The sequence below is a fragment of the Thamnophis sirtalis genome, unplaced genomic scaffold (assembly GCF_051295495.1).
Source record: "Thamnophis sirtalis isolate CommonGarterSnake01/CBP01778 unplaced genomic scaffold, rThaSir2_p1.2 scaffold_11, whole genome shotgun sequence".
Lineage (NCBI taxonomy): Eukaryota > Metazoa > Chordata > Lepidosauria > Squamata > Natricidae > Thamnophis > Thamnophis sirtalis.
The window spans coordinates 29,620,582-29,727,146 of NW_028261391.1; the positions used below are offsets into that span (position 1 = coordinate 29,620,582).

At 36.6% G+C, this 106,565-nt stretch overlaps 2 protein-coding genes and 2 long non-coding RNA genes across 9 annotated transcripts in view; 2 read left to right on the forward strand and 2 right to left on the reverse strand.

Annotated features, from left to right (window-relative positions):
• Nucleotides 1-5,366, reverse strand: part of LOC148043582 (uncharacterized) — a 10,896-nt gene extending 5,530 nt beyond the window's left edge. Inside the window, exon 1 of the long non-coding RNA XR_015698016.1 lies at nucleotides 3,001-5,366. This is a non-coding gene — a long non-coding RNA (uncharacterized LOC148043582). The remainder of the gene's footprint in view (nucleotides 1-3,000) is intronic.
• A 17,733-nt stretch (nucleotides 5,367-23,099) lies between these two features.
• U2SURP (U2 snRNP associated SURP domain containing) lies at nucleotides 23,100-64,331 on the reverse strand. Of its 5 annotated transcripts, none has more exons than XM_014054843.2 (27): nucleotides 64,139-64,331; nucleotides 56,919-56,966; nucleotides 55,344-55,442; nucleotides 52,338-52,452; nucleotides 51,772-51,908; nucleotides 49,877-49,944; nucleotides 47,204-47,298; nucleotides 47,093-47,125; nucleotides 46,924-47,006; nucleotides 45,028-45,193; nucleotides 43,800-44,011; nucleotides 42,101-42,144; nucleotides 37,786-37,890; nucleotides 37,525-37,591; nucleotides 37,197-37,360; nucleotides 36,691-36,853; nucleotides 36,210-36,289; nucleotides 35,576-35,663; nucleotides 34,385-34,507; nucleotides 33,031-33,187; nucleotides 32,290-32,385; nucleotides 32,004-32,070; nucleotides 28,624-28,786; nucleotides 27,592-27,702; nucleotides 26,134-26,252; nucleotides 25,330-25,506; nucleotides 23,100-24,806 (listed from the first exon to the last, which is right to left on the reverse strand). In XM_014054843.2, exons 1-27 carry the CDS (start codon nucleotides 64,181-64,183, stop codon nucleotides 24,668-24,670), a joined length of 2,964 nt encoding a protein of 987 aa, XP_013910318.1. In that variant the 5' UTR covers nucleotides 64,184-64,331; the 3' UTR covers nucleotides 23,100-24,667. The 5 variants fall into 5 exon arrangements, with proteins under 5 accessions (XP_013910318.1, XP_013910319.1, XP_087581551.1 ...); XM_014054844.2 differs by having other exon boundaries at nucleotides 51,793-51,908; nucleotides 64,139-64,329; XM_087725425.1 differs by having other exon boundaries at nucleotides 51,772-51,905; nucleotides 64,139-64,328.
• Nucleotides 64,332-78,894: 14,563 nt separating this feature from the next.
• On the forward strand, nucleotides 78,895-93,109 carry PAQR9 (progestin and adipoQ receptor family member 9). 2 transcript variants are annotated; one of them, XR_015698017.1, is made up of 3 exons: nucleotides 78,895-80,332; nucleotides 91,044-91,180; nucleotides 92,907-93,109. XR_015698017.1 is itself a non-coding variant. In XM_014054842.2 (2 exons), exon 1 carries the CDS (start codon nucleotides 78,895-78,897, stop codon nucleotides 80,329-80,331), a length of 1,437 nt encoding a protein of 478 aa, XP_013910317.1. In that variant the 3' UTR covers nucleotide 80,332; nucleotides 91,044-91,763. The 2 variants fall into 2 exon arrangements, 1 of the variants encoding a protein (XP_013910317.1); XM_014054842.2 differs by lacking the exon at nucleotides 92,907-93,109 and having other exon boundaries at nucleotides 91,044-91,763.
• A 1,293-nt stretch (nucleotides 93,110-94,402) lies between these two features.
• Nucleotides 94,403-103,557, forward strand: LOC148043583 (uncharacterized). The gene is made up of 3 exons (XR_015698018.1): nucleotides 94,403-94,716; nucleotides 95,536-95,672; nucleotides 101,648-103,557. It is a non-coding gene; the product is annotated as an uncharacterized LOC148043583 (long non-coding RNA).
• Nucleotides 103,558-106,565: the final 3,008 nt, after the last annotated feature.

Here is a 106,565-nt window from a genome sequence, read left to right on the forward strand (position 1 = left end):
TCATGTACAGGTAATCCTTGATTTACAACAGTTCATTTAGTGACTGTTCAAAATTACAACATCACTAAAAAAAGTGACTGTTTTTCACACAACTGTTGTAGCATCCTACTGGTCATGTGATTTATATTTGGATGCTTGACAGGTGACTCACATTTATGATAGTTGCAGTGTCCAGGAGTTATATAATCGCCTTTTGTAACCTTCTAACAAGCAAAGTCAATGGAGAAGCCAAATTCACTTAACAACCATGTCACTAACTTAACAACGGCAGTGAACTGCAGTTAACAAATGTGGCAGAAAAAAGTGTAAAATGGGGCAAAACTCACTTAACAAATTTCTCACATAACAACATAAATTTTGGGCTCATTTATGGTTGTAAATTGAGGATTATCTGTACAAATTTGGTGACATGTTTTATCAGTGGTGACATATATGGCACTTGTATGTATTAAAGCTGGGGTCCAAAACAACATTATTATTATTTTTTTAGACATTTTATTAGGATTTATAGGCCGCCCTTTTCCCTGAGGGGACTCAGGGCGGCTTACAATCGCAGGGAAGGGGGTGCAATACCAAAAGACAAACAATATGTGAACAGAATAAAATAATATAACACAACTTGCATTCAACAGTCAACACTCGGGCGGGTAAATTGGGAACCTATCCCCAGGCCCGATGGGAGAGCCAGGTCTTAAGGGCTGTGCGGAAGGTCTGGATGGTGGTGAGGGTGCGAATCTCGACGGGGAGGTCGTTCCACAGGGTCGGAGCTGCAACAGAAAAGGCTCTCCTCCGTGTAGTCGCCAGTCGACATTGACTGGCAGATGGGATTCGGAGGAGGCCCAGTCTGTGCGATCTGATCGGTCGGAGGGAGGTAATCGGCAGAAGGCGGTCTCTCAAGTACCCAGATCCACTACCATGGAGTGCTTTAAAGGTGGTCATCAGTACCCTGAAGCGCACCCGGAGATCGACAGGTAGCCAGTGCAGCTCGCGGAGGATGGGTGTTATGTGGGCGAACCGCGGTGCGCCCACTATCACTCGCGCGGCTGCATTCTGAACTAACTGCAGTCGCCGGATGCACCTCAAGGGCAACCCCATGTAGAGCACATTGCAGTATTCCAGCCTAGAGATCACAAGGGCTCGAGTGACTGTTGCGAGAGCCTCCCGGTTCAGGTAGGGCCACAACTGACGGACCAGGCGAACCTGGTAAAATGCCCCCCTGGTCACAGCCGACAACTGGTGGTCAAAAGTCAGCTGTGGGTCCAGGAGGACTCCTAGGTTACGGACCCTATCTGAGGGGTATAAAATTTGACCCCCCAGCCTGAGTGTTGGAACATTGGCCAAATTGTTGGGAGGGAAACACAACAGCCACTCGGTCTTGTCCAGGTTGAGTACCAGTTTGTTAGCGCTCATCCAGTTCTTAACGGCCTCAAGACCCTGGTTCATCACATCCACCGCTTCATTGAGTTGGCACGGGGCGGACAGATACAGTTGCGTATCGTCCGCGTATTGGTGGTATTTTATCCCGTGCCTCCGAATGATCTCACCCAGCGGTTTCATGTATATGTTAAATAGTAGGGGGGATAAGACCGAACCCTGCGGCACTCCGTATGTTAGGGGCCTCAGGGACGATCTCTGCCCCCCGACCAACACCGACTGCGACCTGTCCGAGAGGTAGGAGGAGAACCACTGCAAGACAGTGCCTCCCACCCCCACCTCCCGCAGTCGTCGCAGAAGGATACCATGGTCAATGGTATCGAAAGCCGCTGAGAGGTCAAGGAGAACCAGGATGGACGCATGGCCTCCATCTCTGGCCCTCCAGAGATCATCGGTCAATGCGACCAAAGCGGTTTCTGTGCTGTAACCAGATCTGAAGCCGGAGTGGAAGGGGTCAAGATAACTAGCTTCCTCCAAGGCCCGTTGAAGCTGGAAGGCCACCACCTTCTCAACAACCTTCCCAATAAAGGGGAGGTTGGAGACAGGACGATAGTTGTTTAAAATGGCTGGGTCCAAGGATGGTTTCTTCAGGAGGGGTCTCACCACCGCTGTTTTAAGTGCGGCGGGGAAGTGCCCCTCCCGAAGGGAGGCGGTCACGACCGCCTGGATCCAGCCATGTGTCACCTCGCTGCTGTTGGCAACCAGCCAGGAGGGACACGGGTCCAGAATACAGGTGGAGGCACTTACAGCTCGAATGGCCTTGTCCACATCCCCAGAGGCAACATCCTGAAACTCAACCCAGAGATGGTTTGCCAAGTAATCCCCCTGTGTCTCGGCTGGATCTACAGCGGTGGAGTCCAAGTCCGACCGAAACCGAGCAACTTTGTCCGCCAAGAACTGAGCATAGTCCTCAGCCCTACCCTGCAAGGGGTCTCTCACATCCCTCCTATTGTCCTCTGGCCAATTTGAAAGCTTTAGTAATTTAGTAATTTTAAAGTAATTGCTTTAGAGCAACTATACTGTTATTTATTTTAAAACCTCCTATGCCAACCTTCAGAACAAAGTTTTCTGGGATAGCTTACAAAACCACCACATAACAGGCTAAGAATACCCACAATAACAAATAAGCTAAAAATAGCAAGAATGGTTGAAGAATCACAGAACAAATAACCCATAGAATGAGGCAGGTTATTCATTAAAAACTAGGTACGTAAACTAAATTACAATATCGTAATCCTAATCTTGTTGCAGCAGATTGTGGTTTGTAATCTACTTACGAAAGATCAGGACTTGAGACCACGAAGGAAGAGAAACAGTTTATTGGATGCATCGAGTTCAGCGTGTTCACACACCAACATCTGAACTGAACTGGCTACGCCCAGGGCAGTGATTTTATACCTTTAATCAAACTTCGTCAATCAGAGGGCGTTTAAAGAGGCGTATTCATACAAAACGTAAAAACCCCTGTTCAAACTATCAAACTATTTTCCATTTCCTTCAGAAAACCACACAGTTCTCCTTCCCCAGCAGCTGAGACAAAAGAAGGAAAGTCAAAAAGATACTGACCTGGAAAAAGTAGAAAAAGCTCCTTAATTCCTTCCTATTTCGTGGGGCCGGCAATTGGCAAATGGCTTCCTTCCTCTCATGGCCCAAAGTTCTTTGTCCCTGCTGGATGTTGTAGCCCAAATACCTAACTTCCAATTGGACTAATTGGGCTTTGGTCCGAGAGGCCTCGTAGCAGGAGCAGTAGGGCTGCTGCATTGGCATGACAAGCTTCCTCCGTCTGGCCTGTGACCAACAAGTCAGCTACATCTTGCAAAACCACATCAGGTGGGGCAATGTCTAAAAGTTTCAAATCCATGGCTAATGCAGCTCCAAATAAGGTGGGGGAGTTTTTTCAAAGCCTTGATGCAAGCGTGTCCAAGCATATTGCTGCTTTCTGCCTGTGACTGGGCATTCGAAGGCAAACAAGAAAGCATCTTTTGAATCAATGACTGAAAACCATTTCCCTCTGCATGCCATTGAAGGGTCTCCTGTGAGATTCACGTCTCCTGGGGCAGCTTGGTAGGGGGGGGGAATCCTAGGGCGGTCATCTTCCCTTTCCTCAGGGGGTGGAGCCCAGTCCCGGTTGAGGCACTCCCCTCCCCAGTGGCCATATTCATAACAGATGGCACATCAGTTCCGTCCCAAGGGTGGGGCCCTGTTCCCCTCCCTAATTGCTGTCGCGAGCACTTCTGCTTTTTTTTTTTGCATCTTTTGATTTGTTTTTTCTTTTCCTCCAACAAGTCTCTATTGACGAAAGTTTTTCTAGCTACTTCCATAAGCTCATTGAGGGGCTTCCCCAGTGCCCCTTCCAGCTTCTACAGCTTGTGTCGGATGACTGAGAAATAAAGGCCATAGCTAGCATCCAAGCATTTTCAGGAAGGTTAGTGGTTACCATAAAAAAAAAATCTCGGGGCTTTCGGCAGAGTTCAGACATTTTAGTGGCTGGCTTTCCTCCCAGCCAGACAGCCCTTACAATTAACTGTTGATGATTACGTAGCAGAGTCAACTGGTGGGGGTCATAGGGGCTCCATCTCGGGTCCCTTGAAGGGAAGTGTTGCTCAATAAAGTCAGCTACATTGGTGTGAGCAGGAATATCAGGTTCTAGAATGTCAGACACTGCAATTCTAATCTTCTCCCTCTCTTCAGACTGCTCTATCTCCTCTTCCTTCTTCTCCCAAAATTCTGGTGAGCTCAGAGAGTCCCCATCCCCTGTCCCTCTGACAGGACTTTCTTCTGACATCATAGAGGTCACACCATCCAGCCCTCACTCTATCCACTCCACAGATGCTCGGCTTGTTGATGCCCTCAAGTCTCTTGAGCTACTAGGTGTGGCCCCCCTTTGGCATGGTCGTGGTGAGGGTCGTGGTGATCCTCTTCCTGTTCTGGCAAGTCTTCTGGGGCACTAGCTAGGATTGGTGGTCTCTGCTTGGGACATTTGGGGTGTGCAACCCGAACAGCCATAAGAATACACTGTTGGCCTTTTGCATTTGTTTTTTTTGCCAAGCTGTCTCCTCAACAAATTGTACTACACGTCAATATATGGATCCTGTTTGATCAGGATCAAACACTAACCTATGGACATTCAAAGCTATGTTGAGATCAAAAGTGCCTTTGTTGGGCCACCCAAAACCAAAAATGGGCCATTCAGATTCACAAAACTTTTTAAGCTCATGCCTGCTTCACTCAATGCCATAGTCCTGAGTCACATATCCTTCTTTAAAATGATTTAACATATATTATAAGGGGGTCAAGGGAACACTGCTGCCCCCCCCATGGTCCTCCCAGGGTACCAGACAACAAAAATTTAGCAATCACCCCACACAGGCTTCTGACCCAGGATACCGGATGGACACGGCTATCGTAGGGAAATGCAGTAGCCCCCCCCCCTCAATCACACACACACATATACACTAGACAATCCTCCCCAAAACCTTTCACCTAGTGAGGGAGATCAGGCCTCACCTCCGGCTCAACAGGGAGTCCGGGCCTAAATAGGGTTCCCACAGTACTTGCCTCATGTACTTGGCTTCCCTCCTGCGACGCTGGCCAGCCTTTTGATGCCTTTAGATGCCTGGTCTCTGGTCCTTCTCTGGTGGTTCTTGGAATCGCCAAACGCTGCTGCCAGAGCCCTCTGTCGCTGGGAAGTCCCTCGGATCAAGCGGGTCCGTTGGCGCCAGGGAGGTTCCCCCTGACAAGATGAGCTCTGACACCGGGGTGGACGTTCCAGAGGGTCCCAAAGACCCCTCAACTCCTGCCTGGCTCGCCAAAAATGTTGCAGCAGATTGTGGTTTGTAATCTACTTACGAAAGATCAGGACTTGAGACCACGAAGGAAGAGAAACAGGTTTATTGGATGCATCGAGTTCAGCGTGTTCACACACCAACATCTGAACTGAACTGGCTACGCCCAGGGCAGTGATTTTATACCTTTAATCAAACTTCATCAATCAGAGGGCGTTTAAAGAGGCGTATTCATACAAAACGTAAAAACCCCTGTTCAGAACAGGGAAGTACATCTTGGAAAAATACAAAAGCAGATATTCATACCAACAGTTTTCTGCAACTTCTCTGTTCTATCTCTCACCCACGTTTGGCTTCCTGTGGCTCCACTTTACAGGGTCTTGCCACACAGTTCAGCCCTATTTGTAATACTTATGAGGATGTGGGGGAGAAGGTTCACTGCAGCTAAAAGTCACCTTTGGGACTCTAGGGCACTGGACTAAAAGCCAAACTAAAATGAATTTATAAGGTCCATTCTATTAAGACCACCTAACCTGGCCAGCCACTGGTGGGTTTACCTGTGCAACCCATGCTGTATCAATCTGTTAATAAGCCAGGCTTAAATTATTGCTTTGATAGTATTGTTTTAATTAACAGAGCTCCCGTGTTTTTCCTCCCTCTTGTTACTGTTCTTCTTTTGTCTTTTTCAAAGTTCTTGTCTAATCTTTATTCTTTGGCTTTGGTTCTGCCTAGCTCTGTATGCAAATCTGGCTCAGATTTAACAAGCTCATTAATGTTCAAAGGCAGGCTTATTTTCCTTGCATAAATGAATTTTGCTCAGCTATAGCATTATCTGAAGGTCAGTTTCAACTGCCTTAAGAATTATCCATAAAATATTATGCCATTGCATTTTGTAGGCTTCCTTTTTAGCTGTTTCCTTGTTGACACAAAGATTTGGTGCCCAGGTGTTACAGTATTATATATTGTTAAGACTAGCCCTGAATATGATTTTATTGCCTTTATACCTTGTTTTATTGAACATATACCTTTATTGCCTTTAAAACTTGTTTTATTAAAATACAACTAGTACAGTACATTATTTTAGTACAGTGATGGTAACTGGAAATCTTTAACAATGTTCTGCTTAGCCGCATTAACCTTTTAGACATTGGAGTGTGTCTGTGTATACATTATAGTATGTATATTAAACAAAGTTATTCTTTATTTTTAAAGGATTTGGATATCTAAACATCAAGTTATCTGCCTTTCAATCCAAATTTTATTTTCTGGCTACTGACTGCGAGTGGGAGGGGGAGGAAACAACAAAAACTACACAATTCAATAATAAATAACTTCTATTCATCTCTCTACCCCACTTCTCACTCCAGATTTTTAGGCCTTTGAATTAGACTTCTATAGCTGCTTGGGTTAACTTTTCACTTTTTACTAGCTTTGACTATATGCCATATGATGTAATCATACATCATATAGCATTATTCTTTTCAAACCAGGGGCTTCCAAGTTCTCAGTAGCTAGGTTTCTGAGACAGATGAAAATATAAATCCTTTACATTTTGAGGACATCAGATTAATTAACTGTTACATTTTGATGGAAACATATGTTATCTGAACATGTATCTTTTAATAATCAAAATAACATTATCCATGCCCTAAAAGAGGTGTAGTATTCTAGGAATCCAGACAAAATGCCAAAAACATATGGGATATATATCTCCCACTCACGCTCAACCTATTTCTTCCCTTCTTATCTTTTAGTTAGGGTTGAATGCTTGTGTTTTTATAGAATTATATTTGTATAGATTATAGATGTTGTATAATATTATATGTTTAACGTTATAAGCTGCATGTGATAAGATGGGTGGCCAATACATTTAATAAATAGATTAAAATAAAAGATTATATTAGATATGGATGGATGGATGGATGGATGGATGGATGGATGGATGGATGGATGGATGGATGGATGGATAGATAGATAGATAGATAGATAGATAGATAGATAGATAGATAGATAGATAGATAGATAGATAGATAGATAGATAGATGATAGGACGGACGGACAGACAGGACGGACAGACGGACAGACAGACAGACAGACAGACAGACAGACAGGCAGGCAGGCAGGCAGACAGACAGACAGACAGACAGACAGACAGATAGATAGATAGGATGGACAGATAGGCAGATGATAGATAGATACCTGAAATTCCTTACTGATACATTACTGAAGCTATGGCTTCTTTTGCAGTGTGAGAAACTTAAGGTCGAAAACCTCATAATCAGTGCTGCCATCTCAGAGAATTGTTTGTATGTATATGCTGTTGTGGTTAAGAGCTTTGTTAATGTTACTAGTGTAAATTTATTGATGAACAAAAGTATCTGGTCTTAATTACTAGATACTGTGGGAATAATTGCAGAGAACTGCTCCCACAGGATGTGCCATAGTGCACACGAAACAATGAAAGTGCATGGGATGTGGAAAACAGGATGAATGACTCATAAAAAAGTAACTGGCCATAGCCAGCTCTGGCCCTAAGTGATAACATTGTATGCTAATGAGTGTAATAAGAATAAAAGGGAGTTTTGGACTCTGTTCTGAGCTCTCATCCCGAGACATCTTCCCTGCGTGTCTTATTCCTCATGAGAGACCACCACAAGATACTCAATTAGGTGTCTCTATTTTTTATTCAATGGACATCTTACTCTTAATTGAATAAATGTCTATATTTGGCTTAATTAATTAGCTTAATAATATTACCTTATATCCAGAAAGTCTCAACCTCCTATTAAATTGCATTTATACACTACATCACTCTTGCTTTTTTAATGCACAAAGTATATTAATATAATTTACCACATTATTCTTTTGTAGTTTGCGGGAAAATATTTTTAATGTATTTATTTGAAGGGCCTTGGGTGCTCTCTGAGCTTGCTTGTTTTCTTGCAGATACACTATATTGCCAAAAGTATTCACTCACCCATCCACATAATCAGACTCAGTTGTGAGTGAATATAGTGTATTTCATTACCCAAACTAGGTAACATCATCAGTGCTATAAGGAGTGCAGTTTGCTGTCAGTTTATATTCTGATGGCTTGTCCTGTCAGTGTTGGTGGGGGTGGTCTTAGACATTCTTTGTTTGGGCCCTATTGACCCATTGGCAGTTTCTTGATTGGAGTATTGTTTACTTGATTGTTGGTCTGATGTTAATTTTGAAATATTTATTTGGTGATGATTTATTTTTTCATTGGACATTTTAATTTACTCTAGTCAAAATAGTTCTGAATGTTTGTTTAAATCATTCACTTTATTTTAAAATCTTTCTTAATGTTGTCTATAATCAAGATTCTGAAAAAGTAGCATTAATTCCTGGATTGTAGTTAATGTATAGTCATAGTGAAGTTAATAAGAAGTATCAGTGAACTTCTTGGAGTTAGACTGGATTGTAATACCTAGTTAATGTATAGTCATTGTGAAGTTAATAAGAAGTATCAGTGAACTTCCTGGAGTTAGACTGAGGCAGTAGATAAATCATATAAATAAAAGATAAAACATATTTTGAAACATTTATACAAGAAATTTTTCAAAATGTTCAACATTTTTTTCTAGATTACAATTATTAGGTTGCATAAAATCAAAGATATGTCATTAGCAAAGATTTTAAACAAATGTTAACTCTTAACCTCAAGCATTCAAGTATTAAGGAAAATATTTTAGGAAATGAGAAATTAGTTTCTGTCCCTTAAGTTTAAGTCTGTAGTTGAAGAGGATTTAAACACATCTTTCAAAAATTTACTATTTGTTGAAATCCTGTTCATAATACTGAAACAGAAGACGTACAACAGGTACAGTATCGGGTAAACATTTAAGAAAAACAGACATATGAAAGAATCTGAAATGCAGAATATGCTGGCTGGGGAATTTGGGAATTGAAGTTCAAACATTTTTAAATGACCAAGGTTGGGAAACATTGATCTATATACAGTGTATGCCCTGTCAGGTTATTCATTCTAGAATTCTCAGTATAAATGAAGCTAGAAAGGAAATAACATCTCCTTAGACTGGTTCTTTGGCTGTACTTGCATTTGAACCCAGATCCCAAAGGCTTTTGTTCCAATGGATCAGATGTCTAAAGAGCTGTTTGTATATCATTCCATCTGCTCTGGTGGAAAAGTGATTTTCTGTCTAACAACATAGATGTTTTTATTACAGATTTTCTTTTTAAGAAAACAAATATAACCTATTTTACAATAGAATTGAACCAGTCACTCGATTCTGCCAAGAGGCCACTGCTCTGAAAAATGAGCTAAGTTCTGTTTCTCACTTGGCTGTCACCATTTCAACTCCTAGTGGGCTGCACAAGCCAACACCTTGTAGAATATTGTTTTCTTTTATTTAACTGCAGACACATCACCACTTGGTTTATAGCAATAGTGTGCCAAGTACCTTTTATACAGTACAATGTTCCAAGAACCTTTTTACACATTTGTTTTTTACAAGTTTGAATGTTTTGAATGTATCCAGGGGATATTTTCCATCTAAATAGCTAAAAAGACCTGCCTCTTATGGTCTTTATTTTTGGTCACCCCACCCTCATCGTTTTCTTTTATGTTTTGAATAATCACATTTTGATGTAAGCACTTCTGATATATGCATTCTCACATTCTTAGTCCTTAATATTTTGTCCAATTCAAAAATTCATAGTTAATAATTTATTTTAAAAACACAATCTGTTTTTTTCTAGTGTTTCTTCAAAATATAACTATGACCTATACCAGTATTTTAAGAATGTGTAATTGATTCACAATAGCATCTTTCCATCATATTTACCATGGGCTACAATTCTTCAGGAGACAACTGTATTGTATTAAAATCTGATCAACATTCAATCATAATCTTTGTCCTTTACTGACAATGCAGTTTTAGTACGTGTTTTCAATAACAATGTATGTCACGTTAGCTAAGTGAAACTTATTCCTTTCCTGGTTTGATGGTTTGTAGACATTCTAGGACGATCAATTTAATATATTCAGATGACACCAGGTAAGGAAAGTTTGCAAAGGAAGAGAGGGGAGAGGAGGAGAAGGAGGGAATTACACAATTGCTTATTTCTTTTTAAGAACATATTGATGCTCCAAGCAGCTTTTCTTCAAGTCATGGAATAGTAGTTATTATCTTTCTTTTCCAACAATTTCAGGCTTGTAGCAGTTTTGATTTCAGTTGTTTTTAGTTGAAAATCTCTTCAATTTAAATCAATAGACAGAAATATTTCATTGGCTGGCTGGGAGCTCAGAGCTGTTCTTTCATTTCCTAAACAATCATAAGTCATAATGTTGGCAGCCATTTTAAAGAAAATTTAGGCTTAAGGCTAAACAAAGTAAAATTACTACATGCATGAAATGTATATTTTGTTCATTCTGAGGTTCATTCCTTTCTCTAAATTATCTGATAATACATCAAACAGAGAACTAGAACAAAACCAGTCAATGGGCTGCACCATCACTAGTACAAAGTATTGTTATTATTGTTATTTGTATGGATAAAGCTTGCCTGCCAGATTGTCAATCCACAACTCCATAAGGAAGAGATACTCTTAGTTAGGGTTACAAAACATTTGTCAAAAATAGGACTTGTTTTCCTTTTTCTCCACTTGTCTTTAAGTATAGACTTAAAATCAAATATTGTCTAACTTTTAGAGTATATTGTTTTTGTTTTAATTTTAGACTGTTTTCACAAGAGTAGTCATTCAAATTTCACATACTGTGACCTTGTAAATTGTCTGCTTTTTTATTTTCCTTGTCTAGAAATTCAAGTGTCTAAATTTTTGTTATTTAACTTATTTCCTGATTCCAACTATCCAACCTTTTCAAACCTACGGTCACTGTGGATCACATGATGTTTCCATTGTGAAATTTGGAATTTGTGTTTTCATTGAATCTATCTTATTGCTAATATATATTTTTGAAAATAAAGATTTGCTAGAAAAATACCGTGACTGAAAAACCAAGTTTTCTGATGCTGCAAAAAATAAGTCTATATGCATGTATGCCTGTTCTTTTCTCTTTCGTTTTTTTTGGGGGGGGGCAGTTTTTCATTAGAAATTTTGTCACAGATGCCAAAGAAGTTAAATAGTTAATGTGACCTCTTTTTTCCCCATTATCTCTCCTTCCTAATTAACCTCTTTTGTCTATTCAGACAACTGGTTACCCTTTTCTTGATCACGTAAGACTTATAGGCCATCCGTCTCACCTAGAGGAACTCTAGGTGGCATACAAGCAGTAGAAACAAAAAGATAAACATTAAAAGAATAAATATTGACACCAAAATTGACTTTAAAAATTAACAAAGATGGCAAGAAGGGATATGGGGAGGACATGTAGTCTTATCACAGTCTGTTAACCAGTAGTGGGTTCCTATCAGTTCGGACCAGTTCGGCTGAACCAGTAGTGGTTTGGCAGCCTGGGTTGCTGGAACAGGATGTGACCTAGGCCTGCCATGCCCCTGAACCAGTCCTTCGAGCAGTGCCGTAAATACCGCCATCTTGTTTTTCACTTCTGTATGTGCGCAGAACAATTTTTATTGCAGTGCACATGCACACACAGCGCACATCAAGCACACACAGACACACTTGAGCAACTGGCAGTAGTGCCTGCTGATTTGATTTGATTTGATTTGATTAACATTTGTAGGCCGCCCTTTTCCCTGAGGGGACTCAGGGCGGCTCACATAAAATCAGGGAGGGGAAGTACAAACAATGACATAGACACATATAATAAAAAGTAATAAACAACATACATTCATCATTCGGGAGGGGTAACTATCCTTGTCCCCAGGCCTGACGGGCTAGCCAGTTCTTGAGGGCTGTGCGGAAGGCCAGGACGGTGGTGAGGGTACGAATCTCCACGGGGAGCTCGTTCCAAAGGGTCGGGGCTACTACTGAGAAGGCCCTCCTCCTTGTAGTTGCCAGCCGGCACTGGCTGGCCGATGGAATACGGAGGAGGCCCAATCTGTGTGATCTAATTGGTCGCAGGGAGGTGATTGGCTGAACCCACCCCTGATGTTAATCACATCCAGTATGTCATGATCCCATCAGGGGTCCAGGCCAATTGACAGAGCCAGGACTTCAGAGTCTTTTGAAAGGTTGAAAGGGTGAATGTGGATCTCACCTTGGGCATCACAATGTTCAAGAGTGCAGGAGACACAGCAACAAAGATTCTTCTTCTGGACCCATTGGACAGAATTTCTTGACTGATGACGTCTGGAGCATGTCCCTTTTGCTGAATGGTTGAGATTGACCAATTTCATTGGGGTTTCTCAGATAGCCTGGACCCATGGCACAAAGAGCTTCAAAGATAAGTACTAACACCTTGAATTGGACCTGGAAGTAAACTGGTTAACATTGCAGTTCATACAACAATGTTGTAACTTGGGCCATTCTAGAGTGCCTAAGAACTATTCAATGAGCTGCATTCTGAATATTCTTCAAGAGTATCCCTACATAGTGAGCATTACTCATGTCCATACATGAGATGACCAGGCTTAAGTGACTGAGTGTATGGACTCCTGATTCAGAAAAGGACACAAGTGGCACACCACATAAAGTTGTGCAAAGGCTATCCTAGAGATGACTGCCACAACTTGAATGAGATGACACATTCCTTCCCACTGCTGGAGATAAAAAAGATTTGGCACTTTAAAGCAAAGGGGAGAACAAAGGGATATAAGAGGGATATAAGAAATACGTTCTTTCCTTAGCATAATCTTCCTTTTTAAAGGTGTTATCTACAAAAAGATAATGAGCAAATTATATTTGTTAAATATGTTTTATAATTTCATCCATTGGCAAGAACTGGCATTTATTCTTTGCTTTAGTCCTACATATTATACTAATAAACTGGATTATCACTTTTATTCAGATGAAGTTCAGATCACACACTTTGTTCACACTATTTTATGCAGAAATCTACTAGTAATACAGTATTGTGGACCATTGGATGGTTTTTTTTAATTAACCTAACTATTTACATTCACAGACTGCCCTTGATTTATGTAACTGACATACATTTCACTAGAATTATTTTTAATACAAATTTCCTTGATGTCTCCATTAACTCAGTTTCTATGACACAGGATTTTAACATACATGTTATTAATGTAAGCACTTTTTATATAACTGGTTTGTGAAAGGACTTGCATCCTGGCTATATGAATGCTGGTTGGTTTTGACTGCTACTATGTATTTTAATTTTTTGTATAGGCATTTGCCTTATTTTTATTATTGTTCATTGCTAAAAAACAATGATATAAATTTAATGAATGGAACTTTTTGCAACTTTCAGAAGCTTACATTACTTTTCTGAATGTTTGAATGTAAGGCAACAAATGATGTTCATTTGTTCAACTTAGTGTTGAACAAAGTGTTCAAAAACCCTTTGTTCAACACAAATGTGTGCATTGATTCAGCCCATTGGGAGTGGTTCACACAAATTTGATATGAGAAAGATGGTAAATATGTTGATTGACATTATTTACTATTGTTAAACATATCTTTTGTAATATATTATGGTTGTTAAGGTTCATAGTTCAATATGTTTCATTTGCAAAGAGGGAGGGAAAGAGAGAATGGGAGAAGTGCAGTGTTTTAAGAGCATTTTTAATGCTCTTTGCTAAAAAACAAAACCCAAGCCAAAGGTCTTGATGTTTATTTTAGTTTTACAAGTATGACCCTTATTCAAACATCACAATATGTTCCACAGTGAATATAACTGTAGAACATTCACATATTCATAACAATGGGAAATAGAGGGTGTTACCAGTCAAATCAAGTTAGAACTGGAACAGACAAATCCGAGTCAATAAAGACTTCCCGGATGCCCTGCCTCTTTTGAGGACCTATATTCAGGGTCAGGCTGCTATGGGTTTCTCAGGTTCAGGAGAACACGTAGCTAACATTATGGCCAGTTCAGAGAACCTTCAAATTCTACCCCTCGCTGGCCCTGCCCATCCATCCCTCCCAGGAGTTTTTACGTGGCCTGTTTTGGATGTGAGGAAAGTGCAGGGCCCATGCGGAGGCTCAGGGAGGAAGGCAAAGCAGGCCTCCCAGAAGTTCCATTTCTGGTCTCTGGAGCCTGGGGGAGGTAGTTTTTGCCCTCCCAGAGGCTCAGGAAAAGCCTCCAGAGCCTGGGAAAGGCAAAAACAGCCCCCTCCTCCATGCTTCAGGAGGCCAACTAGGCCACACCACCATGGCCATGCCCACCCAGCAACAGATAACCTGTCACTGAAATTTTTGAAGCCCACCCCTGCCTATATTGGAACAAGATTACAATTAAAAGATTACAATTAAAGAAGAATATATAAATTTCACTTAAAGTTGCAGAATAAAGCAAAATATTCTAATGTCTGACATTTTGAAGAATACTTTTGAAAATTGAATGCAGACGTTAATAGCGTCAACAGAAACATGTCTCTAGAGTGAGACAGTCTAAAAGATGTAATTGAAGAGGTCTTACACTAGACATGCAAAAGAAATGGATTGACAAGATCAAGACTGGGTTGAAAGTGGGTTTACAAATAACAGGCTAGAAGAATGACATAGAAAAAGATCTTACATTAGATATGCAAAAGAAATAGATTCATGTTTTAATAATTAAAAGGGATCATTTTCCTATATTGAATTTATAAGAAAGTCTTGTTAAAATTCTGAAGAATCTCAAATAACAAAGAAAAATGAAAATTAAGTGTCAGCGTTCCAAATATCAGGCAGAATTAAATCAGAGTCCAAGGCAGAGCTATCCTTAAAGTTCCAATTTAATAAGACAGACACATTGACACATCTGTGGAAAATCCCAAATCTGAAAACTTCCTGGGATTTCACCCAGTTGAAAGTTCATCTTATCCCCACAACCATAACCCCATCACATGATCCAATCTTCTTCAGTCACGGCAGCATTTCCACCCATCTAGTTCCGGTCAGATGCAGAGGTGCGGAGACAAAAGATGACCTTGGCTTCTAGAAAAGAATGACAACAACACATTCCACAATTCTACTCCTTTCTATTCTCCCTCCCAATTACTACACTAATGAAATAGCATAATGAAATAATAGAGAGAGTGGCAGGCCAAAGATCCTAAAAGGAATATAACTGCAGGCCTAAAATTAAGATTGTTATAAGTAAAAGGAATATAAACTTTGTTTCTCTAAACAAAATTAAAATAGATATGTTGTTAATTCTGATAATCTTTAATGGTCCTTTACTTATCAGAACAGAATGACATTTTTTTAAGGATTTGTTTAGAGATAAGGAGACAGGACATGGGGAAAATTATCTTTTGTTGTATTTTAAGAGAAGATAATGTTACTAACATTTTGTGATGAAAGTGAGTAGCCCTTTCATTATATGTTTTATTTTTCCTTATGACATTCTTACTTTTCTTTCTTTTCTATTTCTATTTCCTTTTTTCTTTCTGCACCATCTATTCTTTCTTTTTATTCTTCTATCTTTCTTTTAGTTTGCCTATGTTTGATAGTCTATTATTTTAGGATAGTCAGCACTGAATAAAATACACAAATTAAAAACTTAAACGGACCTAATTTGTAGTTAGAAGTCACCCTCATTTTAATAGGGATTTGGGGTATTCTAATTCAAGTTTGCTCAGTTCAGTATGTACAGTATGTTACAGTACAAAACCAGGCACACAACCACAACTTTTTCAACCTTTTTTTCTTCAGATTCTTTTAAAAGGTCAATATTGTGTTCACCAGCTCAAGATAATTTGAAACAACCAGTACTGGTAGTATCATTTACATTATCAGATGTCTAAACATTCCAAATTTAAATAACGGTAATTTCAATGATTCTCTTAATTTTGGTCCTGCTGAAAAAATTCAATTTTGAACAAGCTGTTTTTTAGCTATTCAAACTCAAAGTGACTTCTATAAATGTGCCTATCTGATTAAATTCTGCCTCTCATATTACCATTATAATGGGAAAAAATACAACAACATCATATGATTCATGCTTAGTATCTGTCTGTCTCTCTCTCACACACACACCCACACAAACACACTTTTCATTTATTTTCAGCCCATTCTCATATTTCAATAATGAAGAGGTTTTGTGGTTGCAAATTAGAAAATTAACCTATCTAATCTTCTTTCAGGAGTCATTAGTTTTAAATTTTACATTCAAGTTTTTAATCTCAGAAGGTGACATATTAATTCAAACAAAACCATTTATGAAATAATAATTAAGACAATAAAACCATACAATAAAAATCAGACACTCATGCAACTTAGGAGCTTAAAAACATTATAAACGTATTAGCAACTGGAACTATTCAGTGGCATGGCTGATGAAATTAAATATTTCATCAGTCAGCATTCAAATCAGGAGGAAACTTACTTGGACTTTTCTGGTCTTGAAATCCCACCAATAGGGTGCCAACAAACTCATCTTTATCCTTTGCAGCTTCATCACTGGTTGCTACCAAAGACTGTCTTCGTAAACATGAAAAACTATCATTTTTAACATTAGATTATTGAATTAAAACATAATTGTATAAATTCACACAAGACATAAAACCAAAACTATGCTAACCACATTCTGTTTTAGTGGGTGTGTGAACCAAGATAGAATAGAGAGTGGTCTGTGTATCCACCGCTGGATAACTTGTTAGCACTTTGAATTGGAAAGTCTGAAACAAGAACTTATTGGAGTTAAACGTTGACTGATTTTACTGTATTATCTTTTAAATTGCTCTAAATCAACAACAGGATGTAATCAAGACCTTTTTTAAGAACTATAGGGCCCTTGCCCATGTGCAAAATTTTTCAAAGTTTCAATAACTGAAATGATCAGATAAAACAACAATTTTCATTCAAGGCATAAAAATAAATAAGTTAAAATAAAACCTCAATAGTTAATTTAGTATACTGGATTAAAGAAATTACATTTACACACATACTTATCTGCTGTCCAATCATGTAAACAAGGGCATGAACCAAACTGGTTGAGACCATGTATTTTATTACCATGGATGTTATTATCCACTATTATTGTTAGTACTATTTTTAATACTATTGTAAACAGTGATTATTCTTGTTTATTGCTGGTCTATGACCATAATAAAGTTGTATTTTATTCTATTCTTCAAACTTTTCCAATGTAATAGAAGATTAGATTATTAGATTATTATCTGCCAAAAAAGTGGTGGAGGAATAAAATGCTATTCTGCCTAATTTATCTTGAGGATGCTCTGGATTCTCTTATTCTGTTGGCAGAACAGAGTAGTGAGTTATTGCCCCTCCTGTTTCATCCAAATTTATACTGAGCGGCAAGTCAGCCTATAGCTTTGGGCTTTACCTTAAAATATTAAAATAGATCAATTTTCTCAGACTTTCTCCAAGAGTTAATAAAATAGGCTCCCTGGTTTCAGACCTTTGGCATCTCATATATAAAAGCTCATGTAACAACCAACTCTGCTTTCAGGATCATCATGATTAAATCCATTTTTGATTACAACAAGGATAACTATAGCTCGTCACTGAAAAGTTGAAGTCTTCTTCCAGGGAACTGATATGCATTCTGTTGACTTCACAGTCAAAATGTCAGCCCAATGTAAATTAAAATAATTGAGCTGTGAAGCCTTGATTAAATGTTTTTAAAGGGGCAAGAGAACTATCTTCATTTAGTTTTATTCATAGCTTCTAAAGTTATAGGTATAAACTTTCAGATTATGTTATTTTTTATAATAACATAAAATGTAAATGGTCTATGTAACATCTAAACAACAGACTAGTGGCAAAACTGCATGTTTTTATGTGTCCATTTTATTGAGAGTTGCTATTAATGTATTGAAAACAATTCCATTTCTGCCAACGGTCCTTATATGCACAAGACTAACCCATTCTTCACAGATACAGGCACCTAGGGTCACTGTCTTATAATGTGGTGCTATGCATATTTCCTCATAGTAAGGTCCGTACCGTTGTGGCCATAGTTTGTTTGCTGTATATAAGTAACACAGATTGGGACAAGCATTAGACTTTTCTGTCCTTTTTTTGCTGCCATCTGCTAGTTGATTATATTTTTGCAGTCTGCACATCATAGCTGTATTTTGGGCAGGATTACTTGGTCTAAAAGATGAATCCTCAAGATTATGATTTTTGTCTATTTGAAAGTATTTTAGGACTCACTGATCCATCCCAAAAGATGGAAAGGACTAATTACCCCTATTTTATCTATGTATCTTTTTTTGCACTGAAACCCATTGAAAAGGCTATGCCCCCCTTTATTTTTCAAACAAATTTTAGAAGTAAGTTTTTCTGCTATTGTGTTTTGGGTTACTTGATTGTCAACAATGATCAATATTCTTGCCTTGGGAGAGGGAGGGAACTGGGGGGGGGGTGGAGGGAGAGAGAGAAGCATTCCTTATAGATGTCAGCTAGCACCAAGCAATATTGTTCATTTAAGCAATAAACAAGTCATTGTTTCCTCCTCTGAGACATGCCGCAGATCTCTCCAGGCAGAAACAAGACGGACATTAATATATTTTGGCAGTCAGAGGCATTACCATGTTATCAGTAACAATCAAGGACATTCTAATCAACACAAGGGGGAAAAAGCTAAGATAATTTAGCTGCCAATTTGAGGTAGATGAATGATAGGTAGGTAGATAGGTCCTCTTCCACAAAATAGATTAGATAGATAGATAGATAGATAGATAGATAGATAGATAGATAGATAGATAGATAGACAGACAGACAGACAGACAGACAGACAGACAGACAGACAGACAGACAGACAGACAGACAGACAGACAGACAGACAGACAGACTGACTGACTGACTGACTGACTGACTGACTGACTGACTGACTGACTGACTGACTGACTGACTGACTGACTGACTTACTTACTTACTTACTTACTTACTTACTTACTTACTTACTTACTTACTTACTTACTTACTTACTTTATGGTCATGATATAATATAAATTAAGCCACAATGTCTTATTACCCACAACAGAAAATGTTTAAGCTATATATTTCTTTAGCTTACTGTAATCAATGAGAAAAACCCAGTATTTTCCAGAGAAATGAATGTGATTTGAAATGGAAAACATTTGATTGAACTGTGCTCCTTGTTCTTTTACAAACTACAGCCTTTCACAGCTTTTCATACATGGATGGCTGGTGGACACAGTTGGAGAAAGTCACAATTGCTATACAACACAGTAAATCATAAAATATTCAAGAACAGAAATCTCATCCCAATTGATCTCTACTCCTGGTGATTTCACAGATGTACCCATGTAGTTTTCTTTGCAGCAGAACAAACATTCTAGGATCTTTTTTGAGGCAGTATAGACCTAATATATTATTTTATTAATAGTACTATTTAATTGTATTAATAATAAAATAATACAATGAAGCCAATTGGCAGCTACTACTTCACAATCAATTCCCCAAGCTCTTCCAAAAAAGCCATTTTTTACCAATTTCTGGAAAGTCATGAGAATGGGAACATACTCACTTCAGGGCAAGCTTTCCATAAAATGGCAACCATAACAAACAACAAATGGCAGATAGAAAATGACAGCCTTCTAATCTCCTTGGTGACAGTGGGAAGATGGTCCTCCATGGCTGTCAGATGCGTGATTGAGTATCTGAGACTCTGCTATGAGGCAATTGTGAAACAATTAACTGGGAAAAGAGATTACTTGAGTTGTTTGTGCTCTCTAAATAGAATATTAATACATTTGTTGTTGGTGAAGGTTTCTATACCCAAATTCCAGTTCTAATAAATATGCCCACAAAACCTCTCTATTTTGATACACATCTGAAATGAACCATATCTAAGGTAATGTTACAATGCTGATTCACCTAAATGAGAGGTGCTGTGAGTTACGATGGATAATAACCTGTTATTATCCATCAGTTAAGTGGAATGCAGTGGCTCAGTGGCTAAGATGCTGAGCTTGTCATTCAGAAAGGTCGGCAGTTCAGCAGTTAGAATTCCTAGTGCACATAATGGAGTAAGTTCGCATTACTTGCCCCAGCTTCTGCCAACCTAGCAGTTCTAAAGCATGTAAAAATGCAAATAGAAAAATAGGAACTACCTTTGGTGGGAAGATAACATTCCACCTGCCTTCAGCATTTAGTCATGCTGGCCACATGACCACAGAGACGTCTTCGGATAGTGCTGGCTCTTTGGCTTTGAAACAGAGATGAGCAACACCCCCTAGAATCGGGAAAAACCAGCCATTTGTGGGAGGGGAACCTTTACTTTTACTAATAATTTGTTTCCTTCTATTTTATGACCTTCAAAGATCTTCAAATCCTATTTTGACATTTTACATCTGTATTCTGAAGTTGGCCTGGTTGGTGGGCGGATCCTGAGATTTGATACCCTTTTTACAGTAAAAATCTCCCCAGGGAAGCTTGTGACACCAATCTAAGACATATTGTGGAGTTGTGAACAGAATTCTGATGCTTTTCATAACTGATCTTGATCTATTGAGTAATATGCTATAGATCAGCACAGCTGCCTACATTATTTAATTTTCTTGATGATACCACTGTTAGTAATGTGAAAAATTATGCCCCAAATCAGTTAAGAGCATTTTTTATTCTCTTTTGATATAAATTTGCTATTATGAGTGCAATGACATGATGTGTGTGACTATGATGACATCTTGAGGCAACTTTAAAAATTAAAGTTTATAGGGAATTCAAAAAAGGGCATTGACCAAAATAAATCCCATCAAATAAAGCAAATAAATTTTGCTTAACCTGGTAAAAATAAAATATTTCCTACAAGAGTTTTATTTGATCTGTTTGATTCTTAGAAATGCTTTCTAAGAATTGGCTGAGCCTAGAATTAATGTTTGAAGATTTTCAAATAATTTAATAAGGATCTGAAGGCTCATTCAACCGAGTTTGTCTCAAATTCTTAAACACTGTACTGTAAATCATGTTTCAATAAATTTCAGTCTAGCTCTTTTATTTCTAAAGACTGGAACAGGGAAATTGCTCAAAGGAGGAATCTTAACTTGAATAGCCTTTTCAAAATATTATAACTGAATGCTACCAAACCATTATTTCAAAAACAAATTCATAAGATCAAAACAATGATTATTAATTTTAAAAGGCAGAAGTTGAGACAATATCAATTTAAACCTATGGAGGCTTTTTGTTGCTTTAAAGCAGATCACTATAAAATAGTGTGGAGGTCAATAAAAACAGGATTATGTTCAATTTAGAAGGAAAAACTCTCAAAAATGTGTGCATCTTTATGGAAGCCCCTGTAGCCTAGCAAAATGGTTTGGTTTTTTTATTAGAAGCAAATAATAAAGTAGAAATGATGCATTTAACGAATTGTAGTGATAGCTGTGATTTATGCTATCAGTAATTCACCTGCACCGCCGAAGTGTGCAACAGGCACATTCCTACCAATCAAATATTACTAACCTTTATATCTACTCCAGATTTCAAGTTGCTTCAAGATCATGTCCATGGCCCCTCAACAACCTAGAAGTATGTATAACCAATTTGCTGTTGTATGGAATTCCCTAAATATTTAAAGACACACATTCAATCTTCACATTTGATCTACTGTATCAAAAAGTGGTTTTGCCACTTCCATGGTGCCCCACTTATTCGTTTTTAAGCCTGTTCTTGATCTTTGATGTTTCACTGACATATGCTTATATTAATAAATGAAGAGAATTTTAAAGCAGCTATGGTAAATAAGACATGTTAGCTTTAAAAGGCAGAGCTGCCACACTTATATGGAAGATCAGGACTCTGGTTTAAAAGTACAATATGGTATGCAGAAATTGATTGCAGTTAACTCAGTCTCCTACTGCTTGAATGGAAGATTTGCAAAGTATTGTTTTAACCTCACGATCAGAAGGCAAGCAAGAAACCAAAGCGGCAGAATAAAAATATCAGGCAACTATTTGTTACTGCGAAAATCTGTCACAGTGGTCTCTTGTTTCTGGCATTTGTGGCAAGCCAACATGCACTAATTAGTTAGGACCTAAACACCAATCACATTTTAAGAAGACTCATAGGGCAGTTTTGGTCTCTAAGCCTGGAACAAATTAAAGAGAAAATATAATAGGCCTCTGGGGATGTTATGGATTGTGTGTTTCATGAGAACAAACTCTACAGCCATCTTACTTGAAACACTTTACATACTTTTTCTTCTCCTCTTCTAAAGGCTTTCTTTAAACATGTCATATTTTTTTTCAGTAGGAAACTTGGGATATTTTTCTTTGTAACTTTTTCTTTCTTTGGAAATCCCCACTACCATCATTCCGCAATTGAAGTATATAATTAGTCCAGATATAATTAACTTTTCTTTTCATATAGACTATTTTTTTAAAAAAACTTCACTATAAGCTGCCAAGAGCCAGTGCAAAAAACTCAAATTCATTTGCTCTTAAAGTACCTTACATTTGTAACTTGCAACTCCTGAAAAAAGTAATTCCACCATTTCCACACTTTAAAGTTGTGTATTATTTTGAATTTCTTGAATAAAGCATGTATTGGGTATTGATCTATAATTTTTAGTTGATTTGTTGCTTGATTTGACTAGATTAATTAACTAAAGAGTCTGATAAATTCTGCACTTTTAAAAAGAATTTCTAGAAGCTTGTTGGAAGCCCTTTTTTACACTTAGAAAGGAGATGGTGTAAACTTTAGATATTTACGTTAATCAAAGATCTATACTGAAAGCTGAACTACTATAAATGTTAAAATCTTATACATAGCAGAAGAGAATAGCCAGACCCCTTTTACAAGATAGCTTGATACTTTTATATAAATGAATTGATACATTAACATAATTATAAATAATGCTTCACTGGAGTCCAGTTCCCTTTAAACTCTGCATGTTTATTACAATTGTCCTTTCCTTTAGTAAATAAACAGTGAACCTTTGTTGTTTTTATTTATGGAAAAAATTAAATGACTTAAAGGATATGCTATGCCAAAATTTAAAAACAGATTAAAACAAAAGAACATCCAAAACTAAAGGACCACAGTAGGGGGAAAGTAGTACAATTATATTAGAAAAAGACACAAGTTAAAAAATCTGAATTCTGCTACTCTTTCAACAATCTGCACACCCAAAGAATGAATTCAGTACAAAAATGCATTTACAAGGTCATCCTCCAAAATAAAACTGATTTTATAAAGACAATTCATTATGTGTTTCTCTTATGTTGATTTTGAGATATTTGTGGGATAGGAAATAAGTTTTCTTTTCTTTTCATAGCTTTCATGAAAAGAAACCCATACACTTAATACTGAGGTCTTAACACTATTTCATCTAGATGTCAACGGAGCTCTTCATGTGCTTTGAAGAACAATATATCTGGCAATATTCCTATGAAAAAAGACACAACTGTTCAAATAAAAACTTCTTTACATCTTAGATGCAGGGGAGAAATTCATGCATAAAGAGTTTGTACAACAGAAAAAGCAGAAGTGTTTATTAAAATGTCACCAATTTAAATTTAAAAATTGAGATTTAAAATCTATTCTAATCATGGATGTGATGTGATAAATGGCTCAACAGTTTAAAGAATCAATGAAAAGAAGGAACGCTTGGAAATAGATCTTCAGAGGCCATAACCTACTTTCCCTTTTTATTGTGGGTTTTGTTGCTCAAACATCTATAGCACCACACAAATAGGAAGGAGTTGCAACAGTGATAATCCCTCTTCTCCAAACAATCATCATTTGGTTTTGGAAGCATAGACGAAGCAAAAAATAATCTTCACTCTAGTTGCCAACTCTGATTGGGAATTCCAGGTACAGCCCAGAATAAGCATTTTACCAGATACACTGTACTGAAAAGTTATAGAGTCTTCATCTCTTCAGATTCACTGCTGCGTAACAATGTTTCTATGGCAGATCCCAACATAATTGAAGAGCAATCTAACTTGATGAACAGATGAGAAAAGTCTATTTTAAGAGGTTTGCATTGGTAGCCCTGTGTGTTAGGAAGTTAAAAGGAAGGAGAATCAATGGAGTGGGACAAGGAAACACATTTTTTTTTACATTTCCTTTTCAGATTTTATTTCAAATCTAATTCAAAATGTCAAAGCTACAAAAAAAAGGGGGACAAGGGAAACAATTATGGGGGTTTCTTCTAACTCACAATATTCTAAAACAACTACTGCCAGCAGATCTGATACACACATTTCAGATGAAGTTCCTAAACACAAAATCTCATTCTGGGAAATAGCCACAATGAAGGTTTTGTACAATATAAAACATTGACAGGTCTACCAATGCAGTTACTCATGAATATACACGTGCATTCACACCCAAAAAAAGGAATGCTTTTTTTCATTTGTTTGTTTAACAGACTGTTCAGGCACAAAAACAAAACCGCATTTCCAGTAAGTGACAGCATCATAAAAATTAAGAGTTTGTCAGTGTTTACTCTTCTTTGACTTCTTGTGAGATCTGTGTGGAGAACGAGATTGAGATCTGGATTTTTTCCCCGACTTTTTAGGTGATCTGGATCGTGATCTTCTTGATCTTTTTGGTGTCCTTGAACCAGATGGTGATCTAAAAAATAAACTAAGTGATGTTAGTAATTTTCTTATTCAATTTCTATCTATGGTTTTGATGCTTTACAGAAAGAGAAAATTGCTAATGCTACATAAATTGGATTTCAAGAAAATTTGTTTTCCAAAACACACAAATACATGAAACTAGAAGTTAAAAATAACATTTGTATATTACATGTACCAACCGAAATTCATTTAGGTTGCAATCCTATCAGAAATATCTATTGATAGCATAATCAAGACCCAAGCCAGTATAAATTACATATTGCTTAATCGGGCTTTTTTAGTTTTTCCATCTTCGAACTTTCCAATTAATTCCCAGATCTTCATACTTGTAATTCCTTTATAATCTATCCCAACGTTTCTTTAAATCTTCTCTCCTGAACCATAATAAGCTGATTCCATCCTGCTTCTTATTACATTATATAATCTTGCTATTAAATCAAAATTTAAATGATTATAAATGGCACTAAATAACAAAATATATGACAATTTGAACTAAAAAACAAGCTGTGGTTTACCTCTTGGCTTTTTTACTGGCATCTCTGGGAGAATCTTTATGAGAAGATCTGGAACGTGAGCTCTCTTTATGAGATCTTTCAGATCGTTCAGATCTTTCAGATTTTGGTGATGGAGATTTTGCTCGCCTGCTTCCACTGCTGCGTGATGGGCTTGGTGACGTGCTATGTCGTCTTTTCCTTTTGCAAAAACAGTGACAATTATAACATCTGAAGCATGGTCCAATGAAAACAGTGTATTTTTAAAAGTTTTTTTTTTAAATTTGCCAATTAAAATGTCCCAAGAAGCCTCTGGCATAAAAGTTTTTGAGTCACCCAAATAAATTTTTACCAAGCTGGGATGATCTACATAAACTATAACATCACTTGGGGTTAACAGATATATCTGGGTTTTTGGGGTCATACATAGCTTGAGAAAGCAAAGCACAAACAAAAAGAATGGCTTTTTTCGCATATTGCAAATAGTGAAATTGTGTTATTGGAAATGTCAAACTGGTTTTTTTTGGGGGGGGGGGAATTGTAATAATATTAAATACTTTCACACCTCTATTTGTAAACATTAACTGCAATGGGCTAGGATTCTGGAACTATAAAATATAAATTGATGGAGCAAGAAAAATGACATCTTTCATGCACATATTTTTGTAAAACATAAAAAGAGATTACAGTCTGAAATTTGATACATAGGAATAGAAAAGTAAAAGAAAGAGAGAAATAAAGACAGAAATAAAAAAGTGTATATTATGAAATACTTAGGTCCATAAATATAACTGCAATAAGGCGTATTAATTTGTTTAAACATTATACCTTTCTTTCCTTGTTGGTGTACATTCTTCCTTTTCCTTCTTCTCTTTGGATCTTGAATCAGACTTCTCTTTATCCTTCTTATCTCTTTCCCTTTCCCTTTCCAGTTCCTTTTCTTTTTCCTACATGTAAAATATAACAGAATCATAAAAGTAACCTTAGAGATCATTGAGTCCAAGCCCTCCTAAGTACAGAATCTGTTGGAAAGTTCAAAGACCTCCCCTGAAGAACTCACAATTTCAATCTTAGCTAAATTAGTTTTCCAAATGGAAACTGGTATTTAAAAAAACCCCAAGATTATGAAACAGGGACAGAGAACCAAATCATTAATTCTTCTAGGTATGTTCTAACACTACTGCCTATGTTCTTTTTCCAGTGTTTTCAATACAACATGTGTATGGCCTGACTGAATAGAGAATTATATGCCCAACACTAGTTGTTTCCCGTAGTAAATGATTTATTAAAATTAAGTGAAACAATCTTTTTTTTCAAACATCTTTAATGCATTGGTATGAAACTGTCACTTTATCTGCTAGAAGAGACTGAGCTAAGTATCTTTACATAAGCCAAATTACGTATTACTAAAGAATTTAGTAAAAGTATTATGTGGAACTAAATCTTTATCTGAATTCGCACTGGTTATTAACTGCAAACACTTAAGACCCTTTACGTCATACTCTAAATTAACATAAACACAGCTTAGTACAAAACACAGATTTAAGCATATATCACAGAACAAAACTTTGTACACAAAAAAAATATTGATATACAACTGTTTAAAGATTCAGTATATCTACATAGGAAGATGTAACTTTCTGAAATCCTGAACAGCTATTACAAAATCTATGCACAACATTAAGATGTACTGACCTACAATCTTAGAGGACCATCAATGAACTGCATTGACCTATGGACAGGCGTTATATAAAGCAGGGAATTTTTTTTCTGTAACCATGTTTCAATGAAAAAAAAGCACAACTATAGATTTTTAACTCCTATTCTGGCATGGTGGCAAAGAAACCATAAGATATCTCATACCATTTAGTAGGAAAGGGATTTAATATTTATTTATTTTGATTGAATGATTGATTGACTGATTTGATTTGTTTGGCCACAGGATGATTCTTGGATGGCTTACAATTTTATTCCATCCCAACCAGAATATTTTTTTTTCAGTTTCTTCAAATGGTTTCTTCAAATAAGTAATGAAAAAGGTATGCTGTGCCTTTTTTACTAAAAGACTACTTACGAAAGCAACTAAAGTTCCTTACTTTGCATTGTATGACCTTTTTTGAAGTCAGAGTGCAGTGTGCAGAAGAACGCATCCGGGTTTACTACTCATACAAGTCACAATATACCATAGTTAAAGGATAGTGGTGGCAGTATTATTATTTTTATTAAAATACTTCTTCAAAGCCACTGAAAACTAATGTAAAATTCTAAATTGTAAACACTGCTTACTCTCTGGAGCAATTTGTCACGATAGTGTTCAACTTGTTCCTGAAGACTCTGGCCTTGCTTCTTCGGTCTTTTTCCAGACTCCAATTCATCTTGAAACTTCATTACTTTCAACTGAGACAAAACATTTTAAAAAAAACTTAACTGCAAGTTTGTAAAAGTCAGAAAAGGAGAATACTCTTTTAATTTAGTCGTAACTGCGACATATATGGCTGAAACATTCTTCTAAGCAGCTCTGGAATTACAAATACTCATAACAAGTGTCAATTTTTTAACGATCTTGTTAAAACTATGGATTTATTTCTAAAATTATGTAGTACTATTTTGTTACATTACCAGACTTTCTTTTTCCTCTCTTTCATCGTTATGTATTCATTTATATATAACTACATATATAACTACAATGTTTTAAAGAGAAGAAAATAATCATTTATAACTACCCAATTGTCAACTAGTTTTGGATGTACTTTTGAATGTTTGATAAAACCCCATAACAAAACAAGAGTCAAAGTTCTATTATATACTACACAATATAATTACATTATTCAATGGGCATTTTTACTTAGCAAGCATATTTAAACATACATTTGAAGAAATATTTAAAATAATCTGAGAAGGTACTTTAATCAATCATTAACGATTATGATTAATGCATTTCTTTATTCAATGGTTCTTCCTATTTGCTATCAAGTAAAAAAAATCCTGTTCACTTCAGATTTGAGCAGGTGCACACGGAGATCAAATTTTTAAATATTAATTATATAAAAATATTGTACATATTTTAGCTTTAAGGGGATACTATCCAAATAAATGAGTAATATCTATTGGGTCTTTTAAAAAGTTTAATTATACATCTTTTCAAAAATTTTAAATGAACATATCTATAAATAATCTTTCTAAAGGAGTAAAGACTTCAAATCAATTGTCAGAAAGAGGAAGCACTATTTTCATTGTTAAATCATTTTACTGATCACTTGATTTCATTTATCACCATTTACACAAATTATATTTGTATCTTTGTTTTCACAAACATACCTCAATCTCTCTGAGTTTGGCGCGCTTTTCCTCACTCATTTCTGAGAACTTGCTTGAAGACTTTGAATCAGGTATTTCTTCTCTAATAGGATTGGAATAAAGGTGGTGCTCCTCAGATTTAGAACTTTGAGTATCCTCCTCATCTTCACTTTCTTCTTCTTGGCTTTAAAATAAGAAAAATAACACAAACATTCTCTTAGTTTATTTGTAATAGAAAGGTTTGCAATAGACAGCGCTTCCTAAGAAAGTACTCTTGGGACTCCAAGAATATGTATTTCCTATCACTTTTAATTTCAGTTATCGAATCTGTATGCAATTTTAAAAACTAAAAAATATATAGTTAAGGGGAAGGAAAGGACAAGGAAAACAATGTATTTTTATGTGTCTTCTTCATACCTAAAGACAGCATAGAAGATAAATCTTATTAGATATGAAATCTATTAAGATTATAAATTCAAATATTTTAATGCAATACAGTGTAATAGCATAATATCAAAGGAGATCTAGAATAAGTCACAGTTTTAAGGAGCGGAAGATAGGACTTGTTCAGAACATACTGATGTCAACTGATGTTAAAATACATGAGAAGACTGAAGATGATGTACAATGGCAGAAACCTGGACTAAGATTGGAGAACTGAACTAAGGGTTATAATCCTCATTTAACCACGAAGCCTAATCTCATTATAGTTATGTGATAGTGGTGGGAATGAATAGAAATACATATAAAACATACGGTCACAGGGGGTTGAAAATTTTGAGAAACAGAAACTAGAGCATTTTGAGAAGAATTCTATACAGCCCAAAATTATTCAGATAATTCAAAAGGGATTCTGGGTTGTAAACTTCAAAATAATTCCAGATTTATAATTCATGCCATATACAAAAAAAGTATATTAAAGATAATGAAAAGCATAAGGCATTTTTGGATAGTATAGCCTTTATTGTCATTGTACAAAATAAATGCAACGAAATTGGATCTGACATGTTTCTTAGAAATGGAATCCCTGTTCAATCCAAGATTTTTAATATTAAACTGTTAATGATAAGCACAATTCAATGAAAAGCATCATATTCTAAAGTTACTATTATGCACATTTGGCACTTTTAATAATTCAAGGCTCTATTTTAAGTTTACCTTGGATGTGTTTTCAATTTATCATCCTATTAAGCAATTTTTAGGAGCTATCAGTCAACTTTGACATTGTGGACTGTAGTGATAGGAATTCCTGTCTAAATTTCCTAAAATCCAAGAGTATCCACTATAATTCTGATAATTAAAGGTATTAAAGTCTTATGCCTATTGACTTTTCATATCCAAAGCCAGATTATTTATATTTATATTTATAAATATAAATATAAATATATAAATATAATTTATATATATATATATATATAAATGTAGGTCTCTAGTTGTTCGGGTTTTCTCCCGCGTAGAATTGGAGATGTCTTGGCGACGTTTCGACGAAGTCACATTCGTCATCTTCAGGCTGCTGCTGACTACTTCAGGTTTGGTGTTTCCAGGAGTAGTGTGGGATCTTGGCTGGCTGTTTGTTCCTTATAACTGCTGGTAGGGGATTAAATTTTAACTGCCAGTAGGGGATTAAGTTTTAACTGCCAGTAGGGGATGAAAACTGATTGAATGGGGGCTTGGGTGTGTCTTGATTAGGTGGAAGTGTGTCCTTATTTGGTGGAGGGGTGTTCTGTTCTGATTGTTTGGGGGGTTGTGTTTCCTGTGAGGGTGGGAGGGGTTTTGAAGAGGCTGATTGTGCTTTAGCAGTCTGGCTTCTGGTTCTGGGTCGTGCCTCCTCATCAGTTTGTGTTTTTGGTTGTTTTCTTTGTGGATGTTTTTTGGTAGTATTCTGTGTGGCTATTGTGAGTGTGGGCCTGGTCTCATTCTTCATGTTTGGGATTCGTTTGTTAATGAGGGCGGGTTTCCAAAGGGCTGGCAGGCGGGAGGTGTCGTCTCGCCTGTTCATGCTATGTGGGTGTTTTTCTATTTCGATTGCTTCCCTGATTATACGGTTGTTGAAGTGTTCGGCCTTGGCGATGGTTCTGGTCTTATTGAAGTCAATTTTATGTCCTGTGGCTTTGAGGTGTTGGACCAGGGAAGAAGTTGGTTCTTCTTTTTTGATTGCATTTTTGTGTTCTTCAATGCGTGCACTTATTCTTCTGTTGGTCTGTCCGATGTATGTGGCGGGGCAAGTAGTGCATGGGATTTCATATACTCCTTGATTTTCTAATTCAATTTTGTCTTTGGGGTTTCTTAGGATGGTGGATATTTTCCGGTCTGTGCAGAATGCTGTCTTGATGTTGTGTTTGCGGAGGATTTTGCTGATTTTGTCTGTGGTGCCTTTTATGTATGGGAGGAGGGCTTTTCCATTTTCTTGTTCTCTGTCCTGGACTTTAGTGGGGGTTTCTTTTTGGATTAGGTTGGTGATCTTATTTCTTTGGAATCCATTGGATGTCAGTACGTTGGTGAGAGTGTGTAGTTCGGTTTTTAGGTGTTGTTCATCAGCTAGGCGTTTTGTTCTGGAGATGAGTGTCTTGGCTACGGAATTGATCTGGGCTGGGTGGTGGTGTGAGAGTGCGTGCAGATAGCGGTTGGTGTGTGTTTTCTTCTGGTAGATGGTGTGTCCTAGGGAGCCGTTAGATTTCCTGTAGACTAAGACGTCCAGGAAGGGGAGTTGGTTGTTTGCTTCTGTTTCCATGGTGAACTGTATTTTGGGGTGTAGGCTGTTGACCTCAGAAACCTCAGAAAACATATATATAAATATATATATCCGCTGATATACGGATAAGAGCCTGTGGCCTAATGGCTAAGATCTCTGCCTAGTATGCAATATAGCCCAGGTTCAAATCCCAGTAAGGATATGGCTAGCTGATGAGAGCTAAATAGCTTGAAATAGATCTATACTAGTCTCCCTTTATTTATTTATCAGCACAAATAAAAAAAACATATAAAAATACATATATATATATATATATATATATACATACACACACACACACACACATATATACACATACATACATACATACATACATATACATATACATATATATATTTTAATGCAATCAAAATTTCTTTTGGGGGAAAAATGTATGTTTGCATGAATTCTGGCAAGTGTACCTGAATTAAAACAGTTTTGTTCATTTTGCTTCAATTAGGAGATGTGAAAGTTGCAACAGATGCTGCACAAGATATGCTTTGTTTCCTCCTTCCTCGCTCAATATTTTTATATTGGAGAAAATATGTAGATTCTACTACTATTCTTTGCAGAAGTAACCAAGCAACTCTATTGTTTTATGAAAATCACAAAACATTTGTATTCCATTTATTATGCTTAAGGTAGAGTAACTAGGGAAAAATGATCTTACTTCTGATGTTCTTCTTCCTCTGATTCCTCATGCTGGTCAAACAGCTCCCATTTAGATGTTGTTACCGCTAGGATGACAATTAAATATTATATTAAAATGTCAATATATAAGCATTTTAAGAGAAATTTGTAGATATTCTAAATTCTTATAACTTCCTAAACTTTTATTTAATGGTGTGCTATCTATGTACTATTTTATTAATATTAAGCATTAAATGCTGAAAATATTTAATAATATCAGCAAACAAAAGAAACTACACTTAAACAGGACTTAAATAGGAATTAACCTTGAGCTTCAAGCGCAGACTCGTCAACTGCTTCCCATTTTGAAGGGGCAACTTTAAATATTGGTTCATTCTTTTTAGATTCTTCAGATCCATCCACTATTGAATAAAAGAATTACGCAAAACATGATGTAATACAATCCTAAATATGCTTCTATTTTAGAGACTTCATTAAGAAAATCCAAATTTTATAAGTTTAATGTTCCCCAGAAAGACAGAAGAAATATACGCACATTTTTAGTGAAAAGTATGCCCCAACATGTTCAACAGAATTGACCCCCTGATAAGATGCATTAAATGCTCTACAAGCAAACATCTGCTGCCACAAAAGAAACTCTCTTAGTGCGCCTTCTCCCTATAATTCAGAACGCTGCCAAAAACAGTTCTGGAGGAACTCTCAATCATCTAGAGAAAAGCTGGAGTCTGAATGAAGGAATTCAGACAGGTGAAATAATGTAATATTGAAGTCTCCAAACTTTTTGGCTTTGGGGGATGCTGGGGGGAGAATGGGGAGGGAATGGCTTTGTGAGAGCGGGGCAGAGCATGTTTGTGCATGCAGCTCCATTTGCATAAGCGGGGCACACGTGCACCTACTGTTCAGACAAATGGCGCCTACAATTATCTTTGCATTAAAATTGAATCTAATAAATATTGTAATTAGAAAATATTATGTTTTTCATTTACATATAATTTTATGATAGGATGTATGCTTCTAATTACGTGCTAAATTAGAACGTTCCTTACAAGGTACTCCATCGAGATCATCATCAATTGATTTAATAGGGATTCCATCAAGATCATCGATTGGAGCGACATCAATAGGAATTCCATCCATATCTTCTAGTGGAGCACCATCAAGTTCTTCTTCAATGGGAGCTCCATCAAGATCATCAGGTACTTCCTGAGAATAAAACATACACTGAGATAAATATAATCGAAGTATTTTCTCAAGTCTTTACTTCTTCATTCCATCACATAAGGATTTTTTTCAGCTTGTGGCTTTAGTTCAAAGCCCTTACATAGCTCTGTTAATTTGGGCCAGTTCATATGTAAAGCAATTTCTCATATACCAAATTTAAAAAAAAAAACAATTTCTGTGCCTACCCTTCAAAACATCTGGGTTATAAACCCCAAATCATATACTTTCAAGCTCAAGAAGGAAATGATTGAATTTTACAAATAGATACACATGAATGTACGCATTACAGTGATGCTATACGTGCACTACAAGTGAGTACAACCTAATATAGAATATTTTAATCCTCACTGTGCAAAACTAGTTCATATTCATGCCGTTTTAAATTCCCAGAAATTAGTCTGATTAAATTTTTTTCTTAAAGACACACAAGATTAAGTAGCAGATACTTTAAGTATCTGTGATTTACATCAGAAAAACTATTAGACCATCTCCTTTATTTCACATTTTACAATATTTACAATATAAACGACAACTAATATATTCGTGGTAAGAGAAATGCAATCATTTAAAAGCATCACATAGTATTTTGTATCTTCCATGTAATTACAAAATGAAACAACTTTTAATTCAATCTTCAAACTGTTCCTTTTGTACCCATAAGAAACAGCAGGACTATAAGACCAAAAAAATCTTGGCTCTAACAACTCTTGAAGCAAGTTCTATATATTTAGGACTATGCTAAGACAAATGCCTACATAACGCTGTCTCTTAAAGATCCTAATTTTCCAACTGCACCCATAATATGGAAGAGGTGAGAGGCTGATTTCAAACATTCAGATATTTTAGAATTCTCTCTCCCTCTCACATCCAAACACACACCTGAAAACTGATAAAGAGGCAATGCACGTGCTTCAGGTTCCAAGCAATTTCCAATACGTAACAGGTAAATGAGCTAGTTCAAAGGCAAAGGTATGGACAATGTTAACATTCATAAACAGAAAAATATGTGTTTATGCAACCTCAAATCAACGGGGAGTTTCAACTGGGAACCGATAGAAGCCTTCATATTCTAGAGTCCTAGTACAAACCTCTGCCAAAACCTCTTCCTTACCTTTACCTTTAAGGTTCTCGTTTGCTTCCAGATCAATAGTATCAATAATGGTCTTATCTCATACTTACCTCTATTTCTTTTTCTTCAATAATATTTACAAGCCCCAAGAAAATATTCTGTAGTTTGATCAAAAATGGTTCTGGATAAATCGCCCAGTCTTCCCATGCTCTGAAGCATGTCATTACCCGTTGCTAAAAGTAGTAAACAATGCTAGTCATTTGTATTGAGAAGAACTTTAACAATAAATACAAGGCTATACATCTATTTAGCATGTGCCTTTACAGCATAGTCACTCCTGCTTTGATGGATTTGCTAATTTTGACTGGAAAAACAACAATAAACCATGAGGTGCTGATTGTACTATTGGTAGTTTCAATGTCTTTTTCAATAGAGAACGTTTAAAAAAGATGGTTAAATACAGCTTGGTCTAGAGAATACTTTGTATCTTTCCTCTCACCTAATATGAAAGCATCAATTCAGACTACTGAATTAGTGTAATTTTGTGCATATAAATTGCTTATTTAATAATCAGTTTGAGGTCAAAGCAAAACTAATTTAGAAAAATTGAAAATAGCAATAGCATTTAGATTTACATACCGCTTCATAGTGTTTTGCTTTGTAGTACTCTCTAAGAGGTTTACAAAATCGTCATATTGCCCCTAACAATCTAGGTCCTCATTTTACCAACTTTGCAAGGATGGAAGGCTGAGTCAACCTTGAGCTGGTGAGGATTAAATTCCTGGCAGTGGATCGAGTTATTTGCGATACCATATTCTAACTATTACGCCATCACAGCTACCGATATTTGGTATAAAATAAATCCTCAGAATTAGAACTAAATTAGAACTAATTGAAATATTTTTCTGGAAAAAGCCATTGCCTTTTCAAATTGTTAAAAATTCTTATTCTTTATCTAGTCTTTATCTCTTATAACTATTTCTCAAGCAGATTATAATCTAACTTTCTAATGAGAAAATTCACATTTGTGGCAGTCTCCTTACAGGTTCTCTCCAATGAGAGTTTGTCCTGGCATCAACAATATTAATGTTTTGATTACTGTGAAAATAATTTTTACTTAATATTTTAAATGATGATACACAAATGCCTATGTTTAATTTGCCATTTATATTATGTATTGGGTATTTTATTGTAGCTGTAGGCCACATTGAATATATTTTATGTCCTCCTTGAAAATTTGTTAATTTTATAAATACTGAGGCATTCTGCTCATGTCATGTCAACAATAACCATGCACATACCTTAAAGTTTTCAGACTGTAAATGGCCTTGTATTGCTCGGTAGGTAGCATTCAGATCAGAATATATCTGACATAGTTTTGTCTCAAAACTGAAAAGACAGTTTTCATTTATTAGACATTTCATAGTATAAAGAACTGCACTGTGAAAGTCAGCCAACCTAATGAAGAATTACATAAATATTTCCCCAAGTTTCCAGGCAAAGAAACTCTGGACACCTAGTTGGAAAATGGTGCCAAGTTATAAGTAAGTTTTAAGACTCTAGAATATAGTAGTCAGATGTGATGGATCTATTATACAATAGTTGCTTTATAACTGTATTTCAATCCATCATTAAAAATACATTCTATTTGCACATATACATGTAGAAAACAGAATAGTAAAATAATACTCTTTAGCTATCTCTAACTGCAAGTTACTGCAGAAAAATTAAACTGACCAGAGAAGAAAATTAAGACACAAATGCTGCTTTGGTCAAAATGTAATGCACACTTCTTCTTCTTCTTCTTCTTTTGCAAATGTGGCAATTCCTTCAGATTATGTTAAGTGTTAATATAGAGCAACCAAATAGTATATGCAAATTTTAAAGCCCACAAGAAGTATTTCTTTTCAAAAGAGTTTAAAACTTTATACTTACAATTTTCTGTAATATGAAGCATTGGCAACTTTCGCAGAAGAATTGTACAACACATCAGAAACCAAATATAATCTTGCAATCTATAAAAAATATAGAATTAAGTTACTACTGCTAATTTCATTTGTATTAACAGGAGTATAAAACAATACAAATACAGTAAATAAATTAGGAAAAATCATTTTCTTAAAAATGTTATGCAATACCAAGTGCTGTTCAAATATACCAAACTATCTGATTTTTTTCTACACTGGAAAAATTAAATAATGTTAAAACTTTAAAAATCATTAGTGATTTTTTTTTCCTGAAAAGGAAACAGGCTAAAATTTGTATTAGAATAGTATGATTCTGACCATTAACAGATTTTAGCATTGAATCAAGACAATATTGATTTAGTAAAAGATATTAATTGTCCCTTTGTGGTTTTCAATAAATACTAATTCAATGTCAGTGAGAATCAAAATCACGTAGAGATCACACATACCTTTTTAGGGAGCGGCGTTTTCAAGATGGATAATGACTCTGCAATACAGTCCACTATTTCTTCAGCAGCCTCAGCATTATTAAGACAGAAAACCATTGCATCTCCAATATCATTCTTACGCGGTGTTAACCCACGCAGGATTTCCTCTAATTTGTCCCTCTGTCTAAAATTTCAGTTTCAAATTTTTAGAACACTTAGCAACATCTTTTCCATTATATTTATAAATGAGTTGTGTATATTATATTTCAGAATCGAAGTAACTAAAAACAATCTGGTATTTGATTGATTTTACTGAAACTAAGAACATATTCTTTCATCTTTAGTCAGCATCCAAAAAAGTTGATTAAGGGATTATGAAATGCTGCTCCAAAAAGAAATCATATAATTAGATCTTCTTATAATGGAATTTGAATATTGGGTATTACTAAATATGGGGCAATACTGTAGATAGTCTGTTTTAGGTCTAGAGAAAAATTAGGTACATTAGGCTCTTTAAAGATGCTTACTCCTCCTTAAGTGCACCCTTCTTGCTTGGCTCTTCCACAAATGCTTCAGGTTCCTGTTCTTCAGACATCCCATGGAGATATGGATTTAAAGGAGGTGGCCTCCAAAAGGAACCATTTTTAAACATGCGAAAGTCTTCAGTCCTCCATTTGGTTGGAGCATCACCCTAACAAATAAGAATAAACATTTTAAATAGAGTAAAACAAGTGCTGCACCAGCAAAAAAGTATTTCCAATTTTCTAAGATCTTGCTCTTTTTTTTAAGCCCCCAGTCGTCCAGCCAGCCGAGTTAACCTAATAATACTAAAATTGTTGTAAAAACATTTCCTACCTGTAGAATTGAATAAAGCTTCCATCTGTAGTACACATGTGCTGGAGTCTGATTCTCAAATAGAAATCTAAACAAAAAACAGAGTAGAATGAAAGTAAACAACAGCAAAGAAAAATGAGACATCCTAAAAGTAAGGCAAAAAGTATTGTAGTTTTAAAATCAAAACAAAAAGTAACAATGCAATATTTTCTATGTAACAAATTCAATTCAACAATTATATAATATATAATACCAAACAGAGATAATCAAAATATTAATTACCTGAACATTGGATTATTGATTTCTCTATTCATGATCATGGCTTCAAACATAGGTCCTTCACGTACCACAAATTCTATCATTCGATGTATTAATGCAAGCAAGTTCCTGCAACAACAACACAGTTAAAGGAAAATTGATTCATACCTAACATTATGCAAACTATGCACCACCTAAGGCATTTATAAATGAAAAAAGATTATTTTTGCTGTATAGTTAAGAACATTGCTCCAAATTCTTAAATTATACCATTATTCTAACCTTACATAATCAAAAATAAATTTGGACAACGGCCTTCAATATTAACATGAGTATAAAGAAGTCCTACAACTCCTAGATTATTTGTTCAGTACAAGATCTCACTGGTTCTTTATTTTTACCTGAGACAAATGTATTGTTTTGCATGCTTAAAGCCTCTGGAGTGAAGTAATTCATAATTCTTATAAATAAATATGAATACAATTCATGACATGCCATAAAAGATAGCATATTAACTGTTTCTTTAGGAAATCAATATGATCAAAATTACATTCGTAACATTTGATAAGACTTGGTGTTTGAATCCAGTAAAAAATTAAAAATGAAAATGTTGGTCAAAAATCGTGTTGTTTGATTATGTATACATGTGAGCAAGAAAAATACAGAATGGGTTGGGCTGCAAATAGCCAAGGAACTGTTTTCTGCAATATTTTGACAGCTGTATTGACAGCTTCTTGAATTACTTGGAACTCCCTATAAGATTATGATAGAAATGTATTTTTTAACAAATACAACATTAGGGAGTAAGTTTTCTCCAGAGACATTAAAAACTGATGAAAAGAAAGCTGTCATTAGTGTTAAACTGACTCACAAAACTCTAAATATGTTGTATACTTATTATTCTTTAGAATACAACTTTAAAAAAATCATTGTTCATTATTGAGCATTTCAAAATGCACTAATATATCTGAAGCTATACATTAGAAAAAAAATAAAAACTACAATTCAATTTAGAGATTATTATTATTTGGGGATTTCTCAGATTTTCAGGTAGTTGCTTGAATCCAAAGATAAGTTAACATTAAGAAGGTCACAGAAGGAAAAGTTTTTCATTCTCGCTAAAGTTCCAAAACTAGCTCTGGAAGATCAGCTTTCTTCAACCAAAGATGATAAGGTGCAAAAAAAATCCTGAATAAGTAGAAAATCAGCTAAAACCTGGTTGGTCAATTTCGCTTTCCACCAGCAGCTCTTTTCCATATGCATACATACTTCTCTTTTAAGAGACAAAAAAATGAGGAAGGTTCTTCCTTGAACTTCTTTAAGTTAATTTATTTTAGGAAGCAGTTCCATTAACCCCAATTTGGAGAACTGCGAGTAGGAGATCCATGTATAGTTAGCTACTTAGTATTATTTTAGCATTTTTTCTAAAAAGTAGTATCGTAGGCTACTTAGGTAGACTGTAGCTTATGCTTTTCAGAATTAAACATAAGTTCTTGATCTTATAAAGGAAAGGTGCTAAATAAAAGCATGAAAAGTCTATGCCACATATGTCCTCGCACATAAAAAAGAGCTCATTTTGTTGGGGTGCTTAGTTGTATACAAAGGTAAGTTTCATAGCACATAAGAGATACTAGAACAATAAAAGCTCCTAATTCCCATTTACCCACCCCAATTTTATTCTTGTATTACATGCTCCAAACTGAAAGAATATTGGTTCTCTGGCACATTCAAAAGGATTTTGTAGCTACTAAATGAAGTATAAACCCCAAATTATAAGCTTAGGGTTTAGGGAACTTCCAAGTGTGCATAGAATTTGACATCAAGAACCAGAGAAAATGCACATTTGTTTTTAGCGTATTACAAACACTGAATGGAAAAAAATCCTGTTTTAATTATTACTATGACTAACTTTATACAATTAAAAACTAAAATTAATTACTGAAAGTAGCCTTTTATGTGTTACCTTCTACTTATTTCTTAATTTCCTATCATCATCCTTCAAATTAATGCTCAATATATACAAAAAAATATCATTTTAGTCACTGCAGAAATCTAAGAGGAATTATTTGATCACATGGGAGTTGTATTTTAAAATGGTTCTGCAAACTTAATTTCAGATTCTGATTTTTAAGATTATAGCTCTTTGCATTTCAAGGACTACTTATCTTACATATGAAATCACCTAACGCTCTCCTTTCCTGCCAATGAGACATGACCGGTTGTATAAGTAAAAGAAAAAACATTTTAGTGGAAACATTCTTTTTGAAGAATGTCTTCTCCATCAAAAGAAAAGAGCTGCTGAATTATTTTAGTTTGATCCTAACTTTCAAAATGTGTTATTTTATTTCTTTTTAAATCTGATTGTCTTAAATGAAGATGTTTTTATTCCTGCATTTTATTTTAAGGTATTTTTACTTTTTTTTTTTTTACTCTTTCCTACTTTTATGCCAGGACATCTTGACAGAATGGGAGTCTATAAATAATGCAAAGAAACACAATGAAAATAAGCAGCATTAATAAATTCATGAATTTCAAAGGTAAATTTCCCTCCTCTTATTTTAAGCCCACTAAATTTACAATCCTAAATAATGACACAGGAGAATTCAGTGGGCTTATCTCTCTCTCTTCACTACTTCCAAAACATATTGTCAGTATGTTGAAGCATCAAAACCAGTTTAATTCAACAATAAGGTGAAACATCAATTTAACAGATTGAATGGGGGGAATCAGTTGTTATTTACAATTTCCTGTTAATTAGAATGTACATCATTCACATGATGTCATTACAGAAATCATTTTATTTCATTGGTGTAATGACACTATTGGAAAAATGACATAAAATGATTTAATACAACTGGAATTCTCATCCACTACAACAGGTTTCTAAATAAGGGGTTCACCAATATATTTATTGACATACAGAGAAATATTTTCCAGCATTGGGACTCTTAAAATGCTGCAGTGAGCAAAACTAGAACATTCTTTTTCGGAAACAGGTTTTATTTTCAATCCTAAGCAACAACAAAAATAAGGAAACATGCAAACACATTCTCCTGGCTTTTGTAAGTCATATCACATAACTCTTCAGCAATGAAAATTGCTCTCCTCTTTAATAAAAAAAAGCATCATGGAAAAGATGCTTGCATTTCTGTCTTCAAAATGTATAGCCTGGTTACATTATGAGTGTTTATGATTTTTAAAAAAACATAAAACAAAAGGATAATAGCTGTAAAACATTAATTTGGCCAACAAAAAGAAGTCTTTCAGTTATAATAAAACCACATTAATTGGAGCTGATCGTACCAATGTCTGGTCAAAAACTGTATACTTTCCCAATCCATCCCATGATGTTTTCCTGGTCCCCCGCTGCCGCAGACAGTTCAGCTGGTGTTGTTCACCAAGGCCAATGTCAAAGAGAATTTGGAAATCTTTGGTGCTCATTTATTTTAAACAAGTGTTTGTGTTGCTATGTTTCAGAAGAGCTTTTTGCTTGGCTGAGCAAGGATTTGCCTGATATATGCTGTACTCATTTGGTGCGGAATTACATTAGACTAAATTATATCCCGATTATGAAAATTATACCTGTCATACTTAGATACGCCGAATACTCTCACCACTTAATTTAAAGAAAGATAAAGAAAAAATTATGAATTACTATACTAAAGAAAATTTCAGAAGATTACAGAAAACATCTGTCATCCAAACTTCAATCATACAAGTCAACCAATGAGCCAAGATCCAAACCATGATAACCCATAACGAAGATGATATAACTCTTAATTCTGGATATAATTAAAATCTACTCAATATCCCCATGTTGATGCAATACATGTATCCTTTTGATCATTAAACTAATAGGCAAGCCTAAACCCACTGATTTTTACTGACATCCAAGAGTCTATCTTTTCACAACATGACAACTTTAGATCTGCTTTATAATGACTGCCCACAGTAATTTGGTCCTCTATGCTATCCAGACACAATGAAAGGTACAATTTAAAACACTTTTAAGGCACAAAGTTGAGAAAAACTGGGCTTTCTTTGTAACCATCTACTAAAATAATTCCAACTTCATTGCCTAAGCATGGGGTTAGACTAGAAGACCTCCAAGGTTCCTTCCAACTGTTATTCTATTCTGTTCATTCCATTAATCCTACAACTGAACTGAATACTAGTAAAAGTCAGTTTAATATAGATAGCAAACGTTAACATTCTCACACTTAAAAAGCAACCATTGCTCAGTCAAGACTAAACTTTTCCTCAACATCACAATTTATATTAAATTCCAAATGGGATAGTCGCTATATTTAGATCAGTAATAATAAAGAAAAACATGTACCTTTCTGTTGGGATAACCACTTTGACTATGGCTTGCGACAGAGTCTGTATATGAAGTCACATCAGATAATAAACATAGAATATGTGAGTATTGTTAACAAGTAACAAGCAAAAAATACATATGCATTGAAAATACTACACATCTATCACATGTTTGCAGGCAATCACTGCTGCAGTTATAGACTATGCAATTACATAGCAAATTATTGTGTGTGGTGAACCACAAAAAGTTCACAAATTGCAAATGACATTCCAAATAGAATGTACATCAATGCACTGAATAGATACTATACTGATAACAGCCCAAAGGATTAGGCACAGATATCCATGTGTAGAGTAGGGCTTTTACTTTTCTCAATAGCAGTTTCCTTTTTACTGTATCAATTGCTATTCTTAACATCTTCAGGTTGTGAAACAAGTTACACATGCAGCATAGAAAAGCTATTTTAAAAAAATAAAAGCCTCAATGTACATAGACAAACCCACCACATGCATATGAAGGGGCTTGCCAGATGAAGGCATATACAGAAAATTGAATCATATTTTCTATTTACTAAGTTAGTCCTATGCAAGCTAACATTTGTGGTGTTTCCACCATGTTTATGTGATCAGGGTATGGTATTAAATTCTTTCCATCCCCTCCTTTCTGGAGACTGACTTCTCCCAGCTTTTATTGTTGTTGCTTTTTTACAGCTGTTTAAATCTTTTGAAAGTGGTGATTTGGAATATGTGGGAGCCCATAAAAATAACATCTTTTTAAATCATCAAAGTGCATGTGCAGCCAGAAAAACAGCTGAGAACTGCTTATAAAACAGTTGCATGAGACTGGAAAAATGTGTGTCACTTTGATGATTTGGAAAGAGAGGCTTCATATAGCTCCCATGTGTTCCAAAAGAAGCTTTTTCAGCAGATCTGATAGCCCTACTGTTTTTAATCACAGTTAAGAATCACACGGGGAGTGGCAATAGTTTAAGCTAACCAAGGCTCTGGCTTACCAGATTTTGAACCCTGCTAGGAAGCCAGGCTTTAGAGAATGCAACCGGGAAGAGCCCAAGAGGTTTTCACCAGAATTATTATCACTGCCCATGTAACGTTTAACTATGTTAAAGCCAGCACTAAAGTTTTGCAGTCCAAAACCAAAAACTTGCCTGAGAAAGGCAACAAGATTTTTAAAAAGGAAGCAATCTGTAGCTTATTGGTTATATTTGTACTGGCCACTAAATTCTCAACCCTTTCAAAGCTAAGAAACTTCATGAAAGTATTAAAACAATGTGACATCACTTGTGTTTAAGAGTTACTTACCATTTGTTTTTAAAAAATCCTTTAACTATCCTGTTATTTTCAACTACCGATTTAATGTCTGAAATAGCTTTTTACATTGAAACATGTGAGCTCATCCTAATTAATCAATCTGGCTGAATTTAAATGTAGCCTTTAAAAAAAGATTAATTTAGAGACTGCAAATCTGGCAGCTAACAAAAGGGGGACAGAGGAGGAAAAAAACCAGGGAGTGTGGAAGGGGAAAACACGTGGTGGCCAGATTTAAAAGTGCAATTAAAAACAAAACCCAATTATGTAGCCCAAACATGACAAGGGAATGAGGCTCCTTAAACTAAGGCAGGGAACAATTAAGCAAAATTCTATCACAGAGTTACAAATACTATCATACAGAAGATGTACAGCCCTGAGTAACTTTTTACCTTCTCAAAATCTTCTTTGTTTTTAGGTGGTGGCAACATTGGAGCATTAGGATTCTTCAGTCTCTCTCTGGGCTGAGCATTAAATGGCAGACCCGAAGGAGGTGGTGGAAGGGTATGTTCCATCATTGAAGGAGGAATATATATAGGATGAGGAGGAATAGGAACAGCTTTGCCCCAGCCTAATTTCATTTCAAAAGACATGATCATCTTGCCTGGGGAAGAAATGTACTGATTTAGAAACTGCATTATCAGTGTTTCAATGAAAATAGGTCGTTATATAGAAGCTCACTGTTGTCTAACATATATATCATGCAACAGAACTAAATTGCATTAAATTCAGTATTAGTTTTTAAAGATGTCTGAGTAAGGATACTGTACAGGTAGTGCCCAAGTTACGACCAAAATTGAGCCCAAAATTTATGTTGTTAAGTGAAACATTTGTTAAATGAGTTTGCCCCATTTTACGAATTTTCTTGCCACAGTTTTTAAGTGAATCATTGCATTTGTTAAATTAGTAACAGTTAACTGAATATGGATTCCCCATTGACTTTCCTGGTCAGAAGGCTGCAAAAGCTGATCACATGACCCTGGGATACTGAAACAATCATAAATATGAATCAATTGCTAAGCATCTGAATTGTGATCATGTGACCATGGGGATGCTGCAACGGTCATAAGTATGAAAAATAGTTATTTTCAGTTCCATTGTAACTTTGAACGGTTACTAAATGAACTGTTGTAAGTCAAGGACTTCTTGTAGTAATTAAACACTGCAACTTCCAATCAGTTCTCACATCAAGATATTTTATCGCATGTAAAAGTAGACATAAGGCTTTCTTGACATGCACACAATTACAAGATTGCAATAACTGGCTTTCATATCATCCAAATAGTACTATTAGAGCTAAATCTGGAGTAGGCATTTTCTTTTTTTCAAATAAGTAGAAGTAAAAATAAGAAACTAAAAATGAAATAAATTCCTCTGAGGGAAAAGCCCAGTTATATAAACATAACAGGCAATCTGGTAAATTAATTCATCTGGCACCTACTAATTTCTTAACTTCAAAATTCTTAAAAGGTAAGGAAAATCTTTAGTTAAGATTTGCATAATAAAGCAGAGGTAAGTTAGTAAACCTTCCCCACATAATGATTTTCACTGGAACACCTTGCTTTGCTCAATGTTCCTCCTGATATCTTATATAGGCAATTAATTTCAATCCTTTAGTACCATTTAAATTCTTTAGTGCACGTTCAGCATCTCTCCTATTCATGAAGGCAACAAATCCACAATTCCTTTCTCTTGCTCTTTCTTCATCAGTCCTTGGCCACATAATTTTCACACTTGCCAAAGGCCCAAAACGTCCAAATTCTTGGCACAACATCTCTTCATTCATCTAGAAACAGAAAAGAGAATGAAGTATTTTTCAAAAGAAAGGGCATATCCTATATTCTGTAGGTACAACTGGAAAAAAATTTAAACAATTTTAACAGAATGGTGATAAAAACATCGTAATACCCTAAATACCCTAATCATTTGTTTTCACAGCAATAAAACATGGTTCATAATCCAATAGTGCTCAACAGCTTTGGGGTTGGAGACTCAATTCTTAAAAGCAATTGGGAAGCTGCCTTAGAAAATGTCTGCTGTAATGGACACACATACACACCTGTACAATGAATAAGCCCATCAATACAACTATTTCTATAATTCTGTTGAGATCTCTATTATGCCCCAATGAATTTCTGCAAATGAACCTAAGCTACAGAGTAGTGCTTTGCTTTAGAACAGGGGTGTCAAACTCGCAGCTCACAGGCCAGATGTGTCACGTGCTGGCTATGCCCATTCCCAGTTTAAAGAAGAGGGAAAAGTCGTGATACATCACATGATGTGACATGTTCTAAAGCAGGAGTTTGACACTCCTGCTTTAGAACATGAAAAATTGTTAATTCTATACAGCTGTGGTATATAATCTTTTCAGGGCTCAGTGTAGGTGAAGAAGTGGCAGAACCTGAGGATGGAGTTAAAAGAAGGATCAGCCTGGAATCCCTACGTACTACAAGCAGATTAAGTCCAAACCTCCTGAAATTTCTTTGAACTTTATCTAACTCCAAGCAGATGCTGACAATTAGCTGAGAAGATTTTGGGGCATATGCTTTTAGCAATTTAGTTTATTTGGACCTTCTTGTGTGATCCTAATCTTTTGTGCCTAACACTGAGACATATTTAAAATTAGGAGAGCATAACTTAAGTAAGTATCCTCATAACATAGCTTCCATCAAAAATATATATTTATCAAATTGGGGAATTGCAAAATCAAATGCTTATGGAAAGACCTCTACCAGGCCAAAGATTTTGCTGCAAATCAACATATTGTTAGAAGCTGCTGTTTTGTAGTACACCAGCTTTATGTTTAATTTCTGACAAGATAAATGTGCCTCTAGGCTCTGGAGAGGTGTAAGGTATACTTTATAGATTTCTGCAATACTGTAGCTAGTAACTAATTAATTTAAAACAGAGTTGATGCTGAAGTGGATGTGAGAATATGGGTACCGAATGTACCCACAGATGGAATGATAAAGAGGCAAAACAAACAAGCAATCAGTTAAAGTTAACAGTTAAAAGAATTAACTGTTCAAGTTAGGGAGACAGCAGGGAACAAAACTTCTTCCTCCAATGTCTAGTTTTCCTTAGGAGACAACAAAATGATTTTTATATAAAGTCATATTAGACCAGAAAGAGTAAAAAGAGTCTTGTGAGAGTATATAGTCAAGTTGCATCATATGTTTGAATTATGAATAAAAAGAAAATTAATGTCTAACCCATAGAATAAGTTACAGATAGTCTATAGGAATATTTATTTAGTTATCTAATTCAAGAACTGCAGCCACAATATACATACTTTAGTAGATGTAGCTGAAATGAGAAGATCTGGACTTTAAATAAAATCTGTATTCAACTATTAATTTAAGTGATGCTTTTTATATAAATCATTATCAAAACTGTCTTCCTCATGAAATATTTATATAAAGCATTATGGGTAAACATGCACAATATTTGCATACTTATGCTACGAAAAATTATGCACAGAGTTCACAGTCATGAATGTTTTTACGCTCTTATTACCTGGGGATTAATGTTTCCAAGATACAAATTTGTTGTACTTGGATCTCCAACATCATGTGAACCTGGAGCATAATCGTCCAGTACTAAAACAAAGAAAAGAAGATGTAATTCAATGCATTCATTTTAAATTAACTAAACATGTAATTAAGTTGTAAAACTATATTACCACCTGAAGATCTATTTCTTCTTGAAGGTGCATCCACTAAAAGAAAGATTGGATGTTATTTAGTTTCAAGTTTTTGTAGAATTACAATACTGTAATACAATAATGATTACTTACTGGAACGGCGTTGTCCATCTGAATCTGACTGAGGTGGCTCAAAACGACTTAATCTACCTTTAGTTTTATGTCTTTCATCACGCTCTTCTTGAATTCTGTAAGATATATTTTATAAAACTAGTAAGCAGCTTCAATTCGAATAGACATCATAATAATAAAAAAAAAAATCCAACTGATTTAACTTATTTTACCATTTGAAAACATCTATCCAAGTTTCAAGATAGACCACTTTGGAGTTTGGAGATTGATCATTTTGGAGAACCCTGATGTAAAGAAATTCTTTAAACTAGGATTCTCCAAAGTGGTCAATAACAGTCTTCAAGAGCTAACAGATCTATCCATTTATTGTTGTGGTTGTTCTCGTTATATACACAAAATTGTGAAATCACAGCTGCCAGCTGGTTTCGCCTTTATATGCATCGAGTTCCTCCCAAGAATTTAGGATGTTGCAATGCATCAATATAGTATATGTGCAGATCCAAGCAGCATGGCCTTTTGTAATTCACAGATAGAAATTTGTAAATGCTTAGATTTTCTAAGTGCCATCCAAGGTTTTTTGGCATGGCATCCAGTATGTCAATAACCACTGGGACCACCATGGCCAGTTTATCCCATGATCTTTCAACTTTGATTTCCAGATCCCACAGGAGGGGGTGTGTGACGGTGCAGGGAGGGGCCACGTACGCATGCACATGGGATGGAGTATGTGCAGGAGGGAAAACTTTTGCAACTATTTTGATTACACCCCAGGTTTTTTTAATCTATAAATAAAATACTCACTGTTTTAGTTCTTCTTTTAAAAGCTCCAAATTGCTCTTTTTCTTCTTCAATTCTTTGTCTTCTATTGTACTATCCCCAGATAATCCCACACCAATTATATTCTTCAAGACAATTATACATTCTTCAATACATTATACAAGAGCCAAGGTGGCGCAGTGGTTAAATGCAGCACTGCAGGCTACTGCTAGATCAGCAGTTCAGCGGTTCAAATCTCACCGGCTCAGGGTTGACTCAGCCTTCCATCCTTCCGAGGTGGGTAAAATGAGGACCCAGATTGTTGGGGGCAATATGCTGACTCTCTGTAAACCGCTTAGAGAGGGCTGAAAGCCCTATGAAGCGGTATATAAGTCTACTGCTATTGCTATCTTCTTTATTATTATCATTCATACTACTGTTAGTCAAAATAGTATTTATTAAATTATTTTCATGTAATAAATGTTTGGTGATTGATGAACAATCTGAAACTTCGTAAAAGTGCTTATGATCTGAAGAGTTTAAGGATCCAGATTTAGGCCATGCGTAAACATTTCTCAAAGAAACAAAATATTGCTACTCACTATTAAAACTTCCTTTCAATTTTAGATACCCACTATGGATTATTTATCCCCTTACTGCTTCGCAGACTGAATTATATTGTAACTTAGATGAAAGTATTGCTGTCTTATCCAATCTGACAGCTCAGCTTGAGGGAGAAAAATAGTTTGCATGGTTGGACAGTTGTAAAAATACAACTGAGAATAGCCTAAGATGGTAAAAATTGAAAATGTCACCAAGTACCCACTAAAAATACAATACTATGTAACATTTTTTTTAAAAACTGCCCAGGAATTAAGACTCATAAATCAAAGTGATATAGACTTCAATCCAGTGGGTGGGTGTGGAATGATTTGTTCCAAGGAGTTTAGATGGAAGCATAATTTTAAAACTGGAGTGGGAATTGTGGCACAGAAAGAAATGATGAGAAAGATTATCAAAGTTGGTAAAAAAAATATTATTAAAGTCTAGATAACACTCTCTCTTGTGGATTTTCCTAATTAATAAAAGTTGTTTATTATCCTTTTCAGATATGTGCGATTATTAAAAATGTCATTTTGAGAGCAGGAAGGTATAAGCTTAGAGTTTCAAAAGATGGCTTTCTAAAGGATCACAGAAACATCAAAATAAGAAAAGCCCTACCATGATCGGCCTGGTATCAGAGACCCGGAGGGGGAGGGGAGGAATCTATCTAGACTAGTAGTGTGAATAATACAAAATAATACAAAACAACAGACAGAAACCTGATAGTAGAGCATATAATATTTGAGACATTTCAAAAAAAAAATCCTCCATATAACTGCCTTTGTACAATCTTTTTGTTTTTTCCTACTCCAAATAATGAACCATTCCCAAGAGGTTTTAGAGATCTAGTACACCTATCTATGCTAGAACTATATCAGTGGTTCATTCAGGAAATAATTTTAAGATGGCTATGTATTACACACTGAATTTGAGTCAGATTAAGTTTAAATCCATAAAGCCACATATTATTAATCCCCAATCTTAGATATATTGTTAGATACTTAATATTAAGAATATTATTGATTTTGAAAGAAACATGTCCATGTAAATAAAGGATAATTGGACCAAAAAGACAATGACTGCTACTAGACCGTGATGGTGAACCTATGGCACACATGCCACAGGTGGCATGCAGCGCCCTCTCTGTGGGCACGTGAGCCGTAACCCTAGTTCAGCTCCACCGCACATGCTTGCGTGCCTCCTACTGGCCAGCTAGTCGTCAGGTCTCTGCTGTGCATGTTCCGGGGGGGGGGGGGACACGTACGCATGCACGTGGGGTAGGACATGTGCCGGGGGGGGGGGGGGGGGACTTTTGCAATTAATTTGATTACTCACTGTTTTAGTTCTTCTTTAAAAAGCTCCAAATTACTCTTTTTCTTTTCTTTTTCCCCCTTCTTCAAGGGCTGAAACAATTTGAAGACTTTAATTATGTACATGATTACTATTGTAAAAATACTATCAATAAAATATTTAAATTGATACTTTGAACATCCATTCTGAAAAAAGGAGTAAGAAAACATACACGTAAAAGTAATACAGTTAAAACTGTATTAAGCTTATATGTTCCTGCATCCGTTTATTGCAAATATACAAATAATTTTATCAAGGCAATATCAAAAACCAACATTAAATCATCAAAAGTCCTTTCCTTCCACCACTCATTCATTATCAATCTACATATAACTCTGATCTCTGTAACCTTTAACTGGTTACAGAAATCAGAAATAGTATGCCATCCAGCAAAATATTTTGAACCAAGGTACATCAATTGGCCTAACTTACAGAATGCATCCAAAATCCAAGACCCATGATTCCCATGGAACTGAAATTTGGTGAATTTTATAAAACATTTTATAACATAAACTTATCATAAAACAGTTTATGACATAATGCTAAAAAAAATTCCTAAAGATTTCCTGTGCTGATATTGGACTCTGCTGTACAGTTTAACATAGAGTATTTTCAAAGCAGATATATGTCTGAATGTATCCCAACTTTTCCAGTGAAGGCAGTACATTAGAAATTCTGCCACTGTTGAAAACATAGAGGAATCTGGTAAAGAAATGTCCTTGAAAGGACAACCCTCTAAAAGGAGGCACAGGTTGTCTAGTATACGACTAAAACTCTCAAGTCTATAACATTTAAAAAAGGAAAAACAGTGCACATCGTGGGAAAAATATTTTCACATTCTTCAAACAAATTTACTTTAGAACTCCTCCAAAATCTGGAACATATGACTCCCATACAACTGAAAGTTCGCAATTTTTATAGATATTTTATGACCAAAAATTATAAAAAATATCATTTTATTGCATAATACAAAATGTCCTAAAACATTTCCTGATGCTTGTCAGTGCTTCAACACGTCAACATGGTTACTTTCAAGGCAAACACATCTCTGAATGTTTCACTGAATTTTTAAAAACTTGTCCAGTACATTAAAAGTTCTGCCATTGTTCAAAACTTTCAGGTCTTTAACCTTTAATTGGGTGAAACAATGCATCATAAGGCAACAATTTTTGAACTCAGGTAACTCAAGTGGGCTAACTTAGAGAATACATCCAAAATCTGGAACTCACGACTCCCATGAAATTAAATATATTGGTTATTTATTTAACTAGGACTAAAAATTAGCTGAATAAAAGGAATGCAGCCCCTAAATTTTGTTTTGGCTAGCAGCCACAACTAGCCAGAATCAGAAATATCCCTTTATTTTTGGTAAAAGGGCAAAATCAGCGGATTCCTACAGAAGCCTTTTTTCAGGAGAACATATAACAACTAGAATGATTGTATAGACTTTCTATAACTTATTAACAATATTTTTAAAAAAAATTAAAGTCAACAGATATTTAGATTTAAGAGACTATGGACCATTTCATTGTTAATGTCAAGTCTCTGGTTGGTGCTATAAGAATTTCATATAGAAACCTAATTCGGTGTGATAGTTAAAGTAGCAGGCTAGAAACTGGGGGACCATGAATGCTAGTCCCACCTTAGTCATATCAGCTATGAAATCTTGGGGCAGTCATTCTCTCAGCCCTAGAAATAATGCAATGGTGAGTCACATTTTGCCAAGAAAACTGCAGCGAGTAATCCAGGCCATTGACAAGAGCCAACAGAGCTTCAAAGGCTCTCTGAGTCTGCTTTGTAAAATTTATCTTAAGCAATATGTGACTATATAAATAACCAATATATTTGAACATGGAAGTAGCAACTCTTTCTAAACTTACTGGCTTTTTTGTTTCTATTACCAGAAGGGATGGCGGTCTCTCATTAGAAGATGACTGGGTCTGCTGATTTTTCTGATCTGCAAATCGTGATGAAGGTTTGTAGATTTTTCCTCGTTTTTCATCCGTGTCATGTTCTGCTGAAACAAATGTCATAAAAATAATTAAACAGTAACAAGCTTTGAAAAAGCCAGTTTAAGTAGCATACAGGTCTGACCATGTTCAAAGCTGCCCTTTAAAAAAACACCTCTGCTCATATCTCAGGTTTAAAAGTCAAACTTTTAAAATTAATCTGTTTAAAGACTGCTGTCAGGAAAAACTGAGATGATGCATTCAGCTATTTTAAAATTATAAGGATGCATGTAATGAAATATAACATTATAACCATCTAGTTACTCATATAAGAGCCATTAACATTAACAATATAACAGCATCTTAATAAATGCCCATTACTGTAATCTATCTAAAATACAAATCTGAAGGCAGCATAAATTAAGTAAAGTTTAATATTTTATTCAAAATAATTCTTGGAACCTAATTTCTTTCCTGGATATTGTAATAAGTCTTACCTTTAGTGGCATTAACAATACCTCCTCTGACAAATGTTTTCACTTTATTGCCATCACTTCCTTCAAATGCAGCAAGGAATTCTTCATATATTTCTGCAGCTGCCTTTTCATCCTCCTATAATCACCAAAATGTTACACAAATTATCAGCATTAATGAAGACATCAGCAACATCCAGCTTACTACCCATAACTTATACCAGACATTTGCAGGAACCTACTAGCAACACAAAATTTTCAAATAATACAAGAAGCTGCATGGAAAAGAGCACTTTTATCAAATATATTTCTAAGACTTCTAATTTTCAAATGATGCCCCTAACGAAGGTGCTCGCCTTGAACATTTTTCCTTTGAATGTAAATAAAAGAAGCCTTTGTGACTTTTAAGAGTTTAATGAAAATAATATGCCACTAAGGCTTGAATTTATTTGAGTTTAACATTTAAACAATATTTAATAATCAACATGCTTATTTCTTCTAATTAAATACTTTATTTCAACTACCTACAAATATGAATATGGCATGTATCATTTGCTATATTTAAATCAAAACAAACTTGGTTCCCAGGAAATTTGTTCCAATTCAAGGTTTTTCGTAACGACTACATCAGTGGTAGATTTCAAAAATGGAAAGAGTTGTCTCTTTCCAACTTTCCTTCTTTCACTTTCCTTCTTTCTCTTTCACTATATTTGTCTCTCTCTTTCCCTTCCTTCCATTGTTTCTCTCTTACTCTTTCTTTTTCTTTCTCTCTCTCGCCCCCCCCCCTTCTCTCTCTCACACACACACCTGCCAGTTGGTGAAAATGTCTGTTTTTCCAGCTGGGAGGCTGGCAAAGCAGCCTCATTTTCACTGCCGCCCACAGCTCTCGGAGGAAGAAGGCAGGGAAGCGAGCCCCAGGCCTCATCTCTGCCTCTTTCCTCGAGAGCTGGCTTCAAGAACAGCCAGCCTCTCCCACCACTGCACCCTTCACTCTTGGCAGAAGCTCTGCCGACAGTTGCTTCCGAGAGAAGTTCGTGAGAGATGCGCAAATGGCCCAGAGCCGCCCGAGGAGGACGCTGGACACCAGGGGGTGGCAGTGGCTCCCACTGCTGCTGTTGCTGCTGCTCCCAGTAACGCAGGCTTCTCGGAGACCATTAAGTTGCAGGCGCATCAATTCTAGCAGCTGCGTTTTGCCTTGAAACTTGCTGTCCCGGCAACCTGAAGGGGACATTCTCCCAGCGGCATTTCAGGCAACTTTCTCTCTTGCCATGCAAGGAAACAAAGCCAACTTTATTTATTTAGTTGGTTGATTCCCATGGAAGGCAATCCAGCGGCGCTGTTTATGCCCGCGGTGACCCATTTCGTCGCTTATGTCTCACCCCGCAGCTTTCACTCACGATTCCGACTGATTTTCTTCCAAGCAGCGGCCACCAGGGAACCTCCCCTCCAGCCTCCCCCACCCTACTACATTAAGATTCCACACTTCCCACTCCCGCTAGAAGTACGCAGGCCACGCAAGATGATCTGAGGGGAGCCGGGAGGCGCCAAACTGCACCCAGCTGTCCTTTAGCGTGCTTCAGTGCACTTCTCATAGCAATTTTGGAGGGCCAATACAAAAAAATACAATATAAGCCACTGTCTCACTCCACTTGTCCTGTCCCACTTGTGCCAGCAGAGGCAGCATGCTGCAGGTCTCATCAGCCCAATTACTCCGCTGGTTAGGTCCAGGAAGAAGTTGCTCCTGCCCTATGGAACATCTTGCTCCCTGATGTGAGGTTGGACCCAACTCTCCTATCCTTTTGTAAGGGCTTAAAGACATGCCTCTGCCAATTGGCTTGGAGCCCCAGTGGGATAACAGCACAGTGCAGGTGGTTGATCAAATAATAACAGATTATACCTCCTCCAACTTCGCCTCCGCTCTCCCCATGAGTCGTTAGGTTTTAATGTCTGATTTTAATTAATGTTTTAATTGTATAAGGACATATTTTTACGACTGAGTCACCCATCGTAAGATAGGAGGCCAATAAATTTTATAAATAAATAAAGTAAATAGTGCCTGTGGACAAGGTCCAGTGAAACTGCAGCTCATGTCCTGCCATACTGTATCTTCTATAAGGACTCATCTTATAATACTTCACCTAATAAAATGTGCAGGAAATGCTGATCTCTTTTATGTACAACTGCTGTTATCATAACAGTACAAATACTTTGGCCAAATTTTGTTATACTGTATGCAAAATAAGGCAGATTATAACTGCCTACTGATAATTCATCACTAATTGTAGTATATTATTTTGTATGTTTTTAAATATATATATTGTTGTTGTTAATGCTTTTATTTGTAATACTGAAGTGTGCCCATAATAAAAATTCACTTTCCTCTCAACAAAGGAGAGAAATTTGAAAGCAAAGAACAGAACATTTTCTCAAAGACAATCCATTCTCTTATTAAATTTTCCTTTTCCTTTCTTTGGGGGGAAGAGCTGACTAATAAAGTGTTTTTTACCAATAATTGTCTAGAAAGAAAAACAATAAGTATTTTTTCTATTGCTCTCTGCTAACCTGCCACACATATACTTAGCCAGATAAGATTTCTTTCTAATGGTCAACAAACTCTGAGATTACAAAAGACACTGTAGTTTTTCATAACTTTCTCATAGGAAAATGAGGCTGTTGCTAAGCTGACAAAAGGAGAAGACAGCTGAAAATTTAAACAAAGTATTCTGGGAAGAAGGGGAAAGAAATATGGAAGCGTTACAACTAACAGACCAATATAGATCCTGTTAAAGACAATGTTTCAGGACACAAGTAGTTTAGCCAAGGAATGCTTGGCAATGGTATTCCAATGAAATCTCCACTGATTTAACTTTGCTTCATAGATTTATTGCCATTTCTTAGCTGTTGATCAGTAAGAAAGGTGGGTGAGCTAATGTGCTCTAATGAAACATTGTTTAAAACCCAATCTTACATTGCTGCATTGATTTAAAAAAATCCCAAGAGATGACTTGGCAAATTCCTTGTCATAATTACCTTCTTTTTCAATTCCTCCTGTTCCTTTTTGCTTAATGTTCTCTTGGCACTGCTCATTTTACCAATACTGAACGCCTTAAGTTTGCTTTCTAAGAGTGGCTGAAAGAGAAAAAAATATTACAATACAATTTTACCACATGAAGCAAAATTCTTCTGTTATTCGAACAGGACACACGTTGTCAATGTTATTGCAATCATGAAAATGAGCTTTTTTGTAGTCTAATATGAAAACAAAGTTATTTTTTTTATCACCACTATAAGTTAAAGTGGTGGCTCTCTGAGGCAGTTGCTAAATGAGCACTACTTCTACACTTCCTTCCCCAGAATGTCTTTGTGTGCCACTAAGCAAACCCGCCTTGCTTCAAAGATAAATGGAAATTCAAATTATTTTGCTTTTATCTTAACAATGTCTCTTGCTGGTTTAAGTAAGATTCAACATTTATTCAAAACACCTCAAATGCACAATCTATTACATGCACATGTACATTCCCACAATAACTGTGGGTATTAGATTGGGCAGACAGAAAGTGACCCAAATGAACCAATGAGCTTCTACGGCTGAAGATGGACTAAAACCTGGCACTTCCAGTCCTGATCTAACAAATTAATACCTTACCCACTTCACCTCATGTGTTCAAACATAAAAGATAGGTACAGTTAGTGGTTTACATAATTAGTTGAGTGCTCTTTGACCTGGTTTGGCTATATAATTTAGAAGTAACTTTGAATTCAGCATAGACATGGGTGCATAGAAGGCCCAAGTATGCCTTTTTTGACTTGAGGCGGATATAACAATAGCAAATCATTTTTCTAGGACAGCTCCTTTATCATAATGCACACTTAAAGTAGTCTTTCATTGGGACTATACTGTATTCCATACAAAGCTGGCTGTGAAAATGGTATGCAAGACTGAGTTACTACAAATCAAGAAAAATTACTTCTCTAGGTAACCTGACCCAAACTATATAGGATTTTAAAAGTTAGTATATATTCAGGGAAAGCTAGAGGACTTCACCAAATGTGAAGTGACACACTTTTTAAAAAAAATTATTTCTCTTGTGTATCTTGGAGTGACATGAAATTGAAAATGTCTAAATGTCCAGCCAGATTATGTAGGTGTGAAAACTACTCTTTTCACACTATTTCCTAGTATATTTGATATTTTACTTAGTTGACAATTGATTGTAATAATTTTTTCTTTAAATTTTTATGATTAGTTTTAGATAATCACTTTTATTGGTTGCTTTATATTTTTATATTTTTATGAACTATCATAATGTAGTGAAACAATTTTACTTGAACCTCTACAGTTTTTAATGATCGATTGATGCTTTTTATGCATAGCATGCATAGTATGATTGAAGTAATTCAATGTATAGGTTTTAATTAAAAAAAACATGTAATCAAAGTTCCATTATTATTGAACAGAAGCGGTATAGAACTATCTTTCTACATAAACTGATTAATGTAACTGTTTCTAAAATAAAACCACACAAAAAATGTTAATAGCTTATATGTATATGTCAGTGTAAATCTACCGCAGAAGCAGAATTTCCTTTTAGACTATAAACTTACCGGAGGCTCTGGAGATCCAGTGGACCGTGTTGTCTCTGTAACTCTGGCCTAAAAATGGCAGAAATACGACAATCACCATCAGGAAGCATTTACTATTTTTATATAGGCATAAAGTCTTCATTTTAACCGACCTCCATTATTAATTAAAATTTACAATTTTATAATTATTATAATTATGTTAGTACATAATTATTATCCAATTATAATTATTTTGAAATTTCAACTCACATTTCTACAATTCTCCAATTGATATAAAACTTGTACTGTACTGTTAAATAAAGGATTTTATTCTTCTTCTAAGAATATGAAACAACAGCTCAAGGATGATTAATTTGTTATCAGCATGGGGAATTATGAACTGTTTAAGTACTGGGGTCTTTTTCCCAAAAAGGAAGATGATCCTAATAACTGTCCTATGAACTGAAAGTCTTACATTTGCTCAGAATAAAAGAAATCACTTTTAAAAGCAGGTGTGAATGGGCAAGATAAAAGAAAAAAAAACTGAAAGAGTGCTTCATTTAATTCAATTCATAATACTATATTCATGGTAATATTTAAATAACTTAGCTTTTCCTTCAATTTTTAAAGAAAATTTTCTAAATTGGAATTTAAGTCAGAGAACTCAGCCTAATATTGTGTGAACTGTAGGATTAAAATACATTCTTCTTTTATATATATGTTATTGGAATTTTTCACAATAGTAAAATATAAAAAAGAGGATTAAAAAAGAAAACAAATTAAAGAAAAACCATGCAATTATGCCTTCTGCTATTCTATCATCTTAAACTCTTCATCCCTATTGATTCCCAAAAACATCAATTAATATTTTCTTCTTTGACCAAAAAGTCCATATAAAATTTCCCGCCTTTTGAAAAGTCTTTGTCATTTTTTCCTCTGACCAAAAATGGTTTGCCATTTCTGCAAGCTCAGTTGATTTTATAATCCAATCTTCCACCGTAGGCATTTTATTGCTTTTCCAACTTTTGGTATATAATAATCTTGATGCAGTTACTATAAACCTATTTGACAGAACACATTAGGTTCATTACAGTTTGTCTGCAGTTGTTGGCCAAATCCAGATGACAGTTCAGACTAGTTATAAAATCTGCGAGTTGGAAGGGTTCAGAGGCCACTGAGTTCAACTCCGTTATTGCAGGAATGCAAATTAAAGCAACCTAGTCTAGTCTCAGTAAAGGAAGCTGGCTATCAGTAATTACTTTTACTGTCAAAATATTCCTAGGAATGTTTTTCTAACATCCAACTGGAATCTGCTTTCCTATAATCCATTTTTTTGTCCAGTACTCTGAGCAAAAGAGTTTTTTTCTCATTTATTCATTCACATAAAGAATGGTGGATTCCCAATGATTCTGGGTTTTTTGCATTATAAAAACTGAAACAATGCATTGGGAGAACAAATGATATGTACCAGAAATATAAAATTTCTAAATAAATATCTTATTTTTAAAATTCTGCTACTTCTTTAATCTGATAGCCATCATTCAAAATTTGGCAGCGTCCTTGCCATCTCCGTTAGTCACAGAGAGTTAATATTTAAAATAAAATCTTCTTGATCTTTCTTCAGGTCTGAAAAAAAATGCTATTGTGCAGTTCATCTATGGACAGAGACATGGCGCTGCAGTCCCAGACTATAAGCACAATCTAATACAACAGGGGCACTGGAAGTCCATTGTTATATTATAACATATGTAACATCATAATAACTATTCTGTGATGCCACTCAAGGTTTTCTACTAGGTTTTGGTAGTGCCTGTCTTCAAAACCAGTGGACTTCATAGCATAAAGCTTGCCAGTGGAGATTGTCAGTAATTGTCACATTTGGTTCCTTTGGCTAGATGTCATAATGACATTTTTGTAGCACTTGTGTGGACAACCTTGAGGTCTCTTTCAGTTCCAGTACATCACAGAGCAACTGGCGACGCACATTGTGGACATCCATTCTGATTATAAGTCCCAGCTATTTCATCTGGGCTCTGATAATCAGGGCCCCAATGCTATTGAGTTTTTCATGCAATCCAAGCCATCTAGGTTGAAGTGACAATTTTGCCAAGGATGGAGTAGAGAGTGTGTATGAGAAATTCCCCTAGTTCTTTAATACAACTTTGATTGAGAGTCATATCCAAGTAAGTAGAAATGGATAACCACAGTTCTGTAAATGTTCAGCTTTGTGGAGATATGGACTTTGTATTTACTGAGCACTCCAGGGTGCAGCCACCCAGATCAACAGAGCCTCGTTGATCCTGGAATCAATTTCTTTGTCTAAAAATCACTCAAGATTATGCTTCCAAAGTATTTGAAGTTGTTTAGATTTTAAAGCAATGATTTTTGGTTCTCCAGGGTTAGTATTTGGCATGGGCTGGTAAAGTACTTTAGTCCAGGGGTCCCCAACCTGGGCTGTGCAAGTGATGGGTGAGTGCGCTTGCACATTGAATTTCACTTACACAAGCAGTGCAAATAGAGCTGTGCCTGCCTTTCGCACAAATAGAACTACACACACACACATACACACACACCACTTGTGTGGCCCAGGACCATACAGTATTCAGAAAAGGTTTATTGAATGAATGTATTCAAGAGCAAAACTCAAAGAGAAAGCCATCCAATTGGCACCTGATGGACACTGGATGGAAGCTTCAGAACCTAGGTAGCATGTGACAAATGCAAACAAATTACAGATTGAACAAGACCAGGGCTATTGATGCATCACCATTGTAAGGGGTCTGTCCTGTCTTTCCTTGGTAGAATAACTGAATCAACTCCACACATTTTCTTGGACATTTCAGGATGATCCAGAGAGTCACACTGGTTCCTTTCCAAGTGAGTGACAAGTCTGTTCAGGAAAATGTCCATTCCTGCAATGGACAATAGTAACATATCCCTGAAGTTTCTGCAGTCGAATTTTTACAGAGAGCCATAAGGAAAGCATCACATAAGTCATCAGGCGCGTGTCTTGGAATGCCCGTAAGGTGTTTGGGTCTAGTGCTTTGTAGATCTTAGCGGGAATGGCATTTGGCCCTGTTGCTTTGTACTTATTTATATCCAACCTTTTTTTTTTCAAATAAGGTAGAGGATATATCCAAGACACCTTCATCCTATTTTCCTCACAACAACAATCCTGTGAGATGGGTTGGGCTGAGAGGCAGTGACTGAAACAAATCCACACAGCTGGCTTCCATCGCTAAGGCAGAACTGGAACTCACAATCTCCTGATTTCTAATCACGAGACCAAACTGGCTCAATTTGATTTAATCTGTGAGATAGCTTTTTTGAATTCATCAGTAGAGGGAAGCAGGCCTAGGGCATTCACATTCAGCAATTGAGGAATCTGCATTAAGACTTCAGAACCAGCTGTGGATATTCTATTGGATAGGCTGGAAAAAACTTCACTTCAGTGGTTTTTCAGTCCATCCTGGTCTTTGATGCGCCTTAACCCATCTGATGATAGCACAGGAAGCATATTGTTTTACAAGGTACATAAAAATTGCCTTTATGGTGCTGAAGAACTTCCAGGTTGCATGCATGTCTGCTTAGGAAACTACCTAGTCAACTTTTCTTCCCATCATTTACCTTGCATTTCTCACTGTTCTACCTGTGCTTCGGACTTCAGTTTAAAATTGTCTAGGTTTCAGATAGATAATGGATCATTCTGCCAGTTTGCATTGGCCTTGTTTTGCTTGATTTAACCTGATCTATTAACAACACTCCATATTTCACTAAGCAAATATTAGTGATAAAAGAAGCAGATTTATAGCCCTTTTAAAATTAATCATTTGGCAACAAACCAGCATGAAAACCTTTTGAACTGTTAAAATAATCCAATTGCTGGTAAACCTCTCATTCATGAATCCCAATAGTAATTCACTTGCACTTTCAAAACATAAATGTTAAGCCATAATACTGACTGCAGATAGCCAGGCTTTACTTTTAAAAAAGCACTGTCCAGTCTCAAGCAGGAGAGCACTGGGACACCACTTGGGATATTTATGAGACTCCTCAGAAATTTTACATAAAAACCCAGCTTTGAGCCAAATATGGGGTTTTTACGGAAGTTGCAATTAAATTTTTTGCAGAGTTCTCATGTGCAAAGTAAAAAAGAAAAAGCAATAGAGGTAAGAGCAGCTTCAGCTTTCTGGACTGTACATCAATGGGGAAAAAGTCATGATGAATGGCAGCATAATGCTCCCAAATAGATAAAGCTTTTTAATCTACTGCACTATATAGTTATGGACAGTCCACTTAACCCTTTTTTTCCTCAAAAAATTAGATCATAGATTTTGAAATTCTGCTTAATAAATTATCACTAATAATCATGTTATATTGCAAACTCTTAGTACTTATGCTAAGCTCTATAGTAGCTTTCCCCCAAATGATGATGTTTAGTACTGCTTTCTAAAATTCCAAGTCAATAGGACCACTGGAATAAAAGATGGGAAAGATGGTATATTGCTGTGCAAATACATTATTCGCATAGTAGGGAAAACTGGTATAGTTTATATTTGTTCCCTCAAATTATTAGATAAGCAGAAAAATTCATAAAATACACAGCCAAGAGCAAATGAAAAAATTAAAGGCAATATTGTTTTATTAATTCATGCTTCAAAAAGTTGCGACATGTGTTGACATGTTTTGATACATTTCCATGGAATTCAATGTTACTGATACTTAATGCTGGAGGGTTTAATTGAGTTTTAAAAAGTTGAATTCAGATTCAGTTACACATGGCAAATTAATACAATATATTTATGTTTTCATCTGTACTAGTGATATAACATGTTGCTTTGTTTCCCTGATCTTGCAGGAAAAATATTCATTAAAAATTAATATACATCATCCCAATCAAACGGTTGCCACATGTGAAAGAAAATATCAGAAGCATAACTATACTAGTGAATTTCACATAGGTTTCTAAGTGTGCTATGACTAAGTAGTAAAGGTTTCTGTGAATATCCTTTCTTTTGCTATTCATATAGTCATTAGTATTTAAGAATTAAAGACAATCCTTTTTCATCTCAGGTCATAAATCTACCTAATAAGAAACAGTAAGCAAAAACCTTTCTAAAAAAGCTTTAGATACATCACAAGATTAACATCAAAGTCATGCCCTGATGTTTTTCTAATGTTCCAATTATTTATCAATCAACTTCATGTAACTATTCATCTCACGAGAAGTATTTTCGCACTTCTCATTTTTGATTCTACATTTTAGAGAGCCCAAAAATTGAAATTCTGAATGACAGCTGCTTACCCAGGTCAGAAATAAAAGTTAACTTAGCTGCACTGTTTTTGCCTGCAAATGTGATCATGTGTAATTCCATGGCAAAAAACATAGTTCTAAATATAAAAACACAGGAAATAGGTGGTATAGCAACTACCTTCTATATTAAGGAAAGTATCTCCCCCACCCCTACAATACATGTATAATCACAATTGCACTTTCTTCCTGAACAGGTAGCAAATATACAATACTCTTGTTCTAAATGAAGACTTACAGTAACATGAAGCAGGCTTAATAATAGCACAGCTTAGTTGTTTCATTTAGTATATTTATTTCAGTTAGTAGTATCAAGTGCATTGAAAGATCACTAGCACAGATACATTTTAATAAAAATAACACTGGGGAGCTCAATTTGGACTAAATATCACATGACAGGTTGGATGCTATAAAGAACAAGTCAGAGACTAAGCTTTCCAGGCTGAAGGGAGTAAACAAGTGGGTAACTCTGAAACAGTGAGACATTCTACTTAAGTAGATTCCAAATATTTAAAAGTTTGCTTTTGTAAAAGAATAACAAAAGTTGGGAGAGACCTTAGATGTCTTCTAGTCCAATCCCCTGCTCAAGCAGGAGACCCCATACCATTCCAGACAACTGGCTGTCCAACCTATTCTTAAAACCTCCAGTGATGAAGCATCCACAACTTCTGAAGGCAAGTCTGGTTAGTTGTTTTCACTGTTAATGAAATTTCTACTTAGTTCTAGGTTGGTTTCCTCCTTGATTAGTTTCCATCATTTCTTGTCTTGCGTTCTGGTGCTTTGGAAAATAGGTTGAACACCCACCCACCCCTCTTCTTTGTGGCAGATTGTCAAATATTGGAACGCTGCTATCGTGTCACCACAGTCCTTCTTTTCACTAGGCTACACATGCCCAATTCCCCCAAACGTTTTTCATATGTTTTAGCCTTGAGGCCCCTAATCATCTTTACCATCCATTAAGGTCAGATGGTCCACTAGCTCACAGGTGTCAAACTTGATTGTGTCACATGACGTATTGCAGTGTTTTTTGCTTAGCTGGTTGGTTTATAAAGCAGTGGCCAAAAGCAGAGACTTCTAAGGGGCAGCACCCCAATTATAGAACTTTCTCCCAAGGAAAATATGCACAGTCCATCCCTCACCCCTTTAGAGGCAACTCCAAATACACTGTTCAGCCAGCCATATGCAAAATAACAACACATTTCATGGTCAAACAGCACTAATTAAATTGCTATTACTATTTTTCTTTCTTAAAATACACACTTTAATATTGTTTTAAGCACTGCTGGCGATGCTTTATGATAGCTCTATTTGAGAGCTTTCTTGTAAACCACCCTGGATTTCTCCAAAGCATTAAATTTCGAATTAGATACTGATTTAATAAATTAGGCAGAAGAAACAAATGTCTAAATGCATCTGAATCCCACAGATCTTCTGCCTCCTAGGTGCATACTGCAGAGAAAATTCCATTTCTAGCTAGCATAGCCACAGGATGATGGGAGCTGTGGTCCATGACGCCCAGAGGACATTAGTTTGGGTAAGGCTGGATTAAATCGTAAAAGAGCGGATGAGAGGAAGCAGACGCGAGAAACACTTTCCAGATCTCCGGCAAAATAATTAAGGAGGGGGGTGGGGTGGGGTTGACTCGGCCTTTTAATTTCAACTCAAGCAATTCCTTTATCTTCCCATTCAATCCAACGAGTTCTATTATTGGCAGGGTTTTAGGGAGGGGAGGCGGCAAGAATAGGCCACGAAGCCGATCTGCGAGTTTGCTCTCTCTCTCTCTCTCTCGCCTGCCTGCCTGCGCACCACCTCCCCGACGCGGCACGCGGCTCCAAGACATCTCCCCACAGAAGCCCTTTGCAGAAAATTTAAATATATTCCTTTCGGGCCTCCCGCTTTTCTCGGACTCGTAACGCGATTAACTCCCCCCTTCCCCCCCAAACGGCCTCACCTTCCCACTGGCCTTCTGCGAACCGCCTGGCGTCTTGTCCGCCATCTTGCTTCTCTCCCCCGCTCAAACCCGTAGCGGAGGAGAATCGAGCGCCGATCTCGCCGATCGAACAGAGGACGCCAATGGGAAAAAGGTGAGAGAAGGCATGACGAATCGATAGCCTGGCGGGAAGATGCGGCCGATTGGGAAAGCCTGTGCGACAAAGTGAACTCCTCCTCCTCCTCCTCTCTTCTTCCTGCGGGGCGGAAGGCGGAGAGTGCGTCAAGGCGGCCCTTCCTGCGCCGAAGCGCTGACTTCGTTTTGGTTGCGACGCAGCGGCCGTTGTGGCTTTCTGCGAGCGTTGATTCTCTCTCGCCAAGTTTTGATTCAGCGGTCAGCGCTCTAGAAAAATGAAGAGAAACGCAAAATAAACTTGCTTTTCAGAGAAACGGAAAAATTACGCATTAGAAAAGCGACAATTTCCTTTGTTTCTTGTAATCCTCTCTCCAAGCTTCAGTATCTTATGCATTCCCAACTCTAATCTTGTGTATTAGATTTTAGGTTCCATAATCCCCAGCCATCTAGAGCAGGGGTCTCCAACCTTAGCAACTTTAGCGCTTGTCGACTTCAAGCTTTGCTTGAATTCTGGGAGTTGAAGTCCACAAGTGTTAAAGTTCCAAGGTTGGAGACCCCTGATTTGGAGGGCTCAATACTGGAAAAGGGTGTTGCACACCACCACTGAATAGTATTAAGAACTCTCAAACGCTGTGTATATAATCATTTTCACAGGACAAGCTTTTCCTACTGGTAACTTTAAGGGTATATCTTATCACTCATTGGGACTGCAGCTTGGAAGAAGATAGCATTATAGACATATATACACATTTCAAAAAATAACTGAAAATTGCAATCCTGTGGACTTGCCAATTAATCCCATCACGTTTCAATTTGAAATCTTGCATCCTTTACAGTTTAAAAGGTGTAATACTTTTACTTCCAACAAATACATAGTGACAGGTTTCTGAAAATATAGACCAAAAAAACCCACATAGTATACAGATGTTTCTATAATGACAGGAGGCAAAAGAGCCAGAATGGTATGATGGTTAAGGCACTGAACTAAGACTCATGCTCAAGTGCACGCTCACCAAAGCCATATATGATTTTTAGGATAGTCATTCTCATATGCAAGGTTGTTGCTGGAAACAGAAAGATATGGGACATACACAATTTTGATCACTTGGAGGAAAGGCAGGATACAAATGAAATATATCTTAAGCCAGTAAAACATTACAAAACAGTATGTATATCTATATATGATATATGTACATGATACCCTTGTTTTTCATATATAAGGTGTTAGAAACTAGCTACAGTTATAATGGTTTCCACCAAGGTCCTCTGTTCTGGTGGGAACAGAGGTTTAAGCTCATTGGTTGAAGGGTCTGACAGCTCCCTATAAAAGGGCTGCTGTCAGATTCAACCTTCGCTGGATTGTACATACTTGTTCTGTTACAATAAAGAGCTGTTGTTGCCTTTAGCCTGAATGTGCCTTTCCATTACCCGATCTAACATAACGTGCTTCCCCAAAAATAAGGCAGGGTCTTATTTTCTTTTGGTCCCCCCCTAAATAAGCGCTTGGCCTTATTTTCGGGGAGGTCTTATTATTTTTGAGGTGCAAGAGACAACGAGCGTGGTCACCTCATGGCTGTTGCTGTATTGCAATATTTTGGGGGACAGCTTATTTTCCGGGGAGGGCTTATTTTAGCACATGCACTCAAAAGCTTGGGCTATTATCCAGAGAGGTTTTATTTTCAGGGAAACAGGAAGTTTAGGAACCACTGCCAGAGGAAATCTGTCTCCTCCCTTATAAGCTTGGTGATTAATTATAAAGTTTGAAAGAACAGCTTTTGTTGGTGCAGTTACATCCCAAATGCTAGCTCCAGTCTAAACACAACAATCCCTAAAGTATTAGCTATATATAACAAAACAACAAGGTTTAAGCACCAGCTTCCTTAATCAGATTACAAACTGATTGTTCCTGCTAAAAAGATCAAATAACTTACACCTGTCACAGGAGCAACGCGAAGTGAAAAGACTGATCTTGGTTTTGCTTAACAAATACAGAATTCTCATTTAATTTTTAGCACCTTCTTTTAGCACTTATACTTAAAGAAGACTATTCTATGGAATTTTACATTTTTCTTCCCCATAGTTTAAGAATTAATAAAGGAAATGCTTTACTCACCAGTTTTGTATTTCCATATATTAACATGTGGGGGAGTAGTATCTTGTTACCAAAATCTTTGAAGGCAGGGTCCTAAGAGGCTCTTTGCCACTAGAGGGTGCAAAAACATGCATTTCAAAAGGGAAGTCAAGTAAATGCATACTATGTTCATCTTTGGAAAAGTGTAACTTCCTACTTGACAAGTCCTATTAAATGTCTCTAAGGCATCATTATAACACTACAGTTGTTTAATATTGTGTGTAAGGCAGACAGTATATAGTTTGTAAGACATAAAGCTACCAATTGTTGTTTAATCAACAAACTATGAATAAACAAGCCTTAGGTTAGCATGGTATATGAATTAAGTATAGTCTGCAAGATGGGTTTATTCCAAAATCAAAAATGTTACCAAGCCATTTTAGATCACACATATGTTGGATCTTTCTTAGCAGGCAGGTAGGGCAACGAAGAGGCCATATCCTTACTGGGGAAAAAATATTCTGTCCAGAGAAAAAGTAGGATAAATAGTGTTTGTGTGCAGATTTAAGCACTTCGGGAGGCATCATGCTCACTTGCACATCTCTTCAACCATTATTTTTATTTACTTAATTTATATCACAATTGTATTATTTATTTACAAACAACTCAAGGCGGTGAACATATCCAATATTACTATTTTCTTCTATTTTTCCCAGAACAACAACCTTGTGAGGTGAGTTGGGCTGAGAGACAGTGAGTGGCCCAAGGTCACCCAACTGCCTTTTGCGGGACTAAGGTGGGCCTAAAACTCATAGCCTTCCAGTTTCTAGTCTGGTGCCTTAACCACTAGACCAAACTGACTCATTTTATTATATGTGGTGGTCTTGCAAGTATGTGAAAACATATTGGAGAAACATAATAATGAATGCAGAAAATATTTAAGAAACAAATATTAATTAAACCTGAAGCTTCTCTTTTAGGTATTATGGATGAACCAACAAAAAAATGTGGGTAGAAAAAATGTGGTAAAAAAATGTCTGTAGGCATTTTCAGTCATCCAGGTCATGGTTGTCCCAAAGGTACTTTTTCAGGAAGCAACTGGACTTTCTTGTTTTTTCTTTTGAAGATGTTTCACTTCTTATCCAAACAAGAAAGTCTGGTTGCCTCCTGAAAAAGTACTTTTGGGACAATCGTGACCTGGATGACTGAGAATCTCTACAGGCTTTTAGCAAACCATTTTTTTAAATTGGTTTGTCCATCTTATCCAAGCTTGAATAAGAAGTGAAACATCTTCAAAAGAAAAAACAAGGAAATCCAGTTGCATCCTGAAAAAGTACCTTTGGGACAACCATGATCTGGATGACTAAGAATCTCTACAGACCTTTAGCTATACAATTTGGGATGAACACCTGGATGGTTTAGGAGTAAGAATGGATTTCCAGAGGAAAAATTTCAGACTATAAGAACCAGAAGCACTACTCAGATGACCCTGAGATCACAGATAAACCTCCAAGTGCTTCAATGATCTTCTAAAAGAATGCAAATTACCATATTTTCGCACTAAAAGACACACTCCCCCCCCCGAAAAAGTGGGTGGAAATGTCTGTGTGTCTTATAGAGCAAATATTGCAATGGGGGGAGGGGTTAGAACACTGTCACCTGTCACCGCTGCCACCATTTTCTGCCGCTAGGAAACGCTGAAGACTTTGCTGCTGAGCAGCTGATTGGCGATTGGATCAGCCTCCCAGACTACCGCCAATCAGCTGTTCTATCTAGCGACTGCCATTTATTGTTTGGCATTTGCCATTTGCTGTTTGCCATTCGTCGTTCACTATCACTGTTCACTATTACCGTTTGGCATTCGGCAGCAGCAGTGATAGGCGGCAAACAAAGAATAGCGGTGGTTAGATAGAACAGCTGATCGGCAGTATTCTAGGAGGCTGATTCAACTTCCAATCAGCTGATCGGCAGCAAAGACTCCAGCATTTCCCAGTGGTGGCAGCAACTCAGCTCAGTTGGTGGTGGGCACAATGGAGCGGAGCCCTGATGAGTCACATGTTGGGGCTGTGATAACGTGCCGAAGCTGACCAGGCTGTTTGCTGTTTACTGCAAGGACGTAGCCAGATGAATACCAGATCAATGCTGGGAGGCAGATTTTCTTTCCTTCTTTTTCTCCTCTAAAGCTAATGTGCGTCTTATGGTCTGCGAAAAATAGAGTGAAAAATTATAGAGTAAAAAAGATGGTACCAGCTGTCTGCAAGGAATATAAATCCTTTCATTCCTCATTATCCTGTCAGAGCTGAAGAAGCTTCTTGGATACGTAGTAAAATGTCTTCAAAAGAAAAAACAAGAAAGTCCATTTGCCTCCTGAAAAAGCACCATTGAGAAAATTTGGGTTGCTATTCCTCCACATGGTAACCATTGTGAGGGTTGTGTTTGCCAAACACTGGAAATGAAAAGAGATGCTGAAGGTTGAAGAATGGGTTTTTAAATTGACTGACTTAGCAGACATTAACTGCTTTGATTAGAGATAATGGAGTAGACAGCTTTATTAGAGACTGGAAGCTGTTTGTGGAATTTCTACATGTTAAATACAATAACAGATGGTTAACATAGGGAACTGAAAATTAGTGTAATGTTTGGATTAACCTGTTGATTTGATTTTTTTTTACAAAATACTATGATCAGAGGTTGGGTCAATTTAATTATCAGATAGAGATCCCCTCACCTGGAACATTTGTTTATTTAATATAGTATTTTTGTTAAATTGGGGGAAAAGTTATAAATATTTGTAGACCCATTATGTAAAGGGAATGAGAATTTATCAGCTCTTTTTGTTTTGTTTTGTTTTGTTTTTCTCTGCATTCAGCCAGAATTGAGTACATGTTTAATGTTAAACTTATTTGATATTTGGGGCATTCCCCCTCCCTTTTGTACACATTTTCCTTTTTTTGTGGTTAGTGTTGGATGTATATTTTTCTGTTATGCATTTTATTCTTGTTGATAAAACAATGTAGATGTAGTAAATGTAAACCTTTGCTGTGCATTAAAATTCAGCATCAGTGGGCTTACGATGTCTACTGAACTTTTTGTTCAAAACAAAAAGCACAGTCAAAATAGGAACTTAGCACAGTTTCAGACTAGGGGTGATCTAAACAAAGTATCTGTTTTGTTCCAATCTTTTATTTTTCATGTTCCCATGAGGACATGAAGAGTACATAAAGTTCCTCATAATACCCCATCTACAAACATTTCACCACCATTTGCGCCAGTTAAATTTTAATATTTAATGATGTTAAAGTATTGATCTGCAATAATTATTTATTCAAAAAATATTTTATCAAATTGATATGCTACTCATCACAGTACGAGGCAACACTGAGTGGCTTACAACATTAATTGTCTGAGAGCTTGTGCATCTGCAGAGACTAATAATGTTCATATTTTATTATTTTACTCCTTTATTAAATATAGTCTGAAATCATTGCTTCCTTTGGACCTGTATCTACTTCTCCTGTGGTTAACATTTATCGCTGAAGAATAAAATAGATTTACTTAAAAAAATTAGGATTACACTACCTATTCTCTAATCACAAACAGCCTGGAATTTACAATTTGTCAACTTTAAAAACCCAGAAAGGCAGCACCATGGATAGCTCTGAGCAAGCAATTTGCTGCAGGAGCAGGAACTTCCATAGGCAGCCTTCCCACCCTTTCGCTTTTCTCTGGAAGATGAAAATCTCAAATGATAAATCTCTAGCCTAGAGTCTAACAAAATTGGAGGATGCATAGAATGGGTCTTCAGTCCATACTCAAATATAATATCTTCTGTAAAAGAATAGTAATCTCCTAAATGGCTTACAATAGGTCAGTATGCCATATATTCTTATTGATGCAAAGTATTTTTTATTAAAATGCAAGAGTTAAAGCAACTTAAGGAAGAAACATTTAATCAAATTGTTTAACCATTCTCACATTGTCTATATTGTGCTTGCTGTTCCTACCAATTAGTAATCAGAGAAGCTAAAATGACAGCTTTGCCTTCCACTCAAGCCCCATGAGAATTTGCAGCTGTGATCAAAATTCAGCCCATTATATCATATTATAAGCCTTTAATGGTAGTTTCCTATCCCAATCATAAACATATATCCCTTGAGTTCAACTGAAATCTTGCATGTAATTATCCCATTTAAACACATCAATTTAATGAATATTTTACTCATTCTTTCATTCATTAGGAAAAGGACAAGGAAAAGACAGTGTATATTGATCTTTTAAGAAAGGTCTTGTCCTCACTTGTATTCTCTGACAATACACAGCCAGTGAGGGAAACAGCCTCTAGTATAGAATATGATACTCCCTGGATTATGTGAGACGTAACTTAGATAAATATAACTATGCAAATGTTTCCATAACTCACATGTAATGTTTCCTTCCTGCTTTTTCCTGGTTTGAGCCCTTTGAATCAACTGATTTTTATTATCAGATCTTGGCTCTTCAATAGCTTCGTTCATCTTGATTCTATCACTCATCTGTCCTTCCTCCATGATGAACTGAGGTTTCCTTACAACCCTTTTGCTGGTTTGTTGCGAGGAAGATGATAAATGCATCTACATCAGGAGGTCAAACTCACGTCGTCACATGATGTATCAGAGTTTTTTCCCCTTCGCTAAAATGTGTGTAGGTGTGGCCAGCGCGGGCCGGGAGTTTGACAGTCCTGATCTACATGAATATTCTCATGAGAGAACACATGGTTCTCCCCAACTTCTTTTTCAGAGATTTATTCTGGTTCTTCATATGCAATAGCATAAGATATAAGTTGTGAGCACTGATTGCAAACAATATTTGAAGTATACAATTGACCAATAAGCTTTAACAGTGATTGAAATCATTGTTTGTGAATTTGCTCTCCTCTGCAGTTAATGGCCTTTCTGAAAGAATGAGCTTTCTCTGAGACACCCTGAAATTTTGCATCATACTTTAGGATTGTACATTTCTCTAGATTACAAATTCAGACTACATGTCATAAAATGCAATTTTCATCGCATTAAGCTTAACTCCTGGTGACTCTAAAATCTCCATAAACCATGGGGGGGGGGGGAATCAAATGATCTGCTAGATTATATTTGAATTGCATATTTCATTCCTGGTGAGTGAATAAAAGAAGGCCACTCTCCCATATTTTAATATGTTCCTTGATAGAATTAATATGTTGACATATATTTTGGAGATACAGTTGCAATTTCCCTGCATACTTAATCAATTTTTACTTGATGCAATTATCACAAGGCTGGTAGAATTTTTCACTTTAAAATTAAATATTCCAAGAACATTAGCAATAGTGAATTACATTGTTACAATCATGTTAAAGAAGGCGTAGCTTACCTGATACTCTCCAGAGATTCGGCATTATAATTTTTATAAATATAGCATGGTGTGTTCAGAGATTAGTGGAATTAATCCGAAACAGCCAGAGAATAGAACATTGCCTAGCCTTTTGTTAGAGAATATGTTCCTAAGGATATAAGCAAAGTTTTCCTTCAACTTAAATGAGGCACTTTCCAGTTAATCATATTAACTTTGTAGATACAAGTCAGGTAGCTTTAACATACACCAGTGTTTCCACATGAGGGTTACCAATTCCAGGAAGGTTTACAAAAGGAGTGATGGTGCTATGTGTGTCCATGGGTAGAACCAATTCACACATGTAGGTTGAAGTACCTGAATTGAAATTTATCTTGCAAAACTTCCTATGATTCACTGAAGCTACAGGTTTTTCTTATTCTGCAAAGGGATCGTCCCTTGTACTTGTTGTAAACACATTTCTACTCTAGTCAAGCTGATTATAGGCAGTTTTCTGTGCAATACTTAAATAGGATTTTTGATATTTAATATGTGTAGGGTATTATTATTACTGTCGGGATTGCCTAGCAGATTGTTTTAACAACCACAGTTAGGAAATATGCTTCAGCAATCTCAGAAATTGTAAACAGTCAGTAGTCGTGATTACCTGATCCATGCATTACATTTGTTAGGCAAACTTCTACCCAGTGATGGCTAGTTTGCATAAACAAAATTTTTTGAGGTGGGGCCTAAAGAAGTGTTTTGCCTTACAATGTCAAATTATCCTTTCTTTAAACAAGTAATAAATGTACTGATGAATCAATATACAGTATATGATCTATGGAAGTATAAAAGTATATAAATTACTCTTAGAAATGACATAAGGAAATTTTCATGGATGATAGCTTGTATAAGTAATTTTAATGCATTATAAGAATCAAGTTTAAACAGTCCACAAACCCATAATTAATTGAATATATTGGGTGATTAGACAATACTCTAAGTCATAAATTATGGCCTGGAAACATAATAGCTCACGTCACACAATAAATTAAAGAATTATGTGGTTTGTTCGGTTTTGCCTTAGGTAATTCTGTCCATATCTTCTTTAATTGTGCTTGAATCTAGTTTGTGTAATAGAATATTAACTACCAGATTAGTTTTGAATTGTGAATTGTGTAGTCTACAATATAAGTATTGACACATCATGAATTATCTAATCTCAATTTTGCCCACCTACTTTGTAAATAAAATAATGGCAATTTATTTTATATAGGACTGATTTAGGATCAGTCTTACAAATTTGAAGCATGCTGACTAAGTGCCATATTATAATTGCCAATTTATTCTTTAATTATTTATTTTTGGTGGACATATTATTGAACATCAATTACACCCAGTAATAGCTTCCTTTCTTTCAAAATAAATCTAGTAATAATAATCTATCTACATACTGATATTGGTACTACCGTACATCAATTTACCAAAAAAAGCATGCTACATTTTTAGGTATCTTTTATCTATGATGCAGTTGGAAAAGCTAGATACCAAAAAAGAATATTGCTTCCTTCTATGAGAGCAAACTAGACTACTGTAATGCAATGACACATAGTTACTGAACTACCTTCACATCAACTGAAACGTTTCAAAATACATTGGCAATTTTTATTTGTTTGGTTCTTGAACTAACTACATATGACATAGTGGTTAACAGTGGTGGGTTCCGTACCAGTTGGAACGGGCCCAGTGGCATCCACATGGATCTGTGCAGACGCGCACAGCGTGCACATGTGTCTTAGTGTCTTGCGAGCCTCCGCAATGGTCCAGCTGCTCAGCGGAGTGTTCCGCAGGTGCTGTATGCGCCGTGCGCGTGCATGGAAGCACCGAAGACTTAAAAGACCAGTAAGGAGCTCAGGCGGGCGGGCCCTCTGGAGCACCGTACCAGAACGGTATCCGGTGCTCCGGGCAGGCTCAAGTACGCCCATACCGGGGCGTACCACCTGCAACCCACCACTGGTGGTTAAGTATAAATATTATTAAATATACTGGTCAAGTGATTAAGGCACCAGGCTAGAAAGCAGGAGTACATGAGTTCAAGGCCAGCCTTAGCCATGAAAGCCAGCTGGGTGACTTTGGGCCAGTTATTCTCAGCCTCACAGGGTTGTTCTGGGGAAGAGGAAGATGCTACCAGTCCATGGCCTGTTAGGAATTGGGAGCACAGCTGCAGGTAAATCACAGGTGAGTGAATGAAGCTTTATCTGTATTTTCAGCCGTTTCCTGTAGGAGATGACAAGGTTTAGCCCAAGAGAGGGGTCAAACATGTCATAAGTCACGAATCCCTACGCAGCCTCAAGACAGCCAAGTCCAACCCACCTTTAATGCCTCTCTTATTTCCCCTTCATATCCTTTGATGGTTAGTTGGTCAGGTTCTTATAGAGAGCTAAAGCTTGCAATAAATCTTCATACTCATTTGAACTGTCTGGCTCTCCTGATTTTCCCGGGATTTGAGATTCCCCAGCACTAGCATCACCGCTTTCAGTCCGCCTCAGGTCCACCTCAGATCAGGCATTAGATTAGAGCATGAAGCCTACTGTAAACTACACATGCAAAGGAACTGCTGTGGCCCGCTAGCGGCCACCAGATTTGATGGCAGACTCAGACAGTGAGGAGGTTGGAGAGGAACATGGGCCAGTCCTGGAGTCTGAGGAAGGCTCTGCGTCGGAGGCAGAGATGGGGCCAGGGCAGTCCGACAGTTATCAGCTGCCTTGGAGTCAGAGATCAGTGGAGCAGAACAGATGGAACCTGTTCCTGATGTGCCCATGTGCAGACCTGCCAGAAGGAAACAGTTAAGGAACAAAGGCCGACTCAGGAATAAAGGCACAGGTGGACAGTGAATGGCCCCTCCCATAGGAAATATGTTCATTTAATTAATGTGAAGATTTGTTCGTGACTCTCAGAAACTCCTTTTCTTTTGCATTTGGAAGATATCGGCCTGGCAGCTCTCCAAGCCTGATAAGATCTGTGGTTGTAAATTCACCCTTGAAAGACTGTTTGCCAAGACTTTGCTGGATGTGAATGAGAGGAATTCACATTAGCTTAACAAAAAGGGGTTTTTGTCAGGACAAGGAGTCTGCTTCCTGATTTTGTGAAGCCAAGGTCAGAACAGGAACTAGGTTCCGCTCTCCTCCTATCCGAGGTGGCACAGTGGTTAGGGTGCAGTACTGCAGGCCACTTCAGCTGACTGTTATCTGCAGTTCAGCGGTTCTAATCTCACCGGCTCAAGGTTGACTCAGCCTTCCATCCTTTTGAGGTGGGTGAAATGAGGACCCAGACTGTGGGGGCGATATGCTGACTCTGTAAACCGCTTAGAGAGGGCTGAAAGCCCTATGAAGCGGTATCTAAGTCTAACTGCTGTTGCTATTGCTATCCCCACCAGTCTGTGGAAATTTTATCTTCCCCAAAGCCAGTCCCTAGTGCCAAAAAGGTTTGGGACTGCTGCTTTGCAACAGAAATTCATGCATTATATGCTGTAGTCCAAAAGAAAGCAACTTGAAGTTTGGATCACACTTCCATAATTTCTGACCATTGGTTGTGGTAAGTTTTAAGGGAGTTGTGACCAAACATCTGGAGGACACGCGTTTTATAATTTTAAAATAGCCCTAAACTTTTAAGATTTAAAAATAGCAACCACAGAGTTAATGATATGAATCTTCATATTTGGAAAGCATGGACAGGGGAAAGCATGGACAGGGGAAGCTGAGGTAAAATTCTGAACTGGGAATAGACAAGCTAGAGCCCTCCAGAAACTGGAACTGCCTTTTAAGTTTCTGTGGGGTATCAGTGGCCTCTTGTAATTTACAGATGGAGATTAGCTTTATAACAGAAAGTGATGCTTAATCTGAGCCCTCCTGTTTCCCATTTAATAATACTCTAACCCTGTCATGACGAACCTATGGCACACATGCCAGAGGTGGCACACAGAGCCCTCTCTGCTGGCGCACAGACCATCGCCTCAGGTCAGATCTCCGTGGCGTTTCTTTTGTGAGTTTCTGTTTCTCTGCAAATGACGAAACAGAAGCTCATGAAAGAAAAAGATCTTACCTCTTGCCACACTGCCGGTGTTGGCCTCTCTCCCACTGGCCCTCTCACTGGCCCTCTCTCCCACTGGCCAGCTGGTCTTCGGGTGTCTGCTGCGTATGTGCCATGTCCAGGCATGCACACATATTGGCATGTGCTCACATCCGTGGATGCGCACATCCATTTGCGTGCACATACCTTTCAGTTTGGGCATGTGCGCATGGGCTGTTTGGGCACTCAGTGTCTAAAAGGTTCGCCATCACTGATCTAACCTCTATAGTACATTGATCTTTTGACTGAATGTCAAATAATTGATGTAATGGAATAAAATGTTATAAGTAATAGTACATGCCCAGCCAGTACAAATAATTCTTAGAACTCATCAAACTTAAAATTTGCTATACTGTCATGCAAGTTATATTTTATTTAGTTTTTGCCACAACAATTAATAGCAATACCTTAAGACCTATAAGATTGATTTATGGGGAAAGACACCCATTCCTGGAGAAGATTCCTAACAATCAATTGGGCCCAATAATTGAAAAGATCTCAAATTATTGATGTGGAGCATCATGAAAAGGGAGAAAACTGATAAATATTCAATTCCATTTTTACCGCTAGGATGAAATAGACAGGAACATTTGTGAGATTTTATGCTTCAGATTCCAAAATAGTTCACCTTGGATTCTTTGAAACATATATGACTCAGAAAGTATCATTTCCTATTTCTTTTCAGGTAACAAAATATCTTAGGCCAGCCCAGTGACAGAATATCCTACACTTGTCATTTTTCTCCATGTCATAAAGGGTTAGAAGAGAGGTAAAGGATATGTTTGCAGAGCTATGTTTTAAAACCTGAGTCAAAATAAATACAGCTGTCATACGACCACAAAACTGTAGTTTGATTTAGTCAGGTTATTCCTGCTGCATTTCTTTACAGTTAAGGAAAATGAGACACAATAGGCACAGCAACAGTCATGCATGCAGACAGAGAACTATAATCAGTGTAGGATGGCATGGAGGAGGAAATGGACACTGCCAATAGCCATAAAACTGCATCTAAATCACTGAGCCTTCGGAAACAGTGTAGTCCCAACCTTGTAACTTTAAGATGTGTTGATGCCAACTTCTAGAATTCCCAAGCAAGCCTGCTGGCTAGGAAATTCTAGGAATTGAAATTCACCCAATTGAAAGTTGTAAAGTTTGTGAAACACTGCGCTAAACAAAAAATGTGATTTGGTTTGGGCTTATACAGCTAAGAGAGGATAGTAAAAGCACTGTGAAGAAGTATACGTCTAAGTGCTATTGTTATTGCTATAGCTTAAACATAGTGGCACATAAAATGAAAATTATGCCTCAATAGTGCTTGAATCCAACTCTGTTTATTCAAACAAATCATAATTAAAATTAACAATTGCTTAGGGCAATGAATCAATTGTAAAACAGCTCAACACTTCCGTCCATCAAAATTCCTGGCTCTACTAGGGATGTGTTTAGTCAACTCAAATTTCCTTTTGTAAATAATGTTCCTGTGCCTTTTAAAACATTTTACAAACATACTTCTATACATACACTTTGTATCTTCACACTTTATTTGAAAACTAATTAGTTATATTCCTTATCTTATCCCAATTATTTCAAAACTGCAGTGCAACAGTCCTGGTTCACTAATCTAAAACACTTTGTCTTTATATGGTATGCAGACAAAAATTCCAGATCCAAAGAATTGCCCTGTATAATATCCAGATAATAGGTAAAGGTAAAGATTCCCCTCGCACATAAGTGCTAGTCATTCCCAACTCCAGGGAGCGGTGCTCATCTCTATTTCAAAGCTGAAGAGCCTCTGTGGTCATGTGGCTGGCATGACTAAATTCCGAAGGTGCATGGAACGCTGTTACCTTCCCACCAAAGTGGTCCCTATTTTTCTACTTGCATTTTTACATACTTTCAAACTCTAGGTTGGCAGAATCTGGGGCAAGTAACAGGAGCTCACGAACCATTGAATGCTGACCTTTCTGATCAACAAGTTCAGCTTAGCAAATAATAGATCTTATTAATTAGGTTTTTTTAAAAAAAGCTGTCAATACAGAGTTGTTTATTTTTTTCTCTCTGCTAATTACATCACTGCACAGCTGATAAATGTATCATCTGCCTAAGAATTATCAATATGATATGCACCACTTTGATAATCAAATGTATCCCATATGGCATTTTGAATCCCATGGGACTTACAAAAGTAAGTTTACACACAATTCATTTCTATGCCAACCTTTTCCACAATTTAAAATAGTATTCAGTGCCAGCCCACAGGTTAATTAGAATATAAGAATTATTTTGGCCCAGAATGCTGGGGTGTGTTTTGACTGCAATTAAATTTGTAACAGCTATCAAAGGATTTGTTATGTCATTGTGTTGTTGGTTCAAACTGCTTCTGTGTTCCAATATTGAAACTTGCCCCTTGGGTCTTTAGGGGTTTTTGATTGTTGTCACAAGAATTGGCCACTACAAAGCAGAAGTTGCAATATATCATGCCCATTATACCCAAATGAATTACCTAAAATAGTACTACACCAATCTAATTTGATGTACTGGGTTTTCCTTAGATTATTTTTTAATAAATTCATTTAAAAATGCTTGCCTTGTATTTTAAAATTTGGGATTGCCTTTTGTTAAATCCTAAAATGCCAATGTGTGGTTTCTTTTTTCCCCTTGCCAAAAACATACCAGTGTTCAAATATCCATGTGAAAAGTTAAGAAAAATACGGTGGGATTTCTTTGACCTTAATTCTACCACGTGTATTTCGAAAAAGGCACCGATAGGGCGGGGGCGGGGAGAGAGAGAGAAACGCGGAACGTCCTTGTCTTTGGAAAGAGTGGAGCGGCACTGCAGATTGGCTCCAATCGAGGTAACGACCATTAAATGTGGCTCGGCGGAGGGAGGCGGAGGTGGGAAAAGGGGTCTTCCCCGGATTTGAATTGAAGAAACAGAAGCCGAGAGGGGCATCTAATGGGCCACAGCAAGCCATGACCCCATCGCGCCAGGCGAGGCTTGAATAACTGCAATGCTCCCCGCCGCTTCTCTCTGCAGGAGCTGCCGCTGGCTGGCTGGGGTGAGCAAGCTTGCTTCTCTTCGCCTCCTGTCCTTCCTGTAATGAATGATGCAGGAGAAAAAAGAGGCGGCGGTGGAAGAAGAGGAAGAGGAGGAGGAAGAAGAAGAGGGGGAGGCGGCTGCCACCGCCGCGGCTGCTCATCTGAGGCACAAATCGTCTGCAGCTCTTCCAGTAGGAGGAAAAGCAGCTTTGCCGCTATGAGCTTACATCACAATCCTAGCTCTGGCTGCTGCCGCTTGTCTGGGCAGCAAGCAGGCGGGCAGCATCTCAACGAGGCCGGAGGGGACGACCAGCGGCGACATCATCACCACCGGCAGCAGCAGCCCGAGACGAAGCGGAGGACGATGCCCGCGGGCGGGGGCGGCGAAGGCCAGGCGTCCCCTAGGGTTGCCCCGCCGCAGCCGCCCCCACATCCCGGCCGGCCTCTGCTCTCCGCTTCCCTGCCCTCGGCCCGGCCCTCCGTTGGGACGCTGCGTTGGGACGAGGTGCCCGACGACTTCGTGGAATGCTTCATCCTGTCGGGCTACCGGCGGCTGCACTGCTCGGCGCAGGAGTGCCTGGCCTCGGTGCTGCAGCCCACCAACGAGACGCTCAACTTCTGGACTCACTTCATCCCTCTGCTGCTTTTCGTCGGGAAATTCTGCCGTCTGCTGGTGTTGCGCGGGGCCGGCGACCTGCCTTTCCATCACCCTGCGCTGCTGCCGCTGTGGTGCTACGCCTCGGGCGTCCTGCTCACCTTTGCCATGAGCTGCACGGCCCATGTGTTCAGCTGCCTCTCGCTACGCCTGCGTGCCGCTTTCTTCTACCTGGACTACGCCTCTATCAGCTACTACGGTTTCGCCAGCACGGTAGCCTATTACTACTATCTGCTGCCCAAGCTGAGCTTGCTGGAGCCGCGCATGCTCAGTCGCTACCTGCAGCAGCGCCTGGGCTGGCACGTGGACTGCAGCGCGCCCATCGCCACCTACAGCGCGCTGGTGCTGCCGGTCGCCTTCGTGCTGGCCGTGGCCTGCACCGTGGCCTGCTGCAAGAGCCGCTCCGACTGGTGCGCCTACCCCTTCGTCATCCGCACCTTCGTCTTCGTCATGCCGCTCAGCATGGCCTGCCCCATCATGCTGGAAAGCCTCCTCTTCGACCTGCAGGACCACAGCCCCACCCTCTTCCTGCACTTCTACCGCCGCTACTTCTGGCTGCTGGTGGCTGCTTTCTTCAACCTCAGCAAGATCCCCGAGCGGATCCAGCCGGGTCTCTTCGACATCATCGGCCACAGCCACCAGCTTTTCCACATCTTCACGTTCCTCAGCATCTACGACCAGATGTTCTACGTAGAGGAGGGCCTGCGGCACTTCCTTCAAAGCCCGCCGCCCACCTCGCCTACGTTTACGGGCACCATCGGCTACATGCTGGGCTTGATACTGTGCCTTGCCCTGGTCATCCGGAGTTTTTTAAATGGCCCAGAAGTCTGCAAACAAGAATGAGGTATCTTCAGGGTGGTTTTTTTGTTTGTTGTTGTTGTTGAAGTTTTTACTTAAATTTATCTGTGGCTGCTGCTTTTGCTACAAGAATCCGCGAGGTCGGCTCTTCCTAGGTAAAGAAAGGCTAAGCGCTATGGCCGTGTCCTGATCGAACTCCTTTGAAAAACGGCTGTTTCTTTCGAAACAAAAACAGGTTTAAAAAGGAAGAACACCTAGGCCACCGTTCTATAGGCAACCTTCTATTTATTGCTGCTTAGCATACAAAGAGAAGCCATTTTAGAATTACTGCTTGAAATCTACGATTTGATCCTTATTACATTGTTTGTAAGTAATCCTCCTCCTCTGAATTCCATTTAATGGACTCAAGATCCTGTTTTTCCCCCCCAGTGGAAATAATATGCATAGACAATGTGAATACTTGCTGCTGGTTTCAGTCTGACTACTTGATGGTATTGTTAGTTAGCAATATACAATAGATCTGCACTGACAAACAGTTATTATTTAAGATCTGATTTGCATGCAAATCTTGGAATTTTAATGCACTCAGTAATGTGGGTATATGTGTTTTTTGAAGTAATATAACACTGGAATTGTGTTTTTAACAATTTGAGATCTGTTTTTGCATTAACAATCTTGTCTCAAAGACAAACATGGGCATACACATTTCTTATAAAGATTTATTTAAGTGGTTGTGAATTAATATAAAGACAGATTTGATCACAAGTTTCTGGCCCTCCAGTGAGAAGAAAGTTTACTTGTGAAATATCTTCTCTGATATATCTTTTCTGATTCTTGCATAAGGCTTCTTTTGTAAGATGCTTTGATTCTTATATATCCTGCTGGTTTGTTGCTGACCATTTAAACAGAACAAAGAACTACAATGTCATCTTTACAACAAATACAGTGACAGGATTTAGCCATAATCCAGTGGCATGGTTTTGTCTTAGGTGACCATAATCTATGACTCCATTCAACAAACCATGGTTAAGCAGCCCTAGTATGATGTATAAATCTAATAATTGGTTTGTACATTAGAACCAAGGTAGGAATATTTGGATATCTTAAATGTAGGCCTATGCACCACCAAGTTTAAGAAACTTTTCTAATTTGTTTACATGGGAAACATGGAATTGTTTCTTCTAAACAAAGGAATGAATTAAAATTGATCAGAAAGAATATTTACAACAATAATAGTGACAGTTGGCCTCATTTCTCTTATGTTGGGATTTATGACAGCAACAAATTTGATGCAAATTGTAGACAAAGTTTGAGGTTTCTGGAGAATATTAAAATAGATGAACCCAGGATAGCTGCCATGTCTTTAAGAAAGGGAATGCATCTTCTTATTGGTGGTAATTGTTAACTGAGGACTACATGTAAAATATAAAAAATATATAGGTTTTGATGTATAATTCATTAGAAAAAGTTATGACAAAACTTGGCTGCATACAGGAAAAAAAAACCAAAATGGTACTATTTGAAGAACAGCAATGTAAAAAAAAAATCTAGTAGATTTATTATGGCTTGTGTTTTTAAGTTCTAAGGCATTTATTTATACGTGCAAAATCCTGATTGAGATATACACAATAGGTATAAAACATGTCACTCTTATCTGCAGTTTCTAGTTTGTATGTGGTCCTCCAAAGCTGTAACTTGGAAATCAACCATTCTCCCGTAAATTTATGCCAACAGTTTTTTTGAGATTTTTATTCCGCCTTTATTAATTTTATAAATAACTCAAAGCAACAAATGTACCTAATATTTCTCTGCCCATTGTTTTCCCCCACAACAACCCTGTGATGTGTGTTGGGCTGAGAGTGAATGGCCTAAAGTCATATAGCCAATTTTTCATTCTTATGGTAGACCCGATGCTCTTGGTTTCTTAAGCAGTATACCACCTTGTTTTTTAAACTTCAATTAATATTATTTTTTGTTTGGTCCCATTTAGTTTTGAACTACACATTCTCCATGACATTCAGAAAATTCCTCAGCACCAATAACCATTGTGGAAATACAGTGATAACACTGACTACCCTATTTCCCTGAAAATAAGACCTCCATGGATAATAAGCCCAATTGTGCTTTTGAGAGCTTGCACTAAAATAAGCCCTCCCTCAAAAATATTGCAACACAGCAGCAGTGTTTTGAGGTGACCACGCTTGCTGCCTCCTACACCTCAAAAATAATAAGACATCCTGAAAATAAGGCCAAGTGCTTATTTTGGGGATCAAAAGAAAATAAGACCGTGTCTTATTTTGGGGGAAACACAGTAATTAAGATAACCACTTGCTACTTTTTCAGAACACCAAGAATCTGCTTTTTGAGGCAGCTGCTTCACTCTGCCTTATAGCAGAGCTGGCCCTGTCTATAAAGTCATGAAATTTTGCTACTTGCAGTTTGGATATAGTAACTGAGATTGCATTTAAATTGCTTTTTGTAGGGTGATTGCTTTTCGTTGCTGGCCTTTTTGTTTTCAAGGTTTTAGGTATCAAACATTCCTCCTTTATCCTATAAAGGTTAGTGTAATCTAATAATTGTAACATTTAATTCATTCATTATATAATGGCCATCCTTCAAAGTTTAGATTACAGAATTTATTGCTATAGTAACCTGGCCTAATTTTTGAACTTTGTATTCTTCCCCCATCCTCTGTGTACTTCTTTGATCAGATGAGGTATCTGGGGAATATGTAGGAATATGCACTGTTCTTAATATTATGGCAATGTGTTATTTATTGTCCAGTTTATTGGCTACTTGATATTGGGGCATTGCCTACAATGCACCACAGGTTGATAATCCAGGATTTTTTGTGGGGGAAACAGATCCCTTATCTAAAATGGGCACTTCCCTTTTTGCAGAAGATGGACATAGCCCCTCCTCCTCCTTACAAACAGGAACTTTTTGCCATATAGAGGTAGTCCTCGACTTACAACCACAAATGAGCCCAAATTTATGTTAAGTGAATTCTGCCCCATTTTACAATTTTTCCTGCCACAGGTGTTAAGTGAATTATTGCAGTTGATAAATTAGTAACCCACTTGTTAAAGAATCCAGCTTCACCATTGAATTTGCTTGTCGAAAGATTGCAAAGGTCAACCAGTTGCCAATCATCTGAATTTTGATCACATGATCATGGGGAAATGCTACAAAGTTTGTAACTGAAAAATGGTCATGTGAGTTTTTTCAATGCCGTTTTAACTTTGAACAGTCATTAAATGAACTGTTGTAAGTTGAGGATTACCTGTATCTAAAACAACTCAGCGTTATACAATTGTGTACAAATTGTGTACAACTGATATTTTAAAAATTGCAGCATTAAAACCTGAAAACTGTTTATTCTGCAACAAAAAACCTCCAAAGAATCTTTAATGTGGACTGCACATTAGCATTTTTTGACTAATAATAATTTATAAGAAACTAGAACCACAATCTCTTCTATTCTAATAACTGATTGCAAAATCTGGAAGATTATGAATGATGACTATTTTCTGTCTTTCAAACGCTTAAATTTTTCTTCAAAATATTACAAGCCGTTTTGCTTACCATTTATACCTTTGGGCCCAACAATTATTTTTGTTTTGTAATTATGCATATAATTGTGTTAAAACCTATTGACTGAGAGCATCATTTATGCCTCTAATGAAATGGTGCCTATTTACAGGTAGTCCTCAACTTACAACAATAATTGAGCCCAAAATTTATGTTGTTAAGTGAGACAATTGTTAAGTGAGTTTTGTCCTATTTTATGATCTTCCTTGCCTCAGTTGTTAAGTGAGTCAGTGTAGCTGAGAAGTTACCCGGTTGTTAAGTGAATCTGGCTTCCCCATTGACTTTGCTTGTGAGAAGGTTGCAAAAGGTGATCACGTGACCTGGGGACACAGCAACAGTCATAAATATGAACCAGTTGCCAAGCATCTGAATTTTGATTACATGATCATGGGGATGCTACAAAGGTCATAATTGAAAAATGTTCATAAGTCACTTTTTTTCATGCCATTGTAACTTTGGTCACTAACTGAACTGTTGTAAGTCAAGGATAATCTGTAGTTGTACTGTAATAGAATTGTCATGTTTTATGACTTAGGTTTTGTTTTATTTTACCTTTTGATTTATTTTAACATGAATATAGCTGTTCCTCAAAATTTCTTGTCATATTTCTAGTTCCTTAATCTTGTATCTTTCAGCTTGAATTCCATTTCTCTAGCAGCAAAAGTAATATTCATTTTAGTTGACCTAAATGAAATATTCCTCAAGTAAATGCAAGTATAGCAACAGTCTTGAAAATAGACATTTTGGTATTAGTTGAACAAAAATGATACTTTATTCCTTTACTTCTTTCATATCATTTCTCAGTTTATCTGTTGTTTCCTAATTCTTTGTATTGCAGTTCATGATCCTCAAGAACAGGGATGTCAAACTCATGTCATCATGGCAGCGTCACATGACATATCGGGACTTTCCCCTCGCTCATTATAATGGGTGTGGGCATGGCCAGTGCATAACGCATCCAGCCATGGGCCGGAAGTTTGACAGCCCTGCTCAAGAGCCTTGGTGTGGTGTGTGTGTGTGTGTTTGTGTTTATTTTAAGATTCTGGTTTTACAATTTCATACTGGTTTTGTGGATAAAGATTGCCAGTCTCAAATGAAGAAGGCTAGAGCACTGTAGTCTATTGTATTTTGAAATTACAGCAAGTTGTAATAAACAGTTGATTTTATTTTTGATCAGACATTATGTCAGTATTCAAACCAGATTTTAAGGCTCTAAAATCATTCCTTTTTTATATAGGATCTATAATTCCAATACTGCATTAGAACTATAATGGCATAATATGCGTTTTGATGTTCTAGTGATTATTATACTGATTATTCTTCAGTAACAGATTCTCATCCATTGAATTGAGAAATTATAGAATATCTTCATAGACCAATTGTACACAAAGAGCTGTACCAGTCTAGAGAGATTATCATATATAGAAATACATTTTGCAGATCTATTTTATCCATAAGTGTTTTATATCAGTCAAGCCAACAACTGTAAATAATCATCACAGTAAAAATAATAAGTAGAATATAAAGTAGGTAGCAGATATTAAATCCCCTTAAGATCAAAAACTGGTAAGATAAGGCAAATATAACTAATTCCAAATAAAAAGGCAAAACTGGTTTAATATTCAAACTATGATTTATACCAACCATGATTCAACATTACACTTATATCAAACAACTTTATTCCCTTTTTTTGCAGTTCTCCAGCTGTTGAACATGCAGAGAAGTTAGTGCTTATTTGAGCAATTCATACAGTGTGTGAGTTATATCTATGTTTAGCTTCTCTTAAGACTAATTTTGCCCATTGTCCAAATTGCATTGTGTCCTTGTAAGTTTTTGCAATACTTTTCTTGATTTCTAAAAGATTTTAAATGTGGTGATCTGTATTATCTCAGTCATACTTCATCTAAATATTATTTAGGCTATAATACAGCCCAAATAATAATAATTGTAATGATGTGCCATTGAAATATTTATTTGAAACATAAAATTTCAAGCATTCATTTGACAATTATGAAAGGCAGGATAAAATGGAAAAGGTCCAGAATTAGTGGTCTTCGTTTTTTTAGAGGTAGAACTGAATTCTGTATACAATCTAAATTTAAAGAAAGCTTTTAAAGTAAGTTATACAATTAGTTCATGCTTATCAGTTGCTCTGTAAGGGACATACTGCAAAGCAGAGTGAGATTGTAGTGAACAGTAAAAATACATTTGATCTTTGGACCATGTGATGTCCTCTATTTATAGTTCAATTACAGATAAAGGTTTATGGCGGTGAGTTGGTGCTAGTTATCATTAGAGCTGTTGATTTTATTCTTCCCACTTTCACACATAGATTTTGCTCAGAAATTTGATTTGCATACAATGTATTATTGCTTCTTGCTGAAGCATGCTAATAATCTGAGTCCTAGTTATAACTTTCACTTGAAGTTATGATTTACTGGTTTATCAGAAACTAATAATTCCATTCAGATTAATTTTATCATCTAAATTTAAAAAAAAACATTAATTACTTGAAGCACTATATACTCCATTGCAGAATTTCTACGTTGAAGCAAATGATTCTTTTTAGTCTGCTAAAAGACATGTGAAGAGCATTAGCAGACTAATTAGCTACTTAATGATAATTATTCATCAGCATGGACAAAAAATAAAGACAAACTATAATGTGGAAACCAAAATTCTTGCTTGGTTTCTCTTTGTTCAAGTCAGTATTTCTTAACATTTTTGAGGACTTTTGGGAGTTGAAATCTGCAAAACGTAAAGTGCCAAGGTTGAGAAACACTGGTTTAAGTCCATGGCAGAAACATTACAAATTATTGTGAGCAAGAACCATTGTCCAAAAAATAAGCAGACAGAAGTGTTTTCCAGTTATTGATTGGTACGTGCAATTTCCAAACATCTAGTTTACCCTTGGGGATTACTGTGGACAATAGTTTTACATTGCTTTAGTAATGTGTAGTTTAATTGTTTTTTTCTGTAATATGTTCAAATTTTCCACTTTGCTTAAGAAAGTTACAGAAAGAAAAGTTGTTCAGTGGCATAGGAAAAAGAGGGCATTCATATTAAAAAAATGATCTGTAATTTTAAATAAAATGTCTTAAGAAGGCATAGGAAAAAAATGAGGTTTTCTTTTTTTTTCAAATATTGATTAAGAGATACACTTCCATGTGCAATATAAATCAGCTACAGCTTTTTTAATTGTAATGTTTTAAATAATATATTTGTGTAAGTTAGTTGCTTTGGGTTTCTGTCAAAAGAAAAAGTGGTATACTGAATTAGGAGGCAATGAGAGAGAAGTATGCCCCAAAGTGACCTTTATACATTCTTACAATATTTAGAAAACAGCCACCAATTAGAATTTATTTAAAATATTATAAGACGCCACTTTAAATACAATTGCATAGTGACTGAGCTTGAAATCATTATAGTCAAAGGTATTTTCAAGAAAGCAATTCAAATACCACTGATCACACAACACTTTTTTTAGAAATAGCTTTTCTGAATGGTAGAAACATAGTGCAATTGTGGTCAGAAGGACAAAATACTATGGGGGAACTTTAAATATCCTGAAATATTGAAAGCTGATATTTAAAAAAGATCTGGGGAGATTTGAAGGACAAATGTGCTGCAACCAATATCCACAGAAGAATTTGAATTTATGCCAGGTTAAGAACCTGGATTTCAGCCAGTGATTTCCATTGGGCGTTGTAAGAGGAAATCCAGAGTATTCGGGATATCATCACTAGGTGTTATGCCAAGCTTGCATTTTAAGAGTATTTTAATTTTAATTGTTTTATACATGGGTATTATTCTTGCTAATTGTATTATTTAGTGAAGAAGCAGCATACTTGTAAATGCAGTCTCTTCTGAAGAAGAAAATGTAGATCTTTTTTGCTTTAATTCAAAAGAGCCCAAAGGGAATTTCTTCTCCTTCTCCACTAAAATTAGTGGGGACTATCCTGTCTTGTGTAGAATTAAACATTCATTCGTGTGCAAATGTAATCTTCCTTATTTTCAGAATTTATAAAAATCCATCCATATTTGCATAAACAGTTAACTGTTTGGTTTAAGTTTAGTTTTAGATAGTTTTAGTTTAGTTTTTTTATATTCGTTTCCTCCCCTAAAACTACCCTCCTATAGACAGTGTGAAAATGGTAAATGTGCAAATGATGTAACCTCTCTTGGACCTACATCATTTCAAGCATTAGATTTGCCCTTCTCAAGGGTGGGTGGGTGGGTGGATAATATGCCATCAAATTTTGAGTCATAGTGACCATTTATATTTTCTTCATGAAGGTCTGTCCTTATCATGGTCTTCCAATGGTACACTCATTACCATTATAACTGAATTCATCCATATTGCTATTGGTCATCCTTTTCTCTTTCACTGCACCTTTTCTAGCATTACAGCCTTTTCCATAAAACTGAGTCTTAACATATTATGTCCATAGTAGGACAATTTCAATTTAATAATTTGGAGAATAGTAGTAGGCAAAAAACTGCAGATTATAATTGACTGTATTTCTCTAGTATGGGAAAATATGAATTCTCTACTTCCCCCCAGTTGGAAATATGGAATCCATCCATACAGTATGTGCCAATGCTTTACATTTCTCATTATCACTTGGGAGTAATGTATCATGTAGGTTGTGAATAGCCACAGAGATGGTCTGTTTGGCTTTGATATCTCCTTAAACGTATTATTTTCTTGCTTACATTATTTTAATTCATTGGGGGGGGGTGGGAAGATGAATAAGATGGAAACTTTCCTAGAGCCGAAGTTTCACTATGTTACTGAGATTGGAAAATTGAAATTGAGACTTTTTACTATTAACTACAACTTACATTATTTTGGATACTTGTTTATTATTACAGTAGTCTTTAATACCCTTTTTCCTGAAGAGCCACCTGAATGGTGTCTATCAAAACAAGAAAAAAAATGCAAAGCAATTTTAAAATGCACTTTAGAAATCCTTCAGTAAAAATCAAGAGGTGAGAATCATACTTAGGAATTAAGCGCATTTCATTATTTTAGAGTAATGAAAAATAAGTCTTAAAGAAAAGGTTGTACTGCAATGGAAAAGAAGTATTCTATTTGAAAAGTTGTAATTCCTTAAAAGTTTAATTAACGTACTGTAAGTGATAAACATAATAATAGAATGTCTCTGAACATAAAAATGTCTTTTTAGGGAAAAGTGTTTTTGTTGGGATCAAATCATCTTTGATCTTGAACAAAATTATTTCATACAGTGGCTTTTATGATATGAAAGTGGTAACCCACTAATATAGGGTATTTCTGTGGGCTATTTCAGTGTGCCTTTCCTGACTGCTGCCAAACCTGCCTCTGAGTGGGGGCATCCTCAAGGACACTCTCCTTCAATTCTTAGCAATTAGGTTGGTTCATAATGAGACAAGTGATCTCTTAGATAGCAAGTCCTAAGCCTGAAAAACAATTAGCAAAACTAGAACTCTTTCAGTGAGTTTGAAAGCCTGCAGCTATTAACAGACTGGATGCCAGATTTTGAACCAGTGCAAGTTTTGGGGTTTTCTTCAAGGGTAGCCTTGTATAAACCACATGTCAAATAGCCAGAGCATGGCTAATTTCCATCAAATCACATCCTGCTCAGGAATAGTTGCAGCTTGTGCACTAAATATAGATGTTCAAATGCTTTCCTTGATGCCAGTACTTTCTAAAATGCAAAACAGTGTAGGATCAAGAGCACTTTTCAAGCTGTGAATTGATTTTTTCTGGTGGGGTGTACAACCTTTTGCAGAATAGGCTGAATACACAGTTTGGTGCCAGGGAATTCATTACTAATCCTTGTATGTTGATTGGTGTGATGATTTTTAAAAAAAATTTCTTTAATCACTTTGAAATCTTGATGTTGGAGTCTGCTCTGTTTCTGTCTCACCTCTTGTTATAGTGAGGAACATATTATATATACCATGCCAGTATCTTCTCATTTCAATGGGAGTTCTTGATACTCGGGAATATACAGTAGTATCTGAACAGAACTTTATAGTTAGAGGGTCTGTGTTGCATTGAGTAAATACCATACAGGTTTCTGCTGCTGAAAGAACTCAAAAGAACTGTTGAGATTCTCAAGTTTATCTTTTTATCTGGTATTATGTTAAGTGTATATTTATATATCACTGTTATTTTTAAATTTCTGTGTGTGAATCTGAATAAAAAGCATGCAAATACTCATTTTTGTTTTTGAAAGGTTTTCTTCTCTGTAAAGTTTTGGTTGCTAATAATAACTGTACTGTAAAAAAATGATGTGCAATTTTTCACAAAAGAAAAAAAATTCAAAATAAAACTGCTTCTGAAAAGAGTTTTTAAGTGATGTGTGTACATGTGATTTTTATATATGAGTATCAGAACTACTAAAAGTTATTTCCATAACTGTTATGTGTAACTTGTGGAGAAATTGTTAAGAAAAAAATAAGTATATTTTAATAATATCTTAAATTATTTATCATGCCTAGTTTATGGATTTTGAAAGGCTCTGTTTTTCAGTATAACTTACCTGAATCATTTGTTTCTCAGAATATACAATTAAAACATATATTGACAGAACAATGTGACCCAAAGATTTTAATAACTTTAGAGGTACTTAGAATACTGTGGTTTTTAAAAGTTCCATATTTAAAATGAAATAAAAATCCAAGTTACCACAAATAAAAATAGGCTAAGATTTAATATTTGGGGGTGGGGAGAGGGAGAGAGAGACAGTGTGGGAGAGGGAGAGAGAGAGAGAGAGAGAGAAAGTGTTTTGGAAAATGAATGGGTCCAAGTTTTAAGAAGCATAAAATCTGATTGAATGAGGAAGATAATCAATTTAAAATTCTGCTGTGTTTATTGACCTCCTCAAAGAATGCTTTTAAAAGGTTGAATACCAAATTTCCTGTGTTCATCTTGTGAGGAATGATAGATTGTATGAGCCAATGTTTTGGTTATGTACAGCTATAGCTTCTTTCTGGTTTCAAGTCACTATATACGTTAACATAAGTTTGAGGAAATAGTTGTTGAAATTGTAAATAAATTGTTGTTCAATTTTGACATAGAGGGCCTCTTTGACACCTTTTTCAAAGCAGTGGTCCTCTCTGTCCAAAATATAGACTTTGCTGTCTTCAAAAAAGTGGCCTTTGTCTTTTAAATGCAGATGGATTGCTGAATTTTGTCCTGATGGAAAGAAAAACAAGAACGTCCAGTTGCTTCTTGAAAAAGTACCTTTGGGACAACTATGACCTGGATGACTAAGAATCTCCATAGACAATATACTGGAGACTACCTTGCCAAGTAAGATTCTATCAGTGAAGGCTGCATATCAAGAGAGGGCTTGCTAAAGACCTGCCCCCATGGGAAGTGAAGAAGCTTAGACTAGGAATGTGACTTTTTCAATGATAATATCAACAATGAGGAATACATAGTTCCCAAATATGTGATTGCTCCTATCCTTCTTGCATTTCAGAAGGTGATTAAAATCAATCCATTCCAATGGGTATTTAGACCCTAGTATAATTAAGATTTTGTTATGATTATATAACACATTTTGTATTGTCTGATATTCTAACTTTCATTTGTGCATGCACAAACACACACACATGGATTTTTATAGAAAGTAAAATAAGTTTTCCGTCACCTTTTAATATTGTACCCAGCCTGTCATGAAGAGTTTTAAGGTGGTGATTTGAATTTCAACTGAAAACTAATTGGCAAGCAGAGCAGCTCCCATACCAGTGGTGATACATGGGCATAAGAAAAAGTAAGCCTTACTGCTTAAACTGCTATATTTTGAATCAGCTATAGTTTTAAGTGGCTTTCAAGGGCAGCCCCATGTGGAAAGTTTTTTATTTATTGTTACATTTATTTGCCAACCATCTCGTATCAGGGGTAGGTTCCGGCTGCTGCTGTTGCTGGTTTGCTCAGAGTCGTGCTTTGCGCACATGCATGCTTAATGTGCACTATGCGCTCATACACAGTACTAAAAAATGCTTCTGCACAGAAGGAAAAAATAAGATGGTGGTGCCAAGAGAAGCGGTTTGGGGCTGTGGTAGGCCGACTTACTACCTACTTGGCTGAACCGGGCCAAACCGGTAGGAACCCACCTCTGTCTCATATCCGATGACTCCACAATGGTCTAATTGTGAGATGACCAGGTTGAGACGGATCATCTGAAGGACTTCTCAGTCAAGAAAAGGGTGAAACTTTCCACAAAATGAACTTGTGGAAAGACCTTCCTGACAACAACTGCCATCTTTCCAGGAGGAGCCCTAGATTACATACCAATTTCAAAATGGGGAAGTGCTAACCATTTAAGATCAACAATTTTATTTTGATTGCTATGATTACTCTTCAGTTTCATTAAAAATTACAGTTTGGAATTTTCCAGACGTTTGTAATGGTAGCACCCAAGCTTTTTATGGGTACATGTATCTTTATGAGCCTATATTCTGCACCTCTAGCTTGTCTCTGTCTTGGGTTTTGTAACTCCTATGGACACATTGCTAGAATATCAATAACTGTCAGTTGTTTGTCCAACTTTAGAGTGAAGAATTGCAGAACTACTGGCATGCCATTTGTTTGTGCTGACTGGGAATTCCAAGAGTTGCAGTCTGAAAACATCTGTAGGATACTTGGTTAAGGAAGAGGGAAGGGTGGTGGAAATGGCAAAGTCCATTATTCTCACAGAAGACAGTATAGTTTTCCATTTTATTTGATATGACCTAATGTGCAGATTGTCTAGGAGGCAATTTGACTGAAAGTCTACAATGTCATATTAATGTGGGTCTGATATAGTTTCCAGTCAATCTAATTTAGTTAAATGAAACTTTAATGCTTTTACCGGGTTTCATGTGGACTCACTTTAAAATTTAATGAGTTCTCTAAGCAGTACATTTTGCATTAAAAGAACGGTAAGTTGTTTAGTGTTAATCAATAAAGTACATTTAGTCTGGCATGGTATGAATTGTATTTCTCTAATATACACTAATAAGCCAATCACATATTGCTTGTTTTCTCCCAGTATTGCTTGGAAAGAAATAGGCGTGGATCCTGATGTAAGTATAGTATTTATGAAGGGAAGATAACTTCTCTGCAGCTTCCCCACTCCCTCTGAAGCTTCTTTAATTTAACTTTCTTAAATTAACATTTTCATATCAAATTCATTGATATGCTAGTATGTCAGAATTGTGATCAAGTCTTCATTATTTATAAAGCTTAATTTGCACTTTTTTGGGGGGGGCAAAAGCCTATTTAGAATCCCCATGCTACCTATATATATCTATATTAGCTTGTATATGTTATACATTATAACTTAATACAGGAGATAAAAGGTGGGATAAAAGCTATTTTAACTTGGAATATCCTGTGTTTGGTTCTGGTACTAATGGAAACACCACTATTATTTCTTTACCTCAGATATTTGCATGAGTAGGAAGAAATCTGGACAGGACCAAGGTATTTATTTACAGTAGATTGCTCATTTTTTAAAAAAATTACTAATTTTGACAAAATTTATTTCTGAATAATTAATATACTTAGGATTTCAATGATAGTGGGAAAAGTAAATAAATTGCAGTTATGAACATGGGTACCATTCTAAACTGAATCTGTGGACTTGGAATGAACACTGCAATAGAGCATTCTATATTTAAAATCCTAAAAATACAACATTAGAATTAATACAAAGGGTATCTCACACTGAACCTGAATCCTTTGAAGCTTAGCTTGCTGTTGTGGGTGTTTGTGAGTCATCCCTTTATTTTGATTTTTTTTAACATTCTATATAGTAGAAAGGAAATGTTCTTTAATGGTATTGAACTCAATATGTAAGATGCTATGGGTGGCAGTCAGCAAATATTTACAATTAAAAGTGGCTCCTTCTTGGATCAAGCCATAGATCTATCTAGCCCAGCAGTTCTCAAAATGTGTTCTGGTAACTCCTGAGGATCCCAGAAGCTCTTCCAGTAGATCTGCAAAATCAGATAAATAAATATTTTTAAATCCCTCAGTTTTAATTTGTAATACGTAAATATCAATAGATACAACCCACATAAACCAAAGCATTTTGGGACATCACAGTAATTTTTAAGAATGTAAAGGAGTCCTGAGATCAAAATGTTTGATTACCTTTAAACTAGTTCAATATTTTGTATCCTACAATATTTAGGAAATAAATTTTAAAAAAATCTCCCTAGTAGTTGGTATTCTGATTTCATTCAGGAGACAGTATTTAGTTATCAGAATTGGTACCTGCTGATAAAAAATTCTATATTCTCCAATAATTTGTCCAGCGCAGGGGTGGGTTCTGGTTGGCACTATTGCCAGTTCGCTCATGCGTGTGCTTGATGCGCGCTGTGTGCGCATGCACAGTGCAATAGAAATTGTTCTGCACATGCACAGAACTAAAAAAAAAATATGGCAATGAAGGTTTGGGTCGCTGCTGGTTTCAGAGACCCTGGCCGCCAAACCACGACTGGTTCGGCTGAACCAGTCCGAACTGGTAGGAACCCCTCACTAGTCCAGCGTCCATTTAAACACATTTAACTGTAGCTATTTCCAGCCATTGTAAAAGCAAATTTAGGTAATTTTCCATGCTATGTGTCTTCAGTTGCCAACCTCTGTAATTATATTGCTCCATTCTGTTTTATTTTTTGTTTATCACAATCATTTATGTCAGTTACTTTTCCAAGGAAGAGGAAAAAGCAACAATGAAGCAGTTGTGGAGCTCCTTTTTCTAAAGTCACAGCATATTACTTTATTTCTTATTCTAGGGGCAGCCCCCCCCCCCCAATAGATTGATTGGGAAACACAACAAACATTACAGCATCTAGGTAGGTTTATAGAAATAGTATATTTGGCAAATAATTATCCATAGTATTTTTAACTTGTCTTTATTCTTCTATCTTGTAAACAGAGAGCAATTTAGTGGAAATACTATTGCACACTATCTCTTTTCTTACTAGGGTATCATTTTACTCCATCCCTTCTAATGTTTAAGACATTACTCTCATGGCTCTTGAAACTAAATACCCAATAGCTTCCTTCATCAGCTTTTTCCATATACATTCAGCTTGCCTAAGCAGAGAATGTTAAAGTGTCCTTGAAATTCTAGCCCTAGTTTTTAAAGTAAATGAATTTTGTCAACCTGTTGCTATAAAGGTACTCAATTTACAACCATTTTAACAACCATTCAAATACAATGGCATTGAAAAAAAGTGACAAAAAGGCAAATCCCTGCACTTAGAACCACTGCAGGGGCCCTGTGAACAAAATTTGGGTACTTGGCAACCAGCATGTATTTACAATGGTTGCAGCATCCTGGAATAATGTGATCGCAATTTTCTCAAGGAGTTTCTGACAAATAAGGTGTATTTCCTTAATAATTTTGCAAAAAAAAAAAAATGTTAAGCACAGTTGACTTAACTGTATCACTTAAAATGTTCCAGTTCTAATAATAATGCAATCAATAGAAAATATTTATTATTTTTGTGTTTCCTGAACCTGTAACTTATGCATAAAATAGCAAATGATTCCATAGAGCTACCCAAAAATATCTCCTGAGTTTTAGAGGAGTTTGGAAGTTGCAATCTGAGAATTTGCTTCTATCCAAACACAGTATGGAATCTGATGCAGTCTTATGTTTTTATCAGAGAATTGAATATTTTTTCATAAAGTGGTTCTTCTGTGTGGAATTGACCCTACATATCATCAAAATTATGAAGATATGACTAATTTCTCCAACCAAGAGAAGATTGGATGAGAGCTGCTGCAGTGTCCAGTGCTTAAGGTATGTACCAGACCTTCAAACATATATATTTCTCTAATGAGACTGAATAAACCCTGTACTGTGGGAATTCCCTGCACACATGTAAAGGGTAAATCATCCAGTCATCCTAGAAGAATTATATCCACATAGATATTCCAGTGAAAGTCGTCATTCAGGGTCCAGAATTCATGCTAGATCACATTCACAGAATCAGAAAGAAATCTATATATAGAAAATGTCAAATCAAGTGCATTGCTCCTTTTTAAAATAATTGTTATTCAGTTATTTATCTGCAATGATCAGATAATATTATTTTCTTTAGTTAATCACATGATTAACTGCTTTAGAAGAATAGGTAATAGGATATAATTTCTGTTTTACAAAACAAGGAAAGGTTATTTCCATGGGCAGAAGAAAATAGTGGCTTGATCTAGCTGATGCAAGCATTTGAGTTATTGGTGGAATTCACAGATGTAGAGCATGTATCAATAACGTTTGGTACAAAGGAATCACAGTTATTACATGATGAATGGATTGGAAGGACCCATAGAGTTGATTAATCCATGATTAGTATCCCCAGTTCAATTAGGAATCCACTAATATACCGTCTGCGGCATATGGCTATCCATACTCTGCTTAAGCACCTCAAGTAAAGCAAAGTTCATATGCTTCTAAAACAGTAGATGCCACTGTTATGAGATTTCTCCTGATGTTCAATTGAAATTGATTTCTTGTAACACTGGGGATTAGTTCAGGCAATCTTTAAAAGTCAAGGTTGATTCAAAGTCATATAAACATAGTTTCTTCTCTGACCTTAAACATGCCTTTTTGGGCTGTAGTGGTTAATGTATTGCTATAGGAAACTAAGAAAACCATTTTTGTCTTCATTTCTCCCAAAACATTGTTAAGAAAAGTAGCATATAAGCAGATTTTGATTTCTTATTAGCCCCATATGTTTTTAGTGGCAAGTGAAACACTTTTAAAAAGTGCTTGTTAAATTTCTCACTGACTGAATTTAAATATAGGACAATGAAAAAGTAACATTAACAAATAGAACCATAAATATTAAGGAGAATGGGTTTTTGAATGCCTTTGATTTCTACTGTTAAAAGAATTTTCTGAAAAGTAAAACTAAGGATGAAGTGTTTTAAAAGATCTTTAGCTATATAAATATTTTACAATATTTGTCTTCCAAATTTGAAAATTTTGACTTCAGGTTTCCCTGTTTTTACCCAACAAACTATTGATTACATCCCTTCCAACTGTAAACACCTATCTCTGATCTGCTTCTCTAGTTTGAATTTGCTTTTTACCATTTAAATATATTTACATAATTTTCCACTTCAATGTACATCTCAAATGTGACTCATTTGCCCAGCAATGAATGTGGTAAAAGAAAGTGGATAAAAAAAATTGGAACCTCTCTTCCTTCATTCCATTGATACTTTTAGAAAAGCTTTAAAATATAGCTGTCCTTCATCTTTTCCCCCATGTGAGCCAATTGTTTTGCTTCCTGTATTTAATCTTACTTTGATTATTGTTGTGATCTTTAAGAGTTTATTATTATGCATCTTTATGTTACTTACTTTTTTTACTGTTAACATTTATGATTATTTATTCATTGATTGACAATTTTAGACTGGGAGTATGCACTGTAATATATAATGAATGAATGAATGAATGAATGAATGAATGAATGAATGAATGAATGAATGAATGAATGAATGAATGAATGTGAGATTGATTATGCACCATTAAGTTCGTATCAAAATTTAGCAACAAGATGGATAGATTTTCTCCATGATATTGTGTCCCTAAGATGGTTTTCCAGGACTTCCAACAGTACATTCATCACCATTGCAACTAAGTTCATCCACCTTGTTGGTGGTCATGCTCTTTTCTTCCATCTTTCCTAGTATCTTTGAGGGTAACGGTTAGTTCTCCAAGTTTGTGGGTTGCTTTCCTAATATTTCATTATTAGACTAGGTAACATCTTCAGTGGAGTTTCGGGACTTTTCTAGAGGGAGAGGGAAATTTGAGCCTGGTTATCCATGTGTTGTGGCCCAGCAGGAGCCATTGGAACTTCAAACAGACTCTGATAGTGCGGGACCCTATGAGTCGGCTCTGGAAAATGTGGAGGACCCTGGACAGGGTTACGACTCTGAGCAGGGACCAGAGAGGCTGGCTGGCCACCAGGAGGCGCCTGAGGCATGGAGCAGCAATGAAAGCCAAAGGGAGTGTGCCCATGACGTCAGGCCTTGGAGCAGTGGGGAGGAGACAAGGGGTTGGTCCTGGACGCCAGGCAACGGTGGGCAGATAGATGCAGAGAACAACTACGCAGATACAGAAGATAATTGGACCCAGGTGGTTGTAATTAGGCTCCTCTCAAGAGACTATATAAGGAGAGACTTTGAGAGGAGACTGTTTGCAGGATTCAACTTCATTACCAACGCTGGAGAAGCTCGTGTGTATATTTCTTATCTTGGAAATCTGGATTGCTGCCAAGATCTGGTCAGTGTGTTGATTTACTGTGAATAAATCGTCTAGCAGTAATCTTGTCTTGGAGTGCCTTAGTGTACAGAAAGGGGGGGTCAGAACATTTATGTATCAAGTGAGAACTTGGTATTGATTGTATTGTACTGATCATCTATTTATTTGTTTTCTTGGCTTTCTGTAGTATTCTTAAATGTTTTCTTCAACACTGAAGTTCAGAAGTATCAATACTCTTCCTAGCTTATTTTTTTCAAAATCTAACATTCACTTCCATAGAGTCTCATGGGAAATTCCATTGCTTGCATTGTTCTGATCTTTGTAGGTATCAGGGCAACAGAATATCTTTTCCAAGGCCTTCATGGGTGCGTATAAAGTACTGATCTGTGATGTGCTTCTTCATTGTTTAAACCCTTTGTTGCTGAAGATTAACTCTAAATGACAGAAGCTATCTCCAACTTTTGTAACTTCATTGTCAATTTTTAAGTGTATCCAGTAGTAGTTTACCATTGCCTTCTCCCACACAATATTAATTGATGCCTTTGCCATTGTCACCAAAGTGATAGTTGGCCTCCACCAACTTGCTATCTTGTTGCTATCTGATACAGTTGTCTGCTTGCTTTATCTGAATGAATATACCTAGAGTGCCCCGGTTGGGAATATATACTCTTGGCATACACTCCTGATGTTCTTTGTGTATCACTTCCATCCACAACCACCTACCAGAATAAGGCAGCACAAAAGGACTTAGGAGGAAATTAATGAGGGTTAACCACAAATAAAATACTTAAGAATGTGCTTCAGAAAGTGGGAGGATATACAGTAAATCACAACTTAGACTAGATAGAAAAAGCTAGGAAGCAGATGGCTGCCCGGGAATATGCATTCCATATGGACATTAACATAGACTTGAGTATGTTCCTAAGCTTTCATAAATGCTCTGGGAATGGTTCCAGGTCGATATATCCTTTGTGAAAGCCAGTACTGAGAAAGGTGCTGGCCGAGAAATACAAGGCAATACATTTCCTCAGTAATTATTCACCTACTCTGGCCTTGAAGTTTATAAAGTTATGATAACTACTATCTGATTGTCACACTAGAATAACAGCTTTTTATTTTGAATGAATGTCTCATAGCTGAAGATGAATTCTTAAGTGATTCGTGTGCCAGGCCCTTTGACCAGTGATTTAAACACCAGTGGCTCTGAAAATAAAACACTAGTCCCCCAGGTATATTTATTCCTCTTTTTTTAGCTTTACTGAACAAACGTTATCAAGCAACAACCTTGAATCCATGGTGCAAAGGCAAAAAAGATAGAAAATCTAGGCGAAATAGCTGACCTAACATTCCTAATACAAAAAATAGAAAGGTAGGTGTTGGTATCAAAAAAATAATGATAATTTAACACTTTAAAGAGATTGAAGTTGGATATCAGAGAAACTATGGTAATTTATTACTTTTTTGTTGCTATAGCCAATCTTTATTGAAAGATTCCCTATTGCTGTAAAAACCTTTTAATAAAGTTTGAATCATCTCAACATTTTCTTTTGACCCAGACCATGATGTATGTTATTAAAGAAGTTAAAGAAGAAGTAACCATTTTCAAAACTATGTATTTACTCTTCTGAACTTGAAGCATATTTTACAGGACAAAATACAATCTTTTATTCTAGGAAAACATTTTGGGTGAAAAAAATATTGATTTATAAAATTACTTGGCTCATAATGGTTTGAACCCATTAGACCCATTTAGAAGGGTCTTCCATAATGAATGAAGACATATGGCTTAACTGTACAACTTAATAATAATTCTCAAATTGGATATGTTCCAGCCTCCTCCTTTCTGAGATCTAAATAAAATCTTTACATGATGACAGAATCCAGCTGTACATCCAAGAATGTGAGTTGTTTGGTTGGATCTTTGCCATTAATGCATTAAACAAAATGATATCCTCATTATGGGTTTGGCTTGGGGAACTTATTATTACTTTCTGTAGCACCTTTTAAAGAAGTTTATTTCAATTCCTCATGAGTCTATTAATGCCAAAGATTTTGTTCTTTTTAGGCAGGAGGAGACTGCAGCAATAAAAACAACAAAACTATTTGTCATATATCTGAAGTAGGATAAGATTTAAAAGCTATATTATTACCTTTGTTTCCAAAATGACAAAGAATATACTGGAACACTTTTCTGGTTTTGTTTTTAGCTTCTGAATTGCATTAACAATACAAATAAAGACCACTTTCTCTGTAAGGATTCATTTCTCTTTTATTATTTTTAAAATTATGCTGCTGGAACAAAGTATTCATTTAAGCTTATATTGTAAAACATATAATGCCTCCTTCTGCTTCTGTTGAAAACAACCAGAAATGAGCAAGGTCTGTTATAACCTGAAAAGAGTTTTTTTTTTATTCAAAACCATGTTGAAGAGACATCACACATATAATACATAATTTAAACTGTTCTCCTCCCCACATATTATGGGGGACATACTGCTTAGTTGGTTGATTGGTTGTTTATTTGAAAAAATATTTTTATTATGATTATTTAGATAATTTGATAAACTCATCCATATTAACATTTAGTTTACAAAAGCTTCTGGCCATTTAATCTGTTATTTCCATCCTGATAATATTTCATATTAGAAATATTTAGCCATTTCTTGATTGGCAGAAAATTTGAACATAGGTAGAACAACTTCTTGAAAAAATACATATACTGGTAGGCATAACAATATTCTAAAAATTATATTGTTTACTTAGATAAAAAGTCAGCTCATTTTAGTAATATATAGGTTCCTAGTTTTATCTTCACAACTTTGTGAATTACATAAAAGATGGGTTTTTGCTGTAGTTTGAATATAATGCTATCATGAGAAAACTTCATTTGATAATGTATCATAATAAGCCAGAATGAATGGTTCCTACATTATGCTAAGCAAAAAATAAGCCGTAGTTATTATTTACAGAGTTATTAAACAGGTTTATATGTCCACTCGTACACAAGTGACTCTGGGTGGCTTATAACATTAAGATCCTTAACATACAAATCATAAAACCGCACACCTCATTGTAGTCTGTTTCAAATCTATACTAAGTCATGTTGACTGACCTTAATTGATTGGGTTCATTTCATATGTTAAGTTAAACCAACATGTTTTTGACTTAACATATGTAAATGTTTGTGTGCTGTATATGTAAGATATAAACTGGCCAGCCGGTGGTCAACTTTGAGCTTTTAAACTGATCATTGAATTTCTGCCTTCCTGTGTCTAGGCTTAAGCTGTAACCTTTTCTAATACTATACAGGTAGTCCGTGTTTAACAACTGCCCTGTTTAGTGACCTTTTAAAATTATTACTGGGTATCATTAGTATATTGATGACACTTTATCCTATAGCACATGATGATTGTCCTAATGCCCTTAAAAGTATAATTACCAAGCTTCTTAAGCATAGATTATGAAACTATGTACGGATAAATTTGTTTCCAAACCTTATTTTATAGAAACAGATCAGAAGTCTACCATGTTTAACAGAATCAAAAATACTGTATATTCTGGAGAAAGAGAAATTACGTGAGGATGTGCTCCAGCATGAGCCTGAAATCTTGGAAGAGCAAACCTTTGGTCCCGGTGACTGACTCAGATTGGATCCTGCAACATTATCCTGGAAATGTATATTTGCTTTCATTTGCGAGTATAAAGAATTATGAGATGCCCTAGGCAAATGTGAAGCCATTAATTATCTCTACTGGAAAACTCAATCTAAGATGGGAATGTTGGCATTCACATTTTGACGTCTTAAAGAATTTACAATCCCACATAATACACTGGGCAACAATAGACAGTGGTCAAAAGCATTGTACAAAGTACAAAGACCATGAAGACATTTATTTTTGAAATGATATGTGGATTTTTCACAGTATACTTTAAAAAACTCTAGCATGGATTGATTTTGGCAAGCTGTGTGTGTATCTCACACATATAGTGCTTACATATACACATCCACATAAAAAAGTGGTGAGAGAAAATATTTTAAGACTGTTTTCAGTGGGAGTTGACAACCCAAGTTGGCAAAGCAAGAAACTGGGCAGCATACAAGAATGTACGTTTGTAATCTTTGGGGGTGGGGTCATTTTACATTCAGTTGAAATTTCAAATCTGGCTTCTAAAACTGTACAAAAGAAAATTTGAGAAGGATGTAAACTCGTTTTTAAACATTTCAGTTCTTATAACAACCAGATGGAATGGAAATAGTTCTGGTATCATGATAGAATCACTGTTACTAGGTGATCATTAAGAGAGACAAAGCCAGCTATCTCGCAATATCTCTGCTGCAACTTGATTAAACTGATTTGAGACATGGGTATGGGTTAGCATATCATTTGAATGTAGGTATAGGTTTATTCAGAAAACCATGGTTAAATAAATTGTTATATGTGTAGAGTTTTTTTCTTTTTGAAAGAAATGTCAAAGTTAATAATGTACTCATCAACTTAAGTAAGATTTGTACTTACTAATTAACTTAATTAATGCTTGAATTGTTCCTATTTCTAGTTTTTATTTTATACTTAATTCTGCAGCTGATTTTATTGCATAGTATGGATTGCGGCGTTGTTGCCACACTGGAGGGCCGCTCATGTATCCTTGGCCTAATCAAAAGGAAAACACCAGACATAATTCCTCGGCATGAGCCAGCTTCGAATGAACATCAAAGGTCTCTTTTATTAGAAAAGTTAGTTACAGCGTCATCAAAAAGGAGCGTATCAAAAGGCATATATAATCACACATGGTACAAGTAAACTAATGAAAAATCACAGCATTCTACAAATAAACCAATAGAAAATCACATCATGGCAAAGGGTGGGCAAAGGGGGAATAGAAAGTTACAGCACAGCATAGGGGGGAGAAAGGGCAGGTGTGGGAGTAACTGGCTCACATAGTTCATGTTACATGAGGCTGCATAGTGAGTCCTGACGGTTAAGCTGGAAAGATGTTTCTGGTGCGATGTTTTTGCATCCCTGTGTATGTGTGTTTCAGACAGCAGAAACTGCCCTGCACACAAACACCCGGAATGGATTCCAACAATGGATCTTTGTACATTACCTTGAGGGAAATAATTCGTTCACCACTGTCAAACCATTCACTACGGCTGCATTACTATTAAGTCTTATCATCTTTCCTATCTCCCATCTCCCACTTATGACTGCATGACTGTAACTTTGTTGCTTGTATCCTTACAGTTTATATTGATATTGATTGGTTCCTGATTGCTTATTTGTACCCTATGGCTATCATTAAGTGCTGTACCTTATGATTTTTGATGAATGCATCTTGTCTTTTTATATACACTGAGAGCATATGCACCAAAGACAAATTCCTTGTGTGTCCAATCACACTTAGCCAATAAAGAATTCTATTCTATTCTATTTTAGTTTTGTTTTTGAATTAGAATTTGATTATGTCTTTATCTGATAATCTAAAGGATTTAATCATAGGATGGTGGAAATTGTACTTTCAGTAAAAATAATAATAACAAATTTAGCCATTTAATTCTAAACTAATTTTGATTTGTTTAACTAGATGAACAGTCACAGGTCATTGGAAGTTCATTCACTTTATATGAAAAGAGTTTCAAGTACAATCCATGGACTGTGGAAGACACCTGTCTTGAAATCAAGAGAATTGCTGTCCGTTAGTAGTAAATTTTAAAAATGGACCAATTATTAAGTTAATGTAAGACTCTTTATTGGGTTCCTATGCAGTTAAAATGAGCATCGATTAATAGAACAGGGAGGACAGTTATAGTAATTTTTTAGGTTTCAGTTGCATATTTTTCTTTTGTTGCTTTTTTGCAGTATTATGGCTCATATTGCATTTTGCAGTACTATGAGCAAAGAGCTTCCCTAGTGAAATCAGATAGAATCTCATATAAACTTGGCCCTTGATCCAGAATGTGAATGATTAAATGTTGTGACTAGTCAAAGTAAAAAAAAACAACGAAAATTCTTGTGTTAGAATGGAGCAATTCATTCATTCATCTTTAAGCGTTTCTTAAGAAAAACAAACCTGTTCTCTGTCCTGGGATAAAACATATCCTATTGTTATGCCAGCCAAATGGATAATATGTTTAGGAAGGGGGGGGGAGTATAAACAAGCAGAAGTCTAATGAAAAGTGACCAGGATCTCTAGAAACTCCAGAGTTGAGCTCTACAGTTGAGCTCTGTCAAGTATGTTTATGCACCATACAGATGTAAAAGAAATCACTGACCTCAGTATGATGACAACCTGTGTCGGTACATTTTTCCCGCTGCAATTACACTATGCCAATCCACAATCCTTCCAGCAGGTATCCCAAACTCTTATGCTGTTCCAGAAACATTGTTTTAGGAGCACAGGAAAATGGGAAATTATATCATATGGAGCCTATGTATATCTCTCAGGGTGAGATAGCAGTTAGACTTATATACCGCTTCATAGGGCTTTCAGCCCTCTCTAAGCGGTTTACAGAGTCAGCATATTGCCCCCAACAACAATCCGGGTCCTCATTTTACCCACCTCGGAAGGATGGAAGGCTGAGTCAACCCTGAGCCGGTGAGATTTGAACAGCCGAACTGCAGAACTGCAGTCAGCTGAAGTAGCCTGCAGTGCTGCATTTAACCACTGCGCCACCTCGGCTCCTTTTGAGATGCCTCAAAAGAGCAAAAGTGTTCCAGTTACACCTAAAGGTTGGGGAAATACTTACGCCTTGTAGGGCAACTCTCACCTTGATAGCAGCATATTCCACCACACTGCTGGTGAAAGGGTTATGTTTTAAATAAAAGGCCAATTGTAAAGGACACTGTATTGTAGATATTCTTATTTATCTGCATAGTGAAATGCTGATGAGAGCCCAAAATAACATGTGCATCCTATGGGATTGCAGAATTAAATCACTTATGCTATAATGTAGAGGAAATTGGATGGAAAACCTGACCTCATTAATGAAGAATTAGTGGGTGATACAGGAAGCAAAGATACTCTTAATGGGCAAGAATAAGGTGACTCATTGCAGATCAAAACATTGCAGTTTATTAAGCCTCTGTTGATATTTGCCCACTTTATGGACAGCATACAGGAATGTTTAAAATAGGATTTTTTTCCAAAAAAGAAAAGAAAATTCTGGGATCTGTTCTGCTCTAGTTGTGAAGGATATGTATTGTCTTCGAGTCATATCAAAAAGGAATCAGATGTGGATTTCTTCATTTGAAAGACTAACTTATTATTTACAATATTGTATTTATAAAACACCCAAATCTCCAGACTCCGATTTTGAATATCATGCTGGTATAGCTGAAGTATTCAACATGAATTAATTGGAAGTCTTGCAAACTGTAAAACACTCAAGTTTAGGCACCTTGGATGCAGAACATTTGAAACTGAGCTCCCCATCCAATTAAGGAGAGGGAATGGTAGTGACTTTTATGGAAGATGGTAGCCTTTCAGCTCCAGCGGTCCTTGGAGGAAGCCAGTTACCTTGATCCATTCCAGTCAGGCTTCAGGCCTGGCTACAGCACAGAAACTGCTTTGGTCGCATTGACCGATGATCTCTGGAGAGCCAGGGATGGAGGCCATGCCTCCATCCTGGTACTCCTTGACCTCTCAGCGGCTTTCGATACCATCAACCATGGTATCCTTCTGCGACGACTGGGGGAGGTGGGGGTGGGAGGCACTGTCTTACGGTGGTTCTCCTCTTACCTCTCGGACAGGTCGCAGTCAGTGTTAGTCGGAGGGCAGAGATCGACCCCTAGGCCCCTAACATATGGGGTGCCGCAGGGTTCGGTCCTGTCTCCCCTTTTTAATATCTACATGAAACCGCTGGGCGAGATCATTCGACGGCACGGGATAAAATACCACCAGTATGCGGACGATACACAGTTGTATCTGTCCGTCCCGTGCCAACTCAATGAAGCGATGGACGTGATGAGCCAGGGCCTTGAAGCTGTTAGAGACTGGATGGGGGTTAACAAGCTTGTTCTCAATCCAGATAAGACCGAGTGGCTGCTGTGCTTCCCTCCCACTAATTGGCCAAGTGTTCCATCTCTCAGGCTGGGGGGTCAAATACTACGCCCCTCAGATAGGGTACGCAACTTGGGAGTCCTCCTGGACCCACAGCTGACTTTTGAACATCATTTGTCAGCTGTGACCAGGGGGGCATTTGCCCAGGTTCGCCTGGTGCACCAGTTGCGTCCCTACCTGAACCGGGAGGCTCTCACAACAGTCACTCGTGCCCTTGTGACCTCTAGGCTGGAGTACTGCAATGTGCTCTACATGGGGCTGCCCTTGAAGAGTATTTGGCGGCTTCAGCTGGTCCAGAATGCAGCCGCGCGAGCGATCATGGGTGCACCTCATTTCACCCACGTAACACCTATCCTCCGCGAGCTG

Coding starts and splice junctions, on each gene's coding strand:
- U2SURP (XM_014054843.2), bottom strand. CDS start 64,183: ATGGCGGACAAGACGCCAGGCGGTTCGCAGAAGGCCAGTGGGAAG. Junction 51,909..52,337: donor TATTGTTAATGCCACTAAAG/GTAAGACTTATT, acceptor CATTTGTTTCAG/CAGAACATGACACGGATGAA. Junction 47,299..49,876: donor TTTAAAGAAGAACTAAAACA/GTGAGTAATCAA, acceptor TATATCTTACAG/AATTCAAGAAGAGCGTGATG.
- PAQR9 (XM_014054842.2), top strand. CDS start 78,895: ATGAATGATGCAGGAGAAAAAAGAGGCGGCGGTGGAAGAAGAGGAAGA.